General features: G+C 39.6%; 6 protein-coding genes across 7 annotated transcripts; 5 read left to right on the top strand and 1 right to left on the bottom strand.

Annotated features, from left to right (window-relative positions):
* Positions 1-16,559: 16,559 nt before the first annotated feature.
* On the top strand, positions 16,560-18,469 carry LOC146616929 (uncharacterized). The gene is made up of 3 exons (XM_085372887.1): positions 16,560-16,701; positions 16,940-17,379; positions 18,134-18,469. Exons 1-3 carry the CDS (start codon positions 16,560-16,562, stop codon positions 18,467-18,469), a joined length of 918 nt encoding a protein of 305 aa, XP_085229013.1.
* Positions 18,470-23,884: 5,415 nt separating this feature from the next.
* med23 (mediator complex subunit 23) lies at positions 23,885-41,777 on the bottom strand. 2 transcript variants are annotated; one of them, XM_085371860.1, is made up of 31 exons: positions 41,633-41,777; positions 41,357-41,388; positions 40,291-40,378; positions 40,084-40,208; positions 39,772-39,883; positions 39,425-39,523; positions 39,228-39,329; positions 39,063-39,132; positions 38,750-38,862; positions 38,572-38,667; positions 37,674-37,691; positions 33,419-33,625; positions 32,941-33,084; positions 32,626-32,771; positions 32,213-32,458; positions 31,990-32,132; positions 31,162-31,336; positions 30,561-30,724; positions 30,269-30,393; positions 29,941-30,146; positions 29,384-29,564; positions 29,099-29,269; positions 28,761-28,977; positions 28,405-28,514; positions 28,191-28,317; positions 27,662-27,827; positions 27,442-27,514; positions 27,141-27,355; positions 26,942-27,062; positions 26,708-26,839; positions 23,885-24,131 (listed from the first exon to the last, which is right to left on the bottom strand). In XM_085371860.1, the coding sequence occupies exons 1-31, from the start codon at positions 41,681-41,683 to the stop codon at positions 23,904-23,906; spliced, it is 4,203 nt and encodes a 1,400-aa protein (XP_085227986.1). In that variant the 5' UTR covers positions 41,684-41,777; the 3' UTR covers positions 23,885-23,903. The 2 variants fall into 2 exon arrangements, with proteins under 2 accessions (XP_085227986.1, XP_085227987.1); XM_085371861.1 differs by lacking the exon at positions 37,674-37,691.
* A 1,167-nt stretch (positions 41,778-42,944) lies between these two features.
* il20ra (interleukin 20 receptor, alpha) lies at positions 42,945-46,840 on the top strand. The gene is made up of 7 exons (XM_085373125.1): positions 42,945-42,993; positions 43,642-43,768; positions 44,020-44,228; positions 44,309-44,484; positions 45,092-45,236; positions 45,506-45,642; positions 45,944-46,840. The coding sequence occupies exons 1-7, from the start codon at positions 42,945-42,947 to the stop codon at positions 46,778-46,780; spliced, it is 1,680 nt and encodes a 559-aa protein (XP_085229251.1). The 3' UTR covers positions 46,781-46,840.
* Positions 46,841-52,609: 5,769 nt separating this feature from the next.
* Positions 52,610-72,195, top strand: ehd3 (EH-domain containing 3). Its single transcript, XM_085372736.1, has 8 exons — positions 52,610-53,755; positions 59,142-59,318; positions 59,837-59,934; positions 65,864-66,005; positions 66,150-66,249; positions 66,926-67,096; positions 68,458-68,622; positions 69,800-72,195. Exons 1-8 carry the CDS (start codon positions 53,529-53,531, stop codon positions 70,325-70,327), a joined length of 1,608 nt encoding a protein of 535 aa, XP_085228862.1. The 5' UTR covers positions 52,610-53,528; the 3' UTR covers positions 70,328-72,195.
* An 11,877-nt stretch (positions 72,196-84,072) lies between these two features.
* On the top strand, positions 84,073-85,014 carry LOC146616925 (monocyte chemotactic protein 1B-like). Its single transcript, XM_085371859.1, has 3 exons — positions 84,073-84,213; positions 84,605-84,716; positions 84,836-85,014. Exons 1-3 carry the CDS (start codon positions 84,141-84,143, stop codon positions 84,945-84,947), a joined length of 297 nt encoding a protein of 98 aa, XP_085227985.1. The 5' UTR covers positions 84,073-84,140; the 3' UTR covers positions 84,948-85,014.
* Positions 85,015-91,632: 6,618 nt separating this feature from the next.
* Positions 91,633-108,761, top strand: stum (stum, mechanosensory transduction mediator homolog). The gene is given in 4 exon segments (XM_085371855.1): positions 91,633-92,565; positions 103,990-104,172; positions 106,569-106,668; positions 108,475-108,761. Coding segments are annotated over 4 exon segments (678 nt in total). The 5' UTR covers positions 91,633-92,354; the 3' UTR covers positions 108,659-108,761.
* Positions 108,762-110,710: the final 1,949 nt, after the last annotated feature.

Below are 110,710 nucleotides of genomic sequence, written 5' to 3'. Positions count from 1 at the left end.
GATGGGTCTGGAACCACTCAGTCAGTTGCCACCTTCAAAGCAACTTTAGTGCAAACTTTAGGCAAATTGTTGCCATCTACAAACAAAATTTAAACAAAACTTCCCAAATTAACTATTTGCATTCAGAGCAAAGCCTGAACTTCATGGATCTAAAATAGAAATTCCTGCACAAATTGTGATTTAGTTTCTGCAGTATGGTCACTTAACTGCAAAATGACATAGGCGCTTGACAACCGGTTGCAAACCAGCTGAGTGGAGATGCGGATGAGTTGCACTCACTGTCCCAAACTTACTGTGATTGATTGCAGCATGTTGCTAATCTACCTGAGAGTGATTGCAGTCAGCCTGAAGCAGTCTGCGATTATTTGGTGACAGGTTGCCTCCATCCAGGCCACCAGTGCATTTGCAATTGAAACTCTGGGTTTGGGCAACTGGCTGCTGAGTTCCAGTGCATCCCGCTGATGGTCACTGGGATTTTGATCTGAGGAGTTTAGAGGCTGGATGAACACCCTGGGCTCTAGTTTCATGTTCCTCGAGTTTTACTCAGCAGCCTTTTTCAAAGTAGCGGGTTACATGGTCATGCTGTTGTCAAACATGCTATTGCCCTACAGGGTCATATTTGATCTGCTTCACCATTTAGATTTATGGTACTTGCCTAAGTAACATTAATGCAAACACTAAAGGTTCCCCTGAAGAAAAATTTATTGCATTGCATGACTGAAACCGATAGATAATATGGTGTCCTTGCGGTAAAAGGTCCCAGTTTTTCCCAGAAACATTTTGGAGCAAAAATTTTGTCTGTTGAATCACCACAATTTGCTCTTGCAAAACCAAAATCCATTATCCAAAAAGCAACCAGTCACCATTATGCAAAACATTTGAATCAGGATTCTTAAGAATGTAAAATCCTTTTAAAGCAATGTTTCTATTTTTATCAGCTTTCCAAGCATCACTGCTAAATTGTGCACATCTCAGCTTTTGAAAATAACATTTACCATTATGCATTTACCATTCACAGGCCCTTCACACCCCAAGCACACCCACACACGATTTTTATTTTGCCTCAGCTGAAACCGAGGAAGGATTGAAATAGAGAGAAAAGGCTCTGTTTACAAATATAACCACCTCAAAGCTGATGCACATGAAGCACTAGGACAATGTGGGCATGAATCTCTACACTATCTCCCTTTATTGTATTGCTATGCATTCAATAACGGTAACTAAGGTCTTTCATGTAATGGCAGAGAGGACTCTGCGTCCCACATAAAATAGGCTTATAGGCTACAAATCTTTCACTTATAGTTGCTTATTGTAGTCGCAGCACTTCAAACATCCTTATTCAAGCTTATAATGGAAAACGTACTTCACGTCAACTCAAACAGGTAAATTCAACTGGTATTTGTTTAGAAACAACAGCAAAGTGATGGGAATCTTCAAACTGATGTTCTAATAGTACACTGAAGTACATATTTTGCTGTTATTTTAGTGACAAGCTGTTTTTAAGTTGCCCCCTGTTATTTTTTTCATTTATGTCTGAATGTACAGTTTCTCACCTGTTAGATGTCAACTTACACCTTGGAACTTTAGAGTGACTTTGGTGGCTTTCAAACATGAGTCTGTTCTACTTGAACCTGTCCAACTAAATCTCTGTGCAAAGGCTGATTTCTCTCTCCAGTTATATTTTTACGAAGCAGAATAAATCTAGCCAGTCTAATGGTGCCCATTGATTTATAAATGAACAAGATCAAATTCTTTGGCTACCAACTGTTTAACAAGAAACCCACCTGTCACTCGGAAATAGCCACATCCCACTCGTTCTTAATCTTGACTCACCTGATTCATTCAATCTCTCAAGTCCTCACATCAGAGTCTTCCTATTTCTTAAGAAAATAACTTTTAGGTATGTGTTCATCTACTGCGGATTGTTTTTGTTGATGATGTTTTTTAGGACTGCCACTTCATCTTTTGTCCTCCACTTGTCCAGTTTCCTCAAATTTTTTAGAGACAACCTGCACACCATGCTGAAATGTGCCAGCTTTTTGGGAATCACCAAAATTAGTGAAAAAGCAGAAAATGTCCAAAGAAAAACTTTGAAAGACCTTCTTATAGCCTGAAGAACTAATGCTCAAGACCACTTTAAAAGTTACACGAAACTCGGGCTCCTTGGAAACAAAATATAAAGAAATGAGAGATGGCTCAAGACTTTTGCACAGTACTGTATTAGACCTGAAGGATTTGACAACTGTATTTCTTTTCTCTAGCTTCATGGGAAAGCAAGGCCAAAGAAACCCCTGATGTAGCTTTAAAGGTGAGACAATGAACCGTATGGATGTGGTTGTGTGTGCTCTCTTTGGATATTTGCTTAATTGCTTACTGATCAGTAGGAGGCAGATAGCCGGACACTGAGTTTTGGAGCCATCAAGAAACAAAACAACGGTCAATACGTGACTTGGAAATGATTCAAAGCTCTGTTCCAGCACTCAATCAAAATAATATTCATAATGAAATTATAATAACCTTATTGCTTGTTTACATTAATGACCCTCCATCTCTAGGAAGGCAGGCAACCAGCACATACACATAAGTAAAGTACACACTGTTAAAGTCTTTTTTTTTCTGAGCTTTCCTTTTTTCTTTTTCTTTTTTTACATCATCTTTAAATAAATGGAAAATGTCCGTAAGAGTTCTGTAAAACGGGGTCACCAGGGTGTTATCGGCGGAAACCCTCCGAGCTCTTTTACTTCACAGCTTCCCTCATAATGTGCGAATTTTCTGAATCACACAGAGTAATGCAGCACAACCGATTCCATGATTCAGTCATCGGCCGACCTGTATGCGATATAGTACAGTGATGGCAGCACATACTGTGTGATTCACCAGCACTCACAAAGCCAAGTGTGACTGTGAGGCTGAGGGTGGATGGAGGGCATGTTTCTATCACCATCCAGTGTGACTCAAATAATCAGTGTAGCAATCTTAAAGTTACACTCTCGAAATCTTGTCTTCGGCTGTCACCCATTTACGGCCCTCTCAGAGTTTCACATCGGGGTAAATGTGAAAGCTTGTTCTTCTGCAGTCCCATCAAATAGGAGAGTAAAGGGCACTACTCTTCCTGACTTTCTGGGTTGTCAGTGCTAACGTTTCATAGTGTGACTTCACTGCTGCAAAATGTCAGCTCATCACAAGGTCAATGATAGCATCTACTGCAAAGTGTTAGAAGTAGGGCTTCGTACCTGCTGTGGCTCATCAGAAACAGAAATCATTCATAGAACTTGCTCCTGCATATTCATGAACCCTGTGACCACCTGGGCTGTTCCTTCAGTCCATTTAACCTTGAAGAGCATAGCAAGAGTTTCTTCTGGCTTTCTGCACAATGTGAGCTCCAGCATGCAGTTGTTACATCTTTTCTCAGTGTAAATAGAAAATAGGATTTAAAACCTCTGGCGTCTGAGGGAGTGCCATGAATTACAAATCACAGCTTTGGCATGAGACTTATGAGAAAGTATGAGTCACAAACTTGAGATACAGAGTTTGAAATATTTGTGGCTTTCACCAGGCAGATGTGGTCTAATATGGTTGTGCTGTGAGCACTCTGGGAAGTGCAGGATCCAGCATTTAGTTTTTTGGGAGTTTTTTTTTTGTTGGACACTTTGATAATTAAGCCATTTTCAGATCGGGTTTGGTTGGGGTTCACAGTCCCGACCTATAAATGTTATTATTTTGAGCTTTTAAAAAAATAATTCAATAAAAGAAATGTGGCCAGTGTCCATTAACTGTAATGTGCTGTTTCTGTGTTGTGTATACATGTTGTGTGCACACTCTCTGAAGCCCACAGGGTTGTTCTCTGCTTGCTCTGAAAGCCAAAATATCCTTCTTCTTTTTTTCTTTCTATTTCAGTCTCGGGTCATGGCACCATCTGCCTTCCTGAACACATTCAGACAGTGTGTTTTTAAAAACAAAGTGCATGTGCACTTTCAAGCCATCTTTCCATCATCATCTTGTGGATCCTGTTTAATTCTCCCTTCACTTCTCCCTACTTCAATGAACAGCCTGGAAGTGCCAGATATACACACTCTGTGAAATACTGTAATAACAATGATAAAATCTGAACATAAAAAGCTGTGTCACTGAGGCTGTGGGCGGAAAGCGGGCAATTATCGCAGTATTAATTTTAAGAAAATGAGGTTCAGAGGGAGGAGGAGGAGGAACAGAGAGGAATTATTTGTGGTGAAGAGCCTCAGCTGCAAGGTGACACAAACATGACTGGAATATGAACAAGCTAACCCTCCTGCACTTACCCACATATGGATCAACAGGATCTGTTAGAGACAGTGGCACTGTATCTGTCAAACACCAGGACAAGTACAAATTGCAGGCCTGTCTTCAAACAGCAGCATATTTGTGTGTGATATGTTTGAAATACAACGATTAGAGCCTGACGGATGGTGGAAGTTCTGGATTATGTACTTACCAAACCCACCAGCAGTTAGACACTAAGTGCAAAAGATCAGCTTTGGCTAAAGAAATACTGGCATGCATTTTCGTTACAGATATAGAACAAACCGATTTTCTTAAATTAATAAATATAAATACCTCATGGTATCCTGTGCTACTCTCATTCTTTTGCTATTTAATCTTCAACACAATGCATAAAACTATAAAATGCTTTCTTAGTGATGATTATTATTTTCTATGAGCCATTATGGGGCACTTTAAGTCTTTTTTAAATAATTAAAATTAATAGGGTAAATAAGTCTGAATTGATTGCACATAAAGGAAATATTTCAAACCTCTTTTGGTTTAATGCTGATGATTAGCGCTTACCTCAAGCACCTCAAATTATTAAAGATTTCCTAAAAGCATTCTAAATTAATGAGTTCAAAATACATGTTTAGTTATATATTCAACACATTGTTGGTGGTCCTTTTGAACGAATTACTGCTTCAGTACAGTGTGGTGTGGAGGCAATCAGCTCGTGGCCCTGCTGTGTTATTGAAGCCAGAATTGCTTTGATAGCCTTCAGTTCGTCTGTATTTTCTTCCTTGTAACAATACTCTGTAGATTCTCCGTGGGATTCAGGTCATATGAGGTGGCTGGCCAGTCAAGTACAGTAATAACATGGTCAACAAATCATTTGGTAGTAATTTTGGCACTGTCCTCCTGGTAAAGGAAGTCAGCATCTCTATAAAGCTTTTCAGCAGATGGAAGCACGAAACACTCTAAAATCTCCTGGTAGACGGATGCATTGACTTTGGATTTAATAAAACATGCCACCCCAAATCATCACAGACTGCAGAAACTTTACACTGGATACAAAATATACTTTGATCTGAAAATAGGACTTTGAACCACTAAGCAACAGCTTGGTTCTCTTTCTCCTTAGCTCAGGTAAGACACCTCTGACACTGTCTGTGGTTCAGGAGTGGTTCGATATTGTGTGTGACAGGAATGTGACAGTTGTAGCCTCCAGAAACTACTCCTGGTGAAGCTTTCAAAGTTCTTGAATTTGCTTTTCTTGTCAATCCTCTCAAGGTTTTGGTCATTCCTGTTGTATTTTCATCTTTTTATACCACACTTTTTTTTTCCAGCCAATTTTCCATTGATCTGCTTCGATACAGCTCTCTGTGCACAGCCAGCCTTTTAGTAATGATTCTCTGTGGCTTACTCTCCATCTGGAGGGTGTTGATTGACAACTATCAAGCCAGCAGTCTTCCACATGATTGTGGCTGCATCTACTCAACTAGACTGAAAGATAAAATGTATCGCTACAAGGCAACAAAATGCAAATTCATTATATTGTGGGTAATAAGTGGTTTTAGAAATAGCCCATCACTCTATATATGAATAGTAAATATTAATTAAAAATGTAAATATAAGTAAACTGAAAAAGATTTTACCTTCTTTTGATTCTCTAGCCCATTTTCTCTGTCGATATATAGAATTTCCTAAAGTACATAAGCAATATTGGGCAATGCTAGAAGCTAAGCTAGAAGTGGCCAAGGGTAAGCAGAAACACTCATGGTTCTAGATCTCTGTCGAGGACTTGAGCAAAAATTCACAGGGGGCCCCACCACCCAAAGTTCAGCATCATTATATTATAAATAATAAATTGTATAACTTTACCCTTTTCTGAAGAACCAAGAACAGCACAAGAAGGAGTAGCCTGCAGACCGGTTTGTACACTGCCTCCATCAACCACAGATGCTCTCTGCAGGTAGACATGCCATCTGCAGACTGTCCCCGCGCTAACATGCTGAACTTCAATTTCAGCAAAAACACCCCGCCTACTTCGACAAAGTAAAACAGCGAATCTGACGAGCTGTTCCAACATGTTTCTTTGATTTACAACAGCTGTGTTTCCTTATATTAAGGGTAAGCTGTCTAAATGTGTAAATGTTAAACTCATTTGTGTTAGGACAGCTCAGGTTACGCATCATTCATTCTGCAGATAGTTGTTTTATTACATTTTCATAATGTAAACTAAAAGGCTGATTTTTTTTATTTCTCATTTTGCAGTAGTACAGTATTATTGTGATACTACAACATTGTGGAACAGGTATTTGTAACACTGTGAAACTGTTCACCCGCAAACGGCAGCTGTGATGAACTACTCTGTCAACCTACATGCTGCACAGCTTTGGAAACAATGGACTGTGCTTGTCAAACTGTAAAAACTCTTTCTACATTGCCTCAAAAGCCATTTTCTGTTAATTTGTCGTGATAAACACCTGCTGTCAGGTGGGTCAAATGCAAACACGTTTCCCAGATTGCAGTTGTGCTTTAAATTTTAGCAACAAAACAAACAGTAATTCACCCATTAGCCTCTGCGATGGTTTTTATAATCAGCTCAGTTGTGACTCACCTTCAGTCATGTTTTTCATATGTACCCATATTTCATATCTGTGTTCTCAGCTCTGTTTGATTTATACTTTCTGGTTTTCCCGTCACAGCACAGATGTGACTATAACTCATCACACGGGTGCGTGTAAACTTTAATCCTGAGGTCATCTTCTCAGATAATCTTGCCATTTCCTCTGTTTTTCCCTGACCAGGTTTCACTCAGGTTTAGCGATGACACAGTCACAGCTGGTGCGATGTTTTTCTTTTTTCTTTTCTTTTTTTCATCAAAGCATCCGAGCAGTGGGCTCATCATTCACCACAGATGGAGTGAATCAACACAAACACATGATGGCTATCTGCAGTACATCATACAGACACACAAGGATAAAAAAGCACACCGCTGGGTCAGAGTGAACAAACAACATTCATTTTAATGAACTGAACTTTTTCATACAGCAGCAGGGAAAAGGCTTTTTGAGGCCTGTCATATGAATTTAGCCGTTAATAGAAAAAGGACTGTGCATACTGACAGGGTCAAAATGGCTGTGTGATTTATAATAAGCCTGAGAATAATTTTTTAAAAGATGTTAAAGGTGGTAAGAGCCACTTCAGACAACTGCATTTTATGTGTACCAAGACATGCCAGTGATGGTTATTTGCTTTCTGTGGATTCATTTTTAAAAAATCTGTGATTTTAATTGGTTTCTGATTACATGCACAGGACACCTTTAAAGCCGTTACATATATGGCCAGTCAGTTATTTATATTAATATTACAGACAGATTTTATCTATGCGCATCTACTGAAATGATTCTGTCTCTCTGATGAAATTATGCCCAGTATTTACTCTTTTAAAATCTCATATAGCGTACTGTAAGCATATGTTTGACATTTCTGGTTATGTCAGGGACACTCCGTTAAATTAAATTAAATTACATTTTATTTATATACAGCATCAATTCACAACAATATACTTTTCACTGTAAAGTAAAGACTCTACAATAATATTGAGAAAGTTCCAACAATTAGATGACCCCCTCTGATTGAACACTTAATGACAGTGGCAAGAAAGAACTGTTTTAACAGGAAGAAACTAGGCTTAGGGAAGGGTAAACATCTTCCACTAATATGTGGTGGGGTGAGGGCAGACATAGACAGCACAGAGCAAAGAGAGACCTAGGATAAAACATTAATCAGTCACTGATTCAGCCTGGTCTTTTTGGAAGTGCACGTTTGGGCAAATTATATCAGTTATGGTCTTTTCTAAATAAATTAATCAAAATAAAGTTCCCATAAAGATATCCGTCTGGGTAATTAAATCCGACATAGGAACATACTAAAAGTCAACGATAAAAATTTCTACTTAATTTAATTTACTTGATTTTTTATTTTTAAGGCAGCAGTTTGTTGAAGCTAAACACACAGACTTCTCATTGAATCAGATACAATCTACAAAAGTAAAATAATACATTTGATTAAGTTGGTGTGTGACCATGTCTACAAAGTAAGTAAGTTTTATAGACGTGCCATCGAGTAAACATCTGATGGCATGGTCTGACACTTGTATGAGGTTTTGAAAAAAATGTATAGGTGATGGCAACCATGAAAGTCCGGGCTTCTAAAAATAAAACACAAGAAAATGTTGTGAAACAGATCATGTTGCATGAATCCAGTGGAAAAGTTCCTGCAGCCAGTGAAGGCAGCAGTATTTTATTGTCTCATTTGGACCTTACAGAGTTAAAAATGCGCGTGTGTGCACGTTTGGTCATTGCATCTTTGTGTGAGGTGATTAGAAAGAGGAAGGTGACAGAAAAGATTTATTGACGGTTCACTTTCACATAGAGTATCTGGCAGCCTTGTTTATGTCCCTCCGGCCTCAAGTAAAGATTGTTTTGACTCTGCGCTAATAACGACTCTAATTTACACCACAGAGAAATGTCACCAGCAAATTAATTTGAACACTGTGTGCTTGTTTGTGACTGACCAGGCATGACTGTGAGTGACCTGGCGTGAGGCGGCAGCAGCAGATCTTACAAGACAAAGCAATATATGTGATATAACTTGTGGTTTTTGCTTATATTTTGAATTTAATTCGGTTTATTTCATGCAGGCATGACAGATTAGAGCAGAAATATTAATCTTTCCACTCTCCCTCAAAAGTTGCTGACTTACAAAAGCAGCTTTTATAAGCTTAGATGAGATCAAGACAGACAAATGTGCCCAAACACACAAATAATCCAATCAGCTGACAAACTTCTGGAGCCACAGACGGCCAGTGTTTCCCGCACGATCTGATATCGTTATGTTGGTGTTGTTCCCAGATCAACATAGTAAATGTTGTTCCAGGATCAACATTGCAAGTGACCAATCAGAATGTTGTGACGTCATACTTTTGCGACTTCGGGAAAAACCGCAGTAAAACAAAAAACTGTACTTAAGCTGCGAGAAACCGCCTCTTCCCGCCGATCAACGGACCCTGACCCTAACCCTTTAATAAACACTAAGCAGAATTGATATTGTCCTTGCAACATTGGAATTTCATAAATGCACGAATGGCTTGGCGCGCCAACGAATAACGTCACAACAATGTGATTGGTCACTCTCAATGTTGTTCCAGGAACAACACCAACACGATGGTATCAGATCATCCATGTTTCCCAGTGTCCACGCTGTTACAAATGACATTCACTGACATTCTTAAGTCTTGAACTTACATTTCATATAAAAGATGAATGTAGTCTTTGTCATAACAATTAGTGCTGTCAGCGTTAATCTTGTTAAAATTACGTTAATGCCATAACCGCATTAACCGCATTAAATCTCCGTTAGCAAGCTAACGTGGATCGCCCTGTACCAGGGGCTGCATGGCGCTAACGCGTTAACGAGCTAACCGCGCTGACGCATTGGTGCCATGCAGCCCCAGGCACGGGGCGATCCGCGTTAAATCACTATTGGAGATTTGGCACGTTAATGCGGTTGTGGCATTAACCGCATGGCGTTATTTAAACGAGATTAACGGTGACAGCACTAATAACAATTGATTTTTACATCAGACAATGACATTAAAAGTGCTCCAGGAATACCATAAAAACAGTCGAGACATCCAATTCAGTTAAAAAAGCATCCTCAAATAAGAGGAGCTAAAGCCTAATAGACTGCTAATGGCTACAGCTGCTTGTACTGGCTAAAATGTTAGTCGAGGAAATCACTCCACTAAATTTAAGCCCTAAAAATGTAAACATTCCAGTTAAAACATCTTCAGCTCAAAGACAAGTAAGAACAGAGACATAACCCTCAAAAGGCTTTTAAAATGATTTTTTTAAATGACATGTGGACAAAAGAGCCACACTTCTCAAATGTTTGTTAGCTTTTATTGTGAGACCACAGTGAGAAGAGAAGACAGGAAAGCTGGGAGAAACACCTTGCAGTAAATGCCTTCAGGGCCCATTCAAACTTCGGTCTTTGCATTAGCCTAATATCATAAGTGTACCCTTCTTTATCCAGTGAGCTAAAATGGCACGCCACGGTGCATTTTAATACTAATTTTCTGGAGATTCAGTCTTTCCAATTATCACCATTTCTTCAGCACAATATTGCTGCTTCCTATTGTCCAAAATGTTCAGTTTGTCCTTGGGAAGCTTTCACCTAGCAACAGTAGAAAACTGAGGAGGAAGAAAGTGTTTGTCTGTTTCTTTAATCGGGAATGATGAAGATGAGAATACTGTCCACTCGCTTTACGCTTACACCGATTACCATCTGGCGTCCTCCGCAAATACACATGCTGCTGTGCAAGTGGGACTCCATCAAAGTGAATTTAAATGGTTTACAGTCACCGAAATTCGTCACTGGTACTTTTTTTTTTTCCAAAGTGAGCCCCCACTAAGCATTTAGCATTTGAAATACACTTTATTTTTCTGCTCAGCAGTGAGTGCCCAGAAATGTGAAGTGTGATGATTAAGGCACCGGTCATTGCGTCAGTTCAGTATAAAAATAAGCCTTAACAATGTTAGTGATTATCTGGTCTTCAATATTCATTCCTCAGATTTATAACAGTTAAAAGGGCAGGTTTTTATTCAGGGGCCATCTGTGCCTGTGCAAATGTTGGAAAACAGTACCTCTAATTATCTGGTGACACATAGTGGCAATCAGCAATCAGCCGAGCAGTTTCAGCTTGCATATAGCTGGGAAGGTTTATGTCTCTGCTTTTTCTATATTCATTGTTTATCTGTTCAAGACCAATAAAATCGAACAGGTGAGGTTTTTTTTAAAGGCAAACAAAAATTAATGACCCCTAATAAGTATTTACTGTAAGTAATACAGCCCTGCAATTATAAAATTATCTCGCTAAAGTCGAAACTGAGGCTCCACGCCTATTTTTCATAATCGCCCGCCCAAAAAATGACGTGATTTTTCATTTGAACCGGACGCTGCTCTCATTCTCCTCGTCCATATGTCATTGTCCTCCACGATAATCCTAATTACTGTGCGGTCAGGAATAATTGCTTCCTCTCTGGCATCATTACTCTCCCTACTGTGGGTACTCTAACCACACACTTTTCTTTTTCAGTTTAAGATAAACAGCACATTGATTTCTACTCCGATCGGAGTCCTTCTCGTGTAACAGGTGGGATTTCTGACATTGTGCCAAAAAACAACAATCAACACCTTTCACTGCTGCTTCTGTCAGTCTACCACTCCTCTCTGTTCTTCTCACCCCTCGGCTCCCGTCTCCTCCTCTCCCCGAACTCTTTGCTCCTTGTCAGAAAAATACAATTTTCAGAGGAGATTCACGGCGATTGGGTTAAGAGATCATCACCCACTCGTGTGCGCCGTTCAGGTCAGAGAGGCAAGTAAGCGACGAGCATACTCGAGTCCCCAGATACATCCGGTTACCATGGCAACTGTACGTGAGCGACTGGAGTGCTCTGCGTTTGTGTCTGCGTGTGTGTGTTTAGCTCAGAGCTTCCCATTAATAAAGAGTAATCGAACGCAAAGACTTGAGCGTTGACAATACAAGGCCGCGCGGACGGTTGTGTTTTCATGTTTCTGACTGAAGGGCAAGGAAACAAAAACAAGACTGTGATGAAACTTCTTTGTACAGGGAAATCTTCCATAACCCTTTAAGAGTCAAACCAAGTAGTTCAATGAGAAACAACAACCGAAACGTTTTAGCAAATGATGGGGCTAAAAAGGAAGGGGTAACTTCTTACAAGACAAAACTAGCTCCCATGCTTATTATAAATGTGACAAATATATCAACGTTTGGGAGGAGTGTGGACACATTTTGCACTTTGGTTCAGGAACAATAAGATACTTTGTGAAGTGTGTGGAGCAACTTTCAGCGGTAAAAACTTTTTAGTCAACTTAGTCAAACTGATGCGGGAGGGCTGCAGTAATAACAGAAATTCAACACTTTATATAAATGCATTTAATTATTAAATCCATTATGCATTTAATTAGGTGAATTAAAACTGGTAATAGCAGCTGGTTAGTTTGTGATAATACTCATCACTCTGACCTACCTTTGCTGCTCTTGTCTTGAAGTTTGTGTCCCAGCAGCTGGTCGGGGTCACACTTTGGCCTCAACACTTTGCATATAACTGGGTAGCATTAGCATTTTATAGCCAATAGCCTGTGTTGTGTATGTTTTTTGAATAAACATTTTAGGAAATCCATGACTTTCTCTTCTATTTTGATTAGACTGAAAAGTTAAGGTTGCATGAGCCTCGTAGGATTTGTTTGATTGTTGGGGTTTCTCTCTAATACAGGCAACTGTGTGATTTTGCACTATATAAATAAACATTTAATGAGCTGAAATTGAATTATATTTAAAAAGATACAGCACAATAATGTAGGCAGCAAATTTTGATGTTCACCTAGACCATTCACAATTTCACATAAACTAACATTAACTTAATAATCAGAATGTTGTGGTTGACATTTCACTGAAAGAAATGGATAAACTGTAGAAATGGAAAGGATAAATGATAAAACCACATTCATAAATGTCAAAAAATAGCTAGCTAAAGCATAGCTAGCACTAAGAAATAAAGAATTTATTTCATAAATAAATTTAAAAAAAAATGAATAAAATGTTTGTAAATTTGATAAATGTGTGGTTGAATGACTAGCTAAGAGTACAAAAAGGTTATTTAAACACAGTGGAGAAATGGGTGAAATTAATAGATAACTGGTGTTAAATGGAGGAGTAGCTAAAAGTAGATGATAAAGTGCTTCAATGGTAATTTAACAGTGAAGGCCAGGTGAAACAGTAACTAACCATAATTGAGAAATGGTAGACTAAAAGCAGTTCTGATCCAGTTTAAAAGGAACATTTAGAAATAAAAGATGTTTTTGAGGTAAGCGTTTGTGTCAGACCACGCTGTGAGTGTACGTTACATCCTTTAACACAGGATGTCTCTAACCAATGGGTGATGTGATGGTGGCTACATCCAGCATTATATACACTCTCTTACTATGTTCATTATTTTATTTTGGCATGCTGATCAGTGCTAAACACAAATAAGTAAGCTGCAGCAAAGTCTATAGTACAATAGCTAGACAAATGTACATTTTTACCTGATAATGACACAAAATAAATTCACCCATTGTTACAATTATCCCATAAGGGAACATGTGTTGAAAGTCATAATGTAAATAAAGTACTAAATATCAGGGCAATCAATACTACTGTGTCATGAGATGCAAACTGAGAGGGCCGCTAAGATCATTTGGCTTAATTTTTTGGGAAACACTGATTCCATCGTAATTCACCCAGTGGTGAGATATAGGTGACAAATACGAGTCCTTATTTTGATTTTCATGTCATTTTATTTATTAATAACAATAATAATAAACTCCTAGCGTGAGAAGATTCACGAACGGTTAAAGGAATCAAACCGAGGTAATACGTGGATCCAGAATCGATACAGGATGACACATGAAGCTGTAGACTGGCCCAGCGCATAGGCGTTATATGCTGCCATGCTATATTTAAACCTTGGCTTCCCACGTAACACTACAAGAGCTGAGACACATATGTAATGACAGCTTTACTTGACTACACTGTGATATCACCCCCACCCCTCCCAAAGTACATCTACAGGCCTGTGTGTTGCCACATTGTGTTTAGGGCCAGAGTTTAATGGGTAAGCCACGGGCCCAGCAGCACATACGCTGACCTACATCTCAGCGAGGGCCTTATAGGGAGAGCATGGGATGACTCATACATACAGAAAGGAGAATGGGATTAAACACCCGGAGTGCATGGCACCAATGGTGATGTGATTAGGTCACGGCTGACCTGGTACACACGAAACTTTCATAAAGAGGAACAATGACATCAAGCCGCATGTCTCCAAAAGCCAAATCCGTGTTGCTCAACACAAAGACATTCTTCTCTAAAGCCACAAGGAGGATGAATAAGACTTTGCGCTGTCACCACAATGGAAATCACAAGAGATGCTCAAGTCTCTAATGTAATTAACAAAGAGCTTACACAATCTTCATGTAATTTAGTTACAGCTGACCTAGTGACAATGCAATGTAATTGAGAGTGGATAATCAGGAGTGATTGATTATCGATCTGTGTAAACACTGTTTTTTTTCAATCAGAATTCAAATACTCTACGTGTGGGCAAAAGGACAGCCTTCAAAGTGAGCACGAAGGGCTCAGGGTGAGACTGCAGCCTGTGTCAAGACTTTCTAAGGTAAGCACTGGTGAGAAAGTGAATCAGCAAAGTGTGAGAGAAAACGGACCAGACTGACCTTTGTGCAGTTACTGGCTCCTACCTGCTGACAACATCTTTATGGTTGATGGCGTTCAAGGTTAAAGTGCAACTTTACACCGGCGTTCATCTTTGGTGCGTGTGTGCTGACTATAAATACCACTTTTACAGTGACAGCAAGGTCAAGGATTTCATGGTGGGGGTAATGTGATGTAACAGATGCTGAACATTTAAAATCTATACATATTTCAAACAGTGATGAGAGGGCGATCAGCTCCATCCTAAAATTTACCAGTATCACTGGCCTCATGCGAGTGATCGTTCTCCAGCTAGCGTCAATTAAAAACTTCCTCACGGTTCACCCTGACACAAAGGACACGCACACACCTCTTCCTGATCAGTATATCCACAGATATTTTTAACACGTGCAACATTAGTGCCCCTCATGAGGAAATATATCTCCTAAGACTCCGAGTTCAAAGATACATTTGGATTTGGATCGTACATCCAGATGAAGGTAAAGCTCTGACTTATTATGAGCTGCCTTCAAGGAGTTTAGCATTAATGTTAAGGAGCAGTTTTACATTAATATGATTCCTGCAGAAATAAATTTGACTCCAGCTGCATGAATGAACATATTATGCCTGAACATATTAAAATATTATGTGTACTGGGACATGATAGGCTTAATGCATATTCTTGGGAGTTGTGTGTAAAGGGATCTCTTTGCAAAACTGACAAATTTCTTATTTATGGTTTCATAATGAATTTGCTCACCTGTGTGTGTACTTCATGAGCACAGGTTTAATTAATGCTGTTCAAATATTATGCTCATTTTGCTATGATTTTTCTCAGCTGTGCAGACCTGTTCGGCTCTTCCCACGTCTCTGGAAACCTGCTAATTAGCGCTAAGTTCATACAAAAACAACACTACACTTCTTGGATGAGCTGATTGTTTATTTGTACTGCCATGGCGATTATTAAAGAGCTGCATTAAAATGCTCCAAAAGGCACCAACGGCATAAACACAGTCGAGAAATCTTGATTTAGTGGATGTAGTGATGAGAGGTTTGGTTCTTTTCAAAGAGCCAGCTCAAATGGCTCTTCAGTTCTAGGCCTTCTGTTGTAGCCTAATGGTTTGTATGTTGATAAGCAACTTTTAAATCAGTGTTTTTATAAACATTTACCACCACTGTGGAGAACTTCCATGGAGTTTAAAGCCTGGCCAATAGTTTGAACCCTATTGTCCTCCACAATGGACAATGTACCTTTGCACTATACCCGCTGTTTTCAGAGTGTCTCTCCCCTTCCTTCTTTCATACAATGGTATGGTCCTTGTCTGTCTTTGCATGTATGGGGGGCTGTATGGGGGACCATCAAGATAAAGTCCCGCCTCTGCCAGCTGAGCAGGACCGTCTGAAGATTCAGCTCTTCTTGTTCACTACAAAGAATCAGATTTCAGAGTCGTCTCGTTCGCAAGCGACACATAACTAAAGTGAAGCCTTGCAGACAGGACGTCAGTCATTTGTTGGGTTGTTTTGAAGCCAACCTCAAGTGGCCATTTGAGGAACTGCATTTGGTCCAAGCGTGCTTTTTTTGCTGCTGATGACCACGATTAACTACGGAGCCCCTCTGATGACATGGTACAAAAAATAAATAAATTGTGGCCACGAAATATCATTTCGAGGCCACGAAATAGGTATAACGTGCCCACGAAATACTTATTTGTGGCCACGAAATACTATTTCGAGGGCACGAAACAGGTATAACGTGCCCACGAAATACTTATTTGTGGCCACGAAATACTATTTCGAGGGCACGAAATAGGTATAACGTGCGCACGAAATGCTAATTTGTGGGCACGAATTGGGTATAACGTGGCAATGAATTACGCATTTGTGGCCACGAAATAGATAACGTGCGCACATCTTATTGATAGAATTCCTGGACAGCTGCGTAGAGACACAAGCATAAAAGTAGGCTAAATACACCATGGACAGAGACAGTCTGATTGAGTTTTATTTCAGGCTGGGAATGAGCTACAAATGCATTTTGAAAAGCCTGGCAATGCAAGGAACCATCATTACGGAGAGACATTTAAACCGGATATTGAGAGCCAAGTCGCTTTACAGACGTAAGTACGACCTGGACGCCGGGATAGATTTTATTGTGAACCAACTGCAAGGGCCTGGGAAGGATCACGGTTATCGGTGGATGTTTACAAAGTGTAAACAACACGGCATTGCGATCAGGAAAGAAGACGTCAGGATCCTCATCTCTTTACTGGACCCAGTAGGTTCCCAGGTTCGCCAGACCAGACGTCTCAGAAGGAGGCAATATTTTGCTCAGGGGCCTAACTGTGTGGCACATAGACTCTTATGACAAACTAAAGCCATATGGGATATGTATTAATGGATGCATCGACGGTTTCTCACGCAACATCATTTGGCTGCGGGCCGCACACACTAACAGTGACCCAAAGGTTATCGGAGGTTACTTTGTGGAAGCAGTGGAGAGTCGTGGGGGTTTCCCCAGGCTCGTACGAACTGACATGGGCACTGAGAACGTGTTGGTCAGAGACCTCCAGCGTTATTTACGGAGAAATGACGGGGATGATAGAGCAGGAGACAGAAGCTACGTCACAGGAGCAAGTACCGCAAACCAGAGAATTGAGAGCTGGTGGGGAGTGATGAGAAAAGAAGGAGTCGAGTCATGGATCAAGCTTCTAGGAGAACTGAAGGACGAAGGATTCTTCTTTGGGGATTTCATTGACAAAGCTCTGTCACAGTTCTGCTTCATGCCAATCATTCAGGTAAATGACCCATATTATGATAACCAGTGGTGGTAATTAATTACATTAAATTAAGCTGTTTTAGCAGTAAGGGTAACAAAATAATTGTTTACATAGTTAAAACGACGTTACCTTTACCGTACGGTAAATGCAATGTATTCCTAACGTTGTTGAAGGTCAACTGCGCTCTGTATGTGCGTAATGGAGGCTGAAGCATCAACCCAGCCAAAGTTTTTAAATCAGGGAACACTTTGCCAATTGAACTGATCAGAAGTCAGCACGACTTAAATGTTGTTTTTTTCTGATCGGAGGACATTATCCTTGTCTGCACTCATTCTGCATCAGCAGTTATGCTGCAGCTAACGATCTGTCACTGCCAGTCTGTCAAAAGCAGTCAGGCTTCACGCATCAGTAACTCTTCAGCGCTCTATCATTGGTACGTTCAGGTCTGAGATGATATTGGATCCCCTCATGGGATTGAAAAATATTGATTTTGTCACCTGTATTATGCGCATAAAGTTGAAAAGCTTTGCGCATCCGCACCAAGATTAGTATTAGTATTAGTATAAAGCCCAGATCCCACAACTCAGTGGTTTGCCTGGTGTGGTTCTTTCTTTTCTTTTTTTGCCATCACTCCCTCTTCCTTTGGTTTTCATTAAACTGCATCCAAACATTGCTGCTTTTCAATTCATTTAAGGATGCACCACACTTATTTTCGACCATTTTAAAAATGCCTTGTATTACAGCTCTGACCTAATTCTTGTTTCTTCATCAGGAGGTATTGAATGACATCCGGAGTGTTTGGAATGCTCACCGTATAAGGCCCTCAAAGAATAACAACGTGCCCTGTGGGATACCTGATGTCATGTACATGGCCCCTCACCTTTGGGGTGCAGAAGACTGTCTCGTTCCACTGACAGAAGATTTGACCTTGTGTAAAAATAGCTGCACTTTTGTTAGTTCAGTCCCATGTGATGTGCAAGTATTTGATTTGTGCACAATAATAATGGAGGAATCAAGCTTGGAATTCCCATCTACCATGTCCCAGGCCCTTGATTTATATTTTCATCTCAGGGATACAGTTCGTTCACAGTTATTTGAGGCTACTTAAATGGACACAAACATACAAATGTAGTACATTTTGTACTTCAGTACGTATTCCTACAGCTTAATGTACTTATTATTAAGTAATTATTTTTCTCCAGTGTGTAGTTATCTTGTCTTTGTATCGAAATTATCAGAAAAGACTGTATAACATAATTTTCATTTTGTCCATGTCAGTAAATTAACTCATCATGAAGTGTTGCTTGCTCTTGGTAGCTACAAAGCGTGGAGTATTAAACTAAAATATGATACAGGTTAGAAAAAAAAAATCCTTTTGGGATTGAGTTAAACTTATCACACTGTTAAAGCATCAAAAGTTGTTCATAATAGTTTTTGGTACCAAAAATGTGTTAATTTCTAACAAAAAAAGAGCACCTTGGATAACAACCACATAGACTGGCAATATATCTAATGTTGTGATCAATTAGACAAGAAGACCAAGTAGGCTAAAGTGTAGAATCATAGTTGTGTCACCAATGCTCCAAATGTTTCTTGAGCCTATAATTTTGTTATTGTGGAATAGATTAAAGCAATCCCATGTTTGATAAAGAACGGCTTTTTTTCTTAAAAATCACAGCACGTGTATGACATTATAGAATGAGTAGTTAAATAACTTTCAGCTGTGTCATTAGACATGTTCATGTTTAAAGATGTATAGAATGTAACAGAGAGGACAAAGTTTTGTACCAATGAGAATGGTTTACTGGTGTCTTTCAAAATACACCATACTCAAAAACAGGTTGTATTTTGCATATAATAACAGGATAAAATAACAGTTATTTCTAAAATGTTATACAAACCTCTTTACAATGTAACCAATCTCTGTAATTGACAACTTTTCTTCTAAACCCATTAGGAACATAAAGGTTCACATTCTTGTTTCTATTAAGATTTCTGCAAACATCTGAAATACTTTAATATAGAACATGCTTAATCAGTTGGAATATGGTATTTGTAATGGTGTTGTACTTATGTATGTATATACAGTAGAAAGCACTCAGCAATCTTCCAGTTTGTAGAACTGTTACTGTATGCTATATTGGAAATATTTGTTACTCTTCCTGTAGTAAAAAAGTATTAGAATGTTAAAATTAGTAATTTATTTTGGCACTAGCCAAAAACACAGTAACAATGTGTGCAGCAGGAACAGATGCACTTCTATGTTTAGTGTACGGATTCCTACCAGGTGAAGCACTGAAAATGTTATTTAAATATGTATATGTATTTTCAACTGGTGTTGTTTTGTGGTCTCATTCCCCAACCAATTTGTTGCCTTATTTTGTCCCCAACACTCACTGCTGCTTCTGCAAAATCAGAGTGCTAAGTGCTGTCTACTACAGGTAACTCCACTTTAAAAAACCTGAACATTCCCTTTAGCTTACTATTTTAATTGGGGGGAGAAACTAAGAAAGCACTTACTGACCAGATGAAAAAAAAGGCTGCACATGAAAAAGGCACAACGGGCTACACTGTTAAGAGAACTTAACCACCCAGTCTATTGAACATTCACATTCATTCCTTCATGTTACTGTTAACTACACCCGTGTTTCTATGAACTGTTAGGGTGGAAAACCTAAAACGTGTAGGGCAGAGTGCCTTGAGGACCAAGGTTGGGTAACACTGACCTACACCACATCCATCACCCACATAGAGCTTGCGAGAATGCTGTTAAATTCACTGCGAAAGTCTGGATAGCTGTGATAACCAAGGGGCAGCTTTAGTACACATCCACATGTGTGGGATTGTGGTCTGCGGAGGAAATCTGTAGTTTCTATGAACTCAATTAGTATGGCTTTATCCAACAGATTGGATCCTGTACAGAACCGCAGGAAAAGCTGAAGATAATTGAAATCAATTTCTCCAATGTACCTTTTCAGGTAACGAGAAACTGTTGACTGGGCAGCTGTCATCTCCTCTGGAAAGATTAGAAGCTCCTTCACTGTTTTTACAGTCGGTTTTTTTTCTGCTATGAAATGATGCAGTCCTTCTGGTGGGAGTAAACCAGCTACAGAACCCACAACGGGACGCCAGCACTTGATTACAAACATTGGGGCCTGAATAAGTACTTTGTGTCCTATCTGTGCCAAAACAGGGAGCAGTGTGTCCTTGGTAGGAACCTGCTTGCACTCATGTGCATCAAGTACTTCCAGCAATTCATCTGTATCCACTGAATTGAAGTCATCCAAAGCCTTCAGGAGAACAGATCGCTCTTCTTGTGAGACGTACAAAAGAAAGGAATCTTTTAAACTACTGGTTGTTGAGCCGTACAATATCTCCTCCAGAAAGGGTATTGCAAGCTTCACTGGGAAGTAACCAGCTTGCTTCCACCCTACAACAAACACTCTAGCTATAGCCTGCCATTCTTCACACTGAAAGTCATGCCGAATGAATGGGACTTTCACCTCAACTCCCAATGTGCAGCTGTCATAGAAATCCATCCAAAATTCTGTCAGGCAGTCCCGCAAAACACCACTTCCTTCCCCCTGTTCAAGCTCTCCATTTGGTAACAACATTTTGATATTGACCTCAGATGAAATAATGTTTGAGTCCTTAAAGGCACTGATCAAATCAGTAAGACAATGACCTCTTCTAACAGTTAGTATTACGGGACAAGATCGTGGTTCAGGGGGTGCTTGGTCAGGAATATTGGCCTCTCCTGTCAGCCCCGGTGAGAGAGACAATGTGTGATGAGGTGGATCAGACTCTTTTTCTGTAAACAGTGTTTCAGGGTTTAGTTCAACCACACTAATATCCACCCTGTTATCCCCACTAATAATAACAACTGCATCAGAATCTTCACTTTCACCTACATTTGGCAGACCATCCCATGGTAATGTGTCATTCAGTTCAAAATATCCACTTGTGGAAGCTCCATCATTAATTACAAAGTTTGATGGTTCTGAATTTATGTTTTCCGCCAACAGATCATCAGCGGCCTGATTAGGTTCATTGCCAGTGAGATCTACCACAGAGGGCTGGGTTATTGCATGAATGGCCTCTACGTCTTGGGGCTGCTGTTGTGTTTTCTTTCTGGTACACAGATAAAGTCGCAGAATTTTGACTTTACTTTGCTTATACAACTCATCAACTGTACTGGAAGCATCCACATGCATCTGTGAGCTCTCAATATGAGTTGAATAGTGTGAAAGACTTTTGTTTTTTTTTTGAGGTGCCATTGGGGAAAAACAGATTTTCAGCCATAAGTTTGATATTTGACACGGTTTCATTTTTATCTACAGATAAATGCCTTGTTCCACCACCACTTACAGACTTCACCTGTTTGAACCCACCCTTCGACTCATCAAAATCCATCCAGCCAACCTCAATTCGTCTAACTGTTCGTTTTGCATTTGTATTTTCTGCCCACTGAGACAATTTCTTTTTAGGAGGCATTCCCTCAGCTCCTGTCAGTCTTTGTCGTAGCCTTGAGAGTATAGATTCTTTCCTGGATGGTGACGTCCGTGTACTAACAACATGAGGATACAACATTTGAAACGTCAGCAGATACCATTTAGAACATAGTAACAATATAGGTCTGAATAAATAACTGCCGAATTGCGGGATAACAATATGAAATAAATATAAAATATAATACACTCACCTTAAGGACATCACCAACAGCAAGGACTCCGTACTATGGCTGACGCAGGTTCTAGTGAATGTGCCCTGGGATAATATATATATATATCATCAAGTGTTTCGTGGCCACAAATAAGTATTTCGTGGGCACGTTATACCTATTTCGTGCCCTCGAAATAGTATTTCGTGGCCACAATTTATTTATTTTTTGTACCATGTCATCAGAGGGGCTCCGTAATTAACATCCTTCCAGATTGTGGGTCAAAGAGCATTATGACTTTCAACACACAAGTGCAGTAACACACTCCTTTAAGGTGCTTTTGTAATATGTTACACTTTACAGCACCAGTGTGACCTTTTTTATTTTAGTATATTACGTTTGTTCTTGAGTGGAACGATGTTTAGTTTATCCATGTGCCATATAACAGCAAATTTGGGATAATAATCAGAGATGAACACTGACACTAGAGAATAAGACTTCACTACTTCTGACTCAATTTTGCAGTTGGATACATTTCCATGATGATTTACATAAACACATACTAAAACTACAATGTGACATAAAAGGAAATATCATTTGTTGGTAGTTTTCTGTGATATTTTGAATAAATGATGTAAACTAATATTTAACTACTTCCTCTAAGCAGCTTTAGGAATCTAAACTACATGTTTCCATTGATCAGCTTTGCTGTAGTTCAGCTTCTCCAGTGGGAAGTAAAAATAGTTGGTAAAACTATGTAGTTACCCTCGCCACTGCCCAACATCCAAAGGCACCAATTTAATTATAATTTGATTTACTGACCCAACAATATACCCCAAGGATTTGGAATGAAGTCTATGTCTAACCATTAGCTTTACTGCCAACTGTCAAATGGCAAAATTCCCAGCTCCAGCTCTCTGCCAGAATACAAAGTGTTACTGGCTCAGAGTGTGACTTTCTACCAAACTTAATGGATACCTGTTTATGTGCTTTTTCCATATCCTCTGGCATTGAGAAAGGGAACCAATCAAATGGGGCAAGGTAAGGTAAGGTTCCTAATGTATGACTCCCTCCATCCTTCATTAATTCCATCTGTGAGGAAAGTGACTGATGTCAACTGTAAATGCTGGGCTCCCCCTGCTGGTTGTTACTATATTGCATCAGACAGAACCTGTATATTGCTTTGGGCTCACCTACTAAACAGGTGTTTGTCCACAGTAAGAGTAAGGGGTGAGCTGACCTGTCAGAATCTCTGGTATTTCTAGCCTGCCCAGGAACAAATGAAAAACATGAGAGGAGCAACAAAAAACACAAAATTTTAGTTTGACTGAATAATTCTTAGAAAAACCTTAATATGCATGGTTATTATATTTACAGTAACATAGTGGATCCATGTGTAGGTGAAGTGGTTGACACATGAACACATGAAAGATCACCGGTTTGAGACTATGAGGATACAGTCTAAATAAAGAAATACACAGTTTTTGTTACAAAGACCCATTATTTTAAAAACTTGCCTCCGTTTTTAATGAAGTAATAATGTACAACATAAAAAATGTCTACAAAGAAAAATACGATAAAATTACGCCACAAAAAATCTTCTGTTTTCCTGTGACCCATTTTGTCTGTTATGTTAAGGCTTAAATATTTTGTCAAACTCAGTCTATGGAGTTTCCTGAACAGAAAAACATAAAACAAACAAATTTTTTTTCTTCTTAACTTTGTCATAAGTTGAGATTTTGAAAATAATTTGCACAAAATTCTTGCAGGAGGCCTTGTTTATAAACACACGAGATACAAAATATCTAAATGAGAATAAAACGAACAAAATTTAAGTTCATAGTTATGATCGCTACTGTGTGTTTGTGTTTGGCAAGGCCACCTACATAGGTGTGTGTGTGTGCTGTGAGGAGGAGGGGGAGGGCGAGGCGGCAGCGGTGGAGGATGAGAGTGTGGACGGAGGGGGCTGCGGGGTGGCGGAGGAGGAAGAGGCGGAGGAAGCGGAGGCAGCGCTGGCAGCTGAGGATGACGTCTCTATCTTGCTGCTGTGCGTGATGAAGCGCAGACGCAGCTTCATGGCAGGACGCAGAGTCATGATGATTTTCTCCACCTAGACAAAGCACAAAAAAGGTGGAAGGATAAAGGATGAGAAGTGAATACAGTGATGTAGACAGAGCTAAAAGCAGGAACTAAACAAGAAAGGCAATTAGGTTGTGTCAGAGAGGTGCTTTGTAATTACCAGTTAAGCATCACATCAGTATTTATCACATTTGCTTCTTTAGAATTACTGCACCAAAAACACAGCATATTGTGTCCTGTGGTGGCTTGGAACAAACCTGCTCTTATAAAGTCGGGCACGCCTCTGGGATTGCACCTCAGCTCAAACTAAAACGGCAAAAAAGTGATGAAAACCAGCCAAGAGATGAAGTCTCAGGATCGCCTCTCTACTTTTTGAAGATGATGAATTTCTTTAAGCGGTAACCTCCAGGTCACGCTGGTGAGGTTTGCAGCTGAGAGTGAACACTTGAAAATGAAAATTAGTGCCTCTGAGCCTTAGGCCGGGATTCTCAATTGGTCAAGAGTGGAGTGGCCACTCCTGATCAGGAGTAAGCTGTTGCTCCAAATGGAGGCGTTTAAGTATCTCTGGGATCTTGGTGTTTACAGAGAGAAGGTACTGGGTTCGAATCCATGACAGCCTTTCTGCTTGGAATCTGCAAGGTTTCTCTCAAGGTAGCCTGGCTTAAATGGTGTTTCTAAATTACCCACAGGTGAATGTGAGTTCAAATGGTTGTCTGTCTGTTAGTCTGGTGGCAGACTGATAACCTGTCCAGAGTGTATCCTCTCTTTCACACTGACACAGGATAGGCTCCAGGTCCCTTGCAACCCCTGGATGGATGGGTCTTGTTCACGAGAGAGGGGAACAGACTTGTGCAGTGTTGACATCCATGCAGAGGCTACCTGCTGTTGTGAAGCTGTACATCTACGGTCCTACCCTCACCTATGTCTGTGAGAACTGACCAAAAGAATAAGATTGCAGATATAAGCACCAGAAATGAACTCCATCCAAACGGTGTCTGAGCTCAGCCTTAGAGATTGCGAGGGACTCAAAGTAGAGCCGCCACTCCTCCACATCAAGAGGAGGAAGATTGAGGTTCGGGCATCTGATCAGGTGAGATATTTCTGGCATGTCCCAACAGAGGGAGGCTCCAAAGAAGACCCAGGACATGAAGGAGAGATTACATCTGACAGGTGGCTTGGAAACATTGCAAAAAGAGGGAGGTCTGGGCATCTGTGCCCATGTGACTCAGATCCAAATAAGCAACAAAAAAAATGAATGAGTGGATAAATGGAGATAAAAAAAAACAGCAACTGTGTTTTGAGGAGCAGCATGCACTCAGAATGTGTGTAAAAGCCACAGATTTCTTGTCAGTTGGTTTTCCCTGTTTTACATGATGATGGTTTCATCATCTTCTTACTGCAGATTTTAGGGTATCTATTATTCAAAGGGTAGCACACTTTTTAATCTCTGTGCACATAATTACACAGTCCTACTGGCATGTCATCATTTCTCCAAACAAATTATATTTAGAGACTTTCTGTTTGGATTTATTTGAATTTCTGCAGCAGTTCCGTTTTCTGGAAGCTTTCATCTGCAACATAATAGGTCAATTTTGTGCACAAATCTAAGCTGCAGTAGTATACGGTGGATAAAAAAAAAGCAGAAAACAGGGTAACCCTTGCCTCAGTCAGGCCTCTTATTCAAACCTGCAGGGAAATTTCCGTTAGCAAGCGTGATATTTACAGACAAACAATGCTGTATGCACGCCTTCGCAGTGCAATTAAACAAGGCAATGCTGATAACTGCACTGTATTTAGAGGGTAATATTTAGGGCTCATAAATAATATTAATATGGTTCTAGTGCAGTGGTATCAAACATAAGGCCTCGGGGACAGAATCCCCTGATGATGATGCTAATCCGGTCACTGGACAACTTTAGAAAATGTGAAGGAGTGCAAAGATTTTTAACTTTCAACTGTATTTTCATCATTTTTACAGCGTTTCCTATTGATAAAGACTGTTTCCCCACACTGGCAATAACAGATAAACAATTAAATGACAGGAACTTTCCTGTTCCTGTATCCACTATTAGCGAGTTCACAATAAATCAAAGCTTCCGTTGCTCGCATGCAGTTGGTCCAAAATGCCACAGCTTGTATTAACCAGTGCTCACCCATCCTGGCCTCCTTCCGCTGGCTCCCTGTTTGTTTTAAGATTTTATTATTTGCTTTTAAAACCTTTCCTGGATGACCACGCGTGTACTGTCTGAGTTGCTGACCGCATATGTTCGCTCAAGATCGCTGAGGTACATGGACCATTTTTTCAGTAATCATCTCTTAATTATGGAATGATCTCCCTGCCCATCTTTTAGGATGATCTCCTCATTTTTAAAAAACTCAACACAAACTGGCTTTTAACTCACAACGACAGTGGTGTGTTCTTACTTTCAATATATTATTATTTTTATTGTTGTTTTTTTTTTATTGTTTCACTGATTGTGTGTGGTGTTTTGGTGCTTTGTACAGCACTTTGTCAAATTTGCATGTATAAAAAATGCCCTATAAATAAAACTGGATTGGATTGTTGTTGTGACACTGCTATGCTCCAAGGAGCCGTCAAAAGCTCACCTGCTCCTTCACGCTGTCTCCAGTGTACATGTATTTAATGTGATACAGGAAATCGCAGATCGGGTCCATGTAGCTGAGATGCTGACAGTGTTTGTCAACTGCCTGCAGCATCTCATAGAAGGCAACACCAATCTGAAATAGCAACACAGAGCAAAATGTACAAAAATCCACCAGGAGAAAGACAAAACTAAATGATATCTTTCATGTAAGATAAACAGAACGTCTGAAGTGTACCTCCAACATGCAACGCGTCCTCTCTTGCTGGAAGCGCTGAAGGAACGGCCCCACCAGGTGATACACGTACAGCAGCTGGAACTCTGTCTTGACGACTGGCTTCAGAGTCTCTGACAGGAATCTACGCAAAGACACAGAAAGACATGAGGAGAGCAAAAAGAAACAGTCTTACAGGATAGAAACAAGGAGAGCGCCTCACTTGGGGATCAGAGACAGCTGTCCGATGGATGAGTGATGCCACACGGCGTGTGCTAATGCTAGCACGTAGCTGCAGTTCATTTCACTGTAGCTCTGGTGGCAGGCGGTGAAGTCAAGCAAGGCAAAGGGATAGCCTGTCCACTCTGTCTCCGATGTTAATGCCGGAGAGCTGATCACAGAAACGATGCGGTCGTGGAGAACGATCCAGTATGGTTCCTGAAGAGGAGATCACAGGTTGTCACGGCGACAAAATCTGAACATCAGTTTATGGTGAAAGCTGAAAGTCAGAGTATTTTTCTTACTGGAAGTGCAGTGATCACAAGTCCAATGGCATTCATCCAGGCAGTGATGTTCTCTCTGGGGACCAGAGGCTGACTAAAAGGTGAAAGGAGAAGATGATTTTAGGGATCATTAAAATATTCTGCATACACTACAGAACACTATTAATTCCAAAAAGATGCCATTTAAGCCTAATGAGACCCATAAACTTTACAGTGATTGCACATGGCTTGCTTACTGCACCTTTTCAACACAACATTAAGCAAAGCGTTTCCCACATCTTTTCCTGGCACGGCCAAAGCCATCAGCTCCACACAGGTGACGTGCAGGGCGTGGGCCGCAGGGTTGGGGAACTCGTTGAACCTCCAGTCACAGTTGGGAAAAGGACCCGGTGACTTTCCCGCCATGGGTGAGGTAAAAGCTAAGGAGGATAAACAATCACCAGAGGAGAAAACAGCCTTCATGGAAGCACGGATGTTTTACTTGTTCCACTTTTAATTAAACGCATATTGTTTTCGTGGAGCACACGAACCCCATCCAACCGATTTTATCTTGTTTTTAATAACTCTTTTCTACTTTAACAACCCCCGAGGCTGCAATAAAATGAGCTTAGATGGATTAATAAATACAATCCCTCTTTAAAGCTATTAAGGGAGACAAGAACTCACAGCGGTAAGGTAAATATACTTTCCAGCAGCCCAAAAGACCAATGACTTTCCATGACCAGACATTGGTCTTTTGTTGTTAAGAGTGATAGATTAATGAAGGATATTGTCCACAAGGCGTCCAATCAGCTTGCAGTAGTAGGTGTCATCAGGGATCCACACGTTTTCTTCACGGGCATTCATGCCAAACCTCAGATAGGTTTCGCTGAGACACCAGCCTGGAGTGCGGTTGTCCTGCAAAATAAAACGTTACACTGATATCAATAATTGCGCATTAGCTATTCAGATACATGAATTAATGAATGTGTCTTCTCTGTTTACCTTCAGTGAAGACATGATGGCATGAACCAGTTTTCTCTTGAGGTTGGTTCTGTCTCTCAGGTGTCTCTCATAGTAGTGAAGGGTGTTGTACAGGTAGGTCACAGGGCGATCTGCAAAGAAACGCAGCGGTAAATACAAATCCCCAATTAATGGCAAAGTTCACCTTCCCTTTTTTATCCCAAAAAGCTGATTCTGATAAGTGGATGACTGGAGAAGTTACTTAGATGAGTGATGAAACATTTCTCCCACTGAATGAGCTGCCTGGGATTTCCTGTTTCAGAATGCGTTAAGACGTCCTAGTGAATCCAACTCCCCTCATCTTGGACCCGCACAGTCCTCCTCGTAGCCCTACTCACCGTGGAACTTGTACAGCCCTCCCAGATGATCCAGCAGCGTCTCCAGAGACTTGGAGACAGGAAGGAGCTCCAGGAAGCGGTGGATGACAATGTCAAAAACGGGCAGAAAGCGCAGACACACATTCCCAAAGTAGATTGGCAGGTACTGAGGCTGGAGCTGCATGGGAGGGTTGACTTGGTCTGCGAGACCCTCAAAGTACAACTTCTCTGGGTATTTCTGGAAGAAATGGTCATTTTAAAACAGATTTGATTTAATTTCTACATTTAACTTGACTTTTTGAGATGTCTCACAGTTGTGGAACTAACTTTTAATGGAACGTGTTCTGTCGCACGTATACCTTGTGGTAGCTCATGTGTTTGCTGTGCCAGTCGTTCTGCAGCCAGTGCTCGGGAGCATTCTCCTTGACAAAATCGTTGACTCGGTTTCTGAAGTCATTGGGCTTCAGCAGCAGCAGCTGGATTATGAAGTAGCAAACCTGAGCCTCGTTTCCCTCGTGGCTACGCATCGCCTGAAGGCAGAGACATGGACCCTTATCGTATTGCAGCATGGGCAAAGAAAAAGTGTAGAATCAATGATGTCTTTGTTACAGTATATAATCCTGTAGTTCTCCGTCTGTCCTCACCAGGCACAGAATGAGTCTATCCAGCGTGACTATGTTGTATTTCCAGACCATGTCATTGAGTATTTCAATGCACTTGTTAAGCTGCTGCCCGCCAGCTGACGTTGAGAACTCATAGACGAGGAAGTCGGCAAATGTGCGCACGTGAGCCACCAGTGCACGTGCTCCAATACGTTCCAAGACCCTGAGGGACCAAAAAAGAAATGGAAAACCCCCCACAAAAAACAGCAGTTAGCTCATCATCCCACAATAAGGCAGCTTTCTCCCTCGGGATCAATTAGTCACAGATGCTGTGTAGGACCCACCCCCGCCTTCCTGGTTAATTGATGTAAAATGTTAAATTTAAAATGCCTCAACAACAGAGATGAGATGCATCATTAACACAGGGTTCATTAAAATACACTCAGCAGTGTCTTTAATAGTGAGTGTAACCTGGAAACATAAACAAGTAATATTCTCGCTGATCACAGCTTTGGATTATTTAATTAAGTATTTCTTTTTTCCCCCGCTGCGCTCTACTTTTTATATACATGTGGAAGCTTAACTCATGTATAACAAACCTAAAGCCTATTTGGTTTATATGGTCCATCTCCAGCAGCATCTTCCACAGCAGACAGAGGAACAGTGGAGGTGAGCCCTGCATGGAGAAGTGGGTGATGATGTCATTCTCATTGGCCATCGACTTCCACTTCCTGTACTCCTCCTCGACGTTCTTCTTCAGATTGAAGCGCGACTCCTGAGGAACGTTGTTCTGCTTGAAAAACGCCTGAAGCAAAAACAGAGGTCCAGGAGTCACTACAGCAAGATTCAGACGTTTTATTTGACAGAGAAAAACAACAATAAACCACAATTATTACTTGAATATTTTGCATAACATAATATCTGCACCTGTAGTGGTGCAGGGAAGCAGGATAGCGTGTGTGAGGCCCAGTTATGAGGCGTAAAACTCATGATTGTCTGCAGGATGTCCTTACACCAAGTGCCCTGGATGGAGTCAGACCCTGTGAAGAAATCTGCACATACAGGAAGCAGGTGACAAATAAAACGAGACGGATTTCAGTCAAACACGATGATTAGAAGTGAAGCAAAAAGCGAAACAATGGCTAAAATGAAGCGGGCAGCAAAAAAAAACAAACCCAAAACAACCCTGCAAATGAGGCTTCAAAAACTGAGTGAGTACCGGTGACGTGTGTGGCTCTGGCCAGAGTGAGAATCAGGGCGCGATTCAGCTCTTCGGATTCGGCTGACAAAACTGTCTTTGGGTCATTGAGGAAGCGGGTGAACTGCGGCTGCACCTCCGAGCTCCCCAAAGCTGTGATCAGGCGCAGAGCTGTGCTCTCAACACTTCAGGACAAAGACAGAAAGAGGAATGATGACTCTTTTTCACTACATCATAATCCTGATGAACATTTTTTTGTGCTTAATTTGTTTCTCAGTTGAGTTGGACAACATGAGAACATGTTGTGTGGGACTTTTCTGTCTTCCACAGTTAGTTTACCTGAGTAAATAATTAGAATTAAGCAAATAACTATTTCAAACAGAAGGACTTAAAAGAATAACTTTCAAGTTTCAGATCATTTTCACTTCATGGTAGGAACATCACAAATTTCAAGTTCAAAGGCAATAAAGTGCATTAAAAGAGCACACAACACTCACGCTGCATTTTAATATTTGTTTTGATTTAATCTTTCGACTTCAAAAAGCAACAAAATGTGGAATTTTGCTTTAAATTTCTAATATTAGCAGGAACTAGCTATATGCGACACATGCTTCTACATTACCACAGATGTAGCTGGTTCTGGTTGGTCTGTGGCACAGCAGCCAAGCTGTGCAGGTGACTCAGCAGCTGGACTCTGTAGTGTGGCTGGATGTGATGCATCCTGTAACTGAACATCTCCAGTAATGTGTGAAGGATTCCCCACGCGTGAGACTTGAACACGTTGGGCAACAACTGACCTGGACAGACAAGAGTGTTTCTCATTATTTAAAACGTTTCTGGAGCTCCAAAGAGAATAAATAATAATGTAACTGTGTCCCAGTAAACTGTAACACTTGCAAATTTTACTAGCTCAATATATCGATAGTACTGCAAAACCCCATAATGAAACAGTATCATGTAAATAAACCTGCTTCCTCAGTAAATGTCATTAAAATGTTCATGATACTATAAATATAGAGATTAATAACACTATTCTGAAGCCTGACACATTCAGACGGCTTTATGTCGGCTATTTGCAGAGCTGGGAAATAATGAAGTACAAATACTTCATACTTTACTTAAGTAGAATTTTCATGTATCTGTACTTTACCTGAGCATTTATTTTTCAGGCAACTTTTTACTTTTACAAATATCTGTACATTCTTCTCTTTACATTTTTACAACGGTTCAACTTGGGAGTTGGAAGTTGGCCTAAAGGAGTGCAGGTGTCCATATGCTATGTTTGCAGTACTTCAGAATCTAGCATCTAGCTATCTCTACAGAAGTATGACGTGACAATCCCAAACAACTATTAGAAGTAAAATGATCTCCTCCTCAAATAAAATAACAGTTCATACATCTACAATTCAACATAGTGCAAACTTTAAGTGAGTTTTAAAAATAGACTCACTGATGAATCCTTTGATGCCCAGGGACTCAATTTCCATGTAGACCAACAATCTGCTGTACGTCTCTACCAATGCAGGGGCAAGAGCAATGCTGGACTTGGCATGGGCCAATTTGATGACACGCGTGGCAATACTGTGGATCAGACTGGAGACCGGAGGGCAGGCTATCAGGGATTTGAAGTAGAAGAAATTAATTAAAACATTCTCTGTGTTTTACTCATTTACCTCATCTTTGCATGCACAGTGAGCGAATCCAGCAGATTCATGGGCAGCGGAGTGACCGATCCCGAAGCCATACAGTTGGTGCCGGGAAGGTTGATCCTCATGGATCCATTTCCATAGATGGTCTCAACCAGGACGCCCATTGGCAGAGTGAAGCACTCCGAGTTGGTGCTATAGGCGTTACACAGCAGGGCGATCTTATAGTCGGACATGCCCAGGGTCTTGTTACGCAGCGACTGCTGAAGAAATCTAAAGAAAGAAGGGGAAAAGCGGTGGACAGAGAGCCGCAAAGGACGTTTGTCATTTTATGAATTCTGGGCGACATTAGCAATTAACCAGGTATGCCCTGTTTAGGGAAAATTATGACTTTTGAAGTATTTATTATCGCTAAATGCATATCTTTGTGAAAGACATACTCATGGTGCAGCTTCAGAGAGTGCGGTATGGGTATCTGCAGTTTGGAGTTGTCGTTCTGAGCTTTGCGGTTCAAATGGATCCAGATGCAGGTCATAGCGAACGAATGGGTCGACTGGGGTTTGTTAATGTCAGGAACTGGAATGCACTGAAGAGGAACAGAAAGCGATGGTGACACTCATACCACAAGCAATATTAGTCTATTGTACCACCCCAGTAAAATATTAGAATGATGAATATTTAAAACATAGATCTAATAAAAAAACAAGACAAAAACAAGATAAAAATGGGACAGTACAAGTTGCAATAACTTGTACCTCTTTTTCTGGGTAAAGCAGGTCAAAAAGCTTCATGACAGGCAGGAAGTCAGCTAAGGCGTTCTTCTGAATGCTTCCTGATATGAACTGAAGCAGGACCCACATAAGATGATCTCTCCCTTTAATGAGACCTCTACCTGCAAGCTGATGAGAACAAATAAGGGAAAAGAGAAAATAAATCATTAAAAACACATATACACAGAATTTAATCTGCTTCATTTAATTTTTTCCTTGTTAGTAACATGTTGTTAAACATATTTAATAAATGTTATGACACGTGCTACAACTCACTCCATTGCATACATTTAAACACGTCTCAAAAGCTTGAAAAAGGCAACTGAGCTTCTTAAAGTTTGGGAAGATGTTTCACCTCTCATCCAAGAGGCTTCCCCAGTTCACTGTAAACACATGTATTACACTCATGCCCCTAACTGACTGTAAACATGCTGTAAATGTTTTTCTTTTTCTCTCCTCATACCTTTTGGTGTAGCGACAGCACCATGTGAGGGAAACTTGCAAACTGAAACAACACAAAGAAGATGAGCTGGGAGGAGAGGTGCTGCCACAGCAGCTGACTAGTTCCTCCGATATCGGCGTCAAAGTGTTCCTCAGTCTCAGAGCGCTCCATGGCGTACACCACCAGGTCCACCAGCTGCTCTTCCAGCACCGGGCAACGCTGCTTATGCTGGGAGGGGAGGTGTGTTACAGGATAAAGAAAACGGTGAGAAGAAGGGAGGAAAAAAGCCAAAGGAGACAAAAAGAAGTGGAGTTAAGAAGAGAGGAAAGGAAGGTCGGATTGAAGGAAGAAAGACAGAAAGATAGACATAGGAGAGAATAAAAATAAAATCTTTAATAAATTACTTCACATTCAAACATTTTTGTTGACAGTTATTCCAGATACTGTTAAAAAGATCACTGCGTGCAGGACAGCATCTCCTTCTTGTGTTGTCACAATGGACTGTAGCCATATTCCAGTATTTACCCATATCCCTTAATATTCTGGTCCTCAGCTTGTGTTACTATACAGAAAAGAAGATGTGTTTTGGTCTTCTGTGAAATCTTTTACAGCTCTAATACATACAAAAGATTTAAAATAAGGGGTTTCATTCCATATGTGAAACAGTCACAAGGTTCACAAGCTCAGAAGTAGCTGTTATATCAGAAGATTCAGAAACGGATAGACGCTAAAGCTAACTAGTTTGACAAATAAGCCCATAATTTTCCTTTTTAATATAATTATATTATAGTCTGAGCAAACATATAGAAAGAATATTGGCCAGGATATCCATACTAGAATTTTTAACACTTCAAAATCTGTACTGGCTCCAGTATATCCAGTATAACCCATGCTCTATCATGAAGAATTAAAAAAATGCATCTATTTAAAAGACGGGTGGGATAAAAAGAAAAAAAAGGAAAAGAAATGGAGGATTAGTGGAAATGAGAGGGTTTTTAAATCTTTTTATTTTTCCATCTAATAAGGGTTAATAATGATAATAATAATAATAATAATATTACAGGCTTCACTTACAATCCACACAGCCCCTGTTCTACTGTATGAGGTAGCTGATATTTCATGTCGCTGGGTCTGTTATTTAATTTAAAAAGAACTATGATTTCATAAAAAAAGCTGCACACTTTCCTGACATATGGCCTTCACATTTGTTCCATCTTCTACATGTAAAAAGGCAAAATTAGAGCAGAAGGAGTGAGGATCTCTGCAGCGCAGGCATTGACATTCATGTCAGGCCTCTTAACAGAGCCCTTCTTACACTGAGACACGAGGGACTGAACAGCACAGCACGAACAGGTCAGGTACGGCACTAAAAGGCACAGCATAAAACAGCAAACCAGCCACTGCAACACATTCCCACATGCAGACTAACAGGTCTGGGAAGGGACAAAGGTGTGAGTGGGAGGAAGAAGAGTAGCTGTGAAAATGACCATCCGATTTTTCTTTGCTTTGGCCTTCGGCACAGCTTCTCTTCCACCGCAGGCAAACACACACATGCTCACAGAATGAGAGAGAAAAGGGCAACAAACAGATAGAAGAAAAAGAGTAAGAGAGAGATCCACAGGCATATCTGTTGTCTACAAATAAATCATGTACACAGATCACCCAGTGATATATTTAAAAACCAGCAATATAACCAGCAGCTAGTTTATACTGTAACTGATCAACAGCCTGACTAATGGGAACCTTTTTTTCTTCTTCTTTAAATTCTAACCCATCATGCACCAGCACAATGTAATGAAATTGCATTTTCAGGAAGATATATTCAGGTAGCATCTTATTTATTAACATAACGCCCGTAATTAAAATGTTCCACTGACCTGCTGACAATAACCACAAACTATGCAAATGCAATAAAGCACTGCGGTCCTCACGGGCCACCCCCTTATTTAATTATTTTGACCTGTAACAAAAATCCAGTCCATCTCAAACCTGAAAAGAACTATTTGGTTTATGAGCCGCTTTACGGTGGCTCAGAGAGGTCAAACGCATTGCAACTTAAGAAAGTACGCCGCAGAAGCACACAAATCATAATGGAAAGAGAAAAAACTAAACAAACAAACATAAAAGAAATCACACACAGAAGTGTTTTTTGGGGAGACAAAAACCAAAACATGCAAACGACTGCACTGAGACCTACTTACAAGAAGCTGAGGAGAAAAAGTTGCAGGTAATGTGTGTTTTAATAACGTGGTTTGTATAATACTGTAGATACATGTTTGCTATTAGCCATTTACTGTTAGCTTGTCATTTCCACGGCTCTTCCGTCACATTATCGTGTCCCCCAAAGACACTTTCATTGTGTTTCTTCTTTTTTTGCAAAGCGTTGTGAGATTTTGTTCTATTTCTGTTGTTTTTTGTGTGCTTTTACAGTATTTTTCTCTATTTTCATCCATCCGTCCATTTTCTTCCACTTATCCAACTCAGGGTCATGGGGTGAGAGACCCTACACCCAGGACAGGTCACAAACCACTGACATCTATGGACCGTTTATATACAGTAATTGACCTAACCTCACTAAGTCTGTGGGAGGAACCCAGACATAACCCACACAAACACGGGGAGAACAAGCAAGGCCTACATAGAACAGCCCCGGCATGATGGGGGTTCAAACCCAGGACCTTCTTGCTTTGAGGCAACTGTGCTAGCCATCGCACTAACCAGTTTTTTTCCCTATTTCCATTGTTTTACTTAACCTAGCTTGTGTTTTGTGTGCTAAACCTGGTGTTTTCCAAAGTTACAGTTTATTTGACCTTCCAGAGTCACCTTACAGCTTTTACTGGAAAGGAATAAGGTGAATGTAAGCAATACAAATTAGAGCCACTTTATCATTTTTGACTAATGCAATCCAGTTTGCTATCACAGTGCAGTAGCATTATTTAAGAGCTATCAACTTAAAATGCAGACTGGACTATAATTAAACAAAGCATAGCCAGCCTGCCTTTTATTTATGTAAAAAGTAATAAAGTTATGATAAGTTAACCTGTGAGGTGCCTAATATTTTGCTTGTCTACTTGTAGGTACAGCACAATGTTTCTGCGCTTGCTGTGGCACACACTAACCTTTCTGTTTGGGTCTGTAGTCTGCTGTAGTCACTGTCTGCCACATGGCTAGCTATTGCTTGATTTGCAAGCTTGCTCTTGGCTAACAAATATAACAATAACAAATTGCATTAATCACCAAAGACAAGAGCACCGCTTAGTCAAAATAGTTCAGTGTTGCCCCCGGTCAGCACAACAGAAAGCAGCAGCAGGTCCGACACGGGAGGACCTTGCTAACAACAGGCAAGCACCAGACTACATCCATACATGCAGTGCAGCAGGACTTGAAATGTCAACAGCAGGGTTTAAAGTCAGAAATAATTAAGGTCAACTTGTTAGCTGGGACTACATTTGCTCTTTTGCGGCTCAGAGGAGCTGCAGCTCTCTTAGTCTGGACTGTATCCGTATGATCAGTGTCAGTTAGCTCAGCTGACATTAGGATTGCTAACTAAAAATGTTAATCAACTGCGTCTGTTGGGCCACAATGAGGCAAAGTTGAGGAGTACTCATTAATAAGTAAATAGAATTATGCAGAAACATGCTAAGCACAAATCCAAGTACTAAGCATTACTGAGAAACTTGGAGCTTGAAAGCTTTCAGCTGACTGACAACCCCCAATATAAGAGGCTTAGTGGTAATCATGGCTAATCACAGACCTATTTTTCATCTATTTATCATTAAGCATTAATTTAACTAAGCCTAAATAATTATAATCAAGGTGCTTCTTTTTTTTTGCCAAGATCATATATACTGAATATTAACAGAAAATATCAAGGAGGATACAAAAAAGATAAGGTAAGGTAGAGATAAGGTGTGCAGGTGTGATGCAAAGCAAACAGGCATTATTAAAAAATGTACACAGCGACCTGTTAATTGAACAAGTCATGTGCAGTTAATGACTCAAAGTCTCCCTGGCTTCCCATTAAACTAACTGCTTTTTCTGGTAATCTTTAATATCTCCCTAACAGTGCACCTGTCAAATATTTATTTAACCACACCAGTCTACCATTTATGGAGCCCTGCTGTGTCCATCTCAAGCTCTGTCATGTTTCCCTTTTGTTCCACTTCAAGTTTTCTTCATTTCTCCAGTTTCAGGTCGTCAGTGTGCCTAAAAAAAAAGCTAAGCGTCCAATGAGCTGGTTAGTTGGGTCGGTCAGGCAACCAGGAAGAGGACATACCTGGGCAATGTTCAGAGTCTAGAGAGCGCATGGCAGAGAGACAGACAAATACAACACACAGCCAGAGGACAAAAGAGAGAGAAAAGGAAGAGAAACAAAGAAAGAGGATGAAACGGAGAGAGGAGGGGGGGCGAGGGAAGGAGAGACAGAAAAGAAAGTGGTGACTAAGGTAGCTAGGTTGTTTACTGTCTGTTCAGCACAGTTAGTTTCAACTCAGCCAATTCAGATATATAAACCAGATTCTGGGTTATTTACTCCAAGTCAAAATATAAAGAAATATCCATATACAGCGTTGATTATAGCTTTGTGTTAACAATCCAAGGAGCCCGGAAGAAAAGCGACTGGACTTCTTTAAGTTTCTTGAAGAAGCTTCGTCTTCAAGAAACTTAAAGTAGTCCAGTTGCTTTTCTTTTTAAGCTCCTTATATTGCCATGACCGGGATAACTGAGAACCTACACAGAAATATTTGTGATAATGCCAAACTGTCTGGATTCAATGACAGCTTGACACACTGTGTGGATGTTTGTGCTAAGTGAACTGGGCTGAGCTGAAACTGCATGAACCCAACAGGGCAAACTGACACCAGTGCATTATGGGCCAAGCTCACAGCGTTGCTTTACATTTGTTCTTATATAGGTGTGTTATAAGGACTACAAGGGAAACAAGGTAAGAGAGGTGTGACGGGAGAAGGATATAAGGAGGGTGGCAAAGAAAAGTGAAGAACCCGTGCCGAATTACAACGCAAAGAAAAGATCATGGAGGATAAGGGAAACAGCAAGAGCAGGAGCAGATAAAAGATGGTAAGATGAAAATAACGGGGGCAGGAAATGTGGGGGCATTTGGAGGTCTTGATATGGAGGCAAAGGGAAAAATACAAAAGAAGATGAGGTTGTTTTACCTGCTTGTTGAGCCCCAACATGTTGCACACCATCTCTCTTGAATAAGGCTGTTCTAGTACATAGCGTAGCAACCCTGTCTGTGGCTCAAAAAGGTCCTATATGATAACACACAAATCACAATCAAACTTCTGTACGTCTAAAGGTGTGCGTGGTGTATAAGTCCAGCGCGTTTGTTACCTTGTCAAACGGCAGCATGCCTCTCAGAGGGAAGCGAAGAGTGCTGGGGTCTAATTTCCAGGAATTACAGATAGCACCGCTGTTATTCACCACTGGCAACAGACTGCATCGTCCTGTGAGGACACACGGACGCAACAAATGATTGTACATACCAGACTGACTACATGAGATAAATAACTACAAACTGTCTTTTTAGTTTTCATTCACTTTCTAGTGACTGTCCTATTAATAATAATAATAACACTTCAAATGATAAGCGGCATATTTAAATCTCCAGGAATCCATAAAAGGAGAAGCAACCAGTTCCTCTTACCACAGATAGAGTTGATCCGGGCTGTGGGTCTAAAACTATCCACAAAGTCTGATATCAAACTGCCCAAAAGCTGAAAATGCACAGACATGATAAGGAATTCACAAATAAAAATTCAGACTATATAGTGTTACATATAATGTTACACATAGCTACACAAACACTCACCCAGTGTGAGAGCTGCCCCTCTGGATAAAGTTTTCTAATTTCTGTGATAGCAAAGTAGGCTGGAAGGAGACAGGCGTTTCTGTCCAGGATATATTCTACCACCTGCAACATGCATAAATATAAGTAAACCTAAAAAGTATTCAAATAAACCATCAAAAATGACATATAATTCATTTTAAAGGTATAAAGATGGGTACCTCTCTGGCAGCCAAAAGCTGCTGGACTATAGCTGAGCTGACAGTGGTAGGAATAGTTTGAATTTTATCCAGCACAGCTTTCAACAGGTCCCGAACACCCTGACGCAACAAGTATAAAAGAATTCATGAACAAGTGTCTCACGTGGAAAGCTTAAAACGACTTTAAAACGTATGACACATTGTAGGATATTCTTCTAAAAGCCAGAGATCCCTGTTTAGCAGCAGTCAACAAAAATAAAACCACTGAAAATCAAAACAAAAAAGCACAAACAATCGAAGAATTGAAGAAACGAATTGGAAGAATCGATCCAGATGTGTCTGTGTGCTAGAAGTTTCGTGTCAGAGACCTTGTAGTCCACTCCCCCGATGATCTTGCGGATCAGCTTGAAAGTTAATGCCCACAACTGTGTTCTTTCCCACTCCAAACTGTCTGAGCTTATTAAGGCCACGCACACCATCCTAAAGATACGAAGATTAATGATTTAGACAAATAACATCAAACATAATAAATACAGTTAAAAACAACTCATTATTGGGATGTCATAAAACAGATAAATTAAATATAATAAATTAATATATGGAAATATTATAAATCATTCTTTGAACCCATTTTACTTCTTTAGGCATCAAATAATCTCACACTATATGTATGTGTGTACCTGGGTGGTAAAAGACTGGTCTCCACAGCCATTGCCAGACAGTCGTAGAGGAAGGAGATCCTCTTGGGGCTGTGCTGACTGTGTATAAAGCGCACAATCCATTGCACACACTGTTCATGAGACTCCTGCAGAAAGACATTGGAGCAACTGAGAAATCTCAGCCATGTAGGTGTGAGCAAGTGGGAGTGTATGTGTGTGTGTAAAAACCTGTGGCAGGGTTCCCCAGTACTGTCTGAAGGCTCCAAGACAACTGATCAGCTTAGTCCTCTCATCCTCTGGAGTGTCCATAAACATCCTAAAAACACACTTCTTAATTTTAGCATTTAATTTTGCTCCATACATTTTAATATACACACACCGGCCACTCTGTTAGCCACATCTTTTCAATACAGTTATCTAATCAATCGATCACACAACATCACCTAACTGCCTTTAGGCATGTGGACATGGTCAAGAAGACCTAGTTAAGTTCAAACTAAGCATAAGAATGGGGAAGAAAGGTGATTTAAGTGACTTTGAACATGGCATGGTTGTAGGTGCTAAACAGGTTGGTCTGATTATTTCAGAAACTGATGATCTGCTGGGAATTTCCCCACATATACATCTCTAGGGTTTTCAGAGAATGGTCCAGAAAAGAGAGAAAAGGCAGCAAGCAGCAGTTCTCTGGTGGAAAATGCCTTGTTGAGGTCACAGGACAATGGCCAGATTGCTTTGAGGTGCTGGGAACAAAAAAGCAACTCCGATAAACACAACCCCCCTATTCAGAAGAGCCTCTCTGAACACAACATGTCAAACCCCGAGGCAGATGGACTACAGCGGCTGAGGAACATAATGGATGCCGGTAATGTAAAATAAGAACAGGCCACTGAAGCAAAGCAGGATAACACAGCATGTCTTAAAATTCAAATTACATCAAACTAGTTTCTCGAACATGACAATGAGTTCAATGTACTCAAATGATCTCCACAGTCACCAGATCTCAATCCAGCAGAACACTTTTGGGGTGTGGTGAAACAGGAGATTCACATCATGGATGGAGCAGCCAACAAATCTGCAGCAACTGTGTGATGCTGTCATGTCAATGTGGACCAGAATCTCTGAGAAATGTTTCCAGCACCTAACAAAGTGGCCTGTGAGTGTATGTATGGTCTTACTGCTGAAACATCCAGCAGCACTACCAGTGTGCAGTAACTTAACATTACACCTTTTAAAGCTAATAACAATGCAATTGCAAATATCGGGCGTTATTAACATGAATTCAGAGCAGCCTTACCCAGCAAAGGCCTCTTCTATCATCTCAGTTTTCTAAGAAAAGAAGGAGAAAATAAAAATACATTAACGTAAGTGAAGATTTGTGATATTAACGGTGCACCCATAGCTGTTAATTCTCATGTTGGGGACATAAAGTAAAAACACCATCTGGTTATATTTAGGACTGCTCATTTGCAATCCAAAGTAAGTTCAGTAAATAGAAAATACTACTACAGTTATCTGACATGCTAACTAATGTTAGCTCGGCTGACACTCAGTAAACAAAGGTGCAAGTTACCACAACATCTTCAAAGATGCTCTGAAGCTGTGTTTCCATCGAAAGCGCCATGTTTGCAACCAAAAGACAATTATTCAACGAACCATCCCAGAATTCAAACCCGTTACTCCTCTACGGGAGCACAGACGATAACCACCCCATCTAGCTAAATGCTAAAAGGAAGCAGAATGAAAGCGGCCGCATGAGAAGCGCGATGGCAAAAACAATCCGGGCGTGCAACGGAAACACAAGTGGGACAGTTCCGCCCCATTGTTTCTTTGCTTAATTATTATTATTAGAAATTGTAATTCTCATACGTCAGTAATTTGCAAATAATAAAGTTACACATTAATAATATTTTTTTCCAAATATTTATCACAACGCTTGCATTTTTGAGTGTTTAAAATCTGTATTCAAAAATTCTGTCCCTTCACTAAGACAGGTCTGTGGCCACAAGATGTCACAATGGACGATGTTTGAGCACCTGCTGTTCTTCTCGATATTTGCTAATTGATTTTTCCATGTTTTGTTTATAGCTTTCGTGAGGTTCGTGGTGGAATAATTGGTGGTGTGATGAAGAAGAGTAAGAGTAAATGTTTACACTTTAAACAAAACAGCTTTCTCTTTGCAAATGGGTTACCCAGGTTTAGCTCAGTAGGGTCAATATTAATTTTTAATATCTAATCTCATTTGACAATGTATTTAGAGAGAGAGAGAGGATATTAGCTGGGGGGAAACGGACTAAGGAAATAACACGGAGCACCTTATTACTCAGGCTGCTATCCGGATAAACACCACAGGAACATCTTAAGGAAACTGTACCTGTTCCCACATAACAGCCTCCACACGCCACACCACCGCAAAACTAAACACAGTTCACTTATTTATTTGGAAATGGGTCACGTATAATGTATTTTTTCTTTCCACATATTGGAGTGGATCTAATTGTTTACTAAGTACTTGTACTTAAGCTTAGATTTTTGTAGCCTATTATCTCAATAGACGTCGACACGCCCACGCGCGGCTCACAGGTGAACTGTTCACAAACGAGTAAGGTCACATTCCTTTCCCCAAAAGGAACAAGGAAGCCTGTCAGGTCGCAGGGATTCCTTTAACTGAATCCACGGGGTTTTATTGGTTGGCAGTTTCACGTAACCCTTCCGACTTCAGCTACATTCTTTCACTTTAAACCTTGAGTGCGTGGTTTTAATTTCCTTTAATCGAGAGAACTGCGGGCAGGTGTACTATGAGGAGGAACTGGGGGGAACCTGCCGAGGGGATTGGAAGTATTTGCTTTCTTGTTTTTGTGAAAACATGACGACTCCGTACAAAGATGTTGGCTATATTCACATTATTCATTTTTTATAGCCTGCACTCCACAGGTAGGTCTGCATTTAAATGCTAATATCTATTTTCTTTGTTGTTACTTTGTGGCTGCTGGGTTTCTTTGTTTCCACTGTTTCCATTTTGTCCAGTTTTATGGCGTTTATTCAGTTTAAGCGGACTGACTTTTATACTACAACAATGCACCCAACGATGAGATCATTAAAGAAATTAACACATTGTAATTTAGTTCTTCCACATTAAGTGCAGAAAGCGGCTGTTAGAGCTACAAACACGTGTGGTTTTGTTAACAAAAAAATGTATTAGTCCATCTAGCTCTACTTTAAGTGTAAACTCACTTTACAGACTCAGGTTTTTCATCCTGAGATCAAAGCATAAAACACATTATTTGATCTGTGTGCAAAATGTACTCTGGATAATCTTCCCATAGAGAATCTTTAATCAAACACTTTTATTGTGTTTGCCTACTTGAAATGATTTATAAGGAGCTAAGTGTACTGTGTGAGGTGGAACAAAGTTTGAAAGGCAGTGAATCATAGTGACAGCTCACACCTTATGGTCATATGTGGACAACTAGTTGAATAGTACCATTAAACACAGGGGAAGTTTAAAGGTCAGTCAGGACAACTAGAAGCTAGTGTATATTCTGATGACAGGCACCTCACCTCTTGTCTCTTTCCCCTCAGTCTCCCAGTCTGTTCCCAGCCCCATCAATGTCACCTTCTCTTCTGTAAATCTGAGGAACGTGCTGCAGTGGTTTCCAGGAGAAGGCAATTACGCAGATGAAACGCTCTACACAGTGCAATATGCCATGTGAGTAAATGTTTTAGAATTTAAATAAAAATGTATAGTTCCCAAGAACTAGCCTAGATGCAGTCCCAAAGGGATTTATTGGCAACAAAAAAAAAGTTCCAGCAAGGCTAAAAGAAATAAAATGCAACACGATCTCAAAATCAGTCTGCCTTGTTTAAGTTAATTTTCTTTATTGACTGTGACTTTAAGCAAACTCTGCTCAACCTGTGCAAAAGTTCACCTCTGAATGTGTGGGTCTTTGTCTTTTCCAGCTATGGAGACAGAATTCAAGGTAAGAAGGGGAAACGGGTGAACTGGAAGGCAGTGCAGCACTGTACAAAAATAGTCCGGACGTGGTGTGATCTAACCAGTGAGATGTGGGATGAGAACCAGGGTTACTATGCCAAAGTTCGTGCTGTGGAGAGGGGAGCGTCTTCCAAATGGGCTTTCACACCCAGGAGATTTGAGCCAAAGACAGACAGTAAGTTAAAGAAACAAAAGCATTACATCATATTTAACATGTTTACACTTTAAACAATAGAGGTTTGTCCAACTTTGTAGCTACTTTGGGGCCCCCACTGCTTTCTGTGGAAATTGAAAACAACAGTGCCACCATCACTATGATGGGACCGATGAGGTATCCATCAAACAACCACACCCCAGCGCTTTCCATGGTGACTCTCTACGCCGAGATGACTTACAACCTCTCTGTTCGCAACACCCATCTGAACCAAACGGTAGGTATAAATCAAGTAGAAATATATATGACTACTGTAGCTTGACTCCGCATATAAGAAAAGTTTTAAAATTCTAGGAAGAGGTGAAACAATCTCTATCTGATGTTGCTGCCCTGAATTGCTTTCATTTCAAAAACAGGATTGTCAGGCACAAATAAAAACATTCATGCTAGACATTGTATTGAAAACTTCCTTGTAAAGCACTGAGTCAACTACTACAACTTCATTTTTTTTTTTGTTTTTTTTTAACTGCTTATATATGGAAAAGAAATAGTAAAAACTTATATGTGATTACTCATGAAAGTGGCCACTTTCTCATTACTTTCATACATTGTTTTCGTAAGTATCCAAAACATACAAGTTTCATTATATAATTTTTCAAGGGATCTTATATCTGTTTTCACTCTTATATGCTTTTCATACAAGTTTCACACAAGACGGATACAAACTTTAAGATTTATATATATCTTTTCCATATGGGTAGCTATGACGACAAACTAACCTACGCCCACAAAGCATAAACTTTTTGTTTTTTGTGCAGCAATTCTTTCCAAAATTCTTTCCCACTCTCTAGCACTACCTAATCTGTGCACTTGTTGGTTTTTAGCACCATTTCCCAGTTGTTGGCAGCGTGTACAAATACCGCCTGATGAAGTACAACATGGAATACTGCTTTTCTGCACAGTTGAAATTCTCCTCGATGCCAATCCACTGCCAGTCCTCTGCATGGCTCTGCATAACCACACCTCAAGGTACAACTCCATTGCGTGACCGTGTCTGTAAATGAGAATATTCGGCTCCCTGTTTGAAATGTAGAAAAAAATGTCAATAAACATGATATCAAAGCTGGAGAGCGATTAGTGTTTGTGCGGCAGGTGTATTGTACTTCCTTGTGTGAGCCAAATATGTCGGTCAAGGAAATGGTTCAGATGTTAGATTATTTTCTTTTCACATCACAAGCCCTGGATGAATAAATATTTTCACTCACTTCACCCTCTTTTTCTTTTTTTTTCTTCTCTAGACCCTGTGATTGAGCAGCTGCAGAGTGTGACTGTGGGTATTGTTGTTCCAGCTTTGTGCATTGGTATGATCATTGCAGCTGCCTACCTTTTCCATCGCTACCTGTCTGGGAAAGACCAACACAGTCCAAATATACTGGTAATAGAAATGCATATAAACATACTGGCAATTCAATACCTAAACAGCACTTAACTTTAATTAATGTAGGTTCGCTAAACTGGGCAATGCATGTTGTTTTTTTTTTGTTGTTGTTGTTTGTTTGTTTGTTTGTTTTTTAAATACGAATTTAACAATTCACCTTAGGGAACCACTGACATAATTGCACTTGCAAACTGAAACTACTGCTTTGCATTTCACCTAAATGAGATATCTTTGAGTAGTGTTTCAAAGGTAAATTATCAAACATTTCATACCTTTTTCCTTCCCTTCCAATTTCCAGAACCCACCTTCTTTTCACAAGTCTCCTATTTTGTTCCCTCCTGAGAGTTCCAAGCTCATCCCAATCAGCCCCATCAGCCCTGAGCCACCAGGAAACTTATTCACAATGTCAGGCCTTGAACACCCCATCTACTCTCTACAAGTTGTGGATCCCCCACCCAGCTACTCGCCCCAGAGGCATGAGGCTCCCTTGGATGATTTGTCCGTTGAGTACGGGGGTATCAGCATGGCTCCTCAAATCATTGTTGAAGGAGAAGAGGAAGCAAGAGGAGGGAATCAAGATGATGGAGACCGGAGAGTTGAGAGCGTTAACTCTGGTGGAGCTTACGCTCCTCAGGCTAACACTTCTTGGACATGCAAACAAACCCCCATGCAAACACATGGCCAGTCATCTGCAGGTTTACAGTCTTTTCCAAGATCAGCTACATGTGGGCTCAATAAAAAGAAGGATGGACAGATTGAAAGTTTACTGGTAAGCATTCGGTTAAATCTGCAAACAATGGAGGAAGTAAAAAGGGGAGAAGAGCTGCATGGAGAGGTGATCTGGAGCACACATAGGGAGGGAGTGGCAAACAGAGGTGTGGAGGAAGGAAACAACTGTGAAAATGTGCCTTTAATCTCTGCTTATGCCCCACAGAACATTCCAAACATGTCTGCCTCCTCCTCGGACCAATCTGACATCACGCTAGATGACTTTAGTGTCAATCATGAAAGAGGACTGCATGTACCTCTACTTTTAGAGAGAGGTAGAAGACGGAGTGAAGAGGAGTATGTGACGAGAGCTAGGTTGAGGCTAGATAATGTTTCTGTCAGCCAAGCAAGTGACGAAGAGGAATAGAAAGAGTTAGAACACGACAGGTGGAAACAGGGAGTGAAGTGGAGAAGGTTTTCAACAAATGGGACTTTGTTGGGATCCCCATGGATCAGTAGATGATATTCATCAGTAAAAACCACTAACCCTGTTCTTGAAAGATAATCCAGGAAACATGGCCAGTATACAGTTTCTCAGCTCTATTCAAATGCATACAGTGCGTGATAAAAGCAGCGTTTAGTACTTAGTACTCACTTAATAATGTTACCTTTATAGCTGAAAATCTACTGATATACACATGAAGAAATCATACTATGGTGAACTTTGAAGGATATGTATTTATCTTAATTACAAGATACACTGTATATTTTAATGTAATTTGTTTTGAATCTGTATTCATCCTCATGTAGCTGTCTGATAGTGACAGAAGATAATACAACATATGATCATAACCTAACATAACGAAGAAACTACACTTCATTCTGGACTGGTGTCTGACATATCTCTCTAAGATAATCAGATGTTTGTTTGGTTTTTTTTTTTTAAATAGAAAGTACAGCAAAATCCTATATAGGAAACTTTACCCGTGTGTTTTCTTTTAAGGGTATGATCGCAGTGTATTGTAGATGTTGCATGACCGTACGTGTCCGTGTTTACTTGTAAAGGTTGAATTACAGTGGGTAGTTTGTTTGTTTTTTGGTTTTTTTTATCAGCTTGTCCATCATGCTGTTCCGAGTAAAGCATTCAACCTGCTTTTATTTAAATACTGTGGACTATACACCTTTCGCTGTTGTGTTTGTGAAGCGAATCCCTCGTTTTCACTGCCAGTAACAGCAGTATCTGTTCTGTAACTGGAAATGATGATGTTAAGTGGAATGAGAAGTGTAACTGTACATGATCATGACAACATCTTTGATTAATAATGAGTTGTATGATCTGCAGTATGTGTCCACTACCTTTGTGCCTTTGGGTTAAAAAAAAAACTGGTTAAATCTGTGAAATCTGATCATGCCATCATATCGTCTTTTGTCGCTTCTTCTGAACCTTGCAAATGTATTCCCATCTGCAGTATTAACAACATTATGGTTTTACCTTGTTCTTCTCCATTTTTGCTGTTTCTGTTCTGAGCTGAACAGAACATATTTTACACTTTGTCATTTAGAACTTGTCAGACTTGTTTACTGCAGTGAGTCCTGCATTCCAACACCAACAACACGCTTAAAATAGCAGTTAAAATATGTGATCATTACAAAGTACACAAAAGGCTTTCACTGGCACTTCTGAACATTTGTGCATAAATTATGCTTTGTTTTGACTTTTTTTGAAGGAAATCAGTGTGGTCTGTGTTAACACAGTTCCTCTTTCTGTGCCCGTGCTGTTCCTGCATGAAGTTGTAACTGCCCAAAATATGTTAATTTGTAACATCTGACTCATACCATCTCTTTGTAGCTCGATGGGACTTTCTGAGAATAAATTATTTCTTCCTGTAGAAGCTTAACCTTTGTGTTACTAAAACAACACAGAGGGGAAACAGGTACATTTAGTTTCTGACACCCACTTCTAACGTCCATTCTGCACACTGATAACATCTAAAACAGGTTGTTTCAGGTTAATGCATTTACAGAACTCAGTTTGGTGCATGAACTCTGGTTAACCGTTCATTTAAAACCATGATATCCATGTTGTTTCATAGCTTTATATAGTTTGTTGTCCAGTTAAACCCTTGTATTTTAAGAAGGCATTAGGACACTGTATACAATGCAAATGTCATAAACCCATATTTTACTCACAATGGAACACAGCGAGCATATCAAATATTTAAACTGAGGCATTTTACTGTTTCATGAAAACTATTAGGTTGTTTTAAATTAGATGGCAGCAACACATCACAATGTTTGGATGGGGGTATGGGGGGCAGCAAAAAGCTAGAAAGGTAAGTTGTAGTAAAAAATATTTGGAAGAGCATTTTGTAACTAATTAGGTTCATTAACAACAAGTCAGTAACATGATAGAGTGTGAAAAGAGCATCTTACAGAGGCAAAGATTCTCAAAAGGTGAGCATGGGTTTGCCCAAAAAACTACATCTAGAAATAGTGGAATACTTTTAGAATGATGTTTCTCAGTGTGTAATTATGAAGACTTTATCTATAGTACATAATAAAGTACAATATTATCAATCTTTTTTGAGAATCTGGAGAAGTCTCTGTGCACAAGGGAGAAGAACAAAAATCAATATTGGATGACTTTGATCTCTGGGCCCAGTAGTAGCACCACATTTTTAAAAAAGGCATGATACTGTCAAAGACTCAGGAACACTTCCAGAAATCAAAGGATGCTGAGATCAAGCACGCTGTTCATCTGTTCTAAGCTGTTGTACTTAGCTTGTAATCCTCCTGTTGACAGCTTGTTTATACGCAGGAAAAAAGGTTTGTGCGAGCTTTTATTTCAGCCTGCATCTATGCAAATAGACAGAATTGGCACCAAAGTATCTGTTCTTAAATGCACATAATATAACACAATTTTGAAGTATGGTTAGACAAATGTTTCTATCTGGCCCACTCAAAGTTTGTGTACGTATGGATATCTGTTCCCTAAATCCTCCTAGATACGCTAAACAGTCTGCAAGGAACTTACTAAATGTCTATAGAGCATTTGGGAACTATTTTTAAACACTCATATCCTTACTGATTATATTCATTATGTAGTAGCTGTTCTCAGAATAAACTGCCATTTACGTGTAACTTACATGTACATTGTTGTCAGTAAATTTTGCAAAAACAGTTTTCAGTGCAGTGGCACTTTGGGGTGGGTCACGGGAATATGTGAAGAACTGTTCCCCAAAAAGTAATGCTAATAGTACCTGTAATTCATTACTTTGTCCTATGCAATGAATATGTAGCTTGCAAAGAAGGAGACATGTATTTATTGTTCATTACTTATTATTCTTGGTGTTTATGAAAGCCATTTTTACCATCTGATTATATATAATTATTATATCAGATAAAATGTAGATAAAAAGATTGATTTCATAAATTAACATAGATGTCTCTGTTTTAATACAAGAACCAAGCGAACAAGCACTGCAGGCCTTGCAAAAACAGCCTGGGATAAGTTTGTGTCATTAAAGTGTCATTAAAGCGCTTTTGCAAAATTATATTTATAAAGTTTGAATAAAGTACAGCAATTAGTTTTTTTTAAATTTAGCACTGCCATTGTGTTATTACACAGCATGACTTTCACTGTTTTTAGGAATAAAATAAAATAGAAATAAAAAACACAAAATTTGATATGTAATGTATTATTTTGATGTATAGTGTCATTATATAATTGTTTATTCAGTGTATTCTGATTTTTTCTCCGCACTTCACTCTGATTACCCAGGTATAATTTCATGACAATATGCTTTTCTTTAGATCTTTGAATATCTGTTTACCTTCCCTTGTGTGTTCTGTCACTGGATACTTGCTTTGTTCAACAGAATTTGGCACCCAGCCTAAATAAAAGGGTAGTCATTTGATTACTAAGTTTGTTTGTTAAATTCTTTGGAGTCCTCGTATTCAAGTCATCTTCCTCCACCCACTGTGACAGTTTTTACGTGGTTTTAATTTTTTTGTTTTGTTTTTTACAATTCATTTTATCTTTTTGAGATTGCAGAGGTTTTAAGCTCTGTATACTTCACAAAAGACATAAATACAACCTGGCTTATTGTGTATCTCAGTGTTTAGGTTTTGCTGACACCTGTGTGTGCTTTATTGAAGAAAGAAAAGAAATATTCAATTGATGGAAAATGACAAGAATACTAAGGAACAATAACTCAAAGTTAGACTGAACTTATGTAATTACAAGTTTACCCTGAAGTCACATTTTTTTTTATGGTAATGTGGTTTAGATTTAAGATGCTTATAACTTGAATTTTGTTCCAGGTGTCACAATATGTGATGAATGTTCAAAATATGTAGCTTTGAAGAAGATAAAAAGATTATTGTTAAAAGAGTAAAGGATAAAGTAAGCAAGTGGCGATTGTACCTAGTGCATTGTCTTTACACTTACCGCCCCTAATCATTTAAAACATTTATCATTCTATGTCCTGATTTGAAAAGTTGGTGAAACAAAATTAAGTTCTTTCATTCACTTGTGCACTTTGTTGTTGTTCCTGTATAAGTGATAGGAACATCAGGAAGAAGGAACAGAAGACGGTGAAGACAAGTGGCAAGGCAAGGGAACTGGACGAGTAGCTTAATTGGATCCCACAACATCCAATATCTCTGACATCCAAGATCTCTCTGTCCAGAAGAGCGCATTCGAAATGTAAAGATACTGCGCAGGACCCTCAAACTCCCAGGCCCGTTCTAAACCTATATATAAAACAACAACAACAACAACAACAACAACAACAACAACAACAACAACTTATGAATATCGCATTTTTTTTGACACGACATCAAATACTTTTGTTTTACTTTTGTTTCTATTCCTAATACATGCTTAGCGCCTCTCCGAAGTGAAAGTAGAGACAATAGCGACATCTGCTGGTTAAACTGTAGATGACATAAGGTTGAAAACAAAACTGGGATAAGTACTTATTTAGAGAAAGATCCTTGTGAGACAGATAAATGATGTTTTACTTTAATAATACTGTAATTATTACTATATTTTAATTATATAGATTATTTTAAACCACACAAGCGGGTAAAAGGTCTTTCTTAAATATTATATAATGCATACAGACGCTATCATTCAAGATCCAAACTTCCAGTTTTGCTTTGGGATATCAAATATCCTCATCTCAGCTGATACTTTTATCTACCTTTCATTTACCAGTCAGGTATGTCCCCACATGTTAATAAAATGTTGAAATATTCGCTTTACCTTTGCTACCCGCCATGATTTGAAAACCTTTATCGTGTCAATTCTTCTTCTGTGCCTAATTTATAGGCTGTGAAAGTTCATTTTTTACACGTTTAATTACTTTAAGAATGGGCCGTGATTAAATGTCTGATTCTGGATTGGAAGAATAAAAGAACGTATTTGAATGTATTCAGGTTAAATACAAAGCAGAGAATTTAAAATATTTGTAAGTGTATGAGTCAAGGTTATTGTAGTTAACTAAAATTGAACTAAACACTAAAACTACATGTGGAAAAAAGTTGACCCTCCCCAAACACACACATAAAAAACTACAGGTTTTCTTTTCGTGAATTTAGAAACCCAAATAAAATAAAATAAAAATATAGAGGAAATATCCTCGACTTTGGATGCCTCCAAGAGTTTGTGTCCTTACTGGCATACTGATTTTCCTATATCTTGCCTCTGACATGTCCTCCATGCAATAATAACTAAAACAAACTTAAGCTTACACTGAATAAAATAACTAAAACGAAACATTTTCAAACAATGGAACTTAAACTGAAACTGGGAAATCCAATGTGGAAACTATCGGAAATTGAATTAAATTAAATTAACAACAAAATGTCAAAATAATATTAACAATAAACTAATTAGAAAATACAAAACTATAATTACTCTGATACAAGTTACTCTGGTACAATAATTGAAAGAAAGAAAGAAAGAAAGAAAGAAAGAAAGAAAGAAAGAAAGAAAGAAAGAAAGAAAAGGTTCAAATATTTCAAGTTATTTTATTAACCTTTAGGTGGCGCGATGTGTTTGAACTGTAGCTCCCCTGTCTCGTCTCATCCAACATGGCGTCGTCCGGGCCGGCTTCTCCAGCTCTCTCATCACTGGGCGGGTCCACGGTTGGTCGGGCTGCCAGCCGTTGGGCACTTCCGGCAGGCTCGGGTTTCCTCCGACTCGGCATTTAAATGGAACTGCAGGACATCAGCTGCTGCTACTTTCAGCTCGTGCTGTTATAGAAAATAACCGGTAGTGCTAGCAAGACAGTCTGCTCTTATTTCTAACTCGAAAACGACAAAAAAAATCTTTGTCCCTGAAGATTGTTTGCTCTGGTTGTTGTGTTGTTTTTTCCTTTTTGTTTTTGAGCAGAAGAGCGGGAGCGGCGGAACAATAACGGGGCTTGCTCTCCTGACAGCCTGTCGGTGCATCGTTTTTGGGATTCCTTTGCTAGCCCTCGGACGAAATTGAATAGCGGTAATGTGATGTTGAGTCAGAGCAGAATGATTTAGGCTTTTCTCGGCAGCGTTTGTTTACTGAGGTAGACTGGGGGTAAACATAAACAGGCTCTGCAGCGGAGGTGGCCTGGACTGGACTGGGAGGACCGATGGACTTGAGATGATGAACCTGAACGATCAGGTTTAAATTCTGATTGATTTACGGAGCGATTTGTTTTTAGGATTGTTTGTGTTTTGTTTGTTTTTACGTTGTACATATCACCACAGTGTAACGCCCATAAATAATCAAAATTGACTTAAAATATCATCAAAAAAAGTGTCACCACCCATTTAGTGCAGTAGGATAGCGACTAACGTTAACCATTGGACACTAATAGTCCTGTATTGTGTGTGTTAAAATACATTTTCAGGACAAACAAAATATCTCTATATTTATGCAGGTCTTATTAAAACATTTTCTTTAGTGTAAATTTGGTTTTGATAACTTAGATCTTTTTTTCGTTATAGATCATTTAATAGTTTTGGAATATTTCACTTTAAGCTACATTGAGGACACATTTAGTAGCCTTTCAGGTCAGTGACAAACAGAGTAAGCTGGCATAGATTTCTAGCTGATCAATAATTAGCATTTTTGATTATCATTACCTATCTGGAGCATAACTAAGTCTAATTATAAGTAACCAGCAGCGATGTTCAGCTGGCTTGGAACCGATGATAGGAGGAAGAAGGAGCCGGAAGTCTTTCAGACAGTCAGTGAAGGATTGAAGAAACTCTATAAAACCAAGCTCCTACCACTGGAGGAGAGCTACAAGTTTCATGAGTTCCACTCTCCGGCACTGGAGGATGCTGACTTTGACAACAAGCCCATGGTCTTACTGGTGGGACAGTATTCTACTGGCAAGACCAGCTTCATACGGTATGTTTGCTCACACACATGCAAAGAAAACCTTAGAAACAAGCACAAACAAATGAGGGAGAGGCTACCAAAAAAGAAGGAATGATAGAGAGAGGGAGAGCATGACACACCCAAGCTGACTTTTCCAGCAGTTTGACAGCAAGCGTGAGGAAGAGGTGGTCATAATTATGCACACAAAGCAACCAAAAAAAAAAACACAGAACAATGATAACAAAACATTGTGAGGAGGCACACCTCCTCAAGCTTTATTGGATTCATAAAGGGTTTATTTGGCATGACTCCTACACAGGCAGACTTGTTGCATTTGGAGGCATTACTGCATTGTTCTGGAGCTCTCCCTGATGAAGTCAGACTGAAAGATGAGCATTACTTCATGAGTATTGGTCAAATAAATGTGTTCACTTGAGGCAAAGTTCAGGAAATGTAGGGGTAAATTGTTTATTACTGATTTTAATTATTGTGGAATAACAATAAGCAGCTATTTGTTGCTGATATAGTTTGTGAACTGATAGAGGTGGGCAGCGAGGCTTCCTTGTAGGAACCCACTGTTAGGACTCATGCAGAGCTGTTTTGCCCTGAGGTGCAGGAAGTCTTGACTCGCTCCTAACTTCTGCTTTTTACAGCATGGAGAAAAAAAGTATACAAACATGTGCTTTGAGTGTTTTTTTTTTCCTTTTATTAAACCTTTTTAACTCTCTAATTGACCACATTTTCATGTCTTACTAGACATTTTGTGTTATTATATTATGTAACACACAGTGTCCTAATATGGTTTTGACATTGTTGTTGTTGCAACTACACATAGGGAGATTGATACACCGATTTATCAACCATGTATTGGTATTGGCTCAGTTTTTAACCTGTTTCTCCCATCAGTTTTATGCTGGTTTAATGTTTAAAGAGATAAAAGTCTTTAAAAATCAGGAATTCTTTGATTCCCTGGAACCAAAGTGGAGAAACAAACACAAAAAACAAAACTGAGAAACAATTGACCAAATTGTTGTTTAAACATCGGTATCAGCCCAGAATTTCCTAGTCAGTGCAACCAGCACATATGTTGCTATTTGACTGGTATTACTGAACTGGATCATTCCTTTTGTGCTTCACCTCATAATGATGTGTTGCTGTTCTGTCAGAGCACATGACCTGGAGTATCAGTGAAATTAGTGTGTGACGGTGAGAAGTGTTAGCAGCTGGGTGTCGAGCCTCTTTTGAGCTGCAGTCCTACTGCTAACATCTCACCCCTTTGACATAGACACACAATTGTGCGTACACACACACTTGTGGAGAGTAGTAGGTAATTAAGCCTTTGAAAGCCTGAGAGTGGATGCTGTTAGTGACTTCCTTCTGTAAGATGGGACCATCTCTGCTCCAATCTCTGCCTTCTCTCTCTTCTTCCTCCTCTGTGTCTGATTCCTGCTCTCCTTTCTCCTTCCTCTGTCACCACTCACGACACCATCCCAGTCAGCAGCCTGACCCCCACGCCACTGACATTGTAGCAGTAGGATGCAGAATGTACAAACTGCTGAGTAACACTTGGATGGAGCTGCTGCTTCTCTTTCATTTCATGCCCCATGGTCTCCCTCGGGGTTTGATGTGCTTGCATGGTCTGCCAAGCTACAAACTACCAGCAGTGTTATTCCCTACTTTGCTAGAAGTTTATTTTCAGACTTGTATAGCCAGTGGATTTAAACGAGACGTTACAGTGAATATGTTTACTAAAATAATATTTGTCTCGGCATGAATTAGAAAAGTCATAGAAGGATATCTGCCTGACAGAGACAGGAAATGGATTAAAGACAGGAGAAGCTGATGGAGGGTAATACAGTCTGACTGCCTTTGAAGTTATTCAGAGTTAAGCAGTCTCAACTTTCCCTCCGTTTGGGGCTGAATTTATTGATTTTTCCTTCTAGGTCTCACATTTTCTGTTAGGGGACTTTTCATAGAGCAAGCCAATGCCAGGATATACAATTTCCTTCAATATAGAATATAATAAACTGTAAATCTGGGCCCTCCTCATGTGCCTAAATCTGTTCATTCACAGGTAAATTTCAATATACTTTGATCCTTAAAACTCAAGAGATGCATCATTGAGGTTAAGGATTTTCTTAACCCCATCTTACAGTCAAATGAAAACTGATATGATGGGAGCAGATGTATATATCTGGAGTGCACATACATGGATTATATGTGTGATACGACACATATACTAGCGCATATGTATGTAGTTGTGCACATGCATTACACAACCTCTTTATAGACAGAAGAGCTCACTGTACAGACATGTGTGCACAGAGATGGCTCCACCAGGCACTACTAGCTCCTTTGACAAGCTCTGACAAGGTGGATGTATGTCTGTGGATATCAGGGCACCATCCTTACACCTTGAAGCAGTTAAAATGTGCACGCATCCCACACCCTTATAGCTATAAATCTCTTTGCCTAAATCTCCTTTTGTGGTCTCACATTGCATTTTTGGGAGTGTGAAACTCAACAGAAACACACCAGCCTTCATTTGAAACATGTGTGTTGTCACTGAATCCACAGCTGAGGATTTAACCTTTCACATCTGAAACATATCATATGGAAGTCAGCTGCAATGCCAACGAGGCCAGTTTAGTTGTGCTGTGAGTTAGTTGTGATACTTTTTTGCAGCAGAACACATTTGTGCACACCACTCCATGCATCAAATTTAATGTTCCTGTTCCCAAGCCGTTTTCACTTCAGCAGTCTGTGATAATCATTGATTAAACAAGCCTGTGGCAAGGCTGTATATTAACTGTTTGACCTCCACAAAGAGGAAGCTCTTAACCAAATTCTTACTAACTGGCAAGAATTAGATCATGGGAATGTCAATAACACTATATTCAGTGGTTAAAAAGAGTGGCTGATTGTGCAGCAGAAGATTGATTCAATGTTAATTTCTGGTTTTGTCCACTTTCTTCTTTTCATTTCCAGTGAACCAGTTCTAAAAAATAATAGCGCTGGAGTAGAGATTCAGATTGAAATTGAAAGCTTGGCTTAAATTTTTAATGGAATCGGTTGACACTTTTGAGAAATATACGCCCTCTAACTGCAGTACCACTAATCTAAACAGTGTGAGAATATACTGTTCAAAAACATGGAAAAAAGGGAACTCTTTGAAAAGAGATCAGATCTCAATGGGGGGGAAATCATGCTGGATTTCTATAATGATATAGACTGGGTAATGTGTTTAAAAACAAAACAACGATCATCTTATGGATGTCTGAATTCATAGACATCCTGATAAAGTGTAAAAATGATTTGTCAGTCTCATTCATTTTGCCAAAATGTAATTGCAGCAACTTAAAATGGCACTCAGTAGTTTGCTTGGCCCCCAAGTGCTTATATGTATGCCTGACAATGTATGCTCTTGATGAGTTGATGGCTGGTGTCCTGGGGGGATCTCCTGTTAGATCTGGAGCAGGGGATCACTCAGCTCCTGGGCAGTTTGAGGTGGTACTTGGCAGTGCTGGGCTGAAACATAAGGTCCCATTTAGGTCAGGTGAGCATGGGGGTCAGTAAGTGGTATCAATTCCTTCATCCTCCAGGAACTGCCTGCATACTCTTTGCACATGAGGCTGGACATTGTAGTGCACCACAAGGAATCCAGGTCCCACTGCGTCAGTGTAGAGTCTCACAGAAGGCCCAAGGATTTCATCCCGATACCTAATGGCAGTCAGGGTGCTGTTGCCTAGGCTGTGGAGGTGTGTGTGTCCCTTTGTGGATATGCTTCACCAGACCATCTCTGACCTTCCACCAAACCAGCCATGCTCAATAATATTAAAGGCAGTATGACATATTGGGTGGCTGTAGCTCAGGTGGTAGAGCAGGTCATCTACTGATCGGAAGGTTGGTGGTTCGATTCCTGGCTTCCCCTAGTCTGCATGCCAAATATCCTTGGGCAAGATACTAACCCGAAATTGCTCTCCGATGCATTCATCGGAGTATGAATGTGTGTGAATGTCAGTTGTGCTTGTGCGAATGGGTGTGAATGGGTGAATGCACAAGTTGTGTAAAGCGCTTTGAGTGCTCAGAAGAGTGGAAAAGCGCTATATAAGAACTAGTCCATTTACCATTCTCCATGGCCTCTCCAGACCGTTTCATGTCTTTCACATGTGGTTAATGTGAAACTGTTCTCATCTCTGAAAAAGCACAGGGCACCAGTGGTCGACCTGCCAATTCTGATATTCTATGGCATCAGGCTCCGTAGTGCTGGGCAGTGAGCACAGAGCCCTCATGAAGTCTGTTGCTGGCTGTTTTGTAAGAGGCATTTACATCAGTGTGCATCACGTTGCTTCCACAAAGGAGCAGATAACATTCCTGCTGATGGGTTAAGGACTTTCTATGGTTCTGGAAAAATGTCAGTGGCCTTCATCTGAAAACAATTCCTGTTTCGGAGGTTTTCTTATTGATTCCCCTCTTTAGTGCATCAAAGCAGCTGAAACAGATTAGCAACCCTCTCTGCAAGCATATCAAAATCCTAGAAGTTTAACTGACTTGATGCTCTGCTCTAATTAAAAAGTGTTCCTTTATAATTTTTTTGATAACTCTTTGAAAAGCCTCAAAACCCGAGTTTGCCTTGTTTTTGGACTATGTGTCTGCGGTTAAGCCATGATCGTATGGTAACAAGACTGACAGTCAGGCACACCTCTTTTTGCTTTGTGGTCGCTTAAAACCAGTGAGGGGAAAAAAAAAGAAAAGATGCAGAAATCTGTGCTTGGAAGTAACAGAAACTTTAATATTTGTTTGCATTTAAATCCACTTTATTGACAGAATTCCTCCATACCTACCTCACCTAATCAGAACACTCTTTTCCAAAAGCCCTTTATTGGTCCATGTGTTTACCAGTAAACTAAATTTTGCTTGTTTTGGATCTGGTCAGTGGCAGCCATCCAGTCTGTGATCATCTAAAATTCCCCCAATCTTGGTTCCAGCAGCGTCTAATTCAAGGCAGACATGTTTTCTGTTTTTTTTTCTCAATTGCGTCTTACCATCCTAACCAACTTCATTTATCAGCAGAGTCAGAATAAAAAAAAAATCATACAAAATGAAGCAGAACTTTGAAATTAGAGGCTACAGATGCAATATGTATTTTAGGTTTTATCTAAAGATTGATGCTGGATCAAACATTCTAATACAAATGTATATATAACCTTTTTATAATACTTTATAATGCTGATCATAATCTTGTAATATCTTGTTGATGCTTTTTCACTATTGTTCTTTGTTCATCTTCGAGGAATTATTTCAGCATACTTAGAAAGCCTTTTTGCACAGTTGACTTATTCTTACACGGTGATTGAAAACATCTCCTCTCTCATCTTGTTTTGCTAACTGCTATTTCCTGTCATCTCACCCGCAGCTACCTGTTGGAGCAGGATTTTCCTGGCATGCGGATTGGCCCCGAACCCACCACAGATTCCTTCATCGCAGTGATGCACGGCGACACAGAAGGAGTCATCCCCGGCAATGCTTTGGTGGTTGACCCCAAGAAGCCCTTCAGAAAGCTGAATGCATTTGGAAATGCATTTCTCAACAGGTAGATGATTGATGGCCACACTCACACTTTCAGATGATGGTCTTTATTGGTGTGTACAGTGAGTTAAGTATTCAAGCACAGAGGGAAAGACCGAGGGAGCACAAGTGAGAATCCACACCGCAGCTCTACATTCCTTTGTGATTGAATTTCCCCCCGCTCACTGGTCAGGGTTTTCTTTGTTAATGGCTGTGTGAGAGACAGCCAGCAGTCTCTGTAGAGCCATCCTTCTGCTTAAAAGTACACTGGCAGAAGCTCTTATGGTAGTGTCCTCAGTGTGAGGATCAAGCAATGTTGAAAGGAGACAGGAAAAAATGATGTCTGTCAGTGGGGATTTAGAGGGTTCGCATTGAAGACGACCACTTACCTGTTCATATTTATTCAGCTGGATAAAACTAGGGAGAGCAGCACAGACGGAGGAGAGAGGGTAACTGAGATAGGGCCATGCTGATGGATGATTTTAAACTTGTGTCCTGGAACTTTCTCTCTATCTCATGTCTGTTTTGTGTGTGTGTGTGTAGGTTTGTGTGTGCTCAGCTTCCTAACCCTGTACTGGAAAGCATCAGCGTGATCGACACGCCAGGGATTTTGTCTGGAGAAAAGCAGAGAATCAGTCGAGGTAAGAAACACATTTGCTCAAACTTCTATTCTCTTCTGTTTATGGTGTGTGTGTGTGTATGTGCGCGCGCATGTGTGTTTATCCTCTGCATCCATTGAGCTGCAGCCCCCCCCAGTCCCACTGAACTCTGAACTACAATGTCAGCATTTCCTTTGGACCCGTGTGTTTGTTTTAGCTTTTGCTATCAGGAGGATTATGCTTCATTCATTTCAAAGAACAGGAAGCTGTTACAAAAAGATGAGCTTTGAATTTGTTCTCCAACATGCACACATAAGTGCACACTGCCTGAATTTTAACACTTTTTAACTTTGTGGTTTTCTTAAGTCTCGCATGGAAATGAAAAAGAGAAAAACAAAATTATATGAGGTTCATTTGGATCAACTTTAATATAGTGTAAACAAAAAGGTGCAGATTTAAGAGGACTCGTGGGTAACCAAATGGTTGCACAGTATGCCATAAAATACATTTTAGGTTAAACTTTTTAAACATTTGATTGGATTTTGAGGATGCTTATGAATATTTATCATCTGTAGGTATTGTACAAGACATGCTAGATTGGGAATTTCAATCTTGAACTGTTTGCTAAGTAGGAAGGGCATGCAGCCAAAGAAGTGTAAAACTATTTAAGGTACCACTGTATGAGTCTTGCAGTGGTGAGAGTACAATGTGCTTTGATACCTTTTCTCTGGGAAGATTGACATAAACAAAACCCCAACCGTCTGACCTCTGTGTCAAATCTAGACAAAGACACTATTGTTCTAATCTAATATCATATACAGTAAAGCAGGTGTGTGTAATTTTGAGTTATTCCTGATAAAGGACGACGAGTGTTAAAGACTTCAGTACATATTCATGGCTTTAAAACCATGGTCTTACATTTCATACTTGCAATATTGAAAGCTTCATAACTGTCCCACCAAAGATAGACGGAACAAAATTGTGACATGTCAGAAGTGTGTGATTACCATCTCAGAGTGTGTTCGCTTCCGCGACTTGTGTCTGCTAACCTCGCAATGAAAAGATGCGCCGGTCAGTACAACACTGGCGTTTGTGTGTGTATGTGTGTGAGTGGAAAGAAAAACATAAACAGAAAACAAAAATATGTGAAGATGAATACGGGGTTTCAACAGCTGTCCTCCAGCTGTTATCAGGATTGCGCCACGAAGGATGAAGCATAGGAAGAGATAACGGAGGAATCACAGTGCACTATAGCCCTGGATTCAAGCGCTGCTGTAACAGTGTAGTCCATAAATGAGAGAAAATCCAAAATAAATACAAACCTTTGTGCTCAGTTCTTGTTTTTTAAAGTCATTAGACATATATACTGCACATTCATTCCACTGTGGAAAAAGGAACAGTTCAAAGAAAACATTAAACGCCCCAAATTACCACCTCGTTCACGCCCATAATGTTGCCCTTACAACAAAGAGCGAACTGGTAGTTGTCAGATCTCCATTATGATGTGTACTAAAATGCAAAAAGCTGATGATGTGAAGAGAAACTTTGCGTGGAAAGTTTTCAAGAATGTTCCCGAGCTGTCTCACAGGAGGATGTGTGTCTGGCATGGCTGGCATTCCCAAAGCTAAATGGTGGCATCGCTATACCAACCGCTAACATTAACCATTCCAGTTCTTTTGTTAAAGTAAGTCTTAATTTATTCTGTCCTGCACTCACCTCTCTGAGTTTCTTTCAAAGGCGAATGCTTTCTTTTCTTCCATCTTTTGTCTATTTTCCTGTTTCTCCACCAGGCACTGTTTTGGTTTGCTATCCCAAGTAAAGCCTGAACTAATTGACTTTTGGCATATCCAGTATTGTCTGTCACCATAGCAAATCACTGATTATATGAATACTTGAAAAATAAAAGTAGTAATGGTGTTTTAATATAATAATTTTCTACATTCCCGCTCCAGAGAGTATTTATTGTGTTCTTGTGCACGACCAGTACTGTGACATTTGGAGTCCTGTTATAAGATGACGTATCAGGAGGCTTATTCAGCTTTTGATTAAAAGCGAAAAAGTTCTGGTCACGCAGTTCAGGACATTACTTCATACCAAGGTTGGGTCTGCATGGATATTATTCATAACTTTAATGCTTGTCATGAGGGTTTTTGTTGTCTCCAGCTTTACTGTTAAGAAATGAAGTAAATCAGTGTTTCATCAACATTAACCAAATATGAAATTTATGTTTGGAAGTTGTTAAAAGGAACCAGACAAGCACCAGCTCTGTTTCACCTTGTTTTTCCTTTTTGGCCCAAGTGTCCAAAAAACGTGGTGTTAAACCAAATAAACAGCACAGTGAGGTGAAACACGGATACTCTGTGGCCAACACAAAAGAACAAATACAAGTTAAACTTAACCTCTGCTGAGTGAGCACAGCTGTGTTTTCTCTGGGGACTCTGTGTGCAATTTTTTTGTTATTGTGTGTTCATTAACTTTTCATTTAGTTCCCCATCATCATCATCATCATCATCATGTTTCATTTACATGTTCTGTGTCACATTCTTTCTCTTAGTCACTTTTCTTTTACTCTGTTTCAGTGTTTTTAAGAGTGTTTGTGTTTGTGTGTGCTCAACTGTGTGTGCGTGTCTGTCTCCAGAGGAGGAGTTGTCAGGCTATAGCAGCCTGCGCAGATGTCTTTATGGAGGTATTGTAGATAATAAATCTTGGCAACAACCAGCTGCAGAAGGCTTCAAATGATACCTTGACTCTGAAGAATTTGTGGGCTTTTACATATTCTTCACCAGCCTTGTCACGTGGCTTTGGGAAAAGTTCACCTTGTTTCATAAAATTATTATTAATATTATCTGTGCAGTTAGCTGACTTATAAATTATAATGGCAATTATTTTGGCCACTCATAAACTGTATATAAAAGATAGACATAGCCAGCAGGTCTGAAAATAAAGAAAATGTCGAGTTGAATCTGCTTTCTCTGTAATGGTCAGCAGGGGGCGACTTCTCTGTTTACAAATAGAACACTTTTAAGTCTTTTGTTAATACAAAATTGTCAAAGGAGCTTAAAAAGAAAGCGACTGGACTTCTTTGACTAACTTTAAGTTCATTTAAAGAAGTCCAGTTGCTTTCTTCTCAAACTCCTTACACTACCATGACCTGGATGACTGAGAACCTACACAGACATATTTTATATGATGATTTTTATTTGTTTAAATTCGGGTCAGACAGTAAAAGTGGTGATGGGTTTCTCAAATCCACAGCTAACGTGTGAAGCTTCAAAACTGGGCTTTTTATGATTTGACACACACACACACACACACACACACACACACACACACACACACACACACACACACACACGTATGGAAACAAATAAAAACATTACTGCTGCCCTATGACAATAGCCAGGGCTCAAGCCACACTGGCTACACCCATCCTTTATGTACAGTCTGTGTCCTTCTTATGAATTCCTGTAATTTTGATAATCTCCTGGGCACTTTTGGTCTCCACATTTTAATAGTCCAGGAGCATAACACTAGCATCACTGTCAGACCTCATGAGCATCTTACCTCCACTGTAGGCAGGTTATTTCACTTTGACTTTTCGCTTAGGAGCACCGTCCCCTTCACAGCTTAAAATTGAAGTGTTGCTTTAATCCCATAACACGTGAGAAGTGCACTGGGTGAAGAATATTCCAGTAGAATTTAAAAATATCAAGGTATCCATATCTCTTTTAACACCTCTTTCTCGTCTCGGCTCTGTTCATACAGATGCAGTCCGAAACAAATGCTTTACATACTTGCTGCTGCTAAAGTTTTTCTCACGTCCTACTGGGGAATGCATTTTAGCCAAGTGAGATTAATTTATTCCTTAAAATACCCATTTTTGTTAACAATTGAAGCATCATGTAAACATTAACACAAGAACTCAGATATTTGGACGTTTTGTTAAACACTCAGAGCCACCGTGGAGTGTAAACTGTTCCACTACTGGGCAGCAAGTATGTGAAATGGGGGCTTCTTATCACAGCTATGTACAGAAGATCAAATGTTGCTATGTTCAGAGCAAACAGCCTCTGAATGTAGGTTTAAATATGTAAAGGCATATTTTACGTGCATAGCTTTACAAAGAAAATCCATCTGATAATCCCTGAATTAACCTAAAACTATTGCTTACTCGTAGGATTTCTCCTGGGTGTTATCGCTCATAATTAAATACTGCAGCGCTGGACTGACTCTGCGTCTGTTGTGTGTCCTTCAGTGTTGTTTGAACACTAGAGCTTACTAATCCTTCGATCTACCCTTTGTTCTTTGTTTCCCTCTCATATCCTGTGGAATTCCTTCAGGTAAGCTAGCGTTTCGTCCTTGACTGAGGTAGAAAGTCAAAGAAGTCAGTGGCGTACACCTGCTGTTGGACTCATTCATTAATTCATGTTTACATGTTTTACAGAGGAAGCATTATTCATAGCTTTCTTGCAGAATGCCACGAGTACAATGCACTTGTTTAGTGTAAACTATTCATTATCAATCTTATGACAGATGGAAGTAACAGTCTGTAGTTTGAGGGCTCTCCCCCTATTGTTCAACTTTAAAAAGCCACCTTGTTTGAACATTGGCAGCACTGTTTTCATCAGGAAACAGACATTCTTTTCTCTCAACATGCTACAATATGGGCATAAGTTTTAATGCCTCCTCTTTGACCTGCAGCCATTGGATTTGTCTTGGGAGTATTTTTAGGCCATAATGATGTTCCTATCATAACTTGTTCTGCTGACTTTTACCTCTAAAGTTGCATGCATGTTCTCAGTCTGTAACTTCAGTTGTGTTGACTACCAGTATAACCAATAACTAAAGTGGTTTTGATGTGGGTACTGGATGTGGGTAAAGGATTGAGAGGTAAAAATATGTGTTCAATTACCGTATTTCCCGGACTACAAAGCGCACCCGAATATTAGCCGCACAAGCTAAAATCAGGGGAAAATCCTGTTTTGTACATACATTAGCCGCACCTGACTAAAAGCCGCAGGTGTTTCAATGTTGACTTATCATATGTAAGAGAATATGCACAAAGGGAATTGTCAGGAAAGAGATGGCTGTTTGGAGACACACCCCTTTTATTAATATTTTGAAAAACAAGTTATGGGTACATATTTGCATAACCTTTTAGGTATATGTACAAGTAGCGGTAATTACAAGTAGGAAACATGTACTGTGCTTCATAAATGAGTAACAAATGTAGTACATAACAATAACCTACAGCACACCAGAAAAATAGATTCGGACTACCTTTTAGGCTCAGGTGCAGCGACACGGCTTTAACAAGAAGAAAAGTCAGTCATTCACCACCATCTTCCTGCCCACTAAAACCACCAAAGTCCTCTTCTCCAGTGTCGGATACAAACAGGCTCAGGATGGCTTCGTCATCCACTCTCAGCTTCTTTCCTTCGTTGTCACTTTCAAAACCAAAGAAATCCTCGTTGTCAGTGTCAGAGTCGAACACCCTCAGAAGGGCCGTGGCGGTGTCCTCCTCTCCATCATGCAGCATTCAGCCCTTCGAAATCCGTTGGTGATCATTGATGTTTTCACACTTTTCCACGCTGTCAGATTCCACCGGTGGAGTTGAGCATAACTTGCTTTTCGCATTGTTTTTCGCGCTACTTGTACGGCACTATGTTGTCTGGCGGATGGACACGTGACCAACACACCACTCTTGAACCCCGATACTGTGTGTCTGATCACATGCCCTTCCGCCAGGCAACGTAGTGCCGTACAACAGCGGAACAAACAAAACAAATCGTCTTACGATATGACAAAAATCATGGACAATCCATAGAAAAGCCGCACCTGACTAAAAGCCGCAGGGTTCAAAGCTTGTGGAAAAAGTAGCGGCTTATAGCCCGACAATTACGGTATCTGCTTCACTCAGTGCCCCATCGAATTATCTGATATCCTTCTGATGTCCCCTCCCCGCTTCTAGGCTATGACTTTGCAGCTGTCCTGGAGTGGTTTGCAGAGCGAGTGGACAGGATCATTTTACTGTTTGATGCTCATAAACTGGACATCTCTGATGAGTTCTCAGAGGTGATAAAGGCCCTAAAGAACCATGAGGACAAGATCAGGTACTGTGGGATTCTTAAATTCACACCAAATATTTTCTTTCTTTTTTTAAATACCATATCATTGGTACCTGGGCATCCATGCAATATTAATGTGAGTAGCTTGTAATAAGAATCATCACCGCTCTCTTCTGTCTTTTTCTCCAGAGTTGTGCTTAACAAGGCCGACCAGATAGAGACTCAGCAGCTGATGAGAGTGTATGGTGCTCTGATGTGGTCACTGGGGAAAATAGTCAACACGCCTGAGGTACGCTAAACTGGGGGTTTCTGTGATGGCGTTCATACGGTTTTAAGCCTGTAATTGATCCTTTCACCTATGTCAAAATCACAGAATTGTAATGATTTTTTTTTTTTAAAGATTGCTTTGAAGAAATAATAATTTTAGAGTGAAATAATGAAATTAGGCACTTGATTGTTAATATTTGCAACCACATAGATATCTGCACATAAATGTGTGAAATCTGTGGCTGAGGTACAAGATTATAGACTTCCTTTTCTAGTCTGAGTTGAGTTGGTGCAGATCAATACGGAGACTAAAAGAGGGGCTGCGTTAGCCAAAATTGAATTTTTAAAACCACTGGCAATTGTACATGTATTTTTTATTGATCTGGATTCTTAAAATAAAGACCATCAGATGCAACTGGGAGCTTTGAACCAGATATTTGTCATCTGATATCCACGTAAGCTGGCTCCCACAGACAAAGTTTGCAGACTAGCCTGTGGGCTCACAGGTTGCAGAATTGTTAACTGGTTGTAGGAGTATTTAAAGACTTTATATTTAATGTTTTTAAATAATATCTGGGGAGCTATGATCCATAATGGTGGCCATTTGAAGGACTGTTAATGGCATATTATGTGAAGAATGGTCCAGTTTGCCTCTGACTTTATTTACTTATTTTTTGTTCTGTCTCCCTTACTGACAGGTGATTCGCGTCTATATCGGTTCATTTTGGTCCCACCCGCTGTTGATTCCTGACAACAGGAAGCTGTTCGAGGCCGAGGAACAGGACTTATTTAAGGACATCCAGTCCTTACCGAGAAATGCAGCACTTAGAAAACTCAATGATCTGATAAAGAGGGCAAGACTAGCCAAGGTGAGGAGCACCTGCGACACAGGATGTTCGAAACAGTTGATGTCAAATAACGCAGATGTTACGCAACATTTCCTACATTTAGTGCTGAGCTGTTACACCATGCTGACATGTTTAAGTTGTCAGTATCACCGATTTATCTGTGTGCTTCCTATTTATTGTGCTCAGCTGTGTTGTTCAGCTGTTAACCTTGACAGAAAGAGATGTTTCGCAGAACTAATAGAGTTAGATAAATGACAATGAATTGTTTCCCATTTCCTCAATGGACAGGAAGTTAGGTAGGCGACAGTCTGCTGCCTGTTGTAGTTCGAGGAAACACAGCAGAGGAAACGCACAAGTGCACACAGTCAAACACGCACAGGTTTATCACACTGAGAGTCGAGCACAGTTTTCCTGTTAGACAGCTGATGGGTGTTGGTGTGTTTTGTGATGAGTTTCAAGGACATGAGGTAGACCCAGATGCGTGTATCGCCGCGGTGACTGAACAAATTTTCTTTTCTTTTTTTTTTGCACGTTTAGTTTCTGCTGAATATTGTTTAAACACTTTTTCCAGGAAAACCCTTTTTGTAATGAAAAGTGGACTCCAAATGTGAATTAGAATTTGTTAATTATTAAAAGAAATGCCCACAAAGGTAACAGTAAAGTGGATGACTAATCTGGTTTATGCAATATTAAGTGTCCTCAAGCTTAATGTTGTCACAGTGGCTTGTGTTACAGTTTACCCACTTGTCAGAAGCTCAAATATAATTCAATCATTACAAGGAGAACCTGAGACAATAAAACACATAATCTTTATTTTAAAGTAATCTGATTATCTACTTTGTATGAGCTCATAGATTTATTAGAGTGCTTCAGTTGTGTGTCTGGTTAAATATCACAGATAGAGATGTTTTTCTTTTCCTTCCACACATTTTTGCATCAGTTTTTCTTTGTGTCTCTTGTGGCCCTTGGAAGAACAAACAAAAAGAACAAGTCAATCTCATGACATTTAATAGGTGACTTTTTTCCCCACTCATAAAAAGTTAACAATTAACTACCTTTGCTGCACTTGATCCTGTTTTTACCTACTCCAAGCTCAGTTTTTCCACAGTTTCTTTTTTTTTATATAGCTCTTTACTTCTGCATACTTAGATGTTGCTTTATAGCATAATGTGGAATATTATAACAGACACGATTTTGAAGTGGAATCATTTGAATCATTTTAACTGAAATTTATAAAGAATTTAGTCTCCTAGTACCTGCTCATCAATTAATAAACATCAATTAGCACCTATAACAAGAATAACAAATAAAAGCTTAATGAATTCAAACACAGTTGCTTATACTTTCCATGTGAAGTCATCGATAACTCTCTTAATCTGCAGGTCCACGCTTATATCATCAGCTCACTTAAAAAAGAGATGCCCGCTGTGTTTGGGAAGGAGAACAAGAAGAAAGAGCTCATCGCCAGCCTTGGAGATATCTACAAACGCATCGAAAGAGAACACCAGATATCACCTGGAGATTTTCCGAATCTGAAAAAGATGCAGGTAAGCAGTGAAGCAAAGGATTAAGGTTTAGTAAATGAGGTTTTGACATGATTGGAATGAATGCAGGGGCTTCACTGATTTTAAGTTACACGAGTAGCGTTAGTTAATTGCAATTTTAGCTGATGTCTTGTTTTTTTAAAAATCTAACAAGGAAGTGAAATAGAGAGAGTAGTAACAGTCAGAGAGTCACAGAGTTTTACCGTTTCCTGAGCTAACCACTGAAGTACAACACACTCAGCAGAGACTTTAACTGATGAGGGAAATGTTGATAATTGGTCTTTATTAACTTGTTGTTGTTATTATTATTGTCATATAAGATTGATCTTAATCCTTACTGCACAGAGAACTGTCAGCCTCTGATGTTGTGGGCCATTTTGTACATTTCAATAAGCTTCTCATAACGTTGTATACCACTCTGTATTTTGTGTTTCTCTATTTTCTTTTTTTGATCTTTGGAACAATACTCGATTTTCCTTTGTGTACTTTAAGATATTTTGTGGCTACAAATGGGATGAAACTTTCCATTGAAAGTAGAGTGCTAACTGAGTACTTTAACTCATGTACATCACTTGTGCAGCTATCAAGCAGTATGTCGGTAGATTGATCACCAGCTCCTCCTGAAGTATCCTTGGGCAAGATATTACATCCATCAGAGTATTTTTGAATGTAATCAATCAGTTTGTCAATCCAATCTTTGTTTTGAACACATAAATAACAAGTATCAATGCACTAAAAATAAATAAACACAAAATCATTGAAATCCATCAAATTCACATGGAAAAAACATAAAATGTTGACCATTTTATGTTTGAAAAGAAGAAGGAGGAAGTAAGGAAGTAAAAGTGTAGAAAACAAAAATGTATAGTTTAATCTGTGTGAGTGAGGCTTGTAGTAGAAAGCACTTTGAGTGCTATAGTGATATAAGTACCAGGCTATTTACTTGAACTGTGTAATGCTTACCTAATTGTAAATATTACTAAAGTGAAACTTTTATTGAAGCATATTTTATTGTTACTTCAGTGACTTAAGTAATTTTATAGAATACTTCTGGAACATTTGATTGACTACATCAGCATTCTTTACAGATGTGTATTTTAAAATGATCTTTATCTGTGCTGAGGGTATAGTTTATATATAAATTATAACCTAACTTGAGACAAACTTGTGTTTTTTCCAGGACCAACTCCAAGCTCAGGATCTCAACAAATTCCAGCCTCTAAAACCTAAACTCTTGGAGGCGGTCGATGACATGTTAGCCAATGACATCGCCGGCTTAATGGTCCTGGTCCGACAAGAGGAAACCCAGCGGCCCAACGCAGTAGTGAAGGGCGGCGCGTTTGACGGCACGTTGGACGGCCCATTCGGTCACGGGTACGGCGAAGGAGCCGGCGAAGGCATCGACGAAGCGGAGTGGGTCGTCGCTCGCGACAAACCTGCTTACGACGAGATTTTCTACACGTTATCTCCTGTCAATGGGAAGGTGACCGGAGCCAACGCCAAGAAGGAGATGGTCAAGTCAAAACTGCCCAATACAGTGCTGGGCAAGATCTGGAAGCTGGCAGATATCGATAAGGACGGCATGCTCGACGATGAGGAGTTTGCTTTAGCCAATCATCTGATAAAGGTGAAACTTGAGGGACATGAACTACCATCAGAGCTGCCTGGACACCTGGTGCCTCCTTCCAAGAGGAAAATAGCTGAATAAATGTAATTCAGATTACCCGTAATGACCTACTCAGCCCTAGAACCCATAGGTAGCCCCCTCCCCCTTCCCCAGAGAAAATGTTCTTTAATAGAAAAGGAGTCATCCTGTAGCAACAACAAGAACAAAGACAAAAAATTTAACACAAGTAGAGCTCATTTCAAGTCTTCTTCCTGTTCTGTTGCTGTTATCGTCTGATCTGTAGTCTTAATTTCCTAATTTAAGCTGCCAATGCATTCAAATGTATCTTCACGCGACTGAGACTGTTAGCATACTGGCTGCAAGCTTTGAGTAACAAAAAAATAAAAAACAAAGTGCGTTTACCTCTTCATTAGGATTAAACCAGATAAGATTAATTTTATAAAATTAAATAGCTTTTATTAGTTTTTCAAGAATGCAAACCATGGCTCTCAGCTTTACAGAATTAAAGCAGAATACTTGTTGGAGTAGGACAGGTGTTAGACATGTGCAAAAGAAGAAACACTGGAATATAAAGACATATATGTACGTTCAACTAAACTACTGGAAAAAGGAGAAATATTGCAACAATGTGAAGACAAAAATAAAGTCTTTTTCTGTTAAAACTTTACCTTTGGTCAAACCGATTTATTATTATGATGATTATTAGTATTCAGTTTACTCTAAGAAGTAAATCCAAATTAAATTATGTGTTTTTAAATGTAAACCAGAAGATTTTACATTCCTTGTACTTTGAGATAATGCGCACATACAGACAACAGAATGAAAACGACATCCTAAAGAGGAACAGGCCTGCGTTTCGTATTAAATGTGACGTGCTGCTCGACCTTTTGCTTTGGACGAAGGAACCTGTATGATTCTCATTAACACGTGCTGATACTGAGATTATAATAACAGACCATATTATGGGTGTTGTTTGGAAACTAGCGCGACAGCATGCTCTGAATAACCGCTTTGGTCGGACTTTGAATTTTGAATGGACACGCATCTATTGTTCTGTGTGGACACATCCTGGTTATTGTATGTATGTACAATGGTATCTGACCACATGTTATCAGTGTTATTATTTGTAGTATATACAGTATATATTCATAAGAGAAACATTATTAAAACTACTGAGGGTGGAGTATGTTAGTGGGTTATCAACTGAAAACTGATCAGTTATTCTTCACCTTCCTAAATAATGTAGTATAACCAAAAGTAATAGTCTGAAAGCACCGTTTGTTTTTATTGTGATGACACTAATTGACACATTTAACATTGTTCTATGTGTTTTTGCTGGAAACTTTCCATGTCACACATTGAAATTGTATACATGTAATAAATGTAATTCTTCTTTGCCATGTTTCCAATCCATCACTCTATTGACACACCAGTACCTGTGTGTGTGTGAGTGTGTCTCCTTAAATATAGCATGTTAGGACCATGTTCATGTTTGTTAACAGAGGTTTTATTGGGTGTATCATTAGATAACCCAACTCAAATAAGTAAAACTGGATTCCCACATGGCAACAAAAATCTTAAGCATGTCTTCATCGAAATGTTTCCAGCTCATGGCCGTTTTCTGACCCTCGTGCTTTACTGTGAATCAAATGCACATAAGAAGACTTACTGCATTCCATTAACTCGAGTTGGGAAATCGCACAGGCGTTATCCTGTTACGGCTCAAGTTTCGGAGGTGTGCAAGATTGGACTGGGAAAAAAAAAGACTTGGATGTGGATTCTCGTCAAATTCACAAGTTGTTTTCAGACCCTGTGTAAACACATTAAGTGGAAACACTAGCGTTACGGTATTTTGGCTGTTTTTATGCTGGTGATGCAGTACTTAAGTCTGTCCTTCACTGCTTTTCTGTCAATGTAAACAGGCCGACAGTGTAATAAAACTCATGTGTAACAACTATCTAAGTGTTGACTCTGTTTTCAAAAAGGAAATCATGTGCAGTATATATTTTGCACCCGCCCACCCAAGAAACTGAGGAAAAGATTTGGAAAAATGGCTATAAATTATTTTAGTGCAATTATAGCTGCAACACTGGAAGCCAGAAGACTCTGACATCATTTCTCTGATTTGCAAGTCCTCAGATTAATTCTAGTAAACTGAACTGTAACCAAACACGTGGATTTTTAGAGGAATTTTCATTTCAGAGGAAAAGTAGATCCTCTTTCAGGTCTAAGGTTCTGTGTATCAGAACATAAAGAAATAAAAAAATCATCTGGTCCTTATCAGGTATGGAAATGATTTAAATACAACTCAGAGGAACAACAACGCATTAGACTGTCGAAATGCAGAAGGAGGATGTGAAAAACAATGATTCAGTAGCTCGTAGAACCACCTTTAACAGCGACAACTTAAAGTCATCGTTTTCTGTATGACTTTCTCAGTCTCTCACATTGCTGTCAGGAAATTTTAGACCTTTTTATACAGTTTGCAGGCATTTGTTTATGCACAGGTTTCTTATAGTTGATGACTGGATCATTGCAACATCTTGATTCGTTTCTCCTTTGGCCGTTCTGTTGTAAATTTGATGCCGTGCTTGGGATCACTGTTCTGTAGTTAAGATCCAGTTTGGACCAGTAACATGTGATCTGTTTACTGGCCAACAGATGACATACTTTGGTCTACAGAGGAGTTCATGGCTGACTCGGTAAATGCAAGGCACCCAAATCCTAGTTGCTGCAAAAAAGGCCCCAAATCATCACACTTCCACCACCGTGGTTGACAGGTGGTGTGAGGTGTTTGCGCTGATATGCTGTGTTTGGTTATCTCCAAATGTGGCGCTGTTCATTATAGCAAAACAACGTCACTTTGGTCTGGAAGTCGTGTGGTTTGTTCAGACGCAGCTTTGCAAAGCTACGCCGTGTTGCCACGATGTTTTTAGAGAGAAGAAGCGTTCTCCTGCTAACTCTTCCAAATAAGTCCTACTTATTTGGTGTGTTTCTAATTGTACTGTCATGAACTTTAACAGGTAACATGCTAACCGAGGCCTGTAGAGTCTGGGAAGAAGCTCTTGGTTTTTTTTGCAGTTTCTTTGAGTCTTGCACAATCAGTCTTGGGGTGAAATGGGTGGGGCATCCACTCCTAGGACTATTAGCATCTGTCTTGAATATTCTCGACTTGTAAATAATCTTCCTCACTGTTGAATGACAGGTTTGAAATTCTTTGGAAATGGCCTTATAACCCTTCCTAGATTGATGAACACTTGCTCTTGTAAGATCATTGCTGATGTCTATCCTCCTTGGCATTGACTTAACACACGCCTGAATGCTTCAGTTCATCAAACTGTCAAAACTTCTACTTTAATCGACGTGCTCACACTTGCTGATGATGCATTTTTATCCTTTTCTAAAGGATAAAATAAAATAAAAAATAAAAATAAAAATAATAAAATAAAAAGCATTAATAGGGTCAGTATTTGTTGAATAAATAATATGGCCTGATAAGTATAACCTTTAAGAGGGTTTGCTTTCTTTTTCACATACGTTTTTCCAGAAACTTGAAAGGCTGATCTATGAAATGCATTCAAGGAATTCTATGAATGTACAAAAAGCATGTTTTTTAAGCCCCCAGCCAATAAAAAATAGGGTGGAAGAAACTGTACAGTATGGAAACTGTCTTTCTTTTCTCCAGGGGCTTGTTCTTATCTCAGATTCAGTTCAGGGAGGTTTTCCCTTCTGTGTAACACCAAACACATGCTTAACTGGTGATAATGTCTTCTCTGACTAAATTCTTAAAAAGATTTTGTGCGGCACATGAGGGCACATTTCCAGATTGCTTTGCAAGTGTATCTGACGTGGACCACAGCGTGAGACGAGCTCCAAGTGACAGGAAACCAAGCATGGGACCACAGACATTACTCTATTATCTAGAGACTTCCATGTGTATGTATGTATGTATGCGGTTTATGTTTGACAGGAAGCCAAAACATTCCTCTGTATTATGACTTAAATTTCTCCTAAAAGATACCACACACACACACATGCACACGTGCGCACACACGCACGCACATATACATATACCACATAAAGTGAAGATGCAGCTCTCTTTTCTCACACACAGGAAGTTCTGTTTTTGTCCCCCATTTCCTGTCTGTTGCACCTTGACCTCCATCACTCTCTCCCTTTCTTTCTCATGCGCTCACACACACACACACACACACACGTGGATCCTTCACCGTAATATGTTTTCATATTAACATTATGTGTGTAGGTTAGTCTTGTAAGCGTTAACTTTTTACATTTTATCACCTTTAAGAACCCAGAGGGATGTTTCATGTTTAATAATGCAAATCAAACTGCATATGCTCTTTTTAGTGAATATTTTTAGTGTGTGAGAAGCACCCCTAGATCATGAAAAACACATAACATATGACAGGCAAAAATTTGTGATCAGAAACATAAATAACTCTGTGTAGCCTATTTCAAGTCCACTATTTTTCTCTTTCCTGCAAATTGTGGACTTCTACGACTGGCTGATGGATGTGAACCAGAAATAGACATAAACAGGCAGGAAGAAGGAATCCAGTATTCCAAGAATGGCAAAAACATGCTGAAATGTGTTTGTCTCTGTTTTTGGTTCATTGTTTGTCTTTTTAGCAGGAAAGAACAGCGTATTCTGAGCTGATTCCCCTTGTTCTACTAAACATGGCGCATCTGTCAGCGGTGATGTATGAACATGCACCTGTGTTTGAGTACAGTGGATGCGCGTGATTGATGCCCATGTTTATCTGGTGGAGAAGTACGCATGAGGAAGCCGTACATCAGGATTCATTTCATCCACTCGAGCAAACCGGAAGAGCGTTGGGTGGGGGTGATGCTCTTTATCTCATATGTCACAGAGGATGGTGACGTGAGAATTGCAGCCTTAATGTGATCTCTACTAACCAACATCTAATGGTCTTTAAAAGAATTTGACTCATGAATACAAGAATAAAAAGTTTTAACTTAACTTTAAACGTTAAACTTTAAAAGTTAAAGTTAAGTTAAATACTGAGGACTAAATGCATCATGTACAGTATGCACATACAGTCTGAATACAACCAAAGTATATCAAATAAATATAAAGATGATACAATATTAAATAATGCAAAAGGATAACATAACATAACATAAAGACTACACCAGGTGCCACTCCTGTCAGCTAAGAACAGGAAACTGAGGCTACACAGGGACAACATAAGTCAGGAAAATATACACTGCTGTCTATCAATGGTTCAGGCCATTGGTAGCGCTGTAATGGTTTTATGTAATGATATTTTCATGGCTCAATTTGGGCCTAACTGTGCGGCAGAGTACCTGTCTTCTGATGGCTGCTTCCAGCATCACATCATCTCAAGCTGGTTTCTTGAACATGACACCTTTGGGATGAGGTGGAACGGGAGATTTACATCATGGATGTGCAGCAAATCTGCAGCAACTGTGTGATGCTATCATGTCAGTATGTGAATAATTAAGACAGCTCTGAATGCAAAAGGAGGTCCAAACCAGTGCTGGTAAGGTGTACCTAATAAAATGGCCTGTGTTCTCCATGTTCATCTCTGAATGATCTCATTTTAAAACGCTACCTACGACTCTTGAGGTCAGAGGCCAAGTGCTCCTCGTTTCTGAAGGTTTGCATATCCTCTCACTCCTGATCTGAGCTGGCCTGGAAACAGGCATGTCCTGCCTGTATGACACATACTCATGGTAGCTGCTTCTTTTCATCTGCCAAGCATGAGATTCACCATGAGGACGCAACTTGTGGAAAGTTCACACTGCTATATCACACTGCTATATTCATCATCTCTTTGACCAGCCAATAGGAGTCACTATAGTGCTGTGACAGGGACATGATGTGTCACTGTTTCCACTGGCAAACAATGCTAATTTACAAACTGAAGTGTCTCAGGAAGCGTCGGTGCTGCTCAACAATGAGTCTGAGACTCTGTTGGAGGGAAGCACTCTCTAACACATCGGTCATTGTTTCCCATATGGTCAGATGGAGGCCTTGGAAGAGACCAAAACAGAAATCTTTCATCACCTTTCCCTGTAAGTGAACCAAACCAACAAATCACCCTTAGGGTTCAGTGCTTCGGGTTTTTCCTTCAATTCTTTGATAGGTCACCTTTCTATAAAAAGGACCGCACCAGGGATCTCCCACTGTATCTCTCCAACCCTTTTTAGTTGGCACATCCACTTGTGAGTCATGCAGTGTGAGTGTGGCAGAGGGTGTAGCAGTCACCGGGTCGGCCGAGTGGTGACACCCGGCTGCTAATTGCGTTCGGTGTCCATGGACACAAAGTGTGAGAAGCAAAGGACGACAGCAAAACAGAACACAGCCGTTCAACTTCGTTTTTGTTATTGCTGAGAGTATTTTATTTAAATTCATTTAATTAATACAGGAAATCTTGTCTTTAAGCCGTGTGTCTGTCAGGTAGTGAATTTAAAGTAGTGATCACAGAGTCAGACATATGTACTGCCTGCATTCAGTGCCTATCTCTAACATAAAGATAAGGATGCACCAAAGTCTCTGAATGGCTTTAAGCGAAGTATCAAAAATACAGACAATGCTCAACACTTTAAATGATTTGATGTCATGTTTGTCCGTCACATGACAGTTGGTGTGTGAGTGTTAGGCCATGTCCACATTTTCGTTTGAAAACGCATCTTTTTCTCTCCGTTTTGGCCTACTGTCCACACTGAGACGGCGTTTTCGGTCAAGTAAAACGCAGCGTTTTGAAAACGCTCTCCAAAGCGGATACATTTGAAACCGTGGTTTTCGCGTCGCAGTGTGGACAGCGAACCCAGAGCCTTTTCGAAAACGATGACACATTTTAGTCATGTGATACAGTCAATTGACCAATTAAACTAAGATAGTGGTGGGCATCACACAGCAGTTGTTTTGTTTGCTCTCAATTCTGACAGCCCTATTAAAGATTAATATCAGTCTGTACATGCTCCCGATAGCTTTTCTTCAAATTCTTTAATTCTCACTCGCTTTTGCAACTTTGTACTTTTGTGTTACTCGCAGCAACAACTCCACCTCATTATTAGTCCATTTAAAAAACTCAGTGCTTTTCCTCGACATTTTGCCACAACGTTTTAAAGAGAAAGTAAACAAACGACAGACAGAAATGAGGCAGGTCAAATCGTCTTGCGTTTCACGCATGCGCAGTACTGGAACGTAAGCGATTTCAGCCGTTTCAATGTGGACGTACAACCCTGTGAAAACGACTGAAAACACTAGTGTGGACGCGGAGCGTTTTCAGACGAAAACACCGTTTTCAAATTTATCCGGGGTAGCCTCAGTGTTATATGCATGCATGTATGCATATATGACTCTATGTGTGTGAGTATGTGTAGAGTATAATCCCAAATCCTGGTGACCATTCCTTGAACTCCCCCCTGGCTTAAAACTGAAGCCAAGGACGGGGTGGACATCCTGTGAAAACAACCACACGCATGCCTTTTTTTCCCAAAAAATCTCTTCACGAACAAGTCTGACCTTTGACCTCAGAATCCTTTGGCCCTTGTGTTCCGGTGGACAAACAGCGGGGCTCCTCTGGTCTGTATGTTGAAGTGTCCTTGGGCACAGGTATCAGTTAGTTATCAGTTTCACATTCTTTTAACTTTCCCAGGATTTCCAGCCCCAAACAATTCCCTTCCAGGAAGTTTCTCTGTGAGAATCTTAGATAGAAATGGCAAGGTGCGACTAGAGTCTTCTTGATCTGACGCGAAGCAGGACAAACCATTTTTAGCTTTGACATTAATAATCATAATGCCTCTGGCGTCCAAATACGAGCTAAATATGATGGCAAGTATGTAATAAATTCATTGATGTGGCTAAATCTGTCTCTCTGTATGGAGATCTTGTTTCAGATGCGTGTCCACCCAAACTGTCTGTGGAAACAAAGGTTTGGTCAGAGTTACATAAGAGATGTCAAAATGAGGAATCCTCTGATATGATATCAGGGAACGTTATGTTTTTCAGAGACAGCAGGCACCAGACTGACTCAACTGCTGACAGCAGGTCTTATTTATTCAGGCGTGGACCGCAGCTAAACATCAGTATTGCAGTCACTTCTCACGTTCAGACAAGATTTAATGCATTGTGCCACAGTAATGTTTCAGTATTCCCACAAACTCAAACACATCATCTAAAGGCAGATATACACAGCTCCCTACAGATGTTTCTGATTCAGCTACTTTTACAGGCAGTTATTCTAATCATAACTTACTGTGTGAGAAGTCGCATTGGCCGACTGTTTTTACATGTTAAGTAATGCGATAAAAATAAAATTCTTGCCATCTTTAGACCCACGGAGGTGTCTCCTGGCACTGCTTAGGCCTAAATTTACCTCAGAGTCACTTCCCACCAGTCGTCCCCGCCGCTCCACTGTAGTTCTGATTTATCCTTTAATTGTCTCATGGTGGGTTTGATGTCTGAGTGTAAAGCAGAGTGGGATTTCTTTTTCTTCCTGTAGGCAGACTCGTTGTCGTGGAGCACCACTACGCTGAGGGAACGCCGTATCCTTTGATGAATGAGCATCCGTTATCTGAAGCGGTCAAAGATCACCGTGACGAGAGGAGAGGATGTGCAGAGAGGAGAGGGTGTATGCTGATTCTTAAATGTTTTCTTCCTTAACAGAGAGACAGGATGTGCACTGGGCAATCATACAGTAATTTGTAATAAAATTACAGCATGGTGGTGGTCAGGGCCCGGTGGCGCCGGTGTCCGGCAGCCTCGCCTCTGTCGGTGCGCCCCAGGGTGGCTGTGGCTACAATGTAGCTTGCCATCACCAGTGTATGAATGTGTGTGTGAATGGGTGGATGACTGGATGTGTAAAGCGCTTTGGACTAGTAAAGCTATACAAATACAGGCCATTTACCATTTATTTTGAATGACTGAACTTTTAGCAGACCAGTCACATTAAGTACTGACAAGCTCCATCGTACCTGTTAGATCTGCTTCTTCCAATTACAATAAAAATACAAATGTAGAAACAAAAATGTACAGTACTGTGCACACGTCTTGAGCCAGCCCTCATTAGATCCATGTAAGATTTTCTCTTCTTGACTGGGCTCATGTGTGTCATTCTTTCTATTTGTAAACACAATAGCTCACAAAAAATCTTGAGTTAATTCTTATAAAACTTTTGCAGAGGTGTAGAATGAGGTCATGTTAACAATCCATTAAATTTGGATTACATCCATTGAGGTCATTAAAACCAGCTTAATGACTTATTGGTTGTCATTGCTTATAACTTACATCGAAAGTACGGCGTAAAGATTTAAAATATCTAGATATATTACTTTGCACCTCTGACCTCTTCTTCAGGGTCAAATAAGTTCTCATTTTCATTAAATTTTCATTATTTTATTTTTCAAACTTTTATTTGTATTATATTATTGTATTGCATTACAGTAACAGGTTATAACTGTTTATAGACATAACAATTTGAATAAATGTACAACTTTTCTGAATACATTTATTTTCTGTTTAAAAAAACACTATTTTTTAAATTGTCATTGTTTGTTTTACTAAACAACTAAATGAATTCTACAAATATACTAGATCCACATAGAAAAATATATTGTACTAAAAATAATAACACTACGTCAAATTATGACAAGTATATTAAAATGAGTTTCAATAATGTAAATAACAGAACTTTTTTTTTTACTGCACTAAACATTTCTTAAAGTACCTTTTAAAATAGAAAAAAAATGAAATTATACAAAATACCCTTAAAAGTAAATACAGTCTTGTATTTATTTTTAAGATAAATACCATTGTTAGTCAGTAGTGCTAGTTTCAGCCATTGTGCCTTTTATAAGGTTGGGGAAACGTGGAGTCAGCTAACAGTGAAGAAGTCGGGTTAGTGCCAAAATGTTTCTCCCACTTAAAACACGACATCCAGATGAACATAATCAAATTTCAGGGATTTCCTTACCTGAGTGATAATTATTTATCAAGACTTGTTTCTTTATATTTTGCTACTACTAACAAATACAATGTAAAATTGGTTCTTTGATAAGTTATCTGTTATGTGCAGACACAACATCGGTTGATCCCTTCAGTTTGTTGCCGTTTTGACGTTTGAATGATTTACAGGTCAGTCTTTAGTTGGAGGGACTGGACTGGAAATGAGTGAAAAATTAGCCAATGTCCAAAGACAAACTTTGAAAGGCCTTCAGAAAACCTGAAGAACTGTTGCCCAAGAGCACTTGAGCAATAGAAAGTTTGGCTTCTTGGAAGAAAAGTATAAAGAAATGAGGGGTGGATCCGGACTTTTGGACAGCACTGTGAGCTGCGTAAAAATGTAAAAGAGCAAAGAAAAAACACCTCTCTACATATCCCCACTGCCACCTAATGGTCAGCAACACATCTTATTTTTAAGATAGGCGTTTATATATTTAATTCAATCCAGTTTTATTTATATAACGTCAAATCACAACAGCAGTTGCCTGAAGCCAAGTTGTAATGTGAGGTAAAAACCCCAACAATGAAACTACACATTCATCTGTTTTTTTTTTTGTTGTTGTTTTTTTAATTACATTTTTTAATACAGATAATTTTTTTTAATCAATCGCTTTCGTTTGGATAAAAAAATAAATTCATGTTCCAGTTTGGAACAAAATTAATTCATGTTCCAGGAAGCCAAAGGAGTCCTGGATTGTTTTTAAGTCCTGGTGTGTCGCTGGTGTTTGACTGTGTCGGTGTATAATACAGCAATGTAGTGGTAAAAACTGAATTTGGTGTGTGTCGTTTGGTGGTTTGCTTCTCTGAAAATAATTTGTATCTCAGGCCAACTGAGAACCCACAGATAATTCAGAGCAGGATGTTTGACATCGGTGTCAAAATGTTGAAATATGGCGACTCAGCACCTTACTCATGTTGTGATTTCCTGCATCTGTCCCTGTGTTTGTCATTTACTATATTCTTCTTTCTCAGCAGAAAACCACTGGCTTTGCTTCACTCTGCTTTTACCCATTTAGCATCTTTTTTCATGTCTGGGTTGTAATCAGTCATTCCTCTTCTTTTCCTATAAGTATCCATGCATTATTCTTTGCGATGCTTCCATTAAACCTCTTCTTTTCTTTGTTTATCCCCTAGAGAGTGGATTCATCTTGCAAGACTGACACCTTTTTTCAGTTTTAAAATAAAAGCAATCTAGCACTCTATCAAAATTCATAAAATCTATTTGTTTATAGTACCATCATGTTCATGAAATATGGTAGTTTTTAGGTAATCTAGCTGAAATTTCAATGCTAGATACAGAAAAAAGGTGACTTTTGCAAACATCAGAATAAGACACAACCTGAGTTTGCTTTAAATTTATCATACAGAACTTAAAAGATGCCTAACGAGGTAATACGTTAATGGCGTTACGTTACATCATGTCACACACTTTAACTTTGAATCGGCTAAATCACTTAAATCTGTTCTCAGGTGAACTTTGAACATGGGGACTTTTCCTGTCACCAAATCATAGGGGAAAACTCCGAGGTTAAGATAGCACAACCTGTGGTGTTCATTACCTGTGGTGCTGGCAAGTCCCGCCTCTTCAATCCAATCTGCAAGCGGGCTTTCCGCTTCAGACTTTCCGTTAAAACCTCGCTGGTCTCGAATATCATGTCATGTCATGTCTTGTGCAGGTTTTCGGTTCTTTCCTGAGGAACAAAACCTTTCTGCACCGTCACCAAAAAAATAGAAACTAGACTTTGAACCGTTCCTGAGTCATCAAAGACTGAAATTAAAAGTCTGAAATGTTTATGACTGTATTTCGTCTACAACAACAGGACATCATCTAAAGCCATTTTATATTTATGTCTTATGTTTTTACTGGTCACAAGCTTTATATGTACATCTACAATAAACCCTCTTGAGGCCTTCTAACTTTGATCCAGTGACTAGATACATGACAGTAAAATTTCCCCCATGGTGGTTACAAATAAGTGAAATTCTATTGTCGAAGCAGATGTGTTACTCTACTGGGTTTCACACATGCACATGTATGCATTTATATTAAAATGCACTCCTGCCTGTTTCAAACCACAGGTTTCAGTTCGAGCTAGTGTAGGGTGCAGTTCTGCTGAAGTCAGCCTCATGGGGGGTTTTCTTTTTTCTTTTTTTAAAATTTGTTTCCATCCCCAACTCATTAAAATTATAATAAATATATTCAGATTTTCCCTCTCGATATTTTATCTTTATCTATACATACTGAAAGAAACAAAGTATCTAAACATATTGTACAAATACAAACCCCAAACCACATTTTTATTGTGCAAACAGCTCAGACACACCGATAACATCAGCATGTGATCACCAAATATTGAGATAAAAATCAAACAATTAGTAATATGACTTGGCAGAGATGTGATTTGCTGATGCTGGCCTGATATTAAAATTTCCTTCACACATTAAAACCACCTCCATTATGATCTTGTCTCGTGTGTCATAGCAGCTGTTTGATATTGACCTACTTTGGAGTTTCGGTGGCTATTTATTGCCTAAACTGTGCTGCTATCTCAGTAGAGAGCAGTGGACTTCCTGTGGTTTAAAGGTTAGTAAAGTGGGGACCAGGAACTACAACATATGTATCCCATCGTTTCCTGTTATCTCTGAAAAACCTTTAAAACACATTAACAACTTCTAAGAACAGGATACGAGTACAAAATCCGGAACATTTTAGAATCACAAACCCATTCTTGTGCATACCTTTCAATCCCACAGCACTCATCTCCACCCTAACAGTGTTTATATCCGATGCTGCTTTATAATAATGTCACACTATTAAGTATTAGTAAGATATTAGTAAGGTGTTAGTAAGTGCTTAATTACTTCTCCTTAGTGTGCCAGTTATGAATACAGATATGTTTATCCATTTGTAAGGGTTACACCATGTACAGCTATCACTATTACTACATCACTGCTAGTAATAATCACAATCTTAGTCATAATCATAGTCATAATAATATATCTATATTTATAAATCGCATGAGAAAGTGGAGTAATGCTTTATAAATGATGAATTAACCACTTACTAATACTGTAGTAATGCTCAATAGTGTGGCATTATTATAAAGTGCTGCCGGTGTTTGGATTTCAAAGCAAGAGTTTGCATTAGCATCAGTTTAGTCATAAATGCTGTGAATAAGCCAGAAAAAGGCTTTCTAATAGATGTAACTACGGTCAGAAAATCTACAAAGCCGCTGGCAGACAGGTTGTGGTTGCAAAACCTGATTTTTTTTTTTTTCGTTTGAAAGAGAGCCACTCTTAAAAAATACACTATAAATTTGATCAGGCCGGGAAACAACTTATTTAAGACATTTTTCCTGACACATTTATACCCAAATATGTGTAATTTTATCTTATTTTATTTTAACTCATCTTATCTTATCTTGTAACAATGAGACAAGCTTAAAACCGCAATGCATCTGCAGAATGCACAATTATGCATATGCTCAAGTACAGATACGCTCACACATACAGCAACATTAGGTGACTCAGGTGGAGAAGTTGTGTTTTCAATTTCAGAGAAACAGGTTTCAACCACAGCATCATTTGCCCTCCTCCCCCGATTCTTCTTTCCCCTGCTGACCACATAACCGCACTTTGTTTGCATGTTGGGGAGTTGCAACTCATATATTTTTGTAATGGAACTTGTTCTGCTACCTTGTACATGTTCTGCACAGAGACGCATGCACGTATGTGCACACGCGTACACATGCATATGATATCAGCTTAATAAAAGGGAGAGGGGCTGTGTGAAAGAAGACAGACACCGAGCTGTGCAGGTGAGCAAGCAGACTGAAGAGAAAAACAGAGACAAGCAGGACAACAACACCAAAGAAGAAGATGATGATGATGAAGAACCCCATCATTCTGATGGCCTGCATCGTTCTTTTGTCGTCTCTCGTTACGTCTGACAGTAAGATGACTGCATGCTCCTTATTTTTCTCGTAAAGGGCAAATTGCTCCTCCTTTTCTGTCTTTCAAAAGTCAAAATTTGGTCATTTGAACTTTTTTTTAATTAAGCGTGATCGTGTTTGCTGAAAGGCCAAAAAAGGAACCGATTTAAAAAAGAAGTCTTAGATGAACAAAAGCTAAAATGAAAGACATTGTTATTCTTAAAAATACAGACAAACTGAACTGAGGCCTCTTAACACAACATTACTGCAACAATCATAGTCCTGTGATTTTGAAAAGTTCACAGACACACAAAACAGCCAACTGTAAAAACAATTTTACGGTGATATAGTGACATAATTTTCCACTTGGATTTCTTTTAATAGTTCTTTATATCTCTATAATGTTTTCAGGCACATTCGGTCCGGAAAAATGCTGTTTTCAGTTCCTCCACAAACGTTTTCCAGCCAACAGAGTGACGAGCTTCGAATACACAGACAAACGGTGTGCAATGGAAGGCGTGCTGTAAGTGACTCCAGAGTTCAAAATAAGCAGACTAGTATATATCTAGTATGCTTACAGATATATTTTAAAAAATATATATACAAGTTGTCAGTATCATTAATTTTTTGTCTCTGTTTTAGCTTAAAGACGGTGGGTGATAAACAACTCTGTGCTGATCCAACCATGCAGTGGGTAAAGAAAATCATTGAATCCATCCAGTCGAAGAATGCCACCACCCCAAGATCAGCATAACCGAGTGTGAAATGAACATTTTAATAACAGTATAACCAAGCAGATCTCTTGGTGTATGAATCTATTTTCAAACCATCAAATCTTCAGATTGATTTTCTTTTATTTGTCTGTGTATAAGCTATTGTACAGCAAAACATATACTGAAAATGCAAAATAAAAAAATAAAAAAATAAAATGAAATTTATTCTAAAGCTTGTTTTTGTTTGCTTTCATTGTGAAATCCGAACTTTGATCTAAAAGAATGAAATCCTGCATTCGCTGGGTTAATACACACTGCATTGCCTCCAGTAAAAGTGAAGCATCAAAGTGTGATGTGGTTTCTGGTTGATGAAGCCACAGGAAATTTTAAAAAGGAAAAGAAAAGAAAAAAGAACCACAAAGAATAAAACTAAATGCACACAGTAAAAAAAGTCAATTACATTACTTCGGAATTATTATTGTCATTGCTATTTTTACAAACTTTCTTTTAACCCTTTCTTTTAATCTTGTAATAAGATATTATTTCTGGCTGTGATGTATCTCTGTGGCCAGCAGATGTCGCTCTATTCTCTATTTTATTTCTTTGGCAAGGCTAAAAACCTTTCATAACCGCTACTGAATTTCTCCTTCTCTAAATGAACTGTGGCAAACAACGAATTGTTTAATCTCATCTGGGTTATGAGGATTGCATCAGCTACAAGCTTCTGCAGAGGTTTCTATCGTTAAATAACACTGAAATGAGAGACGATTCAATAAGAAGACATTTAAAAAAACAACAATAACAACAACAACACTGGGCAGCTACAAACTAAAGCTTACTTTTCTGTCAAATCTCTGTAATTTTTCAAAACAAGATGACCTGAAATTCTCCCTTTGCCCCAGAATGACGCCTCAGATGACATCAGCGCAGTGACATCACCGGCCAGATTTTCCTTAAATAGTTTCAGACCCAGATTTTTATTTCCATGCCCTAATGTTTCTTCACGAGTGCGCGCAGCCTTCTGAGCGTACGATCTGATTGCTCCATAAAAGCTCACAACGCGTGCCTTATTGACGCCACAGGTGACCCGTCAGGAGAGATGGCGTGATTAGATTTTGAAGGACCTTGCTGAATAATTTTACATATTAATAAGGGAAAAACAGAAGGGACGCGGGCCAGCTCGAGTGCTCCTTCTTTGCAATTGCGATGATGGTTTTCAAAACACCAAACTAATGAATCGGCAGCACAAGAGCTCAGCGTATTAGGGGATAAATGGCTGAACAGCTTTGTTAATCAGTGCTATATTTAAACCACGCCTCACATGGCTTTTGTCATGGTAATAAAATCCTCATTCAAGGGGCCAAGGAGGGAGTTATGGAGATGCCCTGTCAAATTTGCATGAAGCAGGTCTGTCAGCTTGACCTACCTGTAGAAAGTAGGGCAAGAAGTAGACAGCCTCAAGTTCTGCAATCACCAGTGGTGAATTTTACACAAGTGAAATTAGAGTTAAAGTACCAGACATCAGGAAAATGCAAAGTTACAGCACAGAAAAATGGCTGATATTTATCAGCATGGCGCACTTTAATTATTTACCTGCTCGCTATCCCAAACTGCAAATCTATAACCTCCAATTGCAGAAAACCTCGGAGGCTCTCTAAAGTTTTAATGAAAACCCTGAAAAGGATAAGCGGCAGAGAATGAATGAATGAATGAATGAATGAATGGATGGATAATAATTATAATCATATTGTTATAAACTGAGAAAGTGGTTTATTTTGTACCTTGATGGCAACAACACATGTCAAAAAGTTGGGCCTGGGTCATGTCTGTGCAGCATCCCCTTATTTCCACAACAACCTGTAACATCAGTGAACTGATGCTGTGGTCTGGGGAAGGCCTCAGAGGGGACTGGCAGGTGGATCCCCACGTACTAATGAGAAGGAAATGCATTAAAAGGAGGAGGTGTGCCTGGGAGACGCAAATGAGAACAATGGGTTGTAGTGCAGGAAGCATATATAGACAGAGAACTGGAAGAAGAGTGTACGAGGTGTGGTCTCGCTCCTGAAATTTAGATAAATAACCTCCACTTGTGGATGGCACAGTGAACTGTGTTCACAGACAGAGAGCCCATGCACTGATTTCCATGACAGAATCATGTCTGTGTTTAATGCAGCACCACGTGAAGTTCACGGTCATTCAGTATTGATTTTTGATCTTGTTCTTTGCACACAGGGATTTCACCAGATCCTCCAAATCTTTGAAGATATTTACTCTTTGCAATTTTATTTTGAGAAATTCATCAAATTTCATCCCATCTTTACTTCTCAGAAACTCTGCCTTTCTAAGATGCTCATTTTATACCCAGTCATGTTACTGACCTGTTGCCAGTTGCCCTATGTAGTTAAATAATGCTCCTCCCACTGTTTGTTTTTAATATGACTTAATATGACTATTATATTTTGTTTTCACTTGCATTTCAGTTTCCCAACTTTTTCCAATTGGTTTTGTAATCAGCCAGTCACTTAGCAGAAAGTCGATGCATTTAGACATGTAGACATGATCAAGGCAACTTGCTGAAATTCAGAATAGGGAAGAAAGGTGATTTAAGTAAACGAATGCAACATTGCAGTTTCTCAGCTGGCGTGAGTATTTCAGAAGCTTCTGATCTACTGGGATTTTCCCACACAACCATTTCTATGATTTATGGATAATAATCCAAAAATATCCAGTGAGCAGCAGAGGAAAGTGGCCAGACTCCAGCTGATAGGAAAGCAACAATAACTCAAACAACAATCAATCATTACAACAACGTATCTGTGAACACTAGAATAAAGTATTTAAAGTTATAACTTCAAGAAGGCTTGAGTTTGTGCTGAGTGAGCCACTCGTGAAGTGTCTTGAACCTGCATTATTTCTGAAGGCCAGCAGGAGGCGACTCCTCAGTGTTCATGGTAAAATGAGCCTACTGTTCACTTGATTTGCTACCCCAGTAAATGCTTTCCAGATGTGTTTATGGTCATAGCGGCTAGTTTCAAGTTCCTAAGTAAAACACATGTTCGTTTTGTAAATTATGGCTCCATGTAGTTTTAAATAAACCATGAATCAAGAAGGGTATGTTTTACTGCAGGTCCACCTGATTTTTATATGCAATCTGTGGGGTTTTTTGAATGAAATGTTGTTTGAGGTAAAATGTCACTCACTATTTTGTCTCCAAGACTTCATCAGAATGTTTCCCGGCCTTCTGTGCACAAAATAGTGCAGTCTAACTCGCACTGAGGTATGACAGTCATAAAATGGTAACCTTGGGCTGAACACAGTGTGCCTATCTTTGCAGCACGTTCCTGCTGTTTCACCCAAACAATAAAAGAATGTTTGTTCATTAAAAGCTGAGTGAAAACTCAATCCACTGTGATACACTTGAATGAGGAATTTGTGCAGCGTTATGGGCGACTAAGAGACGCAAACAGAAGGAAAACATGGAGACATAAAAGCCAGCCAGTCAGCCGAAGGATGGAGATGAAAGGTGGGAGAAAAGAGTGTGTACAGTCACCGTGGTGATCCGGTCTGAGGTGAGGAACACAATGGGATGCCATCAGCGGCAGCAGCGCACACACGTGCATGTGCACACATGCATGGAACACACATGAAGATAGAGGCGTGTATAAATAGCTGGTGTGTCATGTCAGCTTTTCCTGACAGATGGGATCAACATAAATTAAACCCTGAGAGAACAAAACTCTGTGTGTGTGTGTGTGTGTGTGTGTGTGTGTGTGTGTGTGTGTGTGTGCAGCAAAACAGATATACAAAGAAGTCAAGGTCCACACAGCTGAATGTTCAAGCAGCATTTGTTCATGACAAAAGTGTGACTGCATGTGGCAAGCCTATGCACCCCCCCCCCACACACACACACACACACACACACACACACCAGGGTGTGCTGCAGGTACATGAAAATGAGAAAAGAGAGACAAATGATAGCAAACAAACAAACAACTGACATCCTCCAAAGCAGATTTTATACACACACTGTTAAGTATTACTTGCAGACACCCTCAATTAGAAGGTTATTAACGTGCTCAGCAGGGAAATTAGACTGTAAATCACCCGTCTGAGGTTGGTCATTTATCACTTCTCAAACAGCTACATTTGAGAAGTGATAAATGAGAAAGCTACATCTTTCTGAGCTCCTGGTGTAACTTTTAAAAGCCAAAATGGCATTTTAAGATGGCTACTGAACACCTACTTTAGCTATAAAAATAAAGAGCACTTGTGAAATAATGTCCTGTTGGTTGCGAGGAAAATGCTATTTATTGCAAACTACTTTACATTTTGAATGCAATATACTAATGGGAAAGTAAATGTTCAAAAACAGTGTTTGTGTGGCTGATGCAGTGTTATGATTTAGCTAGCGACAGGCCAAAGTGACCACGACTCCTGTAGCGATTAATGACCCATGACCGGCTTTCACCATCTCCCTGTTTGGTTTTTCCCCAATCTCAACTATGACAGGAGTCATGCAGCTGTGGGATGTAAGAAACAAAAGAACTGTAAGAAGGCTAATTTATTGTTATAATTAAAGAAAGATAACAAACCAAACTACATCAGTAGTGTGAGTGTAAGCCACTGACTGCTTTATTAGATACCACAACTCCTTGTTAATGTAAATACCTAATCAGCCAATCACATACCAGCAATTCAATGCATTTAGGCACGCAGACATGGTCATGGTGACCTGCTAAAATTTAAACTGAACATAAGAATGGGAAAGAACGGTGAACATCTTATTTGATGTGGCATTGTTGTTGGTGCCAGATGGACTGGTGAGTATTTGCTGGGATTTCCAACACAACCGTCTGGAGGGTTTGCAGAGCATGGCCTCACAAAGAGAGAATATCCAATGAGTAGCAGCTCTCTGGGTGAAAATGACTTGTTTATGTCAGATGTCACAATAGAAAACTGGAAAAACATTGTCTGGTTTGATGACTCATGATTCCTTCAGTGACATTTGGGTGGTAAGTGTCAGAATTTAGTTTAAACAACATAAAAGCACGAAGTTCAGGCTGGTGGTGGTTGAGGATATTTTCTTGGCATCCTTTGGGCCCTACTGCACTGCAATAAGCCTACTTGGTTAGTATTGCTGACCACATCCATCCTTTTATGACCACAGCGTACCCATCTTCTGATGGCTGCTTCCAGCAGGATAACACATTATGTTGCAAATCTCAAATTATCCAACAATGGTTTCTTTAACATGAGTTTACTGCACTCAAATGCCCTCCCTGGTAATTGGATCTCAATCCAATAGAGCACCTTTGGGATGTGGTGGAACCAGAAATTCATATCACGGATGCGCCAACAAATCTGCATCAAGCTATTTATAGAGACTGGAGTATAACTGCCAGAATATCCTTATAACCTGAATCCAAACAGTAGTATTAAACTGTTGTAGCTCAAATGTACATTTTTCTTACAATGAGAAATTGTTTTTGATTACAATTGGCTCACTGTAAATAAATTATGAAATGTTTTTTGTTTTTTTAAAACACTGTATTACTTTTCCTGTAATGTTGTCATGGTAATAAGCATACACCACATGCCTTTGGCTCAACAATCCAACGATGACTGAGTTCATCGGTCCAGATTTCTGAGAGTCCTGGACTTTCAGACACATAATAATGCCGCTTTGCATAACCAAAACAAAAGAGAAAACTACAGCCGAGTCGGCAGTTACAGCACCGCCCGTGATTCAGAGATGAGAGGAAATTAAAAGTAGGGATTGAACTGAAATTAGTGGGAGAGATGGGAAAAATAGGAGGGGGATAGAGAGGGACCACAAAGTAGAGATCAATATCTTTTGTATAATTACCTTCAGCTTCCTGGGTTGCTAGGAAACCAAACAGAAATGAGAGAGAGAGAGATGTAGAGGGAGAGAGAGAGATGAAAACTGAGACCGAGATTAATTTCAGGCTTTCGCAGATTTGCAACTGTGTTTAAATAAAGCTCGCGCGAGCAGACTGGAGAAGTGGTGAAGAAGATGAGGAAGAGAAGTTGAAAAGTGAGATATGGGGGATTAAGTGGAAGTCAGGGGAGGAGTGGGGGGGGGTGGTATGTCAGTATTTCAGCTATTACATGAATGATAGCTGAAATACTGACAGTGATTGTCTCTTCGTCTGAGCTCGCTCTCCACTGTTGAGTTTTCTTCTTTTTTTCATCCCTCATCTGCTTTGTCTCAGCTTCCCGTCCTTCTCCTTTCTTTCTCGGTTTTGTAAACCTGCTGTAAACCCAGCTGTGTATTCACGGGAAAGAACAGCAGGTAGCTTTGAAAATGAGCGCTGCAATTACACAATCATTACACAATCCATCAGTTGTAATTATCTATATTACAGACTGGGGACATTTGTAAATGTGTGTCTTCTCTCAACCATTATCTGACGCTCACATAAAGCGCTCGTGGAGATGTGTGAACACATTAAATAAATGTAAACAAAAAGGACTGGGCTGTAATCAGTTGGATTGGAATTAAGCTGCAGGAAAATCGTGCAAAGGTTTTCTTTAGGGTCATCATGCAAGATAATTTAAGCAACAGTGTGTAATTTCTTGCATTAGCTTTATGGATCGACTTCATTCAGAGGCAGCAAATGATGGCACTGTTCCTTTAAATGGAGGGGGACAGAGGGAGAGAAAACAGGGAGAGGGAGAGAGAGAGACGTAGTAGAAAAACGGGGGTCGGTGTGTGCGCTGTCTGCTCTCTGTCTTGGAGAGGTGTGTAGGATTAGCAGGATTTTACTGAAGAAAGAAAGAAAAAGAAAGAAAAAAGAGAAAGAAAGAAAGAAAGAAAATAAGAAATTGCAGCACATAGTTTGAGGACTTTACTGAAGATGTTGAAAATATTTTAAGGAGGCTTCCTTAAGGACATGGTGGACATGTATGGGAACAAACAGACGATGTCACTGACTTCTGATGATGGACACAGTGCTTTTTAAGGACTCACAGTTGCAGGATTTTGAAACTTCTGCTTTGTTTGAGACTTTTTTCCCTGATTTAAATTTACTTTTTCAGACGAATCTCTGCATCTCCCTCATATGTTCTTGAAGACAATTGCTCTCCTGAGACGTGGATATGTGTGAACATTTGTTAAGCTGACTTTAAAAATATATCTCATCTCAAATAAAATTAAATATGCATTGCTTTTCTATAAACAGTTTAACCCTTTTTGCCACAAATTCACATTTCTAGCTTGTTGCTGCTCCTGTTTATTTGCCAGTGAATGTGTCATAAGCTGTGAGTGGAGAGCCAGCTGATGACATGAACTGCTGAATATTTAGCTAATCCTCTGTGGATACAACTATTTTTGACATTTATTTTTGCCCTCATCTAAATCCTAATCCAGGGGAAACAAATCTCACCCACTCACCTGAAGCTGCTTTTAATCTAAAGAGAAAAGAGAGATGGCGCAGAAAGACGGAGGAACGGAGCAGGGGCGTGTCAAAACAGATGATAATCTGGGGACTAAAGCCATGTCCGGGGGCCCTACAGCAGGTGGAGGAGTGGTGGTGGAGGTCAGGGAGAAGAAAGGCCCCCTGAGAGCTGCAATTCCCACTATGCCTTTCCCCTTGGCGGTCATCTGTCTTTTTCTGAATACCTTCATACCTGGACTTGGTAAGATAAATCACACTTTCTTTTTCTTTCCTTTTCTAATTCCCTCTAATTTCACCTGGTTTTTGATTTGGTTTGGGGCTCAGGTGCAAACAGTCAGCAAACTCACAAGACGAGGTGTACAAATGTAAAGGCAAAAAGAAAAAAGAAATACTACATGAATTAGATCAGAAAACTCAGAGGAGTGAAAAAAATAGTCTCCCTGCTTGTATTTTCCTGACTACTTCCATAAATGTGTGAGAAACGTGCTAAGAATAAGACCCCACTCACACATTGTGTTACAGTAAGAAGCACACGGGCTCAGTCTGCCAGGTGTTAATAAAGTCCATGCAGCTACATCATCACAGCAGGTAGACACATCCTCACTGAGGACACACTCAACATGTGTCATTTTCATACAAAGCTCATGTTATGGGAATCACATGATACACAAATCCATAACTAATCATCACAAATTGATGATTGGACACAAATTGCATTTTTTTTCTTTTAATATGTTATTTAGAAATGGGTTTTTTCTTACTACAAAAGTGTATGAAAGAGCTGAATTAAGCTCCTGGAGCTGACAGCATAGTACTTGTAGATTTATCCAAATTGAAACTTTAAAAAAAGGATTTTATACATTTAAAGGCATTTCACATTTAGTTAAATCTGTAGCAAAAAATCCCAAAACAAGAAAACTAAAATATGAATTTAAATGACAACAAAGCAGCAGAGCTGAGTCTGACTCACTTTAATGTGTGCACAGTTCACCCACACATTCTCAGGTGTGTGATGAAGCCGGTGGTCTCGCTGTGTGTGTATTTCTAAGCAGACATTGACCGGGTTTGCAGCTCATTAGCTAATGGAAGGGTGTTTCTGCCTTCTGTTCTGCCTTCTCCATCTAATTCCTCCACTTTGTCACATTATGTAACATCTGGTAGCTAATGACACACAGATACGCTCATCGCCACTACATAACAAAGCCCACCGCCGCCGCCAGACTGATACACGCGCACACACAAATACAGATATAATGAGCGGCTGTCAACAAATTAATACTGCTACATAAGGCTTTGAAAGACATTTAGTCACACGCGTCCGCACCCCGGCATTCACACACAGCTGTTTACTCATCAGTTCAGTGGTTTGATTCAAACGCAGCAGAACGTCAGGAGCTGATTTCAAGAAAAAGTAGAATATGTAGAAAGCAATAAAGTGAAAGTCACTATGAGGAAAAAGATTTGGTGACATGCGGAAAACATCAGTTATAAGGAACATACCTGAGCTCAATTCACCAAATAACCAAGGGAGAGCCTTCCCCCTCCCCACATTTCCTCCCCCTCTGATCTAGTGGGCATATCTCATGGGATTCATACTCCTCCCTACTCTCGCCGTGTTTATTTGTTATACTTCCATCTAAAAATAGCCTTCAAATCCCAACTATTTTCTCACATTCATTCCTATTTTCCTCTCTTTTGACTCACATTCAGGACTCTGTTTGCTGCCACCTTTCTTTAAGTGTTGAATTGTTGACTCCTCGAGACTGCCACAAACATTACAACAGGGTCAGCAAACCCCCGCTGACCTGTTTTCCCTTTTCTTGACAGGAGCACAAAATTGATCCCTAATATGTGCGGAAAGTAGCACGGCAGCCCTTCATCGAAGAGCGTGTGTTTACAGTGTGTGTGTGCGTGTATGTGTGTCAGTTTGCCTGAATGCATTGACATTTCATTGAATAGCTGTTGCCATGACAACCCTGACTAAAATGAACACAATGCATGCATGGCAGTGTGTGTGTGTAGTTTGGCTCTAACTGACTGGGACTGAAAAGAGCGTCTCGATCTATTCAGCCTGCCGACAAAATAAAATTTAGAAATGTGTAATTGAATTTGGACATGAGCCAAAGCCTCCCAGACATTCATGTTCATGCAAAGGTACAACAGGTCAGGATAACAGGTGATACAGCACCTGGCGCAGTAGTAACTATTATTGGTATGACATCTCTGGCACTATTACTACAGAAACCTAAAGATCCGCTCCAGGTTTGTTTAAAGACAAAAGATTCTCCTTTGTGTCTGATTGTTGGGGCACACTTGTCCTTGAGTCAAAAGCATTGAGATAAAGCAGCCGGCCTGCCTTGAGTCTTTCAAATGTGACAAAGTATGTCTAATAGTACTTCTTAAGCTGAATATTTAACATGTTACATACCATTTATTTAATCTCCACAAACAGATCAAGTGTAAAAACTTTGCACGGAGCTGTGTAACAGTGGTGTCAAAGTCAAACCATTTCATGCATAGTAGGCAGTTCACATATCATGTGGATATTGACTAGTAGGCTCAAATCTAGCCAGACGTGTTTCCTCAGCCTCTAAAATCAACGACTACACCTCTGTGTTGACTTTCAGGATTTAAACAGCCTCTGTCTCACAAGCCTACGTGATTAAACTTTGCATTAACCCCACCTCTGCCTGCTGACATGTTAAGAACAAGAATCTTATATCATCCCAGCAATGTAACAGAGACTGAGTTAAAAACTACAGGCGAGTACCACACAAGCTGTTAGCAGCTTCAGTGTAAACTGATACAAGAGCTGTAAATAATTACGCACACTTACTGTGGAAGAAACTCCGGGTCACTGGTTGCATTACGATATTTGCCATAAGAGGAGAGGAAAGTGTGAAGCTTTAAAACACTTAAGTGAATATATGACTTAGTCCTCTCAGTGTGTGTGTTCCTGTGAGATTGACTGCATGTAATATTAGAGACACTGCAGTGTGTCGTTGCTGAGTTCTGTTGATATCTCGTGTCTGAATTTTCATGTGTTTACTTGCACTAAAATTAGCAGTGTTCCTCTCTTACTCCACTCAGTCTCACTTGTCTACAGCACTGGGCAAAAGCAATTTGCATGATTAATGCTCATAGTGCACACGTTTTCATTAAAAATACTAATTTAAAACATAATCCAGTAGTGTATGGGTTTTTTGTCAGTCCCATTTCTGCAACTGCATTACATTTTCTGATACTAGAAAAAAACAACAACCCTCGATTAGCATTTTTTGGCATCTGGCAGCTTTTCCTCATTCTTTATTCTGTATTCAGTGGTCGCTCAAACTAAATTCTGTCACATAAAGAATACATTCAATACATTGAATTTGACATGTAAAACCAACAGAAATAGAGAATGTTGCATCATATTTGCAGGAAATGATGAATATAAAAAGAATTGGAGTTTGTGATGAATGTTTTTTATAAAAACAGGTACATGTTAATAATCGTTGTTTCACTCAGGTTGGCGTTCATTCTTGGTCTAATTTAGATACTAGAGATCGTTAGCTTGCCAGCTTGGGTCATTCAATTGGAGAGGGACTAACCGAGAGCTACATGCTCTCTCGTCACCAGAGCCGAGAACGCTGCTTGTTGTCATTAGCTTTCTCTAAACTGAGGACTTTATATTTGCTAAGACAGAATGTGTCATCCTCCAACAAATTCAAACGATGTATGACAAGGAAGAGAGCAGGGCGACAAAGCACAGGCTGACCTGGATATTTGACTTAGTTTCATGTTAAATATGTGTTCACAGGGCAAGCCAATTGAGCCAAAGACATGCTGTTTTGCTAACACTTTACTGGCTGCAAACACAAAAACATGTAAAGCTGCTTGAAGTTCTTTAGTAGTAGGTGGCTAGCTACTCTGCAAGGGAGGGAATGTTATCCATAGTTTTGTTATAACCCGTGACTTTTGAGTTTAAAAGCAACACTGGCAAAGATGCGCTGAGTAACAAAAGCAATATGTCCAGTGAGGTGATACTCCTTAAAAGTCAGGGGCAGGTTCAGCCTAAAAATACGTTGCAAATGGCTGCAGGCTGAAAAACATTTCACTGAAAGACTGTGCAACTGTCTATGAAGTATGTTTGTTTTTCCTTTGGTGGTTTTGTCAGAAGTGTTACCCAATCAGCAGCAACTATTTTAAAAATCGTGTGGTATCTAAAAGTCAGTGCACAAAATGAATCAGTTGTCACTGGTCTAACACGTGGGTGACATAACAGTGTGTTCAGTGCACAACTGCTCTTATTTACAAAATAAATAAATATATGGTACTTTTAGTTAGGGATTAAGTCAGCCTACTTCACCATTGTTTGAGGTCATTTGATAGAAAGAAAAAGAATATTGTACACAGAAATATACATTGATTCATGTCTAATTGTTTAGACGTTTTTTATTAATATGTTTTCTTTCTATCCACCCAGCCTGCAGATAACTGAAGAACCCTTATAACACGAGTAACCACATAAATTGTAACTGTTACTGAAAAATATTATGCGATTACTGTAACATGTTTCTTTGTATCATGTTACACTAACACTGGTTATAAACTAACATTCCAAGAGCTAATGTTAAGCTTGAGTGTCATAAAAAGCACACTTACTCTCTGATAGACAGTTTAATTACACTGAATGATAGTTTGCTAACTCTTCAGGTCTAGCAATGTTTTATCTACTTTAGAGAACTGCAGGTAAAAGAGGATAAGAGCAGCAGAGGCAATAAGCAGCTAACAGAGGCTAACAACAGATAAAAGAGGCTAAGAGCAGCTAACAGAAGCTATGAGCAGCTAACAGAGGCTATGAGCAAGTAAAAGAGACTAAGAGCAGCTAACATAAGCTAATAACAATTAACAGAGGCTAACAACACGTAAAAGAGGATAAGAGCAGCAAACAAAGGCAATGAGCACCTAACAGGGGCTAACAACAGGTAAAACAGGCTATGATCAGCTAACGGAGGCTAACAAAAGATAAAAGAGCCTAAGAGCACCTAACAGAGGCTAACAGCAGGTAAAAGAGGATAAGAGCAGCTAATGGTGGCAAAAACTGTAGCACTTACTGACAGAGAGGTTCAGTATATCCTCAGCAGGTCACCTCAATATCACTGTGATATAAGTTACTGACTTGTATCAAACTCCTTCAACAAAGTTTTACGGCCTCCTTCAGAGTAAAAAAATACGTACACCAGCTACCCATGAAACCCAGTACAGGAGAGTTGACTGCAATCTACTGAGATCGAGTGGTGAGATTTAACAAATTGTAATTTTAAGGCACATTTTTTCACAAGAAAATGCTGAATGCATTTTTTTTCTTTAGATTTGAACTACCTGATGATCTTTCTTTCTCTCTTTTCCCTCAATATTTAATTTTTTTTTAAAAAACAACAACAAAACTTTATCTAAGACTTGCAAACTATAGTCAATGGAAGGAGGAGTTTCACATCTATGTAAAGGGGGAGCTTTTCCCTTTCCACCTGTCAGCTTTAAGGTGGACTGGCCTTAAAGGTGGAGTACCTCGATACTTAAGTGATACACCTGATTACTGGTTACTTTGAGTTGGTATGCAAGTACCATTTCATCTAATCAACACAGCTTTACAGTTCACATCCTCCGTTGTTTTCTGGTCCTTTCTCTTCCTTCCTGTTTTCTCTCTCCCTTTATGTCTGCTTCTCTTGCTGTCTTGACACTCTTACACTCCATCATTAACCTCCCACACTACCAGTGGGTGCTTTGTAGAGTTCTCTGTGTAATTATAGTAATTAGTCTGGGTAATATCTACTGACACACATAGACACAAACACGCATGTACGTACTCACAATATCCCACATGCGACATACAACGAAGCCAAGAGCTTTTCGCACCTAGAGGATTGTTGGATTTCTCTAGCAAAAAACTGAAAGATTTATTCTGACTTTATTATTGCATCAGCTCAACGTATATTGTTAAGCAAAGTATATTGTTAAGCACATATATTTGTTCAGGTTTTGCCCAGCTGCAATTATTTAGCGGAGTATTTTCCTTATAGTTAGCTCTGTGCTCTTTGATTACATGCTGACTAAAATGCTCTCCACTGATCAATTTACTGTTTTGATAGTTTTAATATGATCTAAGAATTAATCCAACATATAATAATTTTGGAAATATATTTAAAGTTATATAATTTTTTCCCTATGCAAAATCCTCTTATTAGACGGATTCATGGTAATATTCACTTGGCAAGTGATCATTAATGCCAAAATGATAATTTGACTTAATAATTTGACTTAATTTAAACTTATTTAATCAATGTGGTTTTATTTGACAAAGTGACACACTGATAAATTCGAAGAGCCCAACTCTGCAGTTCTTATAGCATTTTAGTATCTTTCAGTTGACTGTTTTGGTTTTACATTCAGTTATCCTTCATTATCCTGCTTTCTCAGATTCAAATATTTCTTAATTTCGAAGAATGAACTTGTAGGTTTTGGTGTGCTGAGCCAAACAAATACTCCAAATTGTTTTGCTTTTTCAAAAGCGGATCTAATATTTAGTTGCATTGCTATTTGATAAATTATATTGGAACAGACAGCAAAAACTTCATTGGGAACACCTGTTCAACTGCTTGTTAAGACAAATATTTAATCAGCCAAACATATGACCAAGACAAGCAGCTAAAGTTCAAAGCATCAGAATGGGGAATAAAGTTTATTAAAGTGACTCGGAACATGGCATGTTTGTTGGTGCCAGTTCGGCTGAGTATTTAAGAAACTGCTGATCTACTGAGACTATCTCTAGAGTTTACAGAAAATGGCCTGAAAAAGAAAAAATATCCAGTGAGCAGTACTACTCTGTTGGGATGTGAGCGATGACTCAAAAATGCCTTATTGATGCCAGAGATCAGAGGAGACTGCTTCAAGCTAGGAAGTAAACAGTAACTCAGTAACTCTTGTTACAACCAAGGTATGCAGAAGAGCACATCTGAATGCACAACATGTCGAACCAGGAAAGAGATGGCGACTGCAGCAGAAGACCACACTACTCCTGTCAGAAAAGAACAGGAAACTAAGGCTACAACTGAACAATAAAGGCTGCTTGGTCTGATCAGCCTTGATTTGTGCTGTCATGGCAGGTTAGCCCTGTGACAGATTGACAGCCTGTCAAAATGCCACAGCCTACCTAAGTATTGAAGAATTGAGGGGTTTTGAAGGTAAAAGAGGGTCCAAACTAGTACTAGTAAGGTGTACCTAATAATGCATCCAGTGAAAGCGACACATGTGAACAGTACCTGACAGAGACCGCTGACGTTGGAAGTCATGCAGAAGAAGTAAAACTAAACAGACCATAGAAATCCTTCTGTGCATGCCAAAACTCTGACGGAAGTGATGCGTAACCATTCAGCTACCAGCTGGCTGTCAATCACAGCTAATGTCTGGAGGTGGGCAGCACCTAAGGCAGCCAGAGCATCTGCTGGTGGGTGTGGCCTCTGTGACCTGAAAATTTCTGCTCCTGATCAGACCACGTCGGTCCTGGATGGACTCTCATTTTAGCCCACTGTTGCTCTTTCTGCTCGAGGCTTTGAAATGAGCAAAGAAAATATGAGGGTTCATCTCTTCCTTTCCACCAATTTATATACTTACTTATCTTACTTTTCTGTGACAGTCAAGTATAAGCCTTGTGAGAGTAAATATTACATTTTATGTCATTCAGATTCATCAGATGTGCTCGGACAATCTGGCAGTGCTTCTGTTGAAAGATTCACCACGATACAACTGTCTCCAAATGCATAGTTAATGAAAGAGACTGACACTGGATGGAAATTTTGAAGCAGAGAGAGAGAGAGAGAAAAAAAGAAAATGAAACAGAGAAAAAAGTGAGAAACTAACTTATACATGAGCTGGCCTTTCCTTTCTACTTAGAAAAAAAAAGCACACACAGCCGGCAGCCTGGCAGAGCCTGGCAGAGCCTGCTCCTCCCTCCCCCCACCTGTTCTGCTTGCTGTGTTATTTGAAATTCACCAATGTGACAAGAAATGGAGCTGGCAGAAAGGGAAGGGCCAAGGCCATGATGCACACAACGCCCACCAGGCATTTCTTATGTCGCATGCAATATTCACAGTATTTAGTCTTTACAAAAAGCCTGCGGAGAGCAAGCCGGAGCGTCAGCTGATTGTTTGAACAATTTAGGCTTTTTTAGGTCTTAAAAAGGTTCTTTGGTGTTGTGACTTTGAGAAAATACTATACTATCAGCTATTTTAAGCTCAACAAGAACTTGTGAGTAAATATGACCTAATTAAAATATGACATCTGCAGCATCTTTACTTTAAACACTGTGGGTCTGAAATCCACAAGTCTGCAAAATGATTTAATCTGAGCATTTATATTCTGCAAATGTCACAAGAATGGAATTTGTCTTCTGTTTATAGGTTTATTTTTTGATTTTAGTTTTTATGCACTCATTGAAAAACTGGACCCAGAAGGTTTCCAGAGTTGTATACGTGGATGCTCAAACTCGTGCATACAGTTTCACACAGAGCATTTACTGTGCAGGGGATGGTCTCCAGGCTTTCAGATAGCAGAATAAGGAGTGCGACTGGACTTAATTCAGACAGATAAGAGTTGAACATTGAGATAATCCTGTTTCAGCTCTATTACAAACAGCCAGTATATGTGCTTTTTCTCCAGGGCATAGAGACATCGCTGCAATGGCCAGGTACCTGCCACCGGGAAAACCTTAAGTACTGACTCTCTCTCTTAGACACAGAAAAAACACCCCAAAACAAAACATAGAGAACAGCTTCTTTAGTCTAGCTTCAGTTATTTCTCTGCGGCAGAGAGAAACATTTTGCTCTTCAGGTGTGACTGGTTGTATCACCTTATACAGCTGCTTTTATTTCCATGCACATCTTTACTGTATACAGAGATCTGACGAAGTACTGAGAGTAAACAAGTAAATAAATCTGTTTTAATAAGTGTTTTACTACTTTTACTACGTTATATTAATACTATTAGTGCTTTTAACATCTTAGAAATTGGGCAGCTCTCAACTGCTCCTATAATAATAATAAAAAAACAAAACTGAATGCATAAAATGAAGTGCTGGTTTTTCTTAGCCCAGAATGGGCCTCTGAGGGGGTGACTGCACATTTAAGCTCAATCATTTGACTCACTGCTACTGCTACACAGTAGCAGTGAGTCAAATTTCTTTTGTTAACAGTAATCTACCACTTTTCATTTCTGAAAGTTTGAATAAATATTAAGATAACAACTATTGTTGTACTTGAATTTAAAAAAACAACAAACAAACCCCAAACCGGCTTTAGCCAAGGCAAGGCAAGGCAAATTTATTTGTATAGCACAATTCAACAACAAGGTGATTCAAAGTGCTTTACAGAGACATTAGAAACAAAAACAAATAAAAAGCATGATTTAAAATTGATTAAAACAAGCAAACAAACAAACTAACTAAACACACACATTTCACACCTGTTCACCTTTACAAAATCATTGTTTACGGTGATTTTGCTTTCTTAATTGGGATGGGACAAGGGTCCTGAAACTAAAACAAAAAGATGATTTTTCACATTTTAAGTGTTTCTTATGACACTGATTTAAGTTCAAGGCTTATAAGTTCCTTCTTTTGTTCATATTGGACCTGATGCAGTACAGCGGGAAGCAGTGTTGGTCAAGTTACTTGAAAAAAGTAATCAGTAACTAATTACCGATTACTACCCCAAAAAAGTAATCCCATTACTTTACTCATTCCTTATTTTCAAAAGTAATTAATTACTTAGTTACTTAGTTACTTTTTAAAAACATGATTTACAACCTGAATAGGTAATAAAGCAATAGATCTTTCAGCCCAATTCTACTTTTTCTACATAATCCAGCATACAAAATGTAATCAAATGGAAAAGTCTCTTTTTAAAACTTGTTTTATTAGTTTTAATCTTTTAACTTTATGCATCAAGCAAAGATTTAATTATATGCAACATTCTCTGACTGGAAGAAATTTGTTTAACATTTAAACTTATTTTCTGCACATTCCAGAACATAAAATAATTCTTTTTTTTGTGTTTCTCTGTGAGTTTCCCATTACGTGGTAGTGCACTCGGTGCTTGCTTGGAAGTTCAGGGTTTTTTTTTTGCTGTAAAAAGAAGTTTTCTTCCCACGCACAACGGACACTAATGTTTTTGTCACTTTTTATGGAATCAAACTCAAAGTAAGGTCAGTACTTCCACGCTTTAAACGCTGCACGCTCATACTCTCTCCCGCACTCGATATATGATCCATTGTTGATCTGCACACAGCTGTTGTCACGAACGTCGCACTCGCTTACGTCACTGTCATGAGACATTCTCGCAAAAAATCACAGTTTTAGTAACGCAGTAACGCAGCGTTCCTAAGGGAAAGTAACGGTAATCTAATTACCGTTTTTGCAATAGTAATCCCTTACCTGAAAAAAGTAATCAGATTACAGTAACGCGTTACTGCCCATCTCTGGCGGGGAGTAATGTCACGACTGACAGCTGCAGTCACAGAAAATCTTTCTTATCTCTCTTCAGGGATTAAGTACAGATGCAGTGCTGAGAAGAAATGCAGCATTTACTGTCCATGACCGTGACTGTGTGTTTCAAACCAATAAAGAGAGATGTTCTGGTTCACTACTGTAGCAGACTGTAATTCTTTGATGGATTACCATAACATTTTGTAAATACAGTACTGCAAAAAAGTCTTATATCACCCCTCGTTTGCACAGATCTAACGACCTTCAACACAACCTGAAGTCTCTTAGACAAGCTTTGATGTAATTTCTTTAAGAAGTCTTCAGGAATAATTCTCCAGGCTTCTTGAAGGACATTCAAAGCTGTTTTCCTGGATGATCACACACTGCTTCACTAATGTTGAGGTCCGGTTTCTGGGGAGGTCAGTCCATGACTGATACTTCCAGTTTTCCTTCTTTAGGTTAGCTTCTTGAGAGCTAAACTTCCACTGAGAAAATTTCTGATTCTTTGGGAATCAGCTTGTTGGTACAGAATTATCTATTTTATATCTGTCCAATTGTGTCATGTTTTGGCATTCTTGCATAGATTGTTCAGGACTTTCCTGGAAATGAGTGGAAAAGCAGCCAATGTCCAAAGAAAACCTTTGAAAGACCTTCAGAAAGTCTGGAGAACTATTGCTTGAGACCCCTTAAAAAGTAACAAAACAATCTGGCTCTTCAGAACTAAAATGTTAAAAAATTAGGGGTGACTCAAGACTTTTGCACATTCATGTACATTTAAGGTCCTTTAAGTGTACTCATGCCCTGAATAGCTGTCTACAAATTACTCCACATGATTTTGTTGAAGGCTTATTGCATTCAATATATCCGCATTTGTCTCAAAGCACTAAGTTGTGTAAGTGCAATTTACCTGTGTGATGTTTCTATTTGAAACAATAAAAAAAACCCTTTCTGGTTCATTTCATCCGGAGTCTGTTTTGGCCTCGCTGGAGATTAACCAGAATGGAAAACTCCTCAAAGGTTTTTATCATGTCGGACTATAAACATCGCAGAGATATTTGATAGCAAAGTACATCAGAACTGTTAAAACAATAACTTCTTGGATTGTTTTTGGTAACAGTATGACTTGTGGTGTTTTTCCCACAGGCACCTTCATCTCAGCGTTCACAGTGCTGTGTGGCGCTCGCAGTGAGCTGATCTCAGAGCGAGGTGTTTGCTGTGTATTCTGGCTCAACGTAGCAGCAGCCCTGATTCAGATCCTCACAGCTGTTATCATGGTCGGATGGATCATGAGCATCTTCTGGGGAATGGACATGGTCATCCTGGCAAGTCAGTAGCAGCTACTAGTGTCTGTGTTTGTCTTCCCCTTTGCTTTCTTTTCTCCACATGTGTCACATGCACTTTTAAAGTTAGTTTCAGCAAGCAAAACATAAGGTTCAGGGACCAGAATTGGCCCAGTAAAGAGTCCGATCTGGCCCTCTGAATGGTTAAAATAAATTAGCATAAATTTTGATTTGTGTTTTTCTGTGGATCATCTGTGGATTAACAGAAACTTTTGTTTAAAATTACAGGACAATCTGGGCAATGAGCTACTGGAACTTTTTCCTGTAATTTAACAGATTTTGTTCTTACCATTTAAGCACAGATTTCTTTCATTTAATACGAAACATTTCTTTGTCGTGTCAAAAAACTCAGACATACTGTTGAAATTACACTTCTTTTCCTTATATTGAGTTATTTCATGGGTTAAATGTGTAGTTAAATTTATTTACACTGACAGAAAGGGGAGTTTCACCGGTCTGGCCCAAATCAGCCATCGCTGATGGCAGCCAAAGCCCTCCCATGTGCTCCAAAAATTACTCTGTTTGCACTAAATGCCCTCCAGTAAATTATCTTTAGTTATTTAACACTGACCTGCTGCTGTTAAAGCAGAACTTATTTTATTTCACTTAGGAAATATCAAAGCTAAATATTGCATCCTCAAGACGTGGCAGAGCCGAAAAATGAAATAACATAATTACGACCCATTTTTAAAGAATTGTATGATCAGCTGGAAACCAGGGCGCTCGGTGAGATTTGTTGCTGGTTTGGGTCTTTTCTGTGGTTTTTATTGGTGAAAAAAACAAAAATAAAATAAAATAAAGCAGGATAATAGCAGCATTATCCTTCAAGGCCTGTGTTGCAAAGGGATGCAATCAGTGGCTCTGGATTACAAAGTTGTTCAAAGGATTTTACATAAATCGTGCAGAAACATGAAAGAAAGAAAGATGCAGAGAACAGACATGAAAAGGTTGGGTAATTTTACCACCCTCTCTGTCAGGAACTCAGCCTCTCCTTAGGCACTGATGCATGAACAAGTGCACACACACACACACACACACACACACACACACACACACACACACACACACACACACACACGCACAAGAGTCACCATTGTCTCAGTGCAGCCTTTGAATTATCCACAGCCCTGTAAGTGTCCTTATGTGAGGTAGCCTAATTGCTGCCTGCCTGCGCCACCAGAGTGTATCGATTCGCACACGCCTGCGAGAACGTGCGTGTTTGTTGTGCGCGAGGTACAGTAATTGTGTGTGTGTGGGAGTGAGCGGCCCCCCCGGTGTGTTTTTGTTCACTGGTCCCCGCTGTTTTTCAGGCCTCTGGGCACACATCTTCTGCAACTGTTACTGTAAAAATCATTCTCTGGTAGCATGTTGAATATTCGGGTTTGCGTAAGATGACTGTTTCCCAGTTGGACTGAAATAATGCCGGCTGTTTATTTAGAAGATCAGTTGTTATTCAGTTATTCATTACCACAATACGCGGTAGCTTTGAGAGTTCATGCTCGTATGGGCTGATTCAGCTTTCTTCCTCTATGCATTTAATGCCTCTGAAAATGTGGTCTCTGTGTGAGCTTCCTCCCTCTCTCCCTCTAATGAGCCTGTGCTGTATATGATCAGTTTCCTCTCTCTTCATAACTCCAGCTCCACATACATGGCTGCCGCCCTCTTCTTTTTTTCCCATCTATCTAATGATCGTGGTGTTATCTCCCTCCCACTGATCGCCTTCCATCTGCCTTTTTTCTCCATCCAGTGATTGTTCCTGTTTGATCTTCTCATATCTTTGCTTCCTCTCTTCCTCTCCTTCCTGCTCACTCTCACATAATTCCTCCCACTCGCTGCCCGCTCCCCAGTCTTCCTCGCCACCTCAGTTTCTTCTTCAGTTTTTGGTTTTCACTGGTTCCCGTCTCCATCTCTCATCCCATCGATCCAGTGGATGAGGGTCATGTTACTGTAAATGTGTTCATTTGATCATGTAATGTACCCTGCCACTCAGATGTTTGAGCTCACTTCCAAATGTCCTTGCTTTTAAAGAAAAATAAGTTTAAAAAAAAAAAAACAGACAAACTTTAAATTAATTTGAAATGCTGCAAGTTACAAATGATTTATGGTTATTACTGGAATATCTACTTAAGCATACAGATGATCATTGTCAGCCACCACTGCTCCAGTACAAAAAAATACTGATTATAATATTTAATAAATATGAGATGATAAATAACTGATTATTCTGTTAAACAATAACTTTTAAACTAAAATAAAAACTCATTTTGTTTCAACAGTGAGGATGTTTACGTTACCCCCAAAACTGCTGCGTTTATTTGTAGCTCAAAAGGGTTTCATAGTTCATACTGAACTGTTTTCTTTGAACTACATCAGTGCTGTCAGCTTCACACATCACCTTAAAAACAGTGAAACGTGTTCTCACTAACCGTCTCTTGTCTCTTTTCTCCCCCTCTACGCTGCTCCTTCACGAAAGTTTCTGATGGTAGGTGTCTCTTTTTTCCCTTCTTTTACAACCAACAGTCCCCCACTGAGTTAATAAAACTGCGGAGGATGTAGAAGCAAGTCAAAGAAATAGCGAACAGCGAGCTTTTTTTTTTTCTAAATTTAACACAGTTATTGTAAGCCAGAAACAAACAGTTACCCTTAAAGGACTTCAACACAAATCGGAACGTTCTCACGATCTTGGCAGCAAGAGTTTGGCAACTCACTGCTTTCTATTTGTGTGACAACGTCCTGCTCATCAGTGGACTGAGCTGTCATGGAGCCTGGTCTGCTAAGCTCAGTAAATGTTCATACACATCCAGCCATGTTTAATCCGACATACCTGATTCGAAACTATGGTATCGCACCATGTAATATGACTAAAAGCTTAGTGACGGCTTTACTAACTGAGCTGAGTTTACCCATGGTGTGTGTGATTAAAGAGCTCCACAAGAATGCTCAGTTCTCATTCCCAGAGTTAACCATGCATTTTCTTAACTGCTTGTCCATCTTCAGGGTAAGGAGGGCTGGAAGGACCAGGAAAATCCCTGGATAACCATGCCTGCCCATTTGGAAACACCATTTAAGCCAGGCTTGTCCAACTCCAGGCCTCGAGGGCTGGTGTCCTGCAGGTTTTAGATCTCACCCTGGGTAAACACACCTGAATCAAATGATTAGTTCATTACCAGGCCTCTGGAGAACTACAAGACATGCTGAGGAGGTCAGTTAGCTATTTAAATCAGCTGTGATGGATCAAGGACACATCTAAAACCTGCAGGACACCGCCCCTCGAGGCCTGGGTTTGGACACCGCTGATTGAAGCTAACATGCATGTCTTTGGACTGTGGGATGAAGCAATGTTAGACGCATTTAGAACAAGCACACTCCAGGCAACTGGTGGATTCTGAGTTATTTGTCATGGATAACAACATTAAACAAAGTCTGCATGCTTGTTCTGTTAGACAAACCCAAGTCTGCTGCTCCACTCACATGACTCCCTCCTCCCACTTTAACATATATCCAACACACCGCGTAATCACAGTACTGCACCTAATCTGCCAGTACTTATTCTAATGCAGAGGGTATGGGCATACATAGACTCTTCCAGGAGTTAAGCTGCTGCCATCACTGCTGCTGCTGCTGCTTACAGTGTTTCAACATCTTCCCCCGTCATCCTGTAGGTTTTGGGGGAGATTTGGAGCTTTTTCCTATAGGGGAAATAAGCATTACCTTTCCTCCCTCCCCGCAGAGATAATGCTTGGTTTATAGTTCTGGGTTAAATGTGCGGCAGACCTAAAACACTGCAAACTACACTTTGCACCTTGCCAACCTCTGTGATAGGTCTATTTGGAAGTATTGTGCTGCACAAACACAGTACATTTGCTTAACTGTATTAAACTTGCTTGTGCAGTATAGGCACATGCCATTATCTTGATGCCGAAGCTCTGTTCTTGTTTCTATTGACTCTTATTTGCGCTTTATTATCTCCAAGCCCAGCATGTTCAGCTCACCTCCACCTGTGATGGCAAAAAGATGCAGAAACAGCTGTGCAAAAGTATCTCCAACAAACACAGGATTCAAAGCAGCCTAGTTTTGCCCCTCATGCCTCGTGGTAGTCCCCACCAGGGTCCTGCCAAGTTCCGCTTTCAATTTTGCCAAATTGAATGAAATGAAGAGTAAAATCATGACTGCTGTCAACAGTTCAAAATGAATGATTTGTAATTGCATGCGGGCATTTAAAAACCTTTTTAAAAATGATAGCAGGGACACCAAATGATAGAGAGCCTTGTGTTCCCTCCCTCCTCAGGCTGCAGAGACCAGGGCATTCCTCAGGATGTGTGAGGGAAGCCGCTCTCATGCTAGCTGGTGGGTCGCACGGACAGCTTGACCTCTTTGACCTCCCCAAAGGTGACTTTTTCATTAGTAATGACCTTGAGCTGACACCATGTAGAGGCCGAGACGTGATGAATGGATTCATTAATGAACAGTGAAGCGAGAGGCTGCCCTTCATGGAAATCTTTAATCGCTGGCTGCTGATTGGTCACATTTACGTTTGCCGAAAATTATACTTAGCATTTACAGCCACAAGAAATATAAGGGATAATAATGATATTAATAATGAATAAAAACTACATGTGTTGACTTTGTTGAGTAATTATAAAAGTGATGTTGGATTTTTTTCATTGTTCTTTGATTTAATTGCCAAATATGGATAAAGGAAAATTTGTGAGCTGCTTGATTGAGCTGCCCCAGGACTTTTTATCACATGTTTTAAATGTTGTATCAGAGACTACCTTTAGCCTTAGCTTCTAGTGTATTGTGGCCTTTCCCTTACAGTTTTGTTATAATATCAAATCGCTAGTCTTCTCCATGTAATGTCAGGATATACAGTAACAGCCACAGCGCTGTATGTCCATCGATCTTCATACAAAACAATCCCAAAACTCAACATCACAGCACATGAGCCCGGGCTGTGAAACACACGTCTTCCTGTGGAGCATGTCATGGTTAAAATACAACACCATGCTACGCGATATTCACTCAACTCTGAGTAAAAACTCATGACAATGGATTGAAAATCTGCAACCAGGCGATTATCTTATCCTTGCTAATAAAGCTAATATGTTTTTTTGCTGGTCACATGATGTGCGTGAGCCTAAAAAAACCTGAGAAAAACCGAGTTAAAAAGGATTCATTCTTCCTGATGAATATTTGATTTGAGTTTTCATACCTCTTAAATGTGTAAATCAGTGCCAAAGGGATATAGCACATTATTCCTGCACTGTATCTAATTAACAGTCTCAAAATATCAGCTCCCACTATTAATCACTCTGGAAGACACACTGTCTGTCACATTATGATGAAGATAAAGTTACAGGCCCATGTTCGAACAGCTATTGTTTGTTAATTGATGAGAGTCGGTGGAAGCCACCAGCTCCTCCCATTAGAAACTCCGAGCTCCCTTTTTGAAACAATCAGATCAGAAACATTTAAAGCTGATTAATTCACTGTTTCGTGTCACATGCAGCCAAACGTAAGTGGTGCGTTTGTGTGATGGATAGTGTGCAATATTCAAGAGGGAGACTGAAGAATGTGGTTCAGCTGTGTAAGTGGTCCTGAAGCTAAAAGGGGGAGAAATGTGCATCACTCTGTAAGTTGTGGTGGAATTGTTGAGCCAAATAAAGCCTTTCCCATGATACCCCATCAGCTTTCTCATGCACCACATCATTGCCCTATTTCCCTTAAAAAAATACCCAAGAGTATAACAAGTCAAAAAGGCTATAAAAAATAAAAATATAGTAAATGACAATGAAAAACAGTGTACTAGATCAAAATTATTAAGTGTGTTGGCAGGAAATAATTAATAAAATCAGGTTCATTTATACCCTATTTCTTTCCCTGATCACTAAGACTTTAAATGCAGATACCTTCGGGGAAGAACATTAATGGCCGGCTATTGTACATTTTTTAAGTTATAATAGAGTTCTGTTTTTTCTTTGGCAAGAGCCAGGACTTAAGGGACTGAAAATGCTTACGTTTAAATCACCATCAGCTATTTTATGTTTAGACCTGATTCTTGTGGGTGTGAAGTTTGGTTTCTCGTTGATGTGTGACTGAGAGCAGTGGTAGGGTTTAGCTGGGAGCGGGCCACCACAATAAAGACTCTTAAAGCGATGAATCAGCCCGACATTTGTCTTCAGTGTAGCTGTTAATGGTACTGACTGCAACAACAATCACTTAACTGAGTGGTGCAAGGTCAGTGTTGCTTCAGGATGTGTTTTACATTAATAGACAGCTTATAGAGATTACGATAGAAATGATAAAACGACCTTACAATAGCAAATAAACAGCTGCAGTGTTACACTGTAAAGCTCAATCACTCACTGGCCATTTCATTAGGTTTACCTCACATGGCAGCAACTCTGTCCATTTAGGCATGCAGACATGGTCAAGATGAAGATCAAGATCAGAGAATGGCCAGATTTCAATGGCCAAACTGATAGGAAGGCAACACTAACTCAAATAACCTTCTCTGAATGCAC

The sequence above is a fragment of the Diplotaxodon limnothrissa genome, linkage group LG15 (genome assembly GCF_057381915.1).
Source record: "Diplotaxodon limnothrissa isolate DT_005_m linkage group LG15, D_limnothrissa_male_GT1.1, whole genome shotgun sequence".
NCBI lineage: Eukaryota > Metazoa > Chordata > Actinopteri > Cichliformes > Cichlidae > Diplotaxodon > Diplotaxodon limnothrissa.
This window is presented reverse-complemented; position numbering and strand designations above follow the sequence as displayed.

Coding starts and splice junctions, on each gene's coding strand:
- med23 (XM_085371860.1), bottom strand. CDS start 41,683: ATGGCGCTTTCGATGGAAACACAGCTTCAGAGCATCTTTGAAGATGTT. Junction 30,147..30,268: donor GCTTCCCTGCACCACTACAG/GTGCAGATATTA, acceptor TTTTTGCTTCAG/GCGTTTTTCAAGCAGAACAA. Junction 27,828..28,190: donor GATTGGACGCCTTGTGGACA/ATATCCTTCATT, acceptor CTTTTACCTCAC/CCATGGCGGGAAAGTCACCG.
- ehd3 (XM_085372736.1), top strand. CDS start 53,529: ATGTTCAGCTGGCTTGGAACCGATGATAGGAGGAAGAAGGAGCCGGAA. Junction 66,006..66,149: donor AACCATGAGGACAAGATCAG/GTACTGTGGGAT, acceptor CTTTTTCTCCAG/AGTTGTGCTTAACAAGGCCG. Junction 67,097..68,457: donor AGAGGGCAAGACTAGCCAAG/GTGAGGAGCACC, acceptor CTTAATCTGCAG/GTCCACGCTTATATCATCAG.
- LOC146616925 (XM_085371859.1), top strand. CDS start 84,141: ATGATGATGATGAAGAACCCCATCATTCTGATGGCCTGCATCGTTCTT. Junction 84,214..84,604: donor GTCTCTCGTTACGTCTGACA/GTAAGATGACTG, acceptor TAATGTTTTCAG/GCACATTCGGTCCGGAAAAA. Junction 84,717..84,835: donor TGTGCAATGGAAGGCGTGCT/GTAAGTGACTCC, acceptor TCTCTGTTTTAG/CTTAAAGACGGTGGGTGATA.
- LOC146616929 (XM_085372887.1), top strand. CDS start 16,560: ATGGACAGAGACAGTCTGATTGAGTTTTATTTCAGGCTGGGAATGAGC. Junction 16,702..16,939: donor AGCCAAGTCGCTTTACAGAC/GTAAGTACGACC, acceptor TGTGGCACATAG/ACTCTTATGACAAACTAAAG. Junction 17,380..18,133: donor GCTTCATGCCAATCATTCAG/GTAAATGACCCA, acceptor TTTCTTCATCAG/GAGGTATTGAATGACATCCG.
- il20ra (XM_085373125.1), top strand. CDS start 42,945: ATGTTGGCTATATTCACATTATTCATTTTTTATAGCCTGCACTCCACA. Junction 44,485..45,091: donor ACACCCATCTGAACCAAACG/GTAGGTATAAAT, acceptor GTTGGTTTTTAG/CACCATTTCCCAGTTGTTGG. Junction 45,643..45,943: donor AACACAGTCCAAATATACTG/GTAATAGAAATG, acceptor TCCAATTTCCAG/AACCCACCTTCTTTTCACAA.